At 48.2% G+C, this 123,567-nt stretch overlaps 10 protein-coding genes and 1 long non-coding RNA gene across 15 annotated transcripts; 5 read left to right on the top strand and 6 right to left on the bottom strand.

Moving 5' to 3' along the window:
* Positions 1–1,714: 1,714 nt before the first annotated feature.
* Positions 1,715–6,053, top strand: LOC122374792 (the record flags this gene model as incomplete). Its single annotated transcript, XM_043353772.1, has 5 exons — positions 1,715–1,992; positions 3,301–3,363; positions 4,813–4,948; positions 5,210–5,336; positions 5,951–6,053. Coding segments are annotated over 5 exons (707 nt in total), but the record flags the coding sequence as incomplete, so codon positions are not given.
* A 3,951-nt stretch (positions 6,054–10,004) lies between these two features.
* LOC122374793 lies at positions 10,005–11,630 on the top strand. The gene is made up of 4 exons (XM_043353773.1): positions 10,005–10,253; positions 10,600–10,781; positions 11,072–11,197; positions 11,373–11,630. Exons 1-4 carry the CDS (start codon positions 10,052–10,054, stop codon positions 11,571–11,573), a joined length of 711 nt encoding a protein of 236 aa, XP_043209708.1. The 5' UTR covers positions 10,005–10,051; the 3' UTR covers positions 11,574–11,630.
* A 9,148-nt stretch (positions 11,631–20,778) lies between these two features.
* Positions 20,779–22,783, bottom strand: LOC122374785. The gene is made up of 2 exons (XR_006255286.1): positions 21,407–22,783; positions 20,779–21,018 (listed from the first exon to the last, which is right to left on the bottom strand). It is a non-coding gene; the product is annotated as an uncharacterized LOC122374785 (long non-coding RNA).
* A 4,685-nt stretch (positions 22,784–27,468) lies between these two features.
* On the bottom strand, positions 27,469–29,165 carry LOC122374787. Its single transcript, XM_043353763.1, has 4 exons — positions 28,917–29,165; positions 28,387–28,568; positions 27,969–28,095; positions 27,469–27,793 (listed from the first exon to the last, which is right to left on the bottom strand). Exons 1-4 carry the CDS (start codon positions 29,116–29,118, stop codon positions 27,675–27,677), a joined length of 630 nt encoding a protein of 209 aa, XP_043209698.1. The 5' UTR covers positions 29,119–29,165; the 3' UTR covers positions 27,469–27,674.
* Positions 29,166–30,199: 1,034 nt separating this feature from the next.
* Positions 30,200–43,816, bottom strand: LOC122374791 (receptor-type tyrosine-protein phosphatase F-like). Its single transcript, XM_043353771.1, has 11 exons — positions 43,811–43,816; positions 41,835–41,992; positions 41,442–41,622; positions 40,893–41,069; positions 37,209–37,469; positions 35,837–35,899; positions 34,250–34,385; positions 33,862–33,988; positions 33,151–33,249; positions 32,641–32,743; positions 30,200–30,334 (listed from the first exon to the last, which is right to left on the bottom strand). Exons 1-11 carry the CDS (start codon positions 43,814–43,816, stop codon positions 30,200–30,202), a joined length of 1,446 nt encoding a protein of 481 aa, XP_043209706.1.
* LOC122374790 lies at positions 42,572–70,855 on the bottom strand. Its single transcript, XM_043353770.1, has 4 exons — positions 70,787–70,855; positions 52,315–52,414; positions 45,273–45,502; positions 42,572–44,567 (listed from the first exon to the last, which is right to left on the bottom strand). The coding sequence occupies exons 1-4, from the start codon at positions 70,853–70,855 to the stop codon at positions 44,127–44,129; spliced, it is 840 nt and encodes a 279-aa protein (XP_043209705.1). The 3' UTR covers positions 42,572–44,126.
* Positions 70,856–74,164: 3,309 nt separating this feature from the next.
* LOC122374784 lies at positions 74,165–78,934 on the bottom strand. Its single transcript, XM_043353761.1, has 2 exons — positions 77,909–78,934; positions 74,165–77,518 (listed from the first exon to the last, which is right to left on the bottom strand). Exons 1-2 carry the CDS (start codon positions 78,110–78,112, stop codon positions 75,161–75,163), a joined length of 2,562 nt encoding a protein of 853 aa, XP_043209696.1. The 5' UTR covers positions 78,113–78,934; the 3' UTR covers positions 74,165–75,160.
* A 6,956-nt stretch (positions 78,935–85,890) lies between these two features.
* On the top strand, positions 85,891–95,001 carry LOC122374789 (leucine-rich repeat extensin-like protein 2). Its single transcript, XM_043353769.1, has 5 exons — positions 85,891–86,289; positions 86,853–86,939; positions 92,716–92,838; positions 93,397–93,999; positions 94,955–95,001. The coding sequence occupies exons 1-5, from the start codon at positions 86,217–86,219 to the stop codon at positions 94,999–95,001; spliced, it is 933 nt and encodes a 310-aa protein (XP_043209704.1). The 5' UTR covers positions 85,891–86,216.
* Positions 95,002–96,698: 1,697 nt separating this feature from the next.
* Positions 96,699–106,658, top strand: LOC122374794. Its single transcript, XM_043353774.1, has 9 exons — positions 96,699–96,783; positions 97,182–97,257; positions 100,267–100,331; positions 100,758–100,955; positions 101,699–101,880; positions 102,977–103,071; positions 103,438–103,516; positions 103,826–104,020; positions 104,959–106,658. Exons 1-9 carry the CDS (start codon positions 96,760–96,762, stop codon positions 105,131–105,133), a joined length of 1,089 nt encoding a protein of 362 aa, XP_043209709.1. The 5' UTR covers positions 96,699–96,759; the 3' UTR covers positions 105,134–106,658.
* A 2,065-nt stretch (positions 106,659–108,723) lies between these two features.
* Positions 108,724–110,018, bottom strand: LOC122374786 (microfibril-associated glycoprotein 4-like). The gene has a single exon (XM_043353762.1). It carries the CDS (start codon positions 110,016–110,018, stop codon positions 108,828–108,830), a length of 1,191 nt encoding a protein of 396 aa, XP_043209697.1. The 3' UTR covers positions 108,724–108,827.
* Positions 110,019–114,647: 4,629 nt separating this feature from the next.
* On the top strand, positions 114,648–121,510 carry LOC122374788 (U4/U6.U5 small nuclear ribonucleoprotein 27 kDa protein-like). Of its 5 annotated transcripts, XM_043353764.1 has the most exons (5): positions 114,679–114,814; positions 117,629–117,830; positions 119,033–119,656; positions 120,111–120,191; positions 120,515–121,510. In XM_043353764.1, exons 3-5 carry the CDS (start codon positions 119,194–119,196, stop codon positions 120,628–120,630), a joined length of 660 nt encoding a protein of 219 aa, XP_043209699.1. In that variant the 5' UTR covers positions 114,679–114,814; positions 117,629–117,830; positions 119,033–119,193; the 3' UTR covers positions 120,631–121,510. The 5 variants fall into 5 exon arrangements, with proteins under 5 accessions (XP_043209700.1, XP_043209702.1, XP_043209699.1 ...); XM_043353765.1 differs by lacking the exon at positions 117,629–117,830 and having other exon boundaries at positions 114,648–114,814; XM_043353767.1 differs by lacking the exon at positions 117,629–117,830 and having other exon boundaries at positions 114,655–114,814; positions 119,038–119,656.
* The last annotated feature ends 2,057 nt before the right edge of the window (positions 121,511–123,567 follow it).

Below are 123,567 nucleotides of genomic sequence, written 5' to 3'. Positions count from 1 at the left end.
ATGCGTCTTGACGAGCTGAACACAATGAGACCATCCACGCGTCTGTATCTTGTTCCTGTACGGAGTTATTGGCCAAAAACCTTTGGTGACCTTTGATGACGTCACATGACCTCACAGCTGCCCAACAGCAAAACAGACCTCAAGGTAGTGAAGGTTGATCGTATATGAAGTCATGTATGGTATATGGGGCCATTCCGACCCGTTTTAGTGGTAAAAACAGGGAGTTGATTTTTCCCCCATTGACTTATAATGGGAGGTCGCGAAACTGACCTGACCTTAGGTCACCGATATCAAATTCCGAGATATACAAGTGCACATACTGGTACCCTAACTAAAGCCTGAAGAGAAGAAATTGATCGGTCAAAACTCTAGCTCTGGCGTGATTGCAAACTTTTCTGAGGTAGGGTCACCAAACCGCCTCTGGTGACCTGACCTGAGGTCAGATCAACTCAAAATTTTCAGACATGTTGCGTAGAAGCCTTTTAGGAAAAGTCAGAAAATTTGAGCTTCCTAGCTCAACGCGTTTGGGAGAAATAACCAAAAAACCTCAGGGGGGCTCCTGAAGCCCCCCCCCCCCCGCCAGGAATAGGGTTAAAGGGGCAAATTTTTGTGTGCACTGGTTCTTCCTATATTTCTGCTTCTTCAAGAAAAAAAAATGAATAAAGGTATGTGGGAAGGCCTGTCGTATGAAAACACACCGGGTTCTGTGCCTACGTAACAGCAACAAAAACAGTTTATTGGCGAACGGAACAACGGGGCTGTCCGGAACAGCGGAATTGTTTATTTTACTAATTATCAGTAAGTTTTCCTCCACAGAACATAGTCTGTTTAGTCATAGAAGACAATACTTGAACACCAGCTATTTCTTTATTGAATGGGAGCTTTCGAAAGCTATGCAGCTTTCTTCGTCAGCCTTCTTCTTCGTCAGCTTTCTTCGTCAGCCGTCAGCCTTTTTCATGGATCTGTTTTAGTGTTTTTTACCAAGGCTGACGAAGAAAGCTGCATAGCTTTCGAAAGCTCCCATTCAATAAAGAATGGCTGGTGTTCAATTATTGTCTTCCATAACTATGCAACCGTTCCAGCTAAATAACAATTTTTAGAAGGACATACTCTGACTAATGAACTTGGCAGTTGGTCTATGTTGCTTTTCTTGACATGCTATTCATTCATACCTACACTTGCATTGCCGTCTCGTCTGCACCAAAGTCCTCATGCACGCTTTGTTGCTTTCCTGCTCTCCCTTTGTTGTTGTTGCTGTTGTTGTTTTTATTCAGACTCTCCAACGGGTTCGGTATGTCCCATTTACAGGAGAGTTCCTGCTCCTCCAACATCAACGTGTTGTAGTTGTTGTAGTTGTAGTTGTTGTAGTTGTTGTTGTTGTTGTTGTTGTTGCTGTTTTGCTCACAGCTCTCGGCCTGCCGCAGATTGTCGGCTGTGTTGTGTTGTTGTTGTTGTTGTTGTTGTTGTTGTTGTTTTGCTCACACATCTCTCGGCCCGCCGTAGATTGCCGGATGTTGTTATTGCTGCTGTTGTTGTTGTAGTTGTTGTTGTTGTTGTTGTAGTAATAGTAGTAGTAGTAGCAGCAGTAGTAGTAGTAGTAGTAGTAGTATAGTAGTAGTAGTAGTAGTAGTAGTAGTAGTAGTAGTAGTAGTAGTAGTAGTGTAGTTGTTGTTGTTGTTGTGTGTTGTTGTTGTTGTTGTTGTTTTGCTCACAGCTCTCGGCCTGCCGCAGATTGCCGGCTGCGCGACTGAAGGACGGGGACGGGATACCGGCCGCTGTTGTACAGTGGCTCTGCCGGATCCGTGCCGGTCCCTCTGTGAGGGCCGCGCCCTGGGGGACGACTGTCGCCGGGCCGCCCTGTACCTCCTGCGCTGCGCCACCTGGCAGGGCGTCAGGCGACCCCCGGCCGTCACGGGGACACACGTCACCAATGTGACGGATGATTCGGTGACACTGGTGTGGCAGCGGCAGAACAGCACCGACCAGTACCAGGTGAGGTGGGGGCGAGATCTGACAATTACAGATCACGGGATACAGACATCAAACCAAACACCGACCAAGAGCTTAGGACATCATATACCAAACATCGATACAGTATAGGAATTAGGAGATATAGGGGAGAGTGGGGCAATGGCGACACCATAAGCATTTTGCTCAATAGCTCAGCTATTTGAAGCTATTTTATGGTGATTTTGACTGTGGTTATAGCCAAAGGAATAGGCTTTCAGATAACACCCAGTTTTAGTATCTCAGATCACTGATGACAGATTCCGAGCCTACGCGAAAATGTGGTGAAAAATGGAGGTGCAAAAAAGCGAGGGGTAATGCCGGCCACTAAGTGCAATAGCACAAAAAGTCGAAATATCGTCACTGGTATTCATCCTTAAACCGTTCTTTCGATGGAAATCTAAGTGAGAATTAAGAAACGACAACTGTATTCAGCAGTTAACAGTGCACTGCACTGCAACACAACACTGCACTCGCTGCAACACAACAGCGCGGCGCCAACAGAGCAGCAAACTAACACAACCGTAAACAGCAAGCAAACTAACACAGCCGTAAACACAGCAACCCGAAACGTTGAGCTTTAACGACAGAAGTCGCAAACAAAACCGCGTGGAGTCATTCCGGACACGTGTCCGGTATTACCCCGAGGTCAGCTTTATTTTAAGAAAGCAGGCAGCAGTCAAAGGCATTGCGTCGCAAACGCTTCACATCCAGCAGTCACCTAAGAAATGCTTAATTGAAGGTCATTGCAAAGCAGCACTTCTGAAAATGCGTTAACACATTTCACAGTCAGCAAATAGATGCAACAAAAATTAAAAATCAGATACGAAAAACACATTTAACGCTATAAAAATGAAAATAATGGAACTACCGTGACAAACTTGCACCACGTGCTAGAATGGCGCTCAACTGAAATGTAAACAACATCAGCTGATTAGTGATGGACAAAGTACTCACTAGAGATGGGTGGCCGGCATTACCCACCGTCCGCCATTGCCCCGCTCTCCCCTACATACCTAGTTTCCAAATTAAGAGCATTTAATGCATTTAATTTGTTTTCAGAAAGCTGGTAGGATATAAAAACATCAGATTTGAAATACGAAATACCAAGTCGATAAGCTTCGGTTTCATACTGGTAGGTATAATGAAACGTTGGTATTCCTTTGGCATTTCTAACGTGAGCAGAGCCCATGTGTTGTTGTGATAGTTACTGCACAAGGAGACTCATGTCTGACGCAAAAATGGGGTTCAATGAACATCGGCTGTGTAACGTGGGCTGCTCCGTGCCGACAGGTCTTCTACGGAAAACTGAACTCGACTGAAGCTGTCTTCCACTGGCAAAACCGACTTGACCAGGTAAAATTGGTAGTCATATGGGTACGACCACTGGCGGACCCAACCGAGGCTGAGAGGCGGCCAACAACCAGAATTGATAGCCAAGTGTACGTTTCTTTTTGTGCACGCCTTGCAAAAGGTATGTGTAATGATACTAGTAATTTGATCTTGAACGGTGTAGGTATTCTGAGTCTGACCTCCTTGTTGCCGATATTAATTAAAATTAAATTTATGCTGAAGTAATTACGGAGCGAGCGAAGCGAGCGTAGTCTTTCCTTAGATTAACGGAAATTTCTGAGTATGAGCGGCCGGCCGTGGTCACGCTTTTGCGAGGCTTATATCTCAGCAACCACTTGACCGATTTACACGCGGTAATTTTTGTAGGGTAGCTTCATTCCTTCTACCAAGTATTGGACTATTCCCGATGCATGTGGGTGACCCCTTATGCACGTGCCACGTGCAAAACGAAGAGGTGTCAGTTTTGTAATTGTTGCAATATCTCGGTAACTACTTGGCCGATTGCGCTGAAAGTTGGCATGTAGGTAGGCACTCACTAGGCACTGCATATACATGTGCCAGAGTTGGGGTGCTGGCACGTGCGCACGTGCAGGGGTCGTTTCCAGATCTCGAGAACGGCTGGACCGATTGCGCTCAAATTTGGTACACGGTTAGGGACCGGTTAGTAGGGTGCCGTGCACAAGTCAGTTGGGACCCATCTTGCACGTGCGCACGTGCAGGGTGCCGCTTCCAGATCTCGAGAACGGCTGGGCCGATTGTGCCCAAATTTGGCACATCGCTAGAGACCAGTTAGTAGGGTGCCGTGCACAAGTCAGTTGGAGGTACCCCCTCGCAATTTCGCACGTGCAAGGCCCACCCTCTCGCTCGCTCCGTTAGTCGCCCCAAAAGGCGTTATACTGGTGGGTGAGGTGTAATAAGCAATAAGGGAAAAGGGTAAACACAATAATGTGATAGTCATCATTCCGTGCTTCTATCCTCAGGATACTGAAATCCTTCTCCTCTACGCCGCAACCCCCTTCCGGGCTGGACAGGCAACTTTATCTCATGCGGGCTGCTCCCTTGGAGCGGCACCGCTGCTCCCGAGGGAGCGCACCCCGTAGCCGGGTGCAGTGAGTGCCTTGGGGCTGGGTGGCCTGTCCTCTGGACGGGCTCAGCCCCGGCGACCCACTAGGGTGCCTGCCCAGACCAATGTCTCCCCCTATATCCTATCATCCTCCCGGCTCTGAAATGGTCTTAATGAACCGAAAGGGCCTAACCCAACAAGACAAACAAAACAAAATGTGATAGGCTGATAGCATGTCAGAGTAAGTGAGAACTGTAAGCCTAACACTTTTCTCTCTTGTCTTCCTTTTTAGTATTTTACGCTCAAACTTCTACCGTGTTGAACATACTAACGGTATAACGGTTGGCTCATGTACTGCCTCTCAGGTGAATCCAATGACGTCATTTCAGGTGATGGACGTCACTGGCACAACGCAGGCCCAAGTGGCGGTGGCTAGAGACGCCCTGTACGGGTTCTCTGTGTCCTATGTGGACGCAAATGGAACGCGGGCGCACTGGGGGTCGACCCTGCTGGTCAACGGGTCAGGTCAGCCGGGAATAAGGCGCAGATTATCAGCCCAACCATAGTGTGAGACCCCAGGCCGTTTGGATCAGAGTTGGTGTCTACGGTGTTTATTCATTCTTTGTATTTGGGTTACAAGGGCAGTTGCCGCTGCTGCTCAGCGCTAATTCCATTTGTAATGCCTATTGAACTGCTAATGAATGGTGATAACTGCTCAACCCCATGCCACCCATTTTCCCGCCTAAGCTCCGTGTGATTTTCGTGTGTTGGCGTTGTGACCAGCAGCTGGGTCTGGGCTCCCCAAGCTGTCGCCTCCCCACGGAGTGACAATCAGAGGAGTATCAGAACATGGCCTGGACGTCACCTGGGAACCGCCAGCTGATACGACCGGAGGCGTGAGTGTACGCTACAGGTCAGTCCAGAGGTCACACGGCCGCATTTCGGAGCGGTAAGGGTATGACGATAAAAGAAAGTTACGAAGGCAGCCTGAATATGTTTTCTCGTGTTTTCTGTTCATTTTAAGTCGTGGTCTTGTTGTTTTTTTTATAAATTTAGTTCGAATGTTTGAATGGACGGATTGACAGAGCCGAGGCCCACGCTGAGCAGAGCTTGTTACGTAGACCGCGACTCCTACCGCCCGATCGCGCAATTCCGGGTAACGGGAGAATTTAGATGCCAAAATTTAACGTGCCCTTCAAAGCCGGACATCGCCTGTCCCACTCAACCTCAACTGGCTGCGGATGCTCCCACTAACCGCAGACCATCCCCGTCAGGAGTCTCAAATATCGAGCGCCGGAGCGACTCGAACCCGGGCTCTCACTACCGGGAGTCCGGTGCTCTACCAACTGAGCTACGGGACAGAATTGTTCATGCCCTATTCATTATAGTTATAATGCTAGGGTATAGTACAAATGCGGGATAAGATGCGTCGTGCTCGATTTTTTTTCATGTAAGTACGTTTGTAGATATGTCATATTCTTTGGTCTGAATGCTTGATCAAGTGATGCTCACGTTGTTTCTCTGAAGGCTCTATTATCAGGCTGAGGGTGAGCCAGCACCAAGAGTTGTGCACTTGACGGATACGAGCCACAACCTCACGGGACTGGACGGTGGCACGGTGTACAGGTAAGTAGACAGGGAGAGTGTGTGAGAGAGAGAGAGGAGGAGAGAGAGAGGAGAGAGAGAGAGAGAGAGAGAGAGAGAGAGAGAGAGAGAGAGAGAGAGAGATAGAGAAATGTTAGGGTTACTTGGATGTGGATTTTGAGTCACTGAGATGAGTGTGAGATGTCAGATGAGTCTATGTGGGTGTGAGACGTTTAGTGTGAGCCGTGTAATCAGAGTTAGTCATTATTGCCACAACCATAACAATGATGATGACGATGATGATGATGATGATGATGATGATGATGATGATGATGATGATGATGATGATGATGATGATGATGATGATGATGATGATGATGATGATGATGATGATGATGATGATGATGATGATGATGATGATGACCTCCTCAGTGTGTGGTAACAGCCGTGTCGGACGACGGAGCAGAGGGCGCTCCATCAGAAACGGTGGAGGAACGGACCAGGAACCCTCCGGAGATAGCACCGACTCTCCAGGTCAGGTGGCAGGGTCACACCAAACATCAGCTGTTCATGCTTTACACCGGTGTCACATAGAGCACCAACTGTTCATTATAGTACCGGTGCATCAGTGATCAGACTCAGGCACCAGTTGAAACGTTAACCCGCGCCCCAAAGGGGGGGGGCATTTAGCCCCCTAAGATCTCGAGAACCACGCAAAGAAGCGACAAGCAACAAACAATGTTGGATAGCCCCAACGGGGAACTACCTTGTGACCCAATTTCATTGACCTCAAACCGATGATGTCACAGGTCAGGTCAAATGTCGAATTTTCACTGTTTACAGGTATTTCAAGAAATGTGTTGTAAAATCGAGTAAAATGCATATTATTGAAAATACTCCATGGGAAATTGTTCGTCAAACACATATTTGCTTTTAAGGTCACCGATACCAGTTCAGGTCACAGAGGTCAGGTCACTGAGGGTCATAATATGAAAATATCATGTAATTCATGTTTTATGGTCCATTTTACGTGACAAATGCGATTATGTGGGTCAGGCAGCTTTTTGGGGCAAGTTAAGGTTATGTTGTGGTGAAGGTCACTGGTCAGGTCAAGGTCAGGTCAAATTAGGTCAAATTTCAAACTTGATATTTTGCATAACATGGGTATCTATTCGATGCAACTCGTCACGGGGAGTCTGATGGTGGTCTTTGTTTTGCGCTACGTGGTCTAGAATTGCCTAAAATTGAGTTGGAAAATTTGACGTCATTTATTTTGAACAGTTTTTTCGCTATAACTTGGCCAAAGAAATAGGTATCGATCTAAAATTTGGTATATAGATAAAAGACGGCAGGTGCTTTATACCAATTTCGTTTTTTTGTGTTAAACTCGAAAACGTTTGGGATTGTAGGTATTGCTTTTATCAACGACATCAATTTTTCACTGGGGGGGGGGTCGAAATCACAAAAAAATGAAAATCCGAGAGGACAGTTTTGTAACACCGTCTTTGCTCTACACGACTAGATAAAGAACTTTAAAATTGTTCGTTAACTGTAGCTTGTGTGAGCGTTTCAAGATTTTATGTTTTTTGCTCATTTTGCTCGAACATAACCGCAGTTTGACCTCATTTCTGACCTAAGGTGACCTAAAACTTGATTTTTTTTGTGAAGGTGTTAAATTTATGCCCGGGAAGGTTTTAAAAATTTGGCAGCGTTGCGGCGCCGCCGCTTTTGCTATTCAGGAAAAACTACGGGGGGGACCAAATCCCCCCCCCCCCCCCAGCGGGGCGAGGTTTAATTACGAGCGAGCGAGCGCAGCGAGCGAAGCGAGTATTTTCAATATAAGGGAAAAATCTCAGTATGAGCGGCCCGGCCCGGCCCGGCCCGGCCTGTAACGCTTTTGAGAGGCTTATATCTCCGCAACCGCTGGACCGATTGGCATGCGGTCTTTTTTGCTGGGTAGCCCCATCCCTTCTATCCCGTAATTGACTACTTTTGATACGCCTCAGTGACCGTCGTGGCACGTGCCACGTGAAAAGTCAAGGGTGTTCAAGCTGTCCTGCAAAAGTAGTGATTTTGAGAGGCTCATATCTCAGCAGCCGCTTGGGCGATTGACTTGCGGTGATTTTTGTAGGGTAGCAGCATCCCTTCTTCCAAAAATAGGACACTCTCGATGCATGTGGGTCACCCCCAGCGCACGTGCAAAATACATCAATAAGAGGTGTCAAATTTGTTCCCATTTTAATAACTCGGTAATTACTGGGGCGATTTCGCTGAAACTTGGCATACAAGTAGGCACCCACCAGGCAATGCATTCCCATGGTTGCGGTTAGGGTGCTACTGCACGTGCGCACGTGCAGGGGGCGCTTCCAGATCTCGAGAACGGCTGGGCCGATTGCGCTCAAATTTGGTACACGGTTGGGGACCAGTTAGTAGGGTGCCGTGCAAAAGTCAGTTTGGACCCCGTTTGCACGTGCGCACGTGCAGAATGCCGCTTCCAGATCTCAGGAACGGCTGGGCCGATTGCGTTCAAATTTGGTACACCGCTAGCGACCGGTTAGAAGGGTGCTTTGCGCAAGCCCGCTGGAAGCACCCTCTCGCCCTTCCGCACGTGCAGGGCTCACTATCTCGCTCGCTCGTTCTTCGCCCAAAAGGCGTTTTACTGGTAGTTAATTTATAGCGTTAACAGCTGCAACATTTTTATTTTTAATAATTCTCAACGGTTCATATCAACATTCTTTTAATCAGGATTGTTTTAAAAACACATTGTATTGCTGTGCATTAAATTCATCAAGCTGCACCGGTCCCCAACTGACTGCGATCCGTCGGCTCAGCTCCCCAGGGTCGATCCCAGGGAGCCCACCGAGGGGGGCAACATGACCATCACCTGTGTGGCCACGGGTCGCCGACACCGACGGTCACCCTGGTCCTCAATAATCGCGTGCGGAACCAGGTGAGCCACTTCTGAGTCAGGCGGGGGCTGCTGCAAGCTACGGATAGTTTTTTTTTTACGATACTTCGTCAATGTAAATGCCCTGGTGCCTGATGACTGAACTTTCCTGTTGCGTTTTAACTAAACAATGCATCGAGTTTTGCTAAATGTTAAGGTCTTTATCTTTATAGTAAGGTCTTTTAAGGTCTTTTATGTTATTATCTTTCCTCAATAATCAATAACCTAATCAATTCAGTAACTAGGGTGATTCATAGCCGTGTGACCGAAAATAAATGAAAACTACAGGAAATGCATTCGTGTTACATGCCATTGCCAAGTACCATATCAAACAGCCAAAACTGAAGTTTTGATCCATGTATAGCATCAGCCACAAATACTTTTCCTTCGACGCTCACACTCTTTTAGACAAAATGTTCAAAATGGCCACCTCGGCGACGGATGCACTCCAGCGCCAGAGCCTAAAGTTGGCGCTGGCGCGGACGCCACAACATTTCTAAGGAAATAGAACCAAAGCAGCTTCCAATGGCATCCTTCAGCCCCAGAATATCCTGGGGACTCTCATCATAGACCTCGGACTTTGCATAGCCCCAGAGGAAGAATTCCACGACGTTGAACTCCGGCGAGTGTGGCGCCCACCTGACCTCAGCGCTCTTTGAAATCAACTTTCCGGGGTTCGCTTACCATTTTTTTTTTTTTTTTTTTTTTTTTTTTTTGGTGCCGTGTTTATCACTGAACAGTGCCCTCTGCTTTGAATTGATTAACGATTCTACGAATTGTTATCTTCTTTGGAGTTTCCCTTGGGTGAAAGCCTTCAGACGTGCAGAAACATCTTTGTGTTTGCTTGACGGACTGCGTTAACCTATACAAATTACACATTTTTACTTTTTGCTGTGTTGTGTACATCTTGAGCGATACACACAAACCAGACCAAGATAGAACAAAACTTCATAAAATTTTCTACTAGCACGTGAAATTTCACGCGGAAATATGCAATCCTCTTCTCAAGAGAGATCAACTAAATAGGTCACATGGCTATGAATCACCCTGTATTTTACCCGCAATAATGACATAATTTGAAGAGAAATGTGTATACGATGTGTTGTTCAAGTGCGTTATTTCTATGTCTGTGCGTGGAAGGTACAATGACGTCTCGTCTTTTCTCCTCAACCCGACAGAGTCGTACCCATGAGTTGGTGACGACAATCACCAATGTCACCAGGAACATTGAGCTGGCTCAGTGCAGTCTCCAGGTGGAGCAGAGCCACCTGTTCTCATCGCGCCACATCCTGAAACGACGTCAGTTGGGCGGTGACGTCACAGCGCGTGACTCAGGTGTCAGGCATTGACACCATACCGCAATACGGCAGGGATTTAGGCGTGAAATGGACAAATAATGTGGCATATAATAAAAATATAGTTTAAAAAAAATATTTCGTACGCAGACAAGTTAACGCTCTCATAAGATTTATATCAGATTGAGTCAATGAGTCAATAGCTGATTGAGTCGATGCACATGGCATATCGCTCTCGATTCATTATATTGTATCGCAAATCACCGTACTTGGCTTATTCGGCTGACACTAGCTCCAATTCTTTGAAATACCTACCTGAACTGACTCACAACTGTCCCCTGTTATACCAGATGCTCCCCGGGTCTGGCTCTGGGCCTGGGAAGGCGGCGAGGAGGAATCAATGCCGGGCAGAAATGTGACATTGTCCTGTGACGTTGACGCCCACCCGAAACCCAACATGACCTGGCGAGGAGACCACTCGGAGATACTCCGTGCAGGAGGCAACCTGAACTTCACCTCGATAAAACAACGGGTAAGGAGAGGCGGGTCATTTGGAGTAGATCTGTTTTTAATGGGGGCAAATACACCGCTGTCCTTTAAAAAATAAGGTTTGAAAAACAAAAGAACTATGAAACGGCATTTTGGTTCAAACCTTTGGAGAAACCGAGAAACCGAAAAACCTTTGGAAGCCTCTGAAATCTAACAACACCATAATTTTCCAACATGATTTAAATAGCGTTTCGCTGATGCCTCTTTCATTCAATGACAGCTTGTCGATCATTCTGACTCGCCCCCCCCCCTCTCTTCGTCACCCCTCCCCAGCCGGGGTACTACCGGATGGAGATGACGATCACAAATGTGACCGAGGAGCAGTTCATGACGTACACCTGCCACGCTGAGAACGAGCTCGGAGCCGATTCCAAGCAGATCGTGCTGAAAAAACGGCCGGTGAGAACAGCGAGGGATGTCACCACTCGCCAACTCTTTTCTGCACTCAATGTGCATGTATGTCGAGTTTATTGTTCAAACATCAGTTTGAAACAGACGTCGAAAACATTTAAAACAACAGGCGAAAAACATGGGCAGACACATCACTGACATAGGTACATTTTCCTTTTCTCAGAATATGTGGCAATTCTACAAGCTCGGAGTTTCCCAGTGCTGCCGCAGTATGAACATCAGCGAGCCCTGCCAAGTCGCGTGCGCCGAACAAGAGGTGGACCTGGAGCCGGTCAGCTCTAATCCAGCGTGTTTGAAAGAGTTCAGCAAACTGATGGTCTGCGCCGCGGGTAATATGACATCCCGCAGCTCACCAGCAGTTTGAATGCCATTGTACTCGGTCGTTCAATAAGTAAGGTAAAATCATATTTATTTCAGCCCGTCTTATATGTAATTAATGACTAGAAACTTACAACATATGTTTACTGAAATTTATTCTACAAAATGGCTATGAGCATTTGCTATCAGGTCTCACCAGCCAACCACCCCAGCCTTGGCGGAACTCACACCTACTTCCAATGACCTTTCAGGCGCACGTGCTTATCTCTACCAAGCATTGAAAACGCGCTCGGAAAAAAACTCCTTTTTGATGTTTTTGCCATGTCCTTTTACTTATTTTTTAATTGCTTCATCCGTAAAAGTTATTCCCAGAAACAGAATGTCTTCCAGCGATCCGAACAGATTGAAAAGGGACGGAGCCAATGAGATCAGGGCTGTACTCAAGCATTCCTGAACTGACAGAGCAAAGCCGCTCCACACTGATGGCTAGTCGGGTGTCCTTCTGTTGTTGAGTAAGCTCTTTCGGCATCCATCTCAAGCGGACCTTGTAAATTTCCAACGTAGATATCTTATTATGTCTGGGGCATTCCACGATAGATCGACCAAAGCCGTACACCCTCATTTTATTTCTTGCTATTGTTATTTATTTATTGTTATTATATTATGCTATGCTATTGTTTATTATATTATATTTCTTGCTAATTGGTCTAATGGGTTGTTATGGGGGGGAAGCCAGCTGTGCCAAGGATTTTTTTTCTTCGAACACCGGTTTCTGAGATATAGCCTCAGGCAATTCCTGGAGGTCACGCTGCAACCCTATGTTTGGCGGCTTGTAACTTAGAAACTATTGGTTTTCAATGGTAAAAACTTTATACGGTTCAACTTGCAATCAACCAGCGAACGTTTTGGCTAACTCGGATTTTCGATTTTTGAAAATTTTGATCACGTGACATCTTGATCTTTTTTTTCGAAGAGTGACCTTGATATTTTCCCAACTGAAAGTCGCAATTTTGTCTGATGACGATTAAAACCTTATCAATTGTCATTCATATGCGACAATAAAAAAAGTGGCTTTCGGCCTGCATTGACCTGAGATCAGGTCATTTTTATGACTTGTCCATTATTACGAGCGGGAGCGACAGCGAGATCTCGAGACTAAAGCAGGATAGCGACAAGTGGTAAACGATACAGGATTCACACGGATAAGGTCTACAATTTTTACTGAGGTCATTTTCAGGTCAGGTCAAAGATGACGTCACAGGGGTAAAAAGGAAGTCAAAATAGTTTTGGCTGTACCTTTTGATCTAATAAAGAAAGAGACGTAGAATAGGCACCAATTCGTTTGCTTTCGCCTAGCGCCAGTTTGTTTTGAATTTCGATACCGATGACCTGAGGTCAGGTCAATTTCTTGACCACCCCATTATAAGTCAATTGGGGAAAATCAGCTCCCTTATTTTTACACTAAAACGCGTCGGAATTGCCTAATATACCATGAGTGACTCCATATGCGACTAACTTTGACTACCTTGAGACCTTTTTGCTCTTGGTCAACTGTGACGTTGCTCTTGGGTCATGTGACGTCATTAACCCTATTAGTGGCAGGCTCCTGGCTACCCCATATTAGTGGCAGGGGGGGGCTGTTTACGACCCCCCTTGATATCTCGAGATCTAACGGGCTGATTTTCAAAATTCAAACGGCATTCGATTTGGCTCAACGAGATCTACATTTCTAAAAAAAAATGTCAATAGGGGGGTAGAGGGGGGTAAAAAAGGGCAAATTGCAGATACATTTTAGACTGTTTATCACGGCCAGGTTTCTGAACCAATCTTAACCCTATTCCTGGCGGGGGGGGCCTCAGGAGCCCCCCTGAGGTTTTTGGTTATATCTCCCAAACGCGTTGAGCTAGGAAGCTCAAATTTTCTGACTTTTCCTAAAGGCTTCTACGCAACATGTCTGAAAATTTTGAGTTGATCTGACCTCAGGTCAGGTCACCAGAGGCGGTTTGGTGACGCTACCTCAGAAAAGTTTGCAATCACGCCAGAGCTAGAGTTTTTGACCGATCAATTTCTTCTCTTCAGGGTTTAGTTAGGGTACCAGTATGTGCAATTTGTATATCTCGGAATTTTGATATCGGTGACCTAAGGTCAGGTCAATTTCGCGACCTCCCCATTATAAGTCAATGGGGGAAAAATCAACTCCCTGTTTTTACCACTAAAACGGGTCGGAATGGCCCCATATACCATACATGACTTCATATACGATCAACCTTCACTACCTTGAGGTCTGTTTTGCTGTTGGGCAGCTGTGAGGTCATGTGACGTCATCAAAGGTCACCAAAGGTTTTTGGCCAATAACTCCGTACAGGAACAAGATACAGACGCGTGGATGGTCTCATTGTGTTCAGCTCGTCAAGACGCATCGAATGATATACATGATGACCTCGAGGTCACGTGACCTGAGGTCAACCTTTGACCTTGACCTTTCGAGGTCAACATATATATCATTCGATGCGGATTGACGAGAGGATCACGATGATGCCCTTAGTTTGTTCCTATCTTGACTAATTCGAAAGTTATTCGAGAAAAACTCTCTCCATATCTAGTGCCGCCATTTTGACTTTTTCGACCCCTGTGACGTCATCTTTGACCTGACCTGAAAATGACCTTAGTAAAAATTGTAGATCTTGGCCGTGCGTATCCGATGCCGTTTACCGCTTGTCGCTATCTTGCTTCGTTCTCGAGATCTCAGGGGGGGGCCGAATCGGCCCCCCCCCGCCAGTTTCTTGTCCCGGCGGAGCCAGAGGAATAGGGTTAACGCAACTTTTGCCGATCGATAGAGAATGAACCAGGAATTCACATGGTTCCTAAAAATATGCATTTTCAAAAATCATAGGCGGATACAGATCATTGAGATTGGGGGTACACAAAAAGTATAGTAAATAACCCAGCCAGCCTTCCCAAATGGGGCCCATATGGGCTGAAATTGGGGCATCTGGGCTTAAGTGGGCATGGGCTACATGTGGGCTATTATCTGGGCTAAATCTGGGTCCCATATGGGCTGAGCCCCAGCAAACATGCCCACATGGGTCCCATATGGGGTGAACATGGGCCAGATGGGCCCACGTGGGACATGGGCTACAGATGGGCTACCCACATGGGCCCCATATGGGATAAAAATGGGCCAGGTGGGCCAAACGCATGTGGGCTGGAGATGGGCATCCCATGTGGGTCCCATATGGATCACCCATGTAGGCCCATTTAAGTTACTCCAAGAGCATAAAAGCAAAAAAGGTGACTGTTGTTCATGTGAATTTTGGACTCCAAGTACATCAAGTTCATACATGATGCCATATGGGGTCAATGTAGGCTGGCCCATATGGGTCCCATGTGGGGGCCGCGTGGGTCTCATATGGGGCCTACGTGGGCTTGCCCATATGGGTCCCATGTGTCACCCACTGCCATTCCCATGTGGGGCCCCTGGAAGAGGTGGGGGGCCATGTGGGCCCCATATGGGAACCATGTGGGCATGTTTGCTGGGATATGAACATTTCCTTTACTAAAAAATTTTGGTATCTGACCCGACACCTATCTGGGCTGGATGCGGGCAGCATGTGGGCAAACTGGACATCAACAAGCTGGGCACACCCAGCCGGGGCCCACATGGGGCCCGGCCGCCCACATGGACAAAATTTACTACAAAACTTTGTTAACTGACCCGACACCTAGGTATCTGGGCTGGATGCGGGCAGCATGTGGGCAAACTGGACACCAACACGCTGGGCACACCCAGCCGGGCCCACATGCGGCCAGCCGCCCACATGGGCAAAATTTACTACAAAACTTTGTTAACTGACCCGACACCTATCTGGGCTGGATGCGGGCAGCATGTGGGCAGACTGGGCACCAACAAGCTGGGCACACCATCCGGGGCCCACATGGGCAAAAGTTACTACAAAACTAATTGTTAACTGACCCGACACCTACACCTATCTGCCCAGCAAACATGCCCACATGGGTCCCATATGGGGTGAACATGGGCCAGATGGGCCACGTGGGACATGGGCTACAGATGGGCTACCCATATGGGCCCCATATGGGAAAAAAATGGGCCAGGTGGGCCAAAAGCATGTGGGCTGGAGATGGGCATCCCATGTGGGTCCCATATGGATCACCCATGTGGGCCCCATTTAAGTTACTCCAAGTGCATAATAGCAAAAAAGGTGGCTGTTGTTCATGTGTATTTTGGACTCCAAGTATATCAAATTCATGCATGATGCCATATGGGGTCAATTTAGGCTGGCCCATATGGGTCCCATGTGGGCGCCGCGTGGGTCCCATATGGGCCTACGTGGGCTGGCCCATATGGGTCCCACGTGGCACCACTGCCATTCCCATGTGGGGCCCATATGGAAGAGGTGGGGGGGGGGGGGGGCATGTGGGGCCCCATATGGGAACCATGTGGGCATGCTTGCTGGGATATAAACATTTCCTTTATTACAAAATTTTGTTAACTGACCCGGCACCTATCTGGGCTGGATGCGGGCAGCATGTGGGCAAACTGGGCACCAACAAGCTGGGCACACCCATCCGGGGCCCACATGGGGCCCAAATGGGCAAACTTTACTACACTTTGTTAACTGACCCGACACCTAGGTATCTGGCTGGATGCGGGCAGCATGTGGGCAGACTGGGCACCAACAAGCTGGGCACACCCATCCGGGGCCCACATGGGGCCCAAATGGGCAAACCTTACTACAAAACTTTGTTAACTGACCCGACACCTATCTGGGCTGGATGCGGGCAGCATGTGGGCAGACTGGGCACCAACAAACTGGGCACACCCATCCGGGGCCCACGTGGGGCCCAAATGGGCAAACCCCAGCCAGCATGCCCATGTGGGCCCCACATGGGCAGTTGATGGACATGGTGGGCTAGGTGGGCCATGGGCTAGAGATGGGCAAATATGTGGGCTGCATGTGGGCCCCACATGGGCTGCCCACACATTTTTGGCAGGCATAATGCTTGATGATGAGATTGCTTGCACATGTGCGAGGGCATATCCAGGAATTTTGGTGAACACAGGCATTCACGCGGTGTTCCTGTATGGTGGGCTTAACATGGGCATGCGTGGGCAGCCCATGTAGTGGGATGTAGGTGGGCTGGATGTGGGCAGCCCATTATTTTTTTTCACTGTCCAATGTGTATGATATTACAAGAAAAAAGAACTCGCTGTTTAGTCTCATGCCTCCAAAATACACTTCGACGTCGTGAGGAAGTCGCATAGTTGATGTTTGTGAGACCAGCTACGGCTGATATTGGACAGTCAATGTTGTGATTGTGTCGTATGATTGTGTCGCCTGAGCCGCCCCTGCGCGGGCGACCCGCCGGCGGAGCTCGGCCCACCGGACGGGGCCTGGGGCCGCCTCTGCACCGACCGGGGCGGTGACCGGCCGACCGGCTGGCGGGGCTGCGGCGTCTGGGCGGGGCCAGTTGGCGTTGAGACTCTGAGTGGTGTGCGTGTCCAATAAAGCCTTAATTCGGGCGGAACCGACACATGGCGCGGTCGGTATTAGCTCCAACCCGCCCATAGTGAGTACAAAGTGCGATGAACGAAAGTGAAAGGAAGAAGGAATGCGTAGCCGTGGCGGCCGCGCCGCAACCACGACCGCGTTCGAGTCTATTCGGAGAGGCGCGCCCGCAGCGACGCAGCTGTATCGCTAGTTGGTCGAGTCGCAGCTGTGACATCAGGACGTAGTCGCCATCTCTCCTTCCAGAGGATAGAAGGCGTCACTGCGGTCGGTGGAGATGTCCAGTCGGTCAGGCCGAATCGGCTGCAGGCTCGTCATACCACAGCGATTACGAAGGACTGTTCTAGAAGCCTCCACGCCAGCCACCTGGGGAAGGAGAAGACGAAGGCCGCGCAAGACAGATCGTCTACTGGCCCGGGATCTACCGGGATGTGGAAAATGTCACCCGCTGCTGTACCAGCTGCCAGAGAGATCTTGATCTACCCGCTCAGCAGCAAGTGGACAGATATTCCGGGTGGCTGTTTGTCGCCGACCTCGGTGTAAGCCCCCGCTTACACCGGTCCGAAGGACGATAGCAGGCGTCATGACGAGCGCACTCGCTACGCGATAAGCGTAAATGGACGGCACGGGAAAAGGGCTTTCGGCGGTACCCGGCTTTTTGATGTCGTGTTCAGTAAGTAATGGTTTATCTCTTTATTTAATGCCCAACTCCCTTGGACACCTGATAGCGGATGTCAGAATAACAGCAGCACTCCCATTTATTGTTATTTCAGGTGTCGTCAATTACTGTCCGATTAGCGAATTCCAAGCAGCCGACTTATAAAGCACTAATGTCCTTTGTGTCCATCATAATCGGACCTTGTATGTTTATTCTGCATCAGATTATTTCCTGCAAAAAAAAAAATAATATTTAAAGTTCATTTCTCAACTATTCAAGTCAAATCAGATGATGTTACTTTTAATGCAGGTAATACAGAATCATGGTAGAACACAGCACGGGCAATACACAATTCGCTTATGTGACTGCACCTTTTACATTGCTGGTGCCTATTACGGAGCCGTGCGGCGGAACGGGCTACCAGGACACCAACAACGGCCAGCTCAAGCTGGAGGTGGCGCACGAAAGTGGTTTGGGTGCCAGGAACCGCGACGGAGGCCGCCAGGAGAGGAGACCAGCTGGAGTTTAAGCGGAGGAGCAGATGAGAGAAGAAGTTAGAGATGAACAGAAGAGAGGAGAGAGTTTAAACAGCATTTTTGTGTTTATCGATAATATAAATATTGATCACTGACAGTTGTTTTGTTGCGGTGGCGAACGTTCAGCAATGATCAGGGGGGAGTGATTGAAATAGCAGACATCGATTGATTATAATCATATTGAAATTAATTGTAGGTTTGGTGGGAACTAAGATGGGCTTTGGTGAATATTTATGATTAATACAAACGATGCTAGGGAGGTGTGAGCCAGCATGGGGCCCACCTAGGGCCACATCTGCTGGCCCACGTGGACCCATATGGTACCCACTTGAGCCCAGGTGGGCCACATATGGTACCCATCTTGAGCCCATGGGGCAGCCAGGTGGGACCATATGGTACCACCTTGAGCCCACGTGGGCCAGCCCAGGTGGGCCCCACCATTTACCCAGGGACAACTTTATGTGGGCCCACATGGGCTGCCCACATGGGTCCCACTAAAGTGGCCCACCTGGGGCCCGTGTGGGGCCAAGGTAATAAGTTGGTGGGGTATGGGTCCCAGCTGGGTCCATTTCGAAACCCACATGGGCTCCAGGTGGGATTTTCGCTTATACCCATTTGGGTCCCGGCTGGGAAAGCCATATGGACCCGGCTGGGCCCACATGGGTCCCATGTCGAAAACCCACATGGCCCATGTGGGATTTTCGCTTATACCATGTGGGTCCGGCTGGGAAAGCCAGGGGATCATATGTGGCCCCGGCTGGGCCCCATTTGGGTCCCATTTCGAACCACATGGGCCCCATGTGGGATTTTTCGTTATACCATGGGGTCCCGGTGGAAAGCCCATGTGGGCCCATATGTGCCCCGGCTGGGCCCCATATGGGTCCCATTTCGAACCACATGAGCCCATGTGGGATTTTTCGCTTATACCATGTGGGTCCGGCTGGGAAAGCCCATGTGGGACCCATATGTGCCCCGGCTGGGCCCCATATGGGTCCCATTTCGAACCCACATGGGCCCATGTGGGATTTTTCAATTATACCCATGTGGGTCCCGGTGGGAACGGCCCATGTGGGACCCATATGTGCCCCGGCTGGGCCCCATATGGGTCCCATTTCGAACCCACATGGGCCCCATGTGGGATTCTTCAATTATACCCTGTGGGTCCCGGCTGGGAAAGCCCATGTGGGACCCATATGTGCCCCGGCTGGGCCCCTATGGGGCCATCTGGGCTGCCCATAGGGACCCAGTTGGACGCTGCATACACATGGGCCCAAGTGGGAAGCCCAGATGGGCCCCATTGCTGCCCATGGGGGCCCAGATGTGTTTGTCATGGGCGTCCAACTGGGTCCATATGGGCAGCCCAGATGGCCCCATATGGGGCCCAGCCGGGGCACATATGGGTCCCACATGGGCTTTCCCAGCCGGGACCCACATGGGTATAATTGAAGAATCCCACATGGGGCCCATGTGGGTTCGAAATGGGACCCATATGGGGCCCAGCCGGGGCACATATGGGTCCCACATGGGCCTTCCCAGCCGGGACCCACATGGGTATAATTGAAAAATCCCACATGGGGCCCATGTGGGTTCGAAATGGGACCCATATGGGGCCCAGCCGGGGCACATATGGGTCCCACATGGGCTTTCCCAGCCGGGACCCACATGGGTATAAGCGAAAAATCCCACATGGGGCTCATGTGGGTTCGAAATGGGACCCATATGGGGCCCAGCCGGGGCACATATGGGTCCCACATGGGCTTTCCCAGCCGGGACCCACATGGATATAAGCGAAAAATCCCACATGGGGCCCATGTGGGTTCGAAATGGGACCCAAATGGGGCCCAGCCGGGGCACATATGAGTCCCACATGGGCTTTCCCAGCCGGGACCCACATGGGTATAAGCGAAAAATCCCACATGGGGCCATGTGGGTTCGACATGGGACCCATATGGGGCCCAGCCGGGTCCCATATGGGCTTTCCCAGCCGGGACCCAAATGGGTATAAGCGAAAAATCCCACCTGGAGCCCATGTGGGTTCGAAATGGGACCCAGCTGGGACCCATACCCAGCCAACATTATTACCTTGGCCCCACACGGGGCCCAGGTGGGCCACTTAGTGGGACCCATGTGGGCAGCCCATGTGGGGCCCACATAAAGTTGTCCCTGGGTAAATGGTGGGGCCCACCTGGGCTGGCCCACGTGGGCTCAAGGTGGGTACCATATGGGGCCCACCTGGGCTGGCCCACATGGGCTCAAGATGGGTACCATATGTGGCCCACCTGGGCTCAAGGTGGGTACCATATGGGGTCCACGTGGGCCAGCAGATGTGGGCCCTAGGTGGGCCCCATGCTGGCTCACACCTCCCTAGCATCGTTTGTATTAATCAATAAATATTCACCAAAGCCCATCTTAGTTCCCACCAGAACCTACAATTAATTTCAATATGATTATAATATAATCGATGTCTGCTATTTCAATCACTCCCCCCTGATCATTGCTGAACGTTCGCCACCGCAACAAAACAAACTGTCAGTGATCAATATTTATATTATCGATAAACACAAAAATGCTGTTTAAACTCTCTCCTCTCTTCTGTTCATCTCTAGACTTCTTCTCTCATCTGCTCCTCCGCTTAAACTCCAGCTGGTCTCCTCTCCTGGCGGCCTCCGTCGCGGTTCCTGGCACCCGTAAACCACTTTCGTGGCGCCACCTCCAGCTTGAGCTGGCCGTTGTTGGTGTCCTGGGTAAGCCCGTTCCGCCGCACGGCTCCTGTAAAATAGGCACCAGCAATGTAAAAGGTGCAGTCACATAAGCGAATTGTGTATTGCCCGTGCTGTGTTCTACCATGATTCTGTATTACCTGCATTAAAAGTAACATCATCTGATTTGACTTGAATAGTTGAGAAATGAACTTTAAATATTATTTTTTTTTTTGCAGGAAATAATCTGATGCAGAATAAACATACAAGGTCCGATTATGATGGACACAAAGGACATTAGTGCTTTATAAGTCGGCTGCTTGGAATTCGCTAATCGGACAGTAATTGACGACACCTGAAATAACATATGAATGGGAGTGCTGCTGTTATTCTGACATCCGCTATCAGGTGTCCAAGGGAGTTGGGCAATTAAATAAAGAGATAAAACCATTACTTACTGAACACGACATCAAAAAGCCGGGTACCGCCGAAAGCCCTTTTCCCGTGCCGTCCATTTACGCTTAGTCGCGTAGCGAGTGCGCTCGTCATGACGCCTGCTATCGTCCTTCGGACCGGTGTAAGCGGGGGCGCTTACACCGAGGTCGGCGACAAACAGCCACCCGGAATATCTGTCCACTTGCTGCTGAGCGGGTAGATCAAGATCTCTCTGGCAGCTGGTACAGCAGCGGGTGACATTTTCCACATCCCGGTAGATCCCGGGCCAGTAGACGATCTGTCTTGCGCGGGCCTTCGTCTTCTCCTTCCCCAGGTGGCTGGCGTGGAGGGCTTCTAGAACAGTCCTTCGTAATCGCTGTGGTATGACGAGCCTGCAGCCGATTCGGCCTGACCGACTGGACATCTCCACCGACCGCAGTGACGCCTTCTATACCTCTGGAAGGAGAGATGGGACGACTACGTCCTGATGTCACAGCTGCGACTCGACCAACTAGCGATACAGCTGGCGTCGCTGCGGGCGCGCCTCTCCGAAGAGACTCGAACGCGGTCGTGGTTGCGGCGCGGCCGCCACGGCTACGCATTCCTGCTTCCTTTCACTTTCGTTCATCGCACTTTGTACTCACTATGGGCGGGTTGGAGCTAATACCGACCGCGCCATGTGTCGGTTCCGCCCGAATTAAGGCTTTATTGGACACGCACACCACTCAGAGTCTCAACGCCAACTGGCCCGCCCAGACGCCGCAGCCCCGCCAGCCGGTCGGCCGGTCACCGCCCCGGGCGGTGCAGAGGCGGCCCCAGGCCCCGTCCGGTGGGCCGAGCTCCGCCGGCGGGTCGCCCGCGCAGGGGCGGGCTCAGGCGACACAATCATACGACACAATCACAACATTGACTGTCCAATATCAGCCGTAGCTGGTCTCACAAACATCAACTATGCGACTTCCTCACGACGTCGAAGTGTATTTTGGAGGCATGAGACTAAACAGCGAGTTCTTTTTTCTTGTAATATCATACACATTGGACAGTGAAAAAATAAATAATGGGCTGCCCACATCCAGCCCACCTACATCCCACTACATGGGCTGCCCACGCAGTGCCCATGTTAAGCCCACCATACAGGAACACCGCGTGAATGCCTGTGTTCACCAAAATTCCTGGATATGCCCTCGCACATGTGCAAGCAATCTCATCATCAAGCATTATGCCTGCCAAAAAATATGTGGGCAGCCCATGTGGGGCCCACATGCAGCCCACATATTTGCCCATCTCTAGCCCATGGCCCACCTAGCCCACCATGTCCATCAACTGCCCATGTGGGGCCCACATGGGCATGCTGGCTGGGGTTTGCCCATTTGGGCCCCACGTGGGCCCCGGATGGGTGTGCCCAGTTTGTTGGTGCCCAGTCTGCCCACATGCTGCCCGCATCCAGCCCAGATAGGTGTCGGGTCAGTTAACAAAGTTTTGTAGTAAGGTTTGCCCATTTGGGCCCCATGTGGGCCCCGGATGGGTGTGCCCAGCTTGTTGGTGCCCAGTCTGCCCACATGCTGCCCGCATCCAGCCCAGATACCTAGGTGTCGGGTCAGTTAACAAAGTGTAGTAAAGTTTGCCCATTTGGGCCCCATGTGGGCCCCGGATGGGTGTGCCCAGCTTGTTGGTGCCCAGTTTGCCCACATGCTGCCCGCATCCAGCCCAGATAGGTGCCGGGTCAGTTAACAAAATTTTGTAATAAAGGAAATGTTTATATCCCAGCAAGCATGCCCACATGGTTCCCATATGGGGCCCACATGCCCCCCCCCCCACCTCTTCCATATGGGCCCCACATGGGAATGGCAGTGGGTGCCACGTGGGACCCATATGGGCCAGCCCACGTAGGCCCATATGGGACCCACGCGGCGCCCACATGGGACCCATATGGGCCAGCCTAAATTGACCCCATATGGCATCATGCATGAATTTGATATACTTGGAGTCCAAAATACACATGAACAACAGCCACCTTTTTTGCTATTATGCACTTGGAGTAACTTAAATGGGGCCCACATGGGTGATCCATATGGGACCCACATGGGATGCCCATCTCCAGCCCACATGCTTTTGGCCCACCTGGCCCATTTTTTTCCCATATGGGGCCCATATGGGTAGCCCATCTGTAGCCCATGTCCCACGTGGGCCCATCTGGCCCATGTTCACCCCATATGGGACCCATGTGGGCATGTTTGCTGGGCAGATAGGTGTAGGTGTCGGGTCAGTTAACAATTAGTTTTGTAGTAACTTTTGCCCATGTGGGCCCCGGATGGGTGTGCCCAGCTTGTTGGTGCCCAGTCTGCCCACATGCTGCCCGCATCCAGCCCAGATAGGTGTCGGGTCAGTTAACAAAGTTTTGTAGTAAATTTTGCCCATGTGGGCGGCTGGGCCGCATGTGGGCCCCGGCTGGGTGTGCCCAGCGTGTTGGTGTCCAGTTTGCCCACATGCTGCCCGCATCCAGCCCAGATACCTAGGTGTCGGGTCAGTTAACAAAGTTTTGTAGTAAATTTTGTCCATGTGGGCGGCCGGGCCCCATGTGGGCCCCGGCTGGGTGTGCCCAGCTTGTTGATGTCCAGTTTGCCCACATGCTGCCCGCATCCAGCCCAGATAGGTGTCGGGTCAGATACCAAAATTTTTTAGTAAAGGAAATGTTCATATCCCAGCAAACATGCCCACATGGTTCCCATATGGGGCCCACATGGCCCCCCACCTCTTCCATATGGGCCCCACATGGGAATGGCAGTGGGTGACACATGGGACCCATATGGGCAAGCCCACGTAGGCCCCATATGAGACCCACGCGGCCCCCACATGGGACCCATATGGGCCAGCCTACATTGACCCCATATGGCATCATGTATGAACTTGATGTACTTGGAGTCCAAAATTCACATGAACAACAGTCACCTTTTTTGCTTTTATGCTCTTGGAGTAACTTAAATGGGGCCTACATGGGTGATCCATATGGGACCCACATGGGATGCCCATCTCCAGCCCACATGCGTTTGGCCCACCTGGCCCATTTTTATCCCATATGGGGCCCATGTGGGTAGCCCATCTGTAGCCCATGTCCCACGTGGGCCCATCTGGCCCATGTTCACCCCATATGGGACCCATGTGGGCATGTTTGCTGGGGCTCAGCCCATATGGGACCCAGATTTAGCCCAGATAATAGCCCACATGTAGCCCATGCCCACTTAAGCCCAGATGCCCCAATTTCAGCCCATATGGGCCCCATTTGGGAAGGCTGGCTGGGTTATTTACTATACTTTTTGTGTACCCCCAATCTCAATGATCTGTATCCGCCTATGATTTTTGAAAATGCATATTTTTAGGAACCATGTGAATTCCTGGTTCATTCTCTATCGATCGGCAAAAGTTGCGTTAACCCTATTCCTGGCGGGCTCCGCCGGGACAAGAAACTGGCGGGGGGGGGGCCGATTCGGCCCCCCCCTGAGATCTCGAGAACGAAGCAAGATAGCGACAAGCGGTAAACGGCATCGGATACGCACGGCCAAGATCTACAATTTTTACTAAGGTCATTTTCAGGTCAGGTCAAAGATGACGTCACAGGGGTCGAAAAAGTCAAAATGGCGGCACTAGATATGGAGAGAGTTTTTCTCGAATAACTTTCGAATTAGTCAAGATAGGAACAAACTAAGGGCATCATCGTGATCCTCTCGTCAATCCGCATCGAATGATATATATGTTGACCTCGAAAGGTCAAGGTCAAAGGTTGACCTCAGGTCACGTGACCTCGAGGTCATCATGTATATCATTCGATGCGTCTTGACGAGCTGAACACAATGAGACCATCCACGCGTCTGTATCTTGTTCCTGTACGGAGTTATTGGCCAAAAACCTTTGGTGACCTTTGATGACGTCACATGACCTCACAGCTGCCCAACAGCAAAACAGACCTCAAGGTAGTGAAGGTTGATCGTATATGAAGTCATGTATGGTATATGGGGCCATTCCGACCCGTTTTAGTGGTAAAAACAGGGAGTTGATTTTTCCCCCATTGACTTATAATGGGGAGGTCGCGAAATTGACCTGACCTTAGGTCACCGATATCAAAATTCCGAGATATACAAATTGCACATACTGGTACCCTAACTAAACCCTGAAGAGAAGAAATTGATCGGTCAAAAACTCTAGCTCTGGCGTGATTGCAAACTTTTCTGAGGTAGCGTCACCAAACCGCCTCTGGTGACCTGACCTGAGGTCAGATCAACTCAAAATTTTCAGACATGTTGCGTAGAAGCCTTTTAGGAAAAGTCAGAAAATTTGAGCTTCCTAGCTCAACGCGTTTGGGAGATATAACCAAAAAACCTCAGGGGGGGCTCCTGAGGCCCCCCCCGCCAGGAATAGGGTTAAGATTGGTTCAGAAACCTGGCCGTGATAAACAGTCTAAAATGTATCTGCAATTTGCCCTTTTTTACCCCCCTCTACCCCCCTATTGACATTTTTTTTTAGAAATGTAGATCTCGTTGAGCCAAATCGAATGCCGTTTGAATTTTGAAAATCAGCCCGTTAGATCTCGAGATATCAAGGGGGGTCGTAAACAGCCCCCCCCTGCCACTAATATGGGGTAGCCAGGAGCCTGCCACTAATAGGGTTAATGACGTCACATGACCCAAGAGCAACGTCACAGTTGACCAAGAGCAAAAAAGGTCTCAAGGTAGTCAAAGTTAGTCGCATATGGAGTCACTCATGGTATATTAGGCAATTCCGACGCGTTTTAGTGTAAAAATAAGGGAGCTGATTTTTCCCCAATTGACTTATAATGGGGTGGTCAAGAAATTGACCTGACCTCAGGTCATCGGTATCGAAATTCAAAACAAACTGGCGCTAGGCGAAAGCAAACGAATTGGTGCCTATTCTACGTCTCTTTCTTTATTAGATCAAAAGGTACAGCCAAAACTATTTTGACTTCCTTTTTACCCCTGTGACGTCATCTTTGACCTGACCTGAAAATGACCTCAGTAAAAATTGTAGACCTTATCCGTGTGAATCCTGTATCGTTTACCACTTGTCGCTATCCTGCTTTAGTCTCGAGATCTCGCTGTCGCTCCCGCTCGTAATAATGGACAAGTCATAAAAATGACCTGATCTCAGGTCAATGCAGGCCGAAAGCCACTTTTTTTATTGTCGCATATGAATGACAATTGATAAGGTTTTAATCGTCATCAGACAAAATTGCGACTTTCAGTTGGGAAAATATCAAGGTCACTCTTCGAAAAAAAAGATCAAGATGTCACGTGATCAAAATTTTCAAAAATCGAAAATCCGAGTTAGCCAAAACGTTCGCTGGTTGATTGCAAGTTGAACCGTATAAAGTTTTTACCATTGAAAACCAATAGTTTCTAAGTTACAAGCCGCCAAACATAGGGTTGCAGCGTGACCTCCAGGAATTGCCTGAGGCTATATCTCAGAAACCGGTGTTCGAAGAAAAAAAATCCTTGGCACAGCTGGCTTCCCCGCCCATAACAACCCATTAGACCAATTAGCAAGAAATATAATATAATAAACAATAGCATAGCATAATATAATAACAATAAATAAATAACAATAGCAAGAAATAAAATATGAGGGTGTACGGCTTTGGTCGATCTATCGTGGAATGCCCCAGACATAATAAGATATCTACGTTGGAAATTTACAAGGTCCGCTTGAGATGGATGCCGAAAGAGCTTACTCAACAACAGAAGGACACCCGACTAGCCATCAGTGTGGGAGCGGCTTTGCTCTGTCAGTTCAGGAATGCTTGAGTACAGCCCTGATCTCATTGGCTCCGTCCCTTTTCAATCTGTTCGGATCGCTGGAAGACATTCTGTTTCTGGGAATAACTTTTACGGATGAAGCAATTAAAAAATAAGTAAAAGGACATGGCAAAAAACATCAAAAAGGAGTTTTTTTTCCGAGCGCGTTTTCAATGCTTGGTAGAGATAAGCACGTGCGCCTGAAAGGTCATTGGAAGTAGGTGTGAGTTCCGCCAAGGCTGGGGTGGTTGGCTGGTGAGACCTGATAGCAAATGCTCATAGCCATTTTGTAGAATAAATTTCAGTAAACATATGTTGTAAGTTTCTAGTCATTAATTACATATAAGACGGGCTGAAATAAATATGATTTTACCTTACTTATTGAACGACCGAGTACAATGGCATTCAAACTGCTGGTGAGCTGCGGGATGTCATATTACCCGCGGCGCAGACCATCAGTTTGCTGAACTCTTTCAAACACGCTGGATTAGAGCTGACCGGCTCCAGGTCCACCTCTTGTTCGGCGCACGCGACTTGGCAGGGCTCGCTGATGTTCATACTGCGGCAGCACTGGGAAACTCCGAGCTTGTAGAATTGCCACATATTCTGAGAAAAGGAAAATGTACCTATGTCAGTGATGTGTCTGCCCATGTTTTTCGCCTGTTGTTTTAAATGTTTTCGACGTCTGTTTCAAACTGATGTTTGAACAATAAACTCGACATACATGCACATTGAGTGCAGAAAAGAGTTGGCGAGTGGTGACATCCCTCGCTGTTCTCACCGGCCGTTTTTTTCAGCACGATCTGCTTGGAATCGGCTCCGAGCTCGTTCTCAGCGTGGCAGGTGTACGTCATGAACTGCTCCTCGGTCACATTTGTGATCGTCATCTCCATCCGGTAGTACCCCGGCTGGGGAGGGGTGACGAAGAGAGGGGGGGGGGCGAGGTCAGAATGATCGACAAGCTGTCATTGAATGAAAGAGGCATCAGCGAAACGCTATTTAAATCATGTTGGAAAATTATGGTGTTGTTAGATTTCAGAGGCTTCCAAAGGTTTTTCGGTTTCTCGGTTTCTCCAAAGGTTTGAACCAAAATGCCGTTTCATAGTTCTTTTGTTTTTCAAACCTTATTTTTTAAAGGACAGCGGTGTATTTGCCCCCATTAAAAACAGATCTACTCCAAATGACCCGCCTCTCCTTACCCGTTGTTTTATCGAGGTGAAGTTCAGGTTGCCTCCTGCACGGAGTATCTCCGAGTGGTCTCCTCGCCAGGTCATGTTGGGTTTCGGGTGGGCGTCAACGTCACAGGACAATGTCACATTTCTGCCCGGCATTGATTCCTCCTCGCCGCCTTCCCAGGCCCAGAGCCAGACCCGGGGAGCATCTGGTATAACAGGGGACAGTTGTGAGTCAGTTCAGGTAGGTATTTCAAAGAATTGGAGCTAGTGTCAGCCGAATAAGCCAAGTACGGTGATTTGCGATACAATATAATGAATCGAGAGCGATATGCCATGTGCATCGACTCAATCAGCTATTGACTCATTGACTCAATCTGATATAAATCTTATGAGAGCGTTAACTTGTCTGCGTACGAAATATTTTTTTTAAACTATATTTTTATTATATGCCACATTATATTTGTCCATTTCACGCCTAAATCCCTGCCGTATTGCGGTATGGTGTCAATGCCTGACACCTGAGTCACGCGCTGTGACGTCACCGCCCAACTGACGTCGTTTCAGGATGTGGCGCGATGAGAACAGGTGGCTCTGCTCCACCTGGAGACTGCACTGAGCCAGCTCAATGTTCCTGGTGACATTGGTGATTGTCGTCACCAACTCATGGGTACGACTCTGTCGGGTTGAGGAGAAAAGACGAGACGTCATTGTACCTTCCACGCACAGACATAGAAATAACGCACTTGAACAACACATCGTATACACATTTCTCTTCAAATTATGTCATTATTGCGGGTAAAATACAGGGTGATTCATAGCCATGTGACCTATTTAGTTGATCTCTCTTGAGAAGAGGATTGCATATTTCCGCGTGAAATTTCACGTGCTAGTAGAAAATTTTATGAAGTTTTGTTCTATCTTGGTCTGGTTTGTGTGTATCGCTCAAGATGTACACAACACAGCAAAAAGTAAAAATGTGTAATTTGTATAGGTTAACGCAGTCCGTCAAGCAAACACAAAGATGTTTCTGCACGTCTGAAGGCTTTCACCCAAGGGAAACTCCAAAGAAGATAACAATTCGTAGAATCGTTAATCAATTCAAAGCAGAGGGCACTGTTCAGTGATAAACACGGCACCAAAAAAAAAAAAAAAAAAAAAAAAAAAAAAATGGTAAGCGAACCCCGGAAAGTTGATTTCAAAGAGCGCTGAGGTCAGGTGGGCGCCACACTCGCCGGAGTTCAACGTCGTGGAATTCTTCCTCTGGGGCTATGCAAAGTCCGAGGTCTATGATGAGAGTCCCCAGGATATTCTGGGGCTGAAGGATGCCATTGGAAGCTGCTTTGGTTCTATTTCCTTAGAAATGTTGTGGCGTCCGCGCCAGCGCCAACTTTAGGCTCTGGCGCTGGAGTGCATCCGTCGCCGAGGTGGCCATTTTGAACATTTTGTCTAAAAGAAGTGTGAGCGTCGAAGGAAAAGTATTTGTGGCTGATGCTATACATGGATCAAAACTTCAGTTTTGGCTGTTTGATATGGTACTTGGCAATGGCATGTAACACGAATGCATTTCCTGTAGTTTTCATTTATTTTCGGTCACACGGCTATGAATCACCCTAGTTACTGAATTGATTAGGTTATTGATTATTGAGGAAAGATAATAACATAAAAGACCTTAAAAGACCTTACTATAAAGATAAAGACCTTAACATTTAGCAAAACTCGATGCATTGTTTAGTTAAAACGCAACAGGAAAGTTCAGTCATCAGGCACCAGGGCATTTACATTGACGAAGTATCGTAAAAAAAAAACTATCCGTAGCTTGCAGCAGCCCCCGCCTGACTCAGAAGTGGCTCACCTGGTTCCGCACGCGATTATTGAGGACCAGGGTGACCGTCGGTGTCGGCGACCCGGTGGCCACACAGGTGATGGTCATGTTGCCCCCCTCGGTGGGCTCCCTGGGATCGACCCTGGGGAGCTGAGCCGACGGATCGCAGTCAGTTGGGGACCGGTGCAGCTTGATGAATTTAATGCACAGCAATACAATGTGTGTTTTAAAACAATCCTGATTAAAAGAATGTTGATATGAACCGTTGAGAATTATTAAAAATAAAAATGTTGCAGCTGTTAACGCTATAAATTAACTACCAGTAAAACGCCTTTTGGGCGAAGAACGAGCGAGCGAGATAGTGAGCCCTGCACGTGCGGAAGGGCGAGAGGGTGCTTCCAGCGGGCTTGCGCAAAGCACCCTTCTAACCGGTCGCTAGCGGTGTACCAAATTTGAACGCAATCGGCCCAGCCGTTCCTGAGATCTGGAAGCGGCATTCTGCACGTGCGCACGTGCAAACGGGGTCCAAACTGACTTTTGCACGGCACCCTACTAACTGGTCCCCAACCGTGTACCAAATTTGAGCGCAATCGGCCCAGCCGTTCTCGAGATCTGGAAGCGCCCCCTGCACGTGCGCACGTGCAGTAGCACCCTAACCGCAACACATGGGAATGCATTGCCTGGTGGGTGCCTACTTGTATGCCAAGTTTCAGCGAAATCGCCCCAGTAATTACCGAGTTATTAAAATGGGAACAAATTTGACACCTCTTATTGATGTATTTTGCACGTGCGCTGGGGGTGACCCACATGCATCGAGAGTGTCCTATTTTTGGAAGAAGGGATGCTGCTACCCTACAAAAATCACCGCAAGTCAATCGCCCAAGCGGCTGCTGAGATATGAGCCTCTCAAAATCACTACTTTTGCAGGACAGCTTGAACACCCTTGACTTTTCACGTGGCACGTGCCACGACGGTCACTGAGGCGTATCAAAAGTAGTCAATTACGGGATAGAAGGGATGGGGCTACCCAGCAAAAAAGACCGCATGCCAATCGGTCCAGCGGTTGCGGAGATATAAGCCTCTCAAAAGCGTTACAGGCCGGGCCGGGCCGGGCCGGGCCGCTCATACTGAGATTTTTCCCTTATATTGAAAATACTCGCTTCGCTCGCTGCGCTCGCTCGCTCGTAATTAAACCTCGCCCCGCTGGGGGGGGGGGGGGGATTTGGTCCCCCCCGTAGTTTTTCCTGAATAGCAAGAAAGCGGCGGCGCCGCAACGCTGCCAAATTTTTAAAACCTTCCCGGGCATAAATTTAACACCTTCACAAAAAAAATCAAGTTTTAGGTCACCTTAGGTCAGAAATGAGGTCAAACTGCGGTTATGTTCGAGCAAAATGAGCAAAAAACATAAAATCTTGAAACGCTCACACAAGCTACAGTTAACGAACAATTTTAAAGTTCTTTATCTAGTCGTGTAGAGCAAAGACGGTGTTACAAAACTGTCCTCTCGGATTTTCATTTTTTTGTGATTTCGACCCCCCCCCCAGTGAAAAATTGATGTCGTTGATAAAATAGCAATACCTACAATCCCAAACGTTTTCGAGTTTAACACAAAAAAACGAAATTGGTATAAAGCACCTGCCGTCTTTTATCTATATACCAAATTTTAGATCGATACCTATTTCTTTGGCCAAGTTATAGCGAAAAAACTGTTCAAAATAAATGACGTCAAATTTTCCAACTCAATTTTAGGCAATTCTAGACCACGTAGCGCAAAACAAAGACCACCATCAGACTCCCCGTGACGAGTTGCATCGAATAGATACCCATGTTATGCAAAATATCAAGTTTGAAATTTGACCTAATTTGACCTGACCTTGACCTGACCAGTGACCTTCACCACAACATAACCTTAACTTGCCCCAAAAAGCTGCCTGACCCACATAATCGCATTTGTCACGTAAAATGGACCATAAAACATGAATTACATGATATTTTCATATTATGACCCTCAGTGACCTGACCTCTGTGACCTGAACTGGTATCGGTGACCTTAAAAGCAAAATATGTGTTTGACGAACAATTTCCCATGGAGTATTTTCAATAATATGCATTTTACTCGATTTTACAACACATTTCTTGAAATACCTGTAAACAGTGAAAATTCGACATTTGACCTGACCTGTGACATCATCGGTTTGAGGTCAATGAAATTGGGTCACAAGGTAGTTCCCCGTTGGGGCTATCCAACATTGTTTGTTGCTTGTCGCTTCTTTGCGTGGTTCTCGAGATCTTAGGGGGCTAAATGCCCCCCCCCCTTTGGGGCGCGGGTTAACGTTTCAAACTGGTGCCTGAGTCTGATCACTGATGCACCGGTACTATAATGAACAGTTGGTGCTCTATGTGACACCGGTGTAAAGCATGAACAGCTGATGTTTGGTGTGACCCTGCCACCTGACCTGGAGAGTCGGTGCTATCTCCGGAGGGTTCCTGGTCCGTTCCTCCACCGTTTCTGATGGAGCGCCCTCTGCTCCGTCGTCCGACACGGCTGTTACCCACACACTGAGGAGGTCATCATCATCATCATCATCATCATCATCATCATCATCATCATCATCATCATCATCATCATCATCATCATCATCATCATCATCATCATCATCATCATCATCATCATCATCATCATCATCATCATCATCATCATCATCGTCATCATCATTGTTATGGTTGTGGCAATAATGACTAACTCTGATTACACGGCTCACACTAAACGTCTCACACCCACATAGACTCATCTGACATCTCACACTCATCTCAGTGACTCAAAATCCACATCCAAGTAACCCTAACATTTCTCTATCTCTCTCTCTCTCTCTCTCTCTCTCTCTCTCTCTCTCTCTCTCTCTCTCTCTCTCTCTCTCTCTCTCTCTCTCTCTCTCTCTCTCACACACTCTCTCCTGTCTACTTACCTGTACACCGTGCCACCGTCCAGTCCCGTGAGGTTGTGGCTCGTATCCGTCAAGTGCACAACTCTTGGTGCTGGCTCACCCTCAGCCTGATAATAGAGCCTTCAGAGAAACAACGTGAGCATCACTTGATCAAGCATTCAGACCAAAGAATATGACATATCTACAAACGTACTTACATGAAAAAAATCGAGCACGACGCATCTTATCCCGCATTTGTACTATACCCCTAGCATTATAACTATAATGAATAGGGCATGAACAATTCTGTCCCGTAGCTCAGTTGGTAGAGCACCGGACTCCCGGTAGTGAGAGCCCGGGTTCGAGTCGCTCCGGCGCTCGATATTTGAGACTCCTGACGGGGATGGTCTGCGGTTAGTGGGAGCATCCGCAGCCAGTTGAGGTTGAGTGGGACAGGCGATGTCCGGCTTTGAAGGGCACGTTAAATTTTGGCATCTAAATTCTCCCGTTACCCGGAATTGCGCGATCGGGCGGTAGGAGTCGCGGTCTACGTAACAAGCTCTGCTCAGCGTGGGCCTCGGCTCTGTCAATCCGTCCATTCAAACATTCGAACTAAATTTATAAAAAAAAACAAGACCACGACTTAAAATGAACAGAAAACACGAGAAAACATATTCAGGCTGCCTTCGTAACTTTCTTTTATCGTCATACCCTTACCGCTCCGAAATGCGGCCGTGTGACCTCTGGACTGACCTGTAGCGTACACTCACGCCTCCGGTCGTATCAGCTGGCGGTTCCCAGGTGACGTCCAGGCCATGTTCTGATACTCCTCTGATTGTCACTCCGTGGGGAGGCGACAGCTTGGGGAGCCCAGACCCAGCTGCTGGTCACAACGCCAACACACGAAAATCACACGGAGCTTAGGCGGGAAAATGGGTGGCATGGGGTTGAGCAGTTATCACCATTCATTAGCAGTTCAATAGGCATTACAAATGGAATTAGCGCTGAGCAGCAGCGGCAACTGCCCTTGTAACCCAAATACAAAGAATGAATAAACACCGTAGACACCAACTCTGATCCAAACGGCCTGGGGTCTCACACTATGGTTGGGCTGATAATCTGCGCCTTATTCCCGGCTGACCTGACCCGTTGACCAGCAGGGTCGACCCCCAGTGCGCCCGCGTTCCATTTGCGTCCACATAGGACACAGAGAACCCGTACAGGGCGTCTCTAGCCACCGCCACTTGGGCCTGCGTTGTGCCAGTGACGTCCATCACCTGAAATGACGTCATTGGATTCACCTGAGAGGCAGTACATGAGCCAACCGTTATACCGTTAGTATGTTCAACACGGTAGAAGTTTGAGCGTAAAATACTAAAAAGGAAGACAAGAGAGAAAAGTGTTAGGCTTACAGTTCTCACTTACTCTGACATGCTATCAGCCTATCACATTTTGTTTTGTTTGTCTTGTTGGGTTAGGCCCTTTCGGTTCATTAAGACCATTTCAGAGCCGGGAGGATGATAGGATATAGGGGGAGACATTGGTCTGGGCAGGCACCCTAGTGGGTCGCCGGGGCTGAGCCCGTCCAGAGGACAGGCCACCCAGCCCCAAGGCACTCACTGCACCCGGCTACGGGGTGCGCTCCCTCGGGAGCAGCGGTGCCGCTCCAAGGGAGCAGCCCGCATGAGATAAAGTTGCCTGTCCAGCCCGGAAGGGGGTTGCGGCGTAGAGGAGAAGGATTTCAGTATCCTGAGGATAGAAGCACGGAATGATGACTATCACATTATTGTGTTTACCCTTTTCCCTTATTGCTTATTACACCTCACCCACCAGTATAACGCCTTTTGGGGCGACTAACGGAGCGAGCGAGAGGGTGGGCCTTGCACGTGCGAAATTGCGAGGGGGTACCTCCAACTGACTTGTGCACGGCACCCTACTAACTGGTCTCTAGCGATGTGCCAAATTTGGGCACAATCGGCCCAGCCGTTCTCGAGATCTGGAAGCGGCACCCTGCACGTGCGCACGTGCAAGATGGGTCCCAACTGACTTGTGCACGGCACCCTACTAACCGGTCCCTAACCGTGTACCAAATTTGAGCGCAATCGGTCCAGCCGTTCTCGAGATCTGGAAACGACCCCTGCACGTGCGCACGTGCAGCAGCACCCCAACTCTGGCACATGTATATGCAGTGCCTAGTGAGTGCCTACCTACATGCCAACTTTCAGCGCAATCGGCCAAGTAGTTACCGAGATATTGCAACAATTACAAAACTGACACCTCTTCGTTTTGCACGTGGCACGTGCATAAGGGGTCACCCACATGCATCGGGAATAGTCCAATACTTGGTAGAAGGAATGAAGCTACCCTACAAAAATTACCGCGTGTAAATCGGTCAAGTGGTTGCTGAGATATAAGCCTCGCAAAAGCGTGACCACGGCCGGCCGCTCATACTCAGAAATTTCCGTTAATCTAAGGAAAGACTACGCTCGCTTCGCTCGCTCCGTAATTACTTCAGCATAAATTTAATTTTAATTAATATCGGCAACAAGGAGGTCAGACTCAGAATACCTACACCGTTCAAGATCAAATTACTAGTATCATTACACATACCTTTTGCAAGGCGTGCACAAAAAGAAACGTACACTTGGCTATCAATTCTGGTTGTTGGCCGCCTCTCAGCCTCGGTTGGGTCCGCCAGTGGTCGTACCCATATGACTACCAATTTTACCTGGTCAAGTCGGTTTTGCCAGTGGAAGACAGCTTCAGTCGAGTTCAGTTTTCCGTAGAAGACCTGTCGGCACGGAGCAGCCCACGTTACACAGCCGATGTTCATTGAACCCCATTTTTGCGTCAGACATGAGTCTCCTTGTGCAGTAACTATCACAACAACACATGGGCTCTGCTCACGTTAGAAATGCCAAAGGAATACCAACGTTTCATTATACCTACCAGTATGAAACCGAAGCTTATCGACTTGGTATTTCGTATTTCAAATCTGATGTTTTTATATCCTACCAGCTTTCTGAAAACAAATTAAATGCATTAAATGCTCTTAATTTGGAAACTAGGTATGTAGGGGAGAGCGGGGCAATGGCGGACGGTGGGTAATGCCGGCCACCCATCTCTAGTGAGTACTTTGTCCATCACTAATCAGCTGATGTTGTTTACATTTCAGTTGAGCGCCATTCTAGCACGTGGTGCAAGTTTGTCACGGTAGTTCCATTATTTTCATTTTTATAGCGTTAAATGTGTTTTTCGTATCTGATTTTTAATTTTTGTTGCATCTATTTGCTGACTGTGAAATGTGTTAACGCATTTTCAGAAGTGCTGCTTTGCAATGACCTTCAATTAAGCATTTCTTAGGTGACTGCTGGATGTGAAGCGTTTGCGACGCAATGCCTTTGACTGCTGCCTGCTTTCTTAAAATAAAGCTGACCTCGGGGTAATACCGGACACGTGTCCGGAATGACTCCACGCGGTTTTGTTTGCGACTTCTGTCGTTAAAGCTCAACGTTTCGGGTTGCTGTGTTTACGGCTGTGTTAGTTTGCTTGCTGTTTACGGTTGTGTTAGTTTGCTGCTCTGTTGGCGCCGCGCTGTTGTGTTGCAGCGAGTGCAGTGTTGTGTTGCAGTGCAGTGCACTGTTAACTGCTGAATACAGTTGTCGTTTCTTAATTCTCACTTAGATTTCCATCGAAAGAACGGTTTAAGGATGAATACCAGTGACGATATTTCGACTTTTTGTGCTATTGCACTTAGTGGCCGGCATTACCCCTCGCTTTTTTGCACCTCCATTTTTCACCACATTTTCGCGTAGGCTCGGAATCTGTCATCAGTGATCTGAGATACTAAAACTGGGTGTTATCTGAAAGCCTATTCCTTTGGCTATAACCACAGTCAAAATCACCATAAAATAGCTTCAAATAGCTGAGCTATTGAGCAAAATGCTTATGGTGTCGCCATTGCCCCACTCTCCCCTATATCTCCTAATTCCTATACTGTATCGATGTTTGGTATATGATGTCCTAAGCTCTTGGTCGGTGTTTGGTTTGATGTCTGTATCCCGGTGATCTGTAATTGTCAGATCTCGCCCCCACCTCACCTGGTACTGGTCGGTGCTGTTCTGCCGCTGCCACACCAGTGTCACCGAATCATCCGTCACATTGGTGACGTGTGTCCCCGTGACGGCCGGGGGTCGCCTGACGCCCTGCCAGGTGGCGCAGCGCAGGAGGTACAGGGCGGCCCGGCGACAGTCGTCCCCCAGGGCGCGGCCCTCACAGAGGGACCGGCACGGATCCGGCAGAGCCACTGTACAACAGCGGCCGGTATCCCGTCCCCGTCCTTCAGTCGCGCAGCCGGCAATCTGCGGCAGGCCGAGAGCTGTGAGCAAAACAACAACAACAACAACAACAACAACAACAACAACAACAACTACTACTACTACTACTACTACTACTACTACTACTACTACTACTACTACTACTACTACTACTACTACTACTACTACTACTACTGCTGCTACTACTACTACTATTACTACAACAACAACAACAACAACTACAACAACAACAGCAGCAATAACAACACATCCGGCAATCTACGGCGGGCCGAGAGATGTGTGAGCAAAACAACAACAACAACAACAACAACAACAACAACAACAACACAGCCGACAATCTGCGGCAGGCCGAGAGCTGTGAGCAAAACAGCAACAACAACAACAACAACAACAACTACAACAACTACAACTACAACAACTACAACACGTTGATGTTGGAGGAGCAGGAACTCTCCTGTAAATGGGACATACCGAACCCGTTGGAGAGAGGTCTGAATAAAAACAACAACAGCAACAACAACAAAGGGAGAGCAGGAAAGCAACAAAGCGTGCATGAGGACTTTGGTGCAGACGAGACGGCAATGCAAGTGTAGGTATGAATGAATAGCATGTCAAGAAAAGCAACATAGACCAACTGCCAAGTTCATTAGTCAGAGTATGTCCTTCTAAAAATTGTTATTTAGCTGGAACGGTTGCATAGTTATGGAAGACAATAATTGAACACCAGCCATTTCTTTATTGAATGGGAGCTTTCGAAAGCTATGCAGCTTTCTTCGTCAGCCTTGGTAAAAAACACTAAAACAGATCCATGAAAAAGGCTGACGGCTGACGAAGAAAGCTGACGAAGAAGAAGGCTGACGAAGAAAGCTGCATAGCTTTCGAAAGCTCCCATTCAATAAAGAAATAGCTGGTGTTCAAGTATTGTCTTCTATGACTAAACAGACTATGTTCTGTGGAGGAAAACTTACTGATAATTAGTAAAATAAACAATTCCGCTGTTCCGGACAGCCCCGTTGTTCCGTTCGCCAATAAACTGTTTTTGTTGCTGTTACGTAGGCACAGAACCCGGTGTGTTTTCATACGACAGGCCTTCCCACATACCTTTATTCATTTTTTTTTTCTTGAAGAAGCAGAAATATAGGAAGAACCAGTGCACACAAAAATTTGCCCCTTTAACCCTATTCCTGGCGGGGGGGGGGGGGCTTCAGGAGCCCCCCCTGAGGTTTTTTGGTTATTTCTCCCAAACGCGTTGAGCTAGGAAGCTCAAATTTTCTGACTTTTCCTAAAAGGCTTCTACGCAACATGTCTGAAAATTTTGAGTTGATCTGACCTCAGGTCAGGTCACCAGAGGCGGTTTGGTGACCCTACCTCAGAAAAGTTTGCAATCACGCCAGAGCTAGAGTTTTTGACCGATCAATTTCTTCTCTTCAGGCTTTAGTTAGGGTACCAGTATGTGCACTTTGTATATCTCGGAATTTTGATATCGGTGACCTAAGGTCAGGTCAGTTTCGCGACCTCCCCATTATAAGTCAATGGGGGAAAAATCAACTCCCTGTTTTTACCACTAAAACGGGTCGGAATGGCCCCATATACCATACATGACTTCATATACGATCAACCTTCACTACCTTGAGGTCTGTTTTGCTGTTGGGCAGCTGTGAGGTCATGTGACGTCATCAAAGGTCACCAAAGGTTTTTGGCCAATAACTCCGTACAGGAACAAGATACAGACGCGTGGATGGTCTCATTGTGTTCAGCTCGTCAAGACGCATCGAATGATATACATGATGACCTCGAGGTCACGTGACCTAAGGTCAACCTTTGACCTTGACCTTTCGAGGTCAACATATATATCATTCGATGCGGATTGACGAGAGGATCACGATGATGCCCTTAGTTTGTTCCTATCTTGACTAATTCGAAAGTTATTCGAGAAAAACTCTCTCCATATCTAGCGCCGCCATTTTGACTTTTTCGACCCCTGTGACGTCATCTTTGACCTGACCTGAAAATGACCTTAGTAAAAATTGTAGATCTTGACCGTGCGTATCCGATGCCGTTTACCGCTTGTCGCTATCTTGCTTCGTTCTCGAGATCTCAGGGGGGGGGCCGAATCGGCCCCCCCCGCCAGTTTCTTGTCCCGGCGGAGCCCGCCAGGAATAGGGTTAAACGGCCCTGCTCTTACAAATGCTCGTTCTTACATCACTTAACCCGCGCCCCACTGGGGTCTGTGTATAACACGCCCTACTGGGGGGGGGGGGGGGCTATTCATAGCCCCCCCTCCTAACTCCGAAACTACTGGGCCGATCGTCAAAATTCAAACGGCGTCTGATAGCCCCGGAAAAACTGTCGAACGAAACCTAATTTCATTGACCTCGAGGTCACCGATGACGTCACAGGTCAGGTCAAAGTAAAAATTATTAGCACTTTGGCTTGTTCACATTTTGGGCTCTGGCCGCCGTCTTACAAGTCAGATCAGGCTCATTTTTGGTTTCCGCACTCGTGAACAGATGCTCTAGATACCTTGAGGGTACCAAACTTGTACTTTGATTTTCAGGTCAGGGTCAGGTCATCACAAGTCACGAAAATATTATATCATGCGTCGGTCACGTGACACATGTTTTATGGTCTATTTAGGCCATAGATTTCGAATTTGATGTCGTCTGTGCCATTCAAGGTCATTTTGAGTCGAAATTAGCTTAGGTCAGGTCACTTTCAGGTCAAAAAAGGTCAAATTTTGAAGTTGAAATTTTTCAACAAACAAGGTGTCTATTGGATGCAGTTTGAGCTCAGGAACACGATGGTGCCATTTATATTGGTGTACGATGCCAAATACGTACTGAAAAATTGATTTGAAAAATTAATAATTGTGAATTTTTTGCAATAATGCGTATAACTTGGCCATTTTTGAAGATATTTAGCTAAAACTTGCTAGAGTTAGTCATAATCATGCGTTCTGTCACATATATTCCGGTTTTTTCGAAAAGTCAAAAACTTTTTGAAAAAAATATAAAAATATAAATTTTGAATATTATTATATAAAATTTTCAAAATTTTCAAAATTTTGAAAATCCGAGATAGCAGTTTGATAGCGCGGTTAATTTTGAGTCCTTTCATGCAAAGAAATTGGATCTAGCTTAAAAACTGAGCTCTTGGGAGCGATTGCCGTGGTTCAATGTTTTGCGTCGAAATCGGACGAACATGATGTCACTCTGACGTCATTTCCGGCCGACCTATGGTAGCTACGAAGTTCAAATTTTGACACAAGGTGTCAAATTGATGCAGCCGAAGGTACTGAAAGTTTGGCGTCGATTCGTCAAGCGGTTTGGAAGTTATTGCAGAAAAACGGGAGGGGGGGCTATAAATAGCCCCCCCCCCCAGTGGGGCGCGGGTTAACATGCATATGTTCCATGTTTTCTCACATTTGCGACAACAGCACCGACCAACCTGCGTCCAGTAGTTCTCACACCCATTTCCAAACTCTTTTTCCTCGGCCATTCCCGAGTAAGAGCAGAACTTCTGGCAGCGAGGAGGGACGCCGCTCTCACGGCAGCACACAGCGGGGTCCACGGAGGTCGGAGCGCCCGACCCGTCTTCCAGTAGATCGGGTTCAGCCGGCGGCGTCTGTGGGTAGATACTCAGAGATAAACTGAGTATTTTTATCAATCAGGCTCGAATGCTTGAATGAACGGATTGACAGAGCCGGAGCCCACGCTAAGCAGGGCTTGTTGAGCAGGCCCCGACCCCTTACAGAGTCATATCGGACAGTCCCGGGTAACGGGAGCATTTTGGTGCCGGGACGGAAAGACCATGCTTCCCCATCACCAGCTATGCTTCCTCTTCTAACGAAAACCGTGCGTTGCAGAAAATAAATAAATCACAGTACCTACCCTGCAAGTTCAGCAGACGAAACACTGCTGCCAAAGATGCCGAACATTCCCACGTACTTCAGACATCGCCCGGGTACTTTGATCATGCCCGTGATCATCGACCTACCTCAAAGATGACCCGGTTACTGCGCTCGCCCTCGCCGAGGTCGTTGACCGCCGTGACGAAGAACTCATACGTCCGACCGCCGGTCAGACGGTCCAACAGGAATGGAGAGTGCTGGCCAGCGATTGCAGTGTAGGTGTCATTCAATTCCGAGTCGCCGAGCTCGCGAACTCTCACGGTGTACCTGCGAGTGGTAAAAGAAAGAGCAATAACAGCGTAATGTGTTTAGTGTGCATAGACGCTCTGAGTGCTTATGACTCATCACGACGCAAATATACTTGTACATACATGCATGTATTTAAATGTATTATTTTGTACAATTTCAACCAGATACGATCATTTGAGCGCGCACACCCTGTAGGTACACCCTCTGGCTTATCTGACTCGCTCACTCACCCGAGTACGGTGTCTGGCAGTCGTTTCGGTTCGTTCCACCGAAGCACAGCCCAGTCGGGTTGGACCAGCGCTGTCCGCGGTCCCAGTGGCGCAGAAGGCAGCACGGCGGGGTTCTCGAAAAGCAGAACGAGTAACTGGACATGAACACCAGCACGCACCTGCACAACGACACGATGGTGGTGTGATCACCCTGCATGTTGGCCAAATGTCAGCTCCAGGCATGCATATGGGCGCACAACTGTAGTGACCTGCACTCGATTGCGCCCTTTGTAATTTTGTACACTGTAAATAGAGTGTATGTACTATGCATGTAAATATGTGCGATCTATTGATATTGCTCTTAGTAGTTCTCAGCAAGGATACCTGTATGTGTATGGAAAACCCTCAGCAGTTTCGGACAATTTCATGTGTAAATTTCACAACACAAGTGTAGCGCACTCACTCGTGCGCTTTATTGGCATTTATTAACACGCGCAGTGGAAGGGTTGCGAGTACTACGCCCAGTGGAAGGGGGGGGGGCGGATGTCGCCCCCCCCTAAGATCTCAGCTCCCACTGGAGCTAGAAAGACGAAATTTGGAGGGTAGGTGGGGGCCTTGGGGGGGAACTCTATTGTGTGTGAATTTCGTGACCCTAGGTCAATATCTTCAAGGTCAAATGAGGTCAAATGTGGTCAAATCTGCCATATTAGCGACTTTTTTGCGTTTACACGCCGATAACTCAAAAAGTTACCGGCCGATTTTTTTAAAACTTTAACTATACGAAAGAGCAAACATTTGTGAGTATGTATGGTGAATTTCTAGACAATCCAACAATAAATATGGCAGTTAGAAGCCTGCTAAGGGTAAGATGTCGCCGGCTGAAGCGGCATCGGCCGACGCGGGAAACGCGGCAATCACAATTTTGTGTTTACACACTCATAACTCAAGTTGTTACCGGCCGATTTTCCAAATTCTTTGACCATATGATTGCCTGTACAATTCTCAGTCTTCTCACCGAATTTGACGCGAATCTAAAATAATCAGCGGTAAGGAGCGCGATGTAAAGACGGAACCGTCCCGCCCCGGCACAGTCTACAATTCAGGCGGCGCGTAACGGCTAGCGCCGGCCGCCGCGCCGCCGCGGCGGCACGATGTTTGACTTTACACCGCTATTACTAGAAAAGTTGTGAACCGATTTTCTTACTTCTTGCACGAGAAGATCCGCTATTCAATTCTGGACAGGTAGCCGGAATTTCACATTGATATTGTACTTGCGGCGCGAGTTATTGGCGAAAAACAGGAGGGGTGGGCGAAATCCGCCCCCCCCCCTTCCACTGCGCGTGTTAACACTAAAACATTGATCTTGGTTTCACTTTTAATCCTCGGACTTATGGGGGGAGGGGAAGACGAAAGGTCTTCATTTTTTTGTGTTGCAAATGTCTAGCGCAAAAAGTGGCCGGTCGCGCGACAGACAAAACTTTCAGTACCATCAATTTGATCAATTTTACACCTACCCTAAAAATTTCATGACCCTGACCCAAATGACCTGTGACCTATTTCTGACCACGTTTGGCCAAAATCCCGATTCGGCGTATGCCGCCTCATATTATCCGCGCGTTTCCCGTCAGTGTGGTTGTAACATGTGAAATGCTGTGGGTCCAATGCATTATGGTGGGTCCTAAGATCACGTGAAGGTCCGGTCAAGGTCATTAACCGTTGATGATCTTGGTTCACTTTTTCGAGTTTTACATGTGTCTAGGAGAGGTTTGGGAGCTGATTTCGAATTTAGCATCCATTTGAACATTCATGAAGTAGTTTTGGTGCCTTCGTAACATGTTACGACGCCGTCAGTGGTAGTTGACACCTACTATGGATAGCCAGCAGGACGCCTACTGGTTGACCTAACCTGACTTGACCCGACCTGCCCTAAATGCATGAAGACATTAATGCGATCAAATTCGCGAACAGCACCAAAAAAAAAAAAAACATATGACAACCTCCATTTACGTAGTTCTGACTGATCCCGATTTTCCCGACCTTTGGGTTATTGGCCTGACCTGGAAGATCAACCAATGACCTAGGACATTGCCATTGGGTATCCTTCCTCTCGTCACAGGCAACATGCTCGTTTTTTTTTTCGTAAAGCTCTAGCTCGATCGTTTTTGCCGAATTGCCGAACGGTAAGGGGGGGGGGGAGGGGCGGGGGTCGCGGTTGGCAAAACACCAATAAGGGTGAGGATTAAATGGACACACAAGTCCGTGAGCGTTACGTCAGACTAAATACACCATGAACAGGCCTGCGGGTCTGTCTACTCACCCCAGGTGCGCGGTGGTGACCGGTGCCGCCGGCGCGCACAGCTGTACGCAGCGATCAGGAAGACCACGCGCCCGGCAGCAGTCGCGGTGGTCCTGGCCGTCCGTCATGCACGCGAAACTCTGCCGAATCCAGTTCGAGCACACCACCGTCGCAATTGTATTAGCTTGATAGGTGGAATTAGCAGCGCTGGGCGGGTTACAGAGCATCTGCACACAGCCCGACTGTGCCGGGATACCGGCGCGCTGGCAGCAGTCACGGACGGCGGTCAGAGGAGGCGGTGTCCCGGATCCGGCCGAGGTATCCGGGATCCAGGTGACGGCGCGGACCCGGTCCAAGCTGGCGCTGATTCCCAGAGAGCTGTGGGCCGTCACCGACACCTCGTACATGTGCAGGGGATGGAGTGCTGTGACGTTTAGAGATCGCTGCTCTGCGCTGGCCTGAGGGCGCACAGGGGTCACCTGTCAATGGAGGTCTTTGCACCATTCAACACGACACTATTTATCAACATTCAACTCTCTTAATTGCCACAAAGCGGCTCTCTTATCACTTAAACCCAGTACCGCCCATGGCGCGTCAAGTGTCACTCTTTAGAGGCGTCTCTCTCCCTCCCTCTAACCCACTCAACCATTTACTCACTCACTCACTCACTCACTCACTCACTCACTCACTCACTCACTCACTCACTCACTCACTCACTTACTCACTCATCCACCCACCTACCCACTCACTCACTCACTCACTCACTCACTCACTCACTCACTCACTCACCCACTCGCTCACTCACTCACTCACTCACTCACTCACTCACTCACTCACCCACTGGCTCACTCACACACTCACTCACTCACTCACTCACTCACTCACTCACTCACTCACTCACTCACTCACTCACTTCACTCACTTGCTCCCGCTCTCACTTCCCCTCTTCCTCTCAATCTCACAAGATATACCGATTGTTTGTCAGTACCTAATCTGGTTTAAAAGATATTTCCGAAAATAAATTCATTAGTGAAAGCATCATAATGGTGTAGGTATGCCTATTCACAATTATGTTGCCACCTTCCTCTAATAGTGTACAGACTGGTGATGTGAAGTCGTTGGACGTCACAGACATAGCCAACTCGTTGCACTCAACTACTCACATTAAACATATGTACAGTTTCGTCCACGGCATTCGCGGGGTTCATCACCGTCTCGTTGCTAGGCAACAGTGCCATCTTGTCTGGGTCGAAGGAGCGCAAAGGCGTCACAGTCACCACGAACCAATCAGTGGGCAGCGCTGCCACGTGACCTTGACCGGGCTGCCACGTGACCTGCAGCGCGGTCGGCGACAGTGCTGCCACCTGCAGACTCGGGGCAGCCGGCAACACCTCTGGGACAACGGGCGGTCGGGCAACGGGTCAGAACACAGCCACAGGTCAGGGCACGAACACAGGGCACAGGGCCCACTGGCGGATCCTACGGGAATTTGAAGGAGCTACCCCTCCTCACACAGAAATCAACGATGATGTGCAGTTTTTTCTCGAAAAAAAAAACTAGAAAAACTCAACAATTTTCATGGCAAACAAATTGACCTTAACTGACCAGGAGTGAAAAGTAATAAAAATGTGATTTTGGAATTTGGAGAAGTTTTTTTAGGCTATGCCCCCCCCCCTCCAGCGTCTGAAAATGCCTTTCTGGATCTGTCTATAACAAGGGCCAGACGCCAGGTCATGGTAGGTAGGGGAAGCCGGGGGAAGCCCGGCATAGTAAGCTCTTTTTCATTTTTATTACATACCATACGTGCTGTATAAAATGTTGATATCCTGTTAGCTAGCTAAGTTCATTGGTCGTGTCTTCCCAAAAATTCGGTTTCGTGGAATAAGTATAATGTTGAGAAAATCTAGTTTTAAAAAAGTGTTGATTTTTCTGGGGTAAGCCCGGCATAGGGGTAACGCCGGCCACCTCCCCAGCGCTTTACAACGAGTTGATGAAACCATTATGTGTCTTCCAAATATTAACGGAAAGTGAAACATTAAGGTACTGATTAGCTCTGGACATATTAGAGTTTATGTCACTACTGGTATTTTACATAGCTAGCGTCTACCACATACACAGTACAGGTCGATGAAAATCGTGATGCAAAATTGACAAAAAATGTGTATTTCAAAATTCCTTAACATTTCTTTTTCTTTTTACCTTAATGCATCATATTGCATATCATTCGACTCGGCTGATGAAGAAAAACACAACGACACCATTTTTGAAGCTCTAGCTTCATTGTCTGTCGCGTTATCTGCAAAAACGTAGTTTGACCCTAGTTGACCTTAAGTGACATGACTGGCTTTGTCTATGATAACATGTTTATTTTCGAAATTTATCTTTGATCTAGGTGTAAACCAAACCTGCTCAGTACCTATTATCTCATGGAAAACAGTGGTTAAGTGGCATTGCTCTCGGTTGGGGTAAGCTTGGCCACTCGCCCGGGGTTACCCCAATGTGCTAAATTTTTATTTTAGAACAGCGATGTTCGAAAAAAATGTCATACTTAAGCCAGCCTGCCTCGTCACCCCTCACTACAAACACTTAAACGGTCCTTACATAACATTCGTACCAGTATAGCGCCTTTTGGGGCGACTAACGGAGCGAGCGAGGGGGTGAGTCTTGCACGTGCGAAATTTCGACGGGGTACCTCCAACTGACTTGTGCACGGCACTCTACTGACCGGTTTCTAGCGATGTGCCAAATTTGAGCACAATCGGCCCAGCCGTTCTCGAGACCTGGGAGCGGCACTCTGCACGTGCGCACGTGCAAAATGGGTCCCAACTGACTTGTGCACGGCACCCTACTAACTGGTCCCTAACCGTGTACCAAATTTGAGCGCCATCGGTCCAGCCGTTCTCGAGATCTGGAAACGACCCCTGCACGTGCGCACGTGCAGCAGCACCCCAACTCTGGCACATGGATATGCAGTGCCTAGTGGGTGCCTACCTACATGCCAACTTTCAGCGCAATCGGCCAAGTAGTTACCGATATATTGCAACAATTACAAAACTGACACCTCTTCGTTTTGCACGTGGCACGTGCATAAGGGGTCACCCACATGCATCGGGAATAGTACAATACTTGGTAGAAGGAATGAAGCTACCGTACAAAAATTACCGCGTGTAAATCGGTCAAGTGGTTGCTGAGATATAAGCCTCGCAAAAGCGTCCGCACGGCCGGCCGGCCGGCCGGCCGGCCGCTCATACTCAGAAATTTCCGTTAATCTAAGGAAAGACTACGCTCGCTTCGCTCGCTCCGTAATAAATATTAGTAGGTACTGTATGGTATAACATTAATCAGTGCAACATATCTCACTTTTTAGCTAAAAACCCTTAAAATATCATTTTTGCTCTATAACTTTAACAATATGCAATTTGTGTTAGCCTTAACTTTTTTGCTGGCGTTACCTTATGCTGCCACGCTGAAAGGACAAACAGTTGAGCATTTTAATGTGAATAATTTAGCCGGAAACGGGGTGGCCGGGCTTCCCCCGCGCCAGGGCTTCCCCCGGCTTCCCCTACAGGTCAGCGAACACAATTAAGCCGTAGTCCAGGGCTCAAGTAAGACCACAAGACCGGCACAACAGGTCAGGGTGCAGGTCACAAGGTCAGTTTCTGGCTTGTAGTGCATTCCGGGGCACAGGTTATGCATATTTCCGATCAGGGTCAGGACTCATTGCAGGATGGTACCTGCAGAGACATGATACGAGCCGCGTATTTGGAAATTCCGACCTCGACGAGCATCTGTGGTAGAAAACCACCACTTTGGTAGGGGAAACTACTGCTGTCTGCTACCATTTGCACTGCATGTGTCGCTATAGCTGCGACATCTATGCGACACCGCGATATCTGTGTGCGCTGATTCTAGTAAGTGATTAGCTAGGGCACCAGGGTGGATCCAGACTTTCAGTTTGAGGGTGGGGGACTCATGGCCGGCCCGATCCCCGGTAGTCAAAGCTGCTGAGCGGGGGGGGGGGGGGAGGAAGGTCCAATATGATGCCACAAAAGACATGCCTATTGCCTATAGTGCCTATGGAACTAAGTCCATAAAGCTTTACCACAAAAGCATAGACACCTAACAATGATCATTACACCTCCGTCAATGCTATTAGTATATCATATCACATATTGTGTTGCAGTGCTATAATTATATACCAACAGCGCGGTATACTCGTGCGATTGAGCAAGCGACAAGGATAAAGTATGTCGTTTTGCCGCAGCGCGCTGTGTCCGGGTCAGTTCTGCGTATAGGATGCGTGCACCGGGAAAAATCAGCAGTCATCAAACAGTGGCCTAGCGTGTCATGCAAGTCAAACATTTAGCAGCTAAAACGAACGTCAACGAATCATAGGCGTAGGAACGTTTTCGAAAGTGGGGGGGCCAGGGTCCCAGAGGTCCAAAACCTAACCTACCCCCAAAATCCGATTTCTCCTCGGATTTCGGCCACTTTGTTTTCGCAAACATGCTCAGAGGTAAAAAAAAATCGAGACAAAAAAAGAAAAAAATTGGTTGAAATTTCAGGGAGTCTCCCGTCCATAAACTCAAACTGATGGACGCGTTTCCCTGTCCTCCGCAGCCGTTGGCACCCATGCAAATTCCAGAGGCATCCAGCAACTTTTTCATTACGAGCAAGCGTGAAACGTGCAAAGCGAGTCTTTTCAATATACCTATAAAAATCAGCATGAACGGCCCAGCTAGGCTCAGCCAGGCCTATAACGTTTTTAAGAGGTTTTATATCAGCGACCACTGCAACTGGGCTGACTGACTATCACTTATCAGAGGCCGGTGTGGGACTTTTAGACGGTCTGGGCCTTCAGAGGCCAGTTTAACCCTCCACGGCCCGGTCCTATAGGTTTTCTACATACGCGCTGGCCGAGGGGGCGGGGGCGGGTACGACCCCCCTCGCCGTTTCGCCCCAGGTGGAGCTAGCGCGTCGCGGTAAAACGAGCGTGTGCGCCGTTACGAGACGCAGAGATCGATACCCGATTTTATGGTCCTAGGTCAACCGGTGACCTCTGACACCGTTCCGTGCTTCTATCCTCAGGATACTGAAATCCTTCTCCTCCACACCGCAACCCCCTCCGGGCTGGACAGGCAACTTTATCTCATGCGGGCTGCTCCCTTGGAGCGGCACCGCTGCTCCCGAGGGAGCGCACCCCGTAGCCGGGTGCAGTGAGTGCCTTGGGGCTGGGTGGCCTGTCCTCTGGACGGGCTCAGCCCCGGCGACTCACTAGGGTGCCTGCCAGACCAATGTCTCCCCCTATATCCTATCATCCTTCCGGCTCTGAAATGGTCTCATTGGACCGAAAGGGCCTAACCCAACAAAACAAACAAAAACCGGTGACCTCTGAGGTCAGGTCAAGTGCCTCAAGGCACGGTTCCGTTTTTGGTGAATAACTTCGCAAAAAAATGGCCGCAGAGCCGCGATTTTGCCAGCATCGTGTTCGCCTCTCTCAGGCGCGTCGAATGATATACTTTTTGTTTGGGTGAGGTAAACTTAGGGTGTTGACCTCGGGTCACGGTCAGGTCGGCGTCCCCAGGTCACGAAATTGGTCGAAGGAGGTCATGTCGCATATCATTCGATTCAGCAGGTCTTCTTGAGTCCATAGGTGGCTTTCCCGACTCGCTAGCTCAATTTGATCGGTACCTAGTTATTGACGAAAAACTAATAAGACCCTTATAACTTCATAAATGACGTCGCGCAAGGTCAATATTGCAAAAGTGACGCATCGAACCTTGCAAGGAGTGCATGAAATCACGATTCGGTGTGCTTGAGATAGTTGGAGATCGATCGTTCCCGGCGCCAGAAAAAAGTTTTCAGTTTATCCCCATTGACTTAGGTATACCTAATGGTGAGGTCACGAAAATGACATGACCTCATATGAACTTTAGGAAAAATCCGAGATATACATCATACAAGTTGAGAGACTCCTATTGGATACTAGGTCCTCCAAGGTTCATTTCCCTGTGAAATCTCCTCTGGCAGTGAGGGCGTTGCGAAGTTGCGACAGCTGAAGACCGTGCAGAGGTTCACTTATGACCACATGGGTCAGTGACCTGATCTGACCCGAAAATGCGGTTGGTGTCAAAAGATCCCGTTTGATTCAAAGGTCAGGTATGCCAAGCTTCAGCTCTCTATCGCCGGCGTGTTCGGAGCTATCGCGAAAAAAAAAAACCTGTGGAGGGGCGGCACCCGCCCCCCCCCCGGCCGGCGAGGGTTAAGGCCCTCAGAGACCAGTACAGGGCCTGCAAAGGGCAGGATGAGATGCCGACTTGGGCCATCAGAGGCTAATGTGGGTCCTTACAGGCCAGTATGGGCCCTCAGAGGTCAGTGTGGGACCCTAAAATGCCGGCATGGGCCGGTGTTGGACCCCAGAGGCCAGCAGAAGACCCTCAAAAACCAAGATGGGCCTCAGAGGCCAGCATCGGGTCTTCAGAATCCAGTGCAAGGCCCTCAGAGACTAATGCGTGTCCTTACAGGCCAGCATGGGCCCTTAGAGGTCAGTGTGGGGCCGTAACAGACCGGCATGGGCGGGACTTGGAACCTAGAGACCAGCGGAGGGCCCTCATAGGCCAAGGTGAGCCCTCAGAGGCCGATGCGGACCCTTGGAGACCGGCATCGGATCTCCGGAATCCAGTGCGGGGCCCTTAGAGGTCAATGTGGGACCCTAAAATACCGGCATGGGCCGGTGTTGGAACCCAGAAACCAGCAGAAGGCCCTCAAAAACCAAGATGGGCCTCAGGGGCCGGCATCAGGTCTTCAGAATCCCGTGCAAGGCCTCATAGGCTAATGTGGGTCCTTACAGGTCAGCATGGGCCCTTAGAGGTCAGTGTGGGGCCCTAAAAGACCGGCATGGGCCGGCGTTGGACCCCTCAGGCCAAGGTGGACCCTCAGAGGCCGATGCGGACCCTTAGAGGCCGGCATCGGGTCTTCAGACTTCAGTGCGGGGCCCTCAAAGGCACCTAAAGGCTAGTCTTGGGACCCCAGAGACAGAAATGAGGCCACCAGAGGCCGGTGTGAGGCCCTCAGACGCCGGCTGGGCCCTTGAGGCCGGTTTAGGGGCCCTCAAATGAGGTCAATGTGGGTTCTCAGCGGTCAATGTGGGCGCTTGACCGCCACTGAAGGGCCCTCCGAGATCAGTGTAGGACCCTCAAAGACTGGTTTGGGAGCTGTTAATAGCTAGCGTGGGATTCTTGAGTCTCGTGGCAATCGAATAAGGGCCAGAGCCCCATACGCCCATGGGGGCCCATTGGTTGTTTGGGGGGCCAAATGATATGATGGCCCCCTGATTAGCCTTTGGAGGGGGGAAGGGCATGGCCCTGATCCCCTCTGCGACCGCCACTGCACTGAAAGTGGAAGGGGGAGGGACAGAAACAGACATTGCTGGCCCCCAGCCTGTTTGAACCGAGGCTGAGGCACGGTCACCCTGGCCCCCAGCTAGTACGCCTTTGACGAACTATGCCGACCCCAAGCAGATAAGGTCAAGCGTTGGTCGTTTGTATACGCATTCTCCTGCACCGTGCTAGTATTGTCTTAGTATTGCCTATACCTTTTTAGTGCTCGCTGTCCCGCGCCTCGTATTCAACAAAATGCTGTCACCAGGACTCACAGTCTTGTCTCTGATATGGTTTCCTTCATTGAGTGAAGGAAATTGCGGTCAATAACGCTGTAAAAACAAAAAGGAATCCTCATTAAAGGGCAAGCTGAATAGTTGTCAAGTTACCGGGTGGTAGGTTAGGTACAGACAGACACTTAAGTCAGCAAAAAGTGGGGGGGGGGGGGCAGTTAACATTGCTGGCCCCCCACCTCCGAAAGTGGGGGGGGCCATGGCCCTCCCGGCCCCCCCTGTTCCTACGCCTATGCAACGAATCGTGCTGTCTGCTGCGTGCAATGGTGCGTTTTGAGCCTAAAATACTTCACCGAGGGAGTATACAGAAGTTACGACAATATGACTATCATGCGCGACATACTCATCCGACCAACACGTCTTCATCCGAACACGGACATCACGGATGTTACAAACCCGCCTATCAAAACACTTTGCCAAACAGCCTCAATATGTTAACTTGTTTATATCCAATGTTTATTCATGGGCTGCTGCCCGCTTACAGACATTTTACGGGCGATACTAGCTCTGATGACGTTGGCAGTTGAACTTACCAGCCGGGGTGGCGGAGAGTGCAGCGACCACCACCAGGGACCTGAGCAGGAGAGGACCCATTACCACCAGAGCCCTGACCAGGAGTGGAGTTCCGGATACCTGGCGGTGGTACACAGACGACCGTCATGATGTGCTTATGACAGATGACGGATCTATTTATACGAGCCATTAGACATCATATTGGCTACGTTTCCATGGCACAAGTTAAGCCAATTTTGAAAAATGGATTTGCTCCATCATAGCATTTAGGCATAATGTAAAAATGTAAATATAGGATTAGGTGCTAGCTAAAACCATATATACGCTCGTTTTTTGCATAAGGTAAATAGTTTCCGAGAAAAACGCACGCGAAATTTCGCTAAATCGATTTAGACGTGTCATGGAAACGTAGTGATTGGCGAATCTCGGGGTCTTCAGAGAAAAATGCCGCTACCTTATAGCGTAGGTTGTCATATAAAACAACGGTTAATGAAAAATAATGAAAATAATCCACAATATATCAGGAAACGTTTCCTTTGCACAGATACGCAAGTTAAAGCACAATGCCAGAAATGCAGATCAAAATTGTTTAAGGATCTATGATCTCACCGGATCTCTAGGCAAATGTTATGTTCGGATCTATCATTCCGATGAATTTCGCGACAAATCAAAGAGTTTTATACGATACAACGTTTCTTTGAGCATGATTGTAATAAACAGAAATGGGAAATTTGACCGTATGCTCATAATATCGGAGAAATTCATTGAAAAAATGTGCAGAATATATTTCAAGCTTGGTATCTTTATTGAAAACAAATCAAAGAGCTAGATCTATGTCCTAATCGGATCCGAAATCAGGATCCCTGGGATCAGATACCATATCAATTTTCCTTGATCCGTGCGCATATTCTGTAACATCCGGTACATACCTACCACCTTGGTGGATCGATTACTGAACCGTCATTGCTGGATCGATTAATGAACCGTCATTGCTGGATCGATTACTGAACCGTCACTGCTGGATCGATTACTGAACCGTCATTGCTGGATCGATTACTGAATCGTCATTGCTAGATCGATTACTGAACCGTCATTGCTGGATCGATTATTGAACCGTCATTGCTGGATCGATTACTGAACCGTCATTGCTGGATCGATTACTGAACCGTCATTGCTGGATCGATTATTGAACCGTCATTGCTGGATCGATTACTGAACCGTCATTGCTGGATCGATTACTGAACCGTCATTGCTGCATCGATTACTGATCCATCACCACAACGGACCGCGATATGTTACCGTTACAGCGCACGTTAGCGGCAGTTCGCGGCAGATGGTGTTAACACTTGTTTGCAATATGCATAATGCATAATCAACCATGCGTCATGTGACTAAATGCGACTGAAACCGCTCATAACCGTCTGCGGCCGGTATGAAGCTGTTCTATCTAGACAGGTCAGATGACTCGCGGTACGTTGATGACCTCTCGGGCTGCCTCGCCAAGGGAAACCAGCGCAGGTCAAAGCATTTGGGACCAAATGAAAGATTGAAGCTGATTGAAACTGCTTATTTTAAGCAGCCTGAATGGGTGCACCCATTTAGACTGCTTAACCCGCGCCCCACTGGGGTCTGTGTATAACACGCCCCACTGGGGGGGGGGGGCTATTCATAGCCCCCCCTTCCTAACTCCGAAACTACTAGGCCGATCGTCAAAATTAAAACGGCATCTGAGAGCCCCGGAAGAACTGTCGTACGAAACCTAATTTCATTGACCTCGAGGTCACCGATGACGTCACAGGTCAGGTCAAAGCAAAAATTATCGATATTTAGCTTATTCACTTTTTGGGCTCTGGCTGCCGTCTTACAAGTCATATCAGGCTGATTTGTGGTTTACACACTTGAACAGATGTTTTAGATACCCTGAGGGTACGAAACTTGTACTTTGATTTTCAGGTCCGGGTCAGGTCATCATAGGTCACGGAAATCTTTTGTCATAAGTCGGTCACGTGACACATGTTTTATGGTCCATTTAGGCCATAGACTTCGAATTCGGTGTCGCCTGTGTCATTTGAGGCCATTTTCACCTGAATATACCTGAGGTCAGGTAAAAAAAGGCCAAATTTCGAAGTTGAAAGTTGTCAACAAAAAAACATGTCTATCAGATGCAGTTTGAGCTCAGAAACATGATGGTGCTATTGTTATTGGTGTACGATGTCATTTGTACAGAAAAATTGATTTGAAAAATTTGAATTGGGAAATTTTTGCTATAATGCGTATACCTTGGCCATTTTTAAGATATCTAGCTATAACTTGCTAGAGTTAGTCATAAGCATGTGTTCTATCATAAATATTCTGGTTTTTCGAAAAAGTGAAAAAGTTTTTGAAAAAAAGATAAAACTACAAATTTTGAATTTTAATATATATAATATTCGTAATTTTTAAAATTTTGAAAATTCGAGATAGCAGTTTGATAGTGAGTGAAGTCCATTTTAAGTCCTCTTATGCAAAAAAAAGGATCTAGCTCAAAACTGAGCTCTTGGGAGCGATTCCCGTGGTTCAATGTTTTGAGTCGAAATTGGCCGAACATGACGTCACTCTGACGTCATTTACGGCCGACCTATGATTGATACGAAGTTTAAATTTTGACACAAGGTGTCAAATTGATGCAGCCGACGGTACTGACAGTTTGGCGGCGATACATCATTCGGTTTAGAAATTATTGCAGAAAAACGGGAGGGGGCTATGAATAGCACCCAAGTGGGGCGCGGGCTAAAATAAGCCGGTTCAGGGAGCTACTTTTTGACAGGAGTGCTAATTGTTTTACAGTGAATAGCACCCAATGAGCCTGCTTAAAATATGTCGGTACAGGGAGCTGCTTTTTGACACGGATGCTAAGCATTTTTTTACAGTGTAGTTATCTAATACACATTTTGCCAAATGTCACTGATTCTAGGTCAAGTCTCCGAGGTATCAGATCACTCTCACTAAGTATCGCAATATGAACCCAGCTTTATTAATCTACTGTGGCTCTGACAAGGTGGCAAAGTAGAAGAAAAAAAAATTGAGGTCGGGTCGTTCGAAGTGACCCAGTGACCGGAGCTTAGGAGTTGGGAGGTACAGTGAGCAAAATTGGTGAGGGAATATCCATGCCAAATTTTGCGGTGCGTGGAGCCACGATTTCCCACTTTTTACGAAAAACCTCAAATGGGTGGGTGGGGGGGAAATCACCCCCCGCAGGTGCGCCGGCTAGGAAAACTTCACCTCCTCAGTCCTAGAACACTCACACACACAAACACACAAACACACAAACACACATGGTTCAAGACTACGAACATGATCATGCCATGTGCGCGACCGATTGCAAAATCAGGCCAACTTGTTCTCTCCTCCCATCGACACGTACCTGAGCTCCCCTTGAATTTTTCAGCAGGTGATAAAGCGCCTACACTGCACCGGTGTGCTAGCGTAACAAAGTATAGCCTCCCTGCGCGAGTCTGCAGCATGTGCAGTCACTCACACTCGGCTGAGTTGGGCTACGACCTTGACGCAGGGGCAGATGCAGTGACCTCATCGTCAATGAACGGCTGCTGTCCAGGGGGGGGGGGGGCGGTAATCCCCCCGGATAACACCAGCCGGTGGCTAATCCGGTATTGGTATTCGTCCGGGAGATGGGCTGTGGGACTGTCTATAACTCCAGTCTGTTGTGCACGGGTCCTTGTTCTGCTCACCGTCCTGTAGACGCTGTGCACTGTGCAAGTCTTCCTGTCCTTCCATTCGTTCCTTGCCCTCTCTGTAGAACGGATTAATGTTCTGCAAAATGGTGCCCAGAGGTCAGTCTAGTTTCCTTAATATTAAATAACGCCGCCAGCATTTCTTTTTTAACGTTCTTGCAATTTCGAAGCCGAGAGATTAGTGTAGCAAGTACGCACTTCTCAGTGCAGTGTTTGTTTGAATCAGCTGATCTGCAAGATACAAGATTGTGTAGTCGGGGCGTTACGCATGCATACGTCTAAATGATGTCTGCTCTTTGCTCTCTGCTCTGCTCCTTGCCAGTTTGCACTGCCTCTTTGCCGAGGTCATCCACCCGCAGCGTTACGATCACATACTATTCAGAGACACGTCAGTACTCGTATTGTCTGGAACCTTTCTTTCATCCGCGCCGTACGAGCACGGTGGTTTCCTGATTCCAGCACTGCCTAGGAGGAACGACCTTGACCTGAATGAAACCCACCAGAGTGCCGGTTTTGGAGACAGGTCCTACTGACGCTGACTCTGAGTCGAGTGTATAATTGGTGTCGAGGTAATCAACTCTCGACAGTCCCACTCCTGACCCCTCCCTCTATGTCCTACCCCTCCCCCTTCAGCAGTTCGCGCATGCGCCGTACAGAGGACAGCGGATGTAATGGACCAGACAGTGCAGTGACATCATTTTTTGGTACCAACGAAAGAGTGGCGCAGTGAGCTTGTTGATCAGTTTGGTTGGGACATATGTATGAAGGAAGGGAGGAAGAGGTAGGAAGGGCAGAGGAGAAAAGAGGGAGAGAAAAAGAAAGAAAGAAAGAAAGAAAGAAAGAAAGAAAGAAAAGAAAAGAAAGAAAGAAAGAAAGAAAGAAAGAAAGAAAGAAAGAAGAATGAAAGAAAGAATGAATGAAAGAAAGAATGAAAGAATGAAAGAAAGAAAGAAAGAAAGAAAGAAAGAAAGAAAGAAAGAAAGAAAGACAGACAGACAGACAGACAGACAGACAGACAGACAGACAGACAGACAGACAGACAGACGGACTGACGGACGGACGGACGGACGGACGGACAGACGGACAGACGGACAGACGGACAGACGGACAGACGGACAGACGGACAGACGGACAGACGGACAGACGGACAGACGGACAGACGGACAGACGGACAGACGGAGAAATGACGAGTCTCGGTGTTAAAGGAACGAGACCCTTATCATTCGCGCTGGCTATACCGTACCTACATATTTCACACCATCCAAAATCTGTTACGATCTGCCTATTTGGTGAATTTAACAGCTGGAAACATTTTTCTTCAGAGCCTATCTTTGTCGTTCCTACCATGCTACCTACACAACCTAGCTGACTGAGCGCCTATACAATAATTTATGTATCAAGGTCGGCACTCGAAGCGTCTGCCCTGCCACCACGACGAAAAACAGGTGTAGTTTCCCTTCGTGACAGAGCTCGACACGTAATTTGAACACGGAATACAGGCGGAACTGCCGTGAGTCACTGACGCTCTACATGGGTAGCTGTTAGGAGGACGTAACTCAGTTTTCACCAGGCGAAGCTATCGGGAAGGTGCTGACCCGTGTCCTCATAACCATACGACGGGCTCTACATAATTCAAACGTGAATCTTAAAATTAACTGTCCGACAAGCGACCGGTAGGCTTCTTTTGATAACGAAGTTAACCCGCGCACCGACGGGGGGGGGGCGGATATCCGCCCCCCTGAGGTTTTTCGCAAATAGCGGGAAAACCGCGGCGCGTAGCGCCGCGAAATTTGGTATGACTAATACCTCATCAATTTTACACATGGTGTGCAAGTTTGAACCTCCTACCTTTCAAGGTCAGGTCACCAGGTCACTTTGAATGACCCAGCCTCAAGTCACTTCTTTGCAACTTTGTCACCGTGCCAGAGCTACAGTAGATGTCGGAGGCCTTTGAAAGTCGCAGGATGTTATTAGGTCATTGGTAGCTACAATTTGTATATCTCGGAATTTTGCTATCGGTGACCTAAGGTCAGGTCAATTTCGCGACCTCCCCATTATAAGTCAATGGGGGAAAAATTAACTCCCTGTTTTTACCACTAAAACGGGTCGGAATGGCCCCATATACCATACATGACTTCATATACGATCAAACTTCACTACCTTGAGGTCTGTTTTGCTGTTGGGCAGCTGTGAGGTCATGTGACGTCATCAAAGAAATCCACTCACTCAATTTCCTTCACAAAATACGCTGCACTGGGGAGCCGGAGACTATATCCTCTCAAATCCTAACCAACTCTTCCCTGCGCTCACGCTCGACAAGGCGGGACACTGATCTGGCTCTCCCACGCGTGAGGACCGAAGCAGGGAGGCGCCGTCTGCTCTACAGCATCGCCCAGTTATATAATCGCCTGCCCCATGATTTTAGGAGCCTCTCTATGGGAAGTTTTAAACGCTCTATTTCCGAGTGGTTTTTACGTATTTAGGGATGAGTGAATGGTTCGATATGTTTACTGAGTGCTGTGATTTGGGTGCATTTTAACTCGTTTTCCCCCTTTTAACTCAGACGCGACACTCAGAATAGCCATTTTAATATGGAGAGTGTTTTAATTGTCAATACAATACAATACAATACAAAGGTCACCAAAGGTTTTTGGCCAATAACTCCGTACAGGAACAAGATACAGATGCGTGAATGGTCTCATTGTGTTCAGCTCGTCAAGACGCATCGAAAGATATACATGATGACCTCGAGGTCACGTGACCTGAGGTCAACCTTTGACCTTGACCTTTCGAGGTCAACATATATATCATTCGATGCGGATTGACGAGAGGATTACGATGATGCCCTTAGTTTGTTCCTATCTTGACTAATTCGAAAGTTATTCGAGAAAAACTCTCCATATCTAGCGCCGCCATTTTGGCTTTTTCGACCCCTGTGACGTCATCTTTGACCTGACCTGAAAATGACCTTTAAAAAAATTGTAGATCTTGACCGTGCGTATCCGATGCCGTTTACCGCTTGTCGCTATCTTGCTTCGTTCTCGAGATCTCAGCGGGGGGGGGGGGGCGGTCATCCGCCCCCCGTCGGTGCGAAGTTGGCGCAGACGGTGCGCGGGTTAATTGCTGTCAAGGATTCTTTCTAATCAATTATTTCTTCGTATCTCCTATCCACACAAACAATGCAATTACAGCTCAGTTATCAATGTGATTCCTTCCTTTGCAGCCACTAAATGTTTACGTTATTTGCAATCACATTGTAGTCATTCAACTCGCTTGCTCTTTTACTACTTATGCTTAGGTACCATTTTCCGTTTCCATTTGGGTGGCAAGCTCACCAGCGGAGATTTTTCTATTTTCAAGTATTCATTTCATGACTACATAAGTGCTTACATCCATTTCCGGATTTCAGGGTGAAAATTTCAATCCCAGAGGATGTCACTCCCCTGATGACCAATTAGCTGACTCCGGCAGCCTGGAAAGGCGCAGTTTCCGGTGGATGATTCGCTGACGTAACGGCGGGCCTATGACATAAAGAGTTACGTGGCGTTAAATACGGCCGCAGTGAGGAGTTGTCATAAGGTAAAACTGGCATGTGTCACATGATGTGTTGACAGTTGACACACACACGGGCGCGAATGAGCTGTCTAAAGGAGAGGTCAAATGCGTGATGGATAATGATGAGTTAATCTGTCAATCAGCAATGAATACACCACATTTGACAGGGGTACTATGGACGCGTCGACGTGAACTTTCTGGCGCTACGAACACGCCACTTCCCCATAATGTGCATTATGCACGTAGTACGAACGTATGTACGTACGAGTATGCATGCGCGGACTGCGGAGTAATACAGCACTGAGTAATAGCTCATTTTGGCAACTGTGCACGTAAGTAACTCACCATTCAAAATGCGTTGTTTACTGACAACGCCACTGTCGCGCGTCACATAGTTTCCATTATGTGAATGGTCCATCATCGCATTTAGCTGACAGCTGACAGGCGACAGTTGTCTACATAAGTGCTGACGCCATTCGCAGTTCCAATCAATAGCTTAGTTTAAAACCCACGTTAGCCGGAACCAAAGCCTCATGACGATCATGATCGTTTGATTGATAGAGATAATCTCAGATCTCGGATCAAACAGACCGCTGCCGGCGGGTCAGCCGTCCGACATTCCTCGGTGGAGGGCTGTCGGTCTCTGAGACGCGTGCAGTGAATCGCAATGCGGAACTGTCACACACAAAGTACAACGATTTGCCATGAGGGACGCTGCCGACGCTGCTAAAATACTGCAAGGCGAAACAGAGCCCTAACAGATGTTTCATCATGATGTGCTGATGCGTCCGATATCTCTGAATACCAAAATGCAAATGTGTATGAAAAGCGCTGAGCCCTGCCACCTATCTGCTCCATGTTGTTCCATTGAGACCATGTGACCGATTGGGGTGACACGGATGATGACAGACGAAAATCTGGAGCTGCCTAAGTTACATTCTACTCAGATACAGCACTGGTTTCATTGCCGTGTCGCCAGTTGCTGGTACTAGTCAGATCTGAAGGAAAGATAGGCCCGGGCGTTCAGCATAGCTGTCAAAACCTTGGACGCATGCGGGCCCTTGAGAGGAGTTCGTAGCAAAAATATCATGCCAGCGTAAAAACGTGTATCGGTGTATCTGTGCCACGTGCTATGTTTTGACTGAGTGCTAGCTAGTCATGTGAAATTGTTCCGTGAACATTAGGTTGACTTGTTCTATAGATTGATGCATACACAAGAACCAAAAGTGGCTCCGTACACCAATTTCATTGACTGTACTTACATCAATCGCATATATGCATAGGCAGTATCATAGACGACACTTATCCTTTGTTGTCTAGAACTTAAATTTGACTCAATATAGCAGACTATAAACCGATTTGTTTAGCCCAATACAGTTATAGGGTACAAACCAATTAAATTACCATCGGACGCAGCAAAACATAATCAAGTACTGTCGTTTATCACAAGCTCAGATGTGCCGTTTCGCCGAAAGTCACCGTTTCTCCGAGTCATGTGGCCCCATTGTTTCACCATTCTTTTTCGGCACGAATGCTCGCTTTCATGCAAACACCCAAGGTCTTTTGTGTGCGCTATCCAGCGCAAACTGAAGCATGAGGAAGATCTCTACAACAATTTGGAGCGCAGGCCATCGTTCATGCATGTTTCGAAAGATTGGTTTTCTTGTTTACAGCTCTACTCAGTCGTACTCGCACGCATGACACGCCTTATTGCGAGAACATCGTCCATTGCAAATCTATCCGAGGACAAACATTCAGCGCTGAACAAACTAGACCTGTGTATGCCATTGACAATAGACATAGATCCTGTACATCATTGACCATACGAGTAGAGCTCTGTATCCTGCAGTTGGTAAGAAAGACTACGAAGACACGGAAACTCACAGGCAGCAGGATAACTCACCGTTGTGTAGACTGGAGGTTTTTACGTCGCACCGGTGCGAGTCGCTCAACGCCAAATGCATAAATAGTTTATCATCAAATACTAGCAGATTAGGCAAATGTAAACACTGTCAGCCTTGGGCGACACCAGAATCTGTTCAAGCTCAGCTGTTGGCTGGTACTCACCCAGACTGACCCTTCGAAACCCTGTCAGTGTGCTGACAAACAGTCTGACTCTTGACTTCTCTTTCCGTTGCAGAAATCTGGAGCTCTTGTCGGTTTAGGCTGGGGCCATTTCTACTCTATGGGCGACACTGAAATTTTCGACCAGGACCTCAGTTGTTCATAAAATGCTTCTGTTACTGCCACTTATTTTAGTCATAAATCATCGCTTTGAGCGAGCTGTGGAAAAATGAGCTTAAATTGAATCGTATCTGAACAATACTCGCATTAATGCAAACAATAAAAACAAGTAGATGCAGTAGATGCAAACAAGTAGATGCAGATTTACAAGTTTGCAAACGGTAGCAAAAACCTTGGAAAACCACAAATCCGAGGTCCTGGTGGAAGATATTCCTCAGACGCATTCACCTCCAATACAACTCCGCTCACAGAGGGCCGCTCACAATTCACCGCGCACTCTTCCGCCACCCTCCACCGGCGGCATCGGTCGCTCAACTGAGCGTCGTCGTAGCACGTGACAGCTAGCGACTGCGACGGCAGCGTACGGCAGCGGAGCCGGTGGGGTGGGGGGGGGGAGAGGGGAGGGGGGCTGGTGCACCGGCTGACCTCCAGGTGCTCTTCGCTTATTGCGAGAGACGGAGAGGGACAGAGAAAGAGAGGTGGGTAGAGACAGAGAGAGAGAGAGAGAGAGAGAGAGAGAGAGAGAGAGAGAGAGAGAGAGAGGGAGAGAGAGAGAGAGAGAGAGAGAGAGAGAGAGAGAGAGAGAGAGAGAGAGAGAGAGAGAGAGAGAGAGAGAGAGAGAGAGAGAGAGAGAGAGAGAGAGAGAGAGAGAGAGAGAGAGAGAGAGAGAGAGAGAGAGAGAGAGAGAGAGAGAGAGAGAGAGAGAGAGAGAGAGAGAGAGAGAGAGAGAGAGAGAGAGAGAGAGAGAGAGAGAGAGAGAGAGAGAGAATTACCCCAACGGAACGTGGGATATTTCATATACCCTCTCACATTGCCCCAAAAGACGGTAAATAACTTTTGAAAATACCCATCTCCAATTTTAGTGTTTTCTGGACCAACATTTTGCGAGGAATCCGATGGTGTGGTTCCTGATATCTGAAAAAAAATTCCATTTTAGAGATAGCACCTATTTTTTGAAAAAATAAATATTCGTCAGGCATAATAGTCAAATAAATTGAAAATATAATGAGTTAATTTTTGTAACAACACCAGAATGTGTCGAACATGAATTAGAGATATATTTTAGCTGAGATGATACTATATCTGCGCATACATGTACATGAACTAGTACATTAAACCTCGTCGGCCGAGAAGGGGTGGGGCGGGACTCACTCGGGAGCCGCCTCATAGGTTTTTTTTCGCGATAGCTTAAAACACGCCTAGGGTAGACAGCTGAAACTTGGCATCCCTAATCTTTTATTCAAGCTGGATTTTTTTTACACCAACAGCGTTTTCAGGTCAGGTCAGGTCATTGACCTATGACGTCATAAATGAACCTCTGCGAGGTCCTCAGATGTTGCAACTTTGCAACGCCCTCAGTGCCAAAGGAACTTTCACAGGAAGATGAAACGTACAAGACGTAGTATCCTTCAGAGGTTTCACAACTTGTACCATCTCGGATTTAACATAAGTGTCACATGAGGTCAGGTCGTTCACGTGACCTGCACCATTATAAGTCAATGGGGGAAATATGATAACTGTTATTTTGGCGCCGGAAATGATCTAAAACTATCCCAAGCACATGAAATCGTGGTTTCATGATCGGACTTTACAATGGGTGCATGAAAACTCGATTTCATGTGCTTGGGACAGTTTTAGATCATTTCCGGCGCCAAAATTACAGTTTTCATATTTCCCACATTGACTTACAATGGCGAGGTCACGTGACAGAACTGACCTCATGTGACCTTTAGCAAAAATCCGAGATATACAAGTTGTGAGACCTCTGGAGGATACTACGTCCTGTATGTTTCATCTTCCTGTGAAAGTTCCTCTGGCACTGAGGGCGTTGCAAAGTTGCAACATCTGAGGACCGTGCAGAGGTTCATTTATGACGTCATAGGCCAGTGACCTGACCTGACCTGAAAGGGCGGTTGGTGTCAAAAGATCCAGCTTGATTAAAAGATTAAGTATACCGGGTTTCAGCTGTCTATCCTCAGCGTGTTTTGAGCTATCGCGAAAAACCCTATGAGGCGGCACCCACCCCACCCCTTCTCGGCCGGCGAGGGTTAATGTACTAGTTTATGTACATGTGTGAGCAGATATAGTATCATCGCAGCTAAACTATACCAGTAAAACGCCTTTTGGGCGAAGAACGAGCGAGCGAGATAGTGAGCCCTGCACGTGCGGAAGGGCGAGAGGGTGCTTCCAACGGGCTTGTGCAAAGCACCCTTCTAACCGGTCGCTAGCGGTGTGCCAAGTTTGAACGCAATCGGCCCAGCCGTTCCTGAGATCTTAAAGCGGCATTCTGCACGTGCGCACGTGCAAACGGGGTCCAAAATGACTTTTGCACGGCACCCTACTAACTGGTCCCCCACCGTGTACCAAATTTGAGCGCAATCGGCCCAGCCGTTCTCGAGATCTGGAAACGCCCCCTGCACGTGCGCACGTGCAGTAGCACCCTAACCGCAACACATGGGAATGCATTGCCTGGTGGGTGCCTACCTGTATGCCAAGTTTCAGCGAAATCGCCCCAGTAATTACCGAGTTACTGAAATGGGAACAAATTTGGCACCTCTTATTGTTGTATTTTGCACGTGCACTGGGAGTGACCCACATACATCGAGAGTATCCTATTTTGGGTAGAAGGGATGCTGCTACCCTACAAAAATTACCGCAAGTCAATCGCCCAAGCGGCTGCTGAGATATGAACCTCTCAAAATCACTACTTTTGCAAAACAGCTTGAACACCCTTGACTTTTCACGTGGCACGTGCCACGACGGTCACTGAGATGTATCAAAAGTAGTCAATTACGGGGTAGAAGGGATGGGGCTACCCAACAAAAAAGACCGCAGGCCAATCGGTCCAGCGGTTGCTGAGATATAAGCCTCTCAAAAGCGTTACAGGCCGGGCCGGGCCGGGCCGGGCCGCTCATACTGAGATTTTTCCCTTACATATATTGAAAAGACTCACTTCGCTCGCTGCGCTCGCTCGCTCGTAATCACTAATTCATGTTCGACACGTTCTTGTGCTGTTTCAAATATTCACTCATTATATTTTCAATTTATTTGAATTTTATGCATGACGAATATTTACTTTTCAAAAAATAGGCCCTATCTTCAAAATGGAAATTTTTCAGATTTCGGGGATCACACCATCAGATTCCTCGCAAAATTTTGGTGCAGAAAACACTAAAATTGGAGATGGGTATTTTCAAAAGTTATTTACCGTCTGTTGGGGCAATGTGCTCTTCAGCCTCTTAACCCGGCAGTTGCTGGGGTATTTCGCCACCCACCGTTTGCTGGGGGGGGGGGGGCGCTAAACGCCCCTAGCCGATAACTCGAGAACCAATAGGCGCAGCGAAAGGCACGAGGCGGCAAACGAAAGAACGCGACGAGACGCTTCAGATGAGTACTTAAAAGTTGAATTTTGAGGTCACAGGTCGGGTCAAGGTCAGGTCAAACACCTGAAATCGGGCTTTCAGTAGCATGGACTTCAGGACTTCGCAATGGGCGCCTCTCGTCATAAACTCTGTCAAAACGGTGCACAATCCATCGTATAAGGCCTACAAGAGTGTCAGCTCCATGTAGGGGTCAGTTAAGCATAGGTCAGGGTCAAGGTCAGGTCACCCGGTAGGCACATATCCTCGAAAATCAAAACTGATATTCGCAGCCTGTGACACATGTTTTATGGGTAATTTGGGGCGTAGAACACAATGGTGACATTCATTTTATCATATGTATACGTGTTTGGCTAAGAAAGTTCAATTTAAGAAATGCATGTATCATGGTCGTGAAGTAGTCACGAGAAATTGCCAAGATTCAGTTCAAGATTTTGGAAAATGCGGAACAATAATCAATAATCCAAGATAGCCATTTGATAGTTCATGATATTGGCAGTCTAATGGCGTTTACGGCATGTCTGTATGTCTATTTTGTGATTTTATATGATTTTTTGAACATATGCCATTTTTGGTCAAAAACTCAGAAATCATGACGTCACTAAAACCTCGATATCTCAAATATTTTCCGACCGATTTTTTTAAAACTGTGTCACAATAAACTTCAATCAATTCCCTACAGGTACCCAAAATTTGGCGCGCCTGCGGCGCGCCGTTTTTATGCTATGGCCCGGCGAAAAAAGTGAGGGTTTAACGCCCCCCCCCCCCCAGCAACTCGCGGGTTAATACGCATCATATAGCATTGTCATGTTGTGCGGGTTTTGAAAGTAGCTGTTCACGCTGGTGTCTATAGCATTTGCGCAGCCTGCCTCGCAAGACATCGATAATGCCGCCGGTACATTTCCGTCGGTGGTCGTGTGTGTGGAGTGTCATTGTCTGTTGACTCCCCCCCCCCCCGGTTGTGACGCCATTGACTCCACTCCCCGTTTGCGCGCCGACCGCTGTTAATTAACCCGCGCCCCGTAGGGCGGGCCGAAACGGCCCCCCCTGTCCTTTTCGGTCGATATCTCCTAAACGGCTGGAGATATCGCCACCAAACTTTCAGGACCCCTCCGGGCATCAATTTTACACATTGTGACCAAATATTTTTCCAAAGGCTATGATAGGTTGGCCACAAATGACGTCAGAGTGACGTCATGTTCTGTCATTTTCGACCGAAAAAAGACCTTCGCGAGAAGACCTGTCAGGACTACAGCTTTGAAGATACAGAAAAATGATCAAGACATAAAAGGTGTAGTATTGACAGGGCTACAAAACTGCTATCTCGAATTTTTGAAATTTTTGAGTTTTGACCCCCAAAAATCAAAAAAGCATTTTTTTGGATATATTCGCCAAAAAATCCAAAAAGTTTTTTGAGTTTCGAAAAAACCGGAATATATGTGATAGTGCCTACCGTCTTCTATCTACATACCAAATTTCAGATCGATACCTCGTTTTTTGGCCAAGTTATAGCGAAAAAACTGTTCAAAAATGATGACGTCAAATTTTCAAACTCAATTTTTTGGCAATTCTAGAACTCGTAGAGCAAAACGAAGACCACCATTAGACTCCCCGTGACGAGCTGCATCGAATCAATACCCATTTTATGCAAAAATATCAACTTTGAAATTTGACCTAATTTGACCTGACCTTGACCTGACCTTCACAAAAACGTGCCCTAGGCTGGCCCCAAAGGCTGCCTAACCCACATAATCGCATTTGTCATGTAAAATGGACCATAAAACATGTATCACACGACACATTCATATTGTGACCCCCGGTGACCTGACCTCGCTGTGACCTGACCTGGTATCAGTGACCTCAGATAGCAAAGTATGTGTTTGACGAACAATGTACCATCGATGGTTTTCAATAAATTACCAATTTACTCGCTTTCACAGCACATTTCTTGAATTGCCTGTGAACGGTGAAAATCTGACCTTTCACCTGACCTGTGACGTCATCGGTTTGACCTAGGTCGATGAAATTTGGTCACAAGGTAGTTCCCGGGTGGGGCTATCGAACGCCGTTTGAATTTTGAAAATCGGCCGGTAACTTTCCGAGATCTTAGGGGGGGGGGCCGAAACGGCCCCCCCCCTACGGGTGGTAGGGTCCGCCGGTAGCCCTACGGGGCGCGGGTTAAGTATAGGCACTAAGCAGTCTGTACTCGGTCCATGGGCTGCTCTGCCAAGATTACAGTGATGACCCGCAGGCGAGCTCATTCTCTACTGACACGTCCGCCCCGAGTCGGTGTGTAATGTGTATGGCAGCCGCCGAAGAAAAGAAAGGCTGGGTGGGTGACAGCTCTATTTATTTCCGAATTATGTGGCAATTTGGCGAAAACTGTCAAAATAACGAAATGTTACCTTCAATGACCTCTAATGGGCCATGGACCTGACCTGACCATGGACCTAACCTAAACCAGGACCACAGTAGTTTAGCATGCTTTCATTTCATGTCATTTCCTTTATACCTTTATCACCGACGGGCGTTACCCAATGACAGATGAAGTCAGCAAATACAACATTGATACACACTAAACAAGCAGAGCAAAAACAAAGCAGGATAGAAACATTTGTTTCCAAGAACAACCGAACAGTTACACCTACCTATCTCTGCCTCTCACTCACATACCGTTTCATTCTTGTCCTGAACCCCGCCAAGCTACTCTCCCAGAAGTCCACATCCCTGTTCGCCTCCAGGCTCCAAGAATGCCCGTTGCACACATTCGGTATGCGGTTGAATGAACATGAGCGAAAAGTGTTTACAAACGAGACAGCGAACAGAGACTGCGTACGCAGTGTCCGGGGCGGCACGTGTATGGGAAACTTTTCCAGAAGAAAAAGTTTTTTAACGATCTTTCGAATGCAGCCTGCTGCTTATCGCTACATAACCTACAGGAACGGTTTTCTTAAAAGGGTTTTCATCCAACCCTTCCCACAGCAGGGCATGGAAATCCAGAAGCCCAGCGGGGTATATACAGTTAACCCTCGCCTGTTGGGGGGGGGGGGGGGTAATTTGACCCACCCTGTGGTTTTTCCTGAATAGTAAGAAAACGCTTAGTACCTTCCCGGGCATTAATTTGACCCCATCACACCAAATTTCAAGTCTTATATTACCTTAGATCAGAAGTTATTGAGGTAAAACCGAGGTCATGTTTGAGCAAAAATGAGCAAAAAAACATGAAATCTTGAAACGCTCACAAAAGCTACAGTTACCAAGCAATTTCAAAGTTCTGTACATGGTCATGTTGAAAAAAAAAACGGCGCTACCAAACTGCTATCTCGGATTTTCAAAATTTTGGAATTTTGACCTCCAATATGAAAAAGTTGATTTTTATAGAAAAGCGCAAAAAAATCTCAATTTTTTTTTCGAATTTCGAAAAATCCGGAATATATGTGATAGTCCCTTCGCTCTAATGTTATAGCGAAAAACTGCTCAAAATTGATGATGTTAAATTTTTGAACTCAATTTTTAGCAATCCTAGACCACGTAGCGCAAAGCAAAGAACACCATTGAACTCCCCGTGATGAGCTGCATCGACTCGATACCCAATACCCATTTTATGCAAGAATATCAACTTTGAAATTTGACCTTATTTGACCTGACATTGACCTGACCTTCACCAGAATATAATCTAAACTGGCCCCAAAGGCTGCCTGACCCACATAATCGCATTTGTCATGTAAAATGGACCATAAAACATGCATCACATGATATTTTCATATTATGACCCTCAGTGACCTGAGCTCTGTGACCTGACCTGGTATTAGTGGTATTAGTGACCTGGTATATGTGTTTGACGAACAATTGCCATCGAGTATTTTCAATGATACACTGAAAACAATTTAACCCAAGGCCCGCGAGTAAACCGGTGTTTTGCGGGTACCCCTATCCGCAACCATTTTTAACCACCCTCCCAGGAGTACAGTAAGGTCCCATTGCAGTGTAGTCATCCTTGCTCTCAGCGGACTTGTTCGGTGACAGCGGTTATATCCGCTCAGAGCAAGTACGACTACACCGCAATGGGACCTAGCACTTCTCCTGGGAGGGTGGTTAAAAATGGTTGCGGATAGGGGTACCCGTAAAACACCGGTTTACTCGCCAGCCTTGGGTTAAATTGTTTTCAGTGTAGGCATCATTTTACTTGATTTTACAACACATTTCTTGAAATGCCTGTAAACTGTGAAAATTCGACATTTGACCTGATCTGTGACGTCATCGGCTTAAGGTGAATAAAATTGGGTCACAAGGTAGATCCCCGTTGGGGCTATCCAACACTGTTTGCTGCTTGTCGCTATGTTGCGTGGTTCTCGAGATCTTAGGGGGGGGGGGGGGAGCATATTGCCCTCCCCCAACAGGGCGCGTTGCTCGGCAGACCCCAACGGGGCACGGGTTAAATCATGACTGGATTGGAATGTTGCCAGACACGAGAGTTTTTAGAATAACAGTGTTCAGTCGGGTGTCTCGGCTAAGCGCCTGATCCTTCCACCTGCGCTTATGACCTTAGCGGGCCACCCAATGGCTCAATTGACAAGTCATGCACTGGGACATACCTAATGACCCACCAAGTGACCTTTCCATGCAGTTTGCCCGCCTAGCCGAGCGAGACGGAAGGTCAACAGTCGCTTCCAGCCGCGCTAAAATATAAACACCTAATGACTCTCTCACAATGGCAAAACTGCGACGCCCATAGTTTGCACTGCTCAGTCGACATGACTTGCCTATACAGGACTCCGTCTTGACAAAATGGCATATTTGACCATAGCATAGCACATAATGCACCATTGAACATATATCGAACTTGTCGCCGCTGCTTTTTCTCAAACACCTATGGTCATTTGCTGACGGAAGGGCAAATTGCTGTTCGATAGCCAGCGGTCATTGTGTTGAGGCGGCCCGAGCTGCTCCACAGGACACAGGCCCGGTGCAGTGTCTACAGGACGGTGAGCTCTGCGCCACTCGTGTCCAGGTCGGTCGGTCAGTCGGTTTGTCAGGGATTGAGGTAGTAGGAAGACTTTGAACTTTTCATTTTGTTTTGGTTTTGTTTTTGTAAAAAAAGGATTCACTATCAAGTCAGCTATAGTGGTGTAGTTAAAATCGTCAAACCCGACAAATTGGCCACGTTTCCAATTACTCTGGAAACTTCACCTCATGTTTATTGTTTTAAATAATTACAAATATTTGTTTTATTTGTTGAAGATGTTGCTTGCATCTTCTACCTTAGTTACTAGCTGATTTTCTCATAACGTTCCTTCAATGCTACGCATGTTATTTTGCCTAAAAATAAAATCATATAGGTACAATAGGCACAAATGGAACATAGCAAATCATTTCCTTTTTGGTCATTTGTGCCAGATCACTGATCAGTTTTCGTTACAATTCCTGGTCGTAGGATTGTGGTTTCCGATAATCTCTTAGCCATCAAATTTCGTTCTAAGATGGAAACAAGGTTTCGTTATTTATGCATTCGCTGCGCATTTTCAGACAAACATTTCAACAACAAGCCTCCATGTAAGTATGTTGTTTCTCAGAGCACCTACCCCTGTAGTGCCTGATGGATAACACGCTCCACCCTCAGGTTCCTGCCGGTCCCATCTGATCTGCGCCATGACGACCAAGGTGGACGTGGCGGTTCCCTGCCGACCTGAGGACGACCGCAGTCTGCGCGGTCCCCCTCACCCCAATACTCCGCGGCTGACCGGCGGGACGGAGGGGCCCCGCGGGGAGCCGACGGCAGCTCCGCCACCGGCCGCCCGCGCGCTGCTGCTCCTGCTGCGAGCCACCGCGCTGGCCACGGGCGCAGGTCGGGCCGCGCTGCTCCACACCATCCTAGCGTTCGTGGTCAGCTCCGTTGGAGGAGGCTGTATCACTGGCATTGGCATTGATATGGGGAGGAGGGCGTTACAGGGTGATCATCATATAATCGTGGCTCTGTCCATCAGCGGATTTTTCGGTTTGATGTACGCCCTGATGTGGATGGCAGTGATTTGTTCTTTTCTGTTTAGTCGCTGCCAGTTCGGGATACACCTCACAGCTATACGTACCGCAGCTCATATACTGTCTAAGATGTCCGGCAGCTCTGCATCGTCTGACCGACTGAGGAGGAACACGCTCTGGCTTTTTGCCACTGTTGTTTTATTATTTATAATAACACTCATTGCTCTTATGTATTATCAGTCAGCGACGTTTTGTACATCACTATCCATGCAATGCATTTTTAACCCATTATTTTTTATGACATTCTGTTGGCTGATAATGTCATTTTGCCTCATTTCGTTCAAATACGTACTCGCCTCTCTGTATGTGGAGAGCGGCCTGCAGGAAATCAACACGCTGCTGACTGCCATGGTAGAATGCCGCTACCAGCCGGACCCGGCCTCCGTCTGCGACATCATATCGCTCCACGGGGAGCTGTCCCGCACCTTCTCCCGCCTCACCAAGGTCATGTCGGCCGAGCTGGTGCTGGTGATGGCGTCCGGCACCATCGCCTGCGTCACCATGCTCCTGACGGTGATCAGCAGCCTCAAGATGGGCACGCTTGGTGACATGGCGCTGATGGTCACCCTGTACCTGATGCTGGCCTCGGTGACGATGGTGCTGCCCAGTGAGGCCATCCAGCGGTGTCTGGAGGCGGCCGGAGAGGCGCGCGAGCTGCTGCTGGCCGCCGAGCTGCGCCAGCCGCCGCTCTCCCGCCAGCTGGGCCTGCTCCGGGACTCGGTCGGCCGCGACCTGGACACGCTCGGCGAACTGGGCCTGTTCCGGCTGCGCAGGTCCACCGTGCTCTCCATCGGCTCCACCATCCTCACCAACGCCATCATCATGCTGCAGTTCTACTTCGCCTGAGATAGCCACCATCCTCACCAACACCATCATCATGCTGCAGTTCTACTTCGCCTAACCAACAACGTCATCTGATGCTGCAGTTCTACTTCGCCTGAAGGTGCCACCATCTTAACCAGCGTCGTCATCATGTCGCAGTTCTACTTCGCCTAACCAACGCAGTCATCTGATGCTGCAGTTCTACTTCGCCTGAAGGCGCCACCATCTTAACCAGCGTCGTCATCATGCTGCAGTTCTACTCCGCCTGAGAGCGACACCATTCTAACCAATGCCGTCATCATGCTGCAATTCTACCTCGCCTAACCAACAACGTCATCTGATGCTGCAGTTCTACTTCGCCTAACCAACAACGTCATCTGATGCTGCAGTTCTACTTCACCTGAAGGCGACACCATTCTAACCAACGTCGTCATCATTCTGCAGCTCTTCTCCGCCTGAGAGCGACACCATTCTAACCAGTGCTGTCATGCTGCAGTTCTACTCCACCTAACCAACAACGTCATCTGATGCTGCAGTTCTACTTCGCCTAACCAACAACGTCATCTGATGCTGCAGTTCCACTCCGCCTGAGAGCGACACCATTCTAACCAGTGCTCAGTCATGCTGCAGTTCTACTCCGCCTGAGAGCGACACCATTCTAACCAGCGCTGTCATGCTGCAGTTCTACTCCGCCTGAGAGCGACACCATTCTAACCAGCGCTGTCATGCTGCAGTTCTACTCCGCCTGAGAGCGATACCATTCTAACCAGCGCTGTCATGCTGCAGTTCTACTCCGCCTGAGAGCGACACACGATGCGAGGAAGGCGGATAACCCTTTTACTTGGCCCGAGTGCGCACCGCTGACATGACAGTCCTTGCCAATAATGATTTTTATGGGCGATATGCCACGGTTCAGGGCTAAATGCAGATTCCGTTTAATCAGGAGCCCATCACTAATAGGGATAAGCCCCTTAGTTTACGGTAGTCTGCAATAGTTAGGTTTACAGTACCACAGTACATGCAATATGCACACGCCACACATAGACGTAGTTTATCACCGTTCTAAAACTAAAAAAGACGCATTCATTTAGCAAGAAGTTCTAATGGGCAAACACATATGGGTCTAGCACAGTGCCACTGTATTCCCGATTACATGTGATACCTACCTAGAAATGGCCCTCAAATAAGGCCATCTTAGTAAGTAGAGCATTCTCGCTGAGGTGTGTACCTCTACCTTACCACTACTTCTTGAGGCTCCGAAAAGCACTACTCTTATGAACAATGTCTTGTGTGTACTTAATAACGACATTCCTAATTGTATGCACAATGCACAAGGGATTTGTCAGTGATGCACCAATGTCACTTGTCTGTTGCTATTACAACCGAGACAGCATTCGGTAGACGGCTAATCTGCCATCTTTTAGAGACCAGGGCCTCGTTTCATAAAGCGAGTCCGTAACTTACGCTTGTATATTGGAAGCGCATGTGAAGCGATTAATTCATTTCCCCTTTTCCATTCTGTTCTTGCTTGCAAAATAAATAAATACAACGATTCAAACTATCGTCATCGATTCACATGCACTTGCAGTACAAGACCAAAAACCGGCGTAAGTTTCGGACTCGCTTCATGAAACGAGACCCAGTTCGACGTTTTGAGATAGGATGGGTCGGCGAGTGCACATGGGTGTCCTTTTAATCTACTAATCAATCACTTTTATCTTCGTGTCACCCGTGCCTTCAGTAGGTACTGAGAACAGGCAGAAAAAGACGTGATTCGACTTTGAATTATGGAATAAATTGTCTGCGTACATTTGTTTGTTTAAGAATACAGTAACTAGGATTACAGATTGGCTACAGTTCGACGTGAGGGGTGGAACTGGAAGGTGTGTGTGTAATTGGTCGTACATTTCAGTCAAAATAATTTTTGCTCAATATTTATCATAGAAACAAACGGATGTTTAACACTAAAAGGTAACGCTTGATCATGATTTTATTCACTTACCCACTGGAACTTAATCTGTAGCATTTGCGAGCATTCTATGAAATGCTTTAGTTCAGCACGGCGTAAGCTTTTTTTTAAACTTATCTCTGAACCTACCATGATCTACAGTTAATCTGAGATGACAATTTTGAGCTGGTGCCAATGTTTCACGTCTATTCTGTTGATATTTTCTTGTCAAGAGTAGCACACTGTTTCTTATTGCAACTCAACAAAGGCAAAGCATGAGTCGTGACGTAGCGTAGCTTTGCAGGACATCCTCATCCATCGCAGTCGTATTACTTTTGCATGGAAGAGAAGCCAGCGACTGGCATTATTTAATGACTCACATTTTTATTGAGTAACTGACCAGCATCATTTCAAATTACATTGAATTACTGAAAGGAAGGTAAGACGGCATAGGCATTAGGTAGTATTGAAAAAAAACTTGTATACATATTTCTAACATGGGTCTGGTATGGCGGCATATATTATTTTTGTCTAGTACGTATGCCACCAGCATAATGAAACGCATGCATGCCTTAGAGATACAACAAACGACGATGGCTGTCAAAACTCAAAACTCATCCGTTTCCCAGAGAATGTACGAAATACAACCGCACCATCAGTCATTCCTGCGTGACAAGTGTGAGTTACGAACATCATGAGGTTCATACATTCAGCCCCATGACGATATCACTTCATTTTAACGCACGCCAAGTCGCCAGCTCGTGTCAATTAGTAAAACAGTGAAAAGATTCAATGAGTAGCTAAGATGATAGAGCTACTGAATCATCGATGATATGAACAAACAGTTCACAAGCATGTTATCTAATGACATGATATCTACACATTACACAAGTAAGTAGGATGTTTCGTAGGAAAATAGTTGTTCGCGGTGGTTTGTTGTAAGTCGAAAGCCTTTAATTAACACATTGCTTTGGAAACTATATGAAGCTGAAAATAAGAATCTAAGGACTGTCATTGTATCCATTAAAGCGTTCTTTAGTCCGCAAACTGAAATATCCAATACATATCTGCACATTAGAGGCACTGTACACGCCGTTTCGACTCCTTTTCTCATCACACGCAAAGTACCGGTACACATTCGGACAGTTTAGAAAACTCGGCCATATAGCACGTTATCAATGAGCTCTCCGCTGCACCTCCGTTTCGCTGAGGCACCGGTCGGTTGTGCCGCAATTTCAACGTCGTCATACAGGGGCTCCTCTTCAGCCAGGTCCTGTCGAGGGCTCCCCAGGGAGGCCGCTCGTTCGTCTGCGAAGCGCCGGTCTTCGATTGTCGCATGGTTTACCTTTGAGCTCTCCGAATTGATGCCAGTCTGCGGACAGGTTGTGTCGTTTTCTGAGCTACCATTGGGCTTCAGGTGGGCTGCTTCCGTGACAGGGTTGTGGCTGATCATATCGCTCGTCTTCCCATTGGCAGTGGGCCAGTTTGTCGCTGTACCCATCTCTCCATTGATAGGACAGTTTCCTCTTGTTTCTACACTGAGATGATGAAAGCTCTCTGCAGCACTCGACTTTCCACCGGCAGGACTCGGCTCCTGAGCAGAATCTCTCACAATCGGCAATGTCCGTCGACCCGTCTCAGTCAGCCGGCCGGTCGGTGACGTCTCTGCAAAGACATCCTGCTCCTCCTCTGCTCCAGACACTGCCCTGTCCGGAGAACTCGTCACGTTGATGCAGAGCTCGGTCTGAGGATCCTCCACCGGCTCTGGTATGGAGCGCAGCGACTGGAACACATCTCCGTAGTCTGAGGTGGTGAGGAGCCGGTCTGTGCTGTCCAACTCCCAGCTGGGTCCTGTTCCCAAACCCGGAGGGCGCACACTGTCCGTACTGGCTACTGTGTGCCTCGGGTGGGCCGGGGTTACGTTACTGTACTGGGGATACTCCGGTTCGAGCTCCCCGATCACTCTCCAGGAGACATGACGAGGCTGAGGTGGGGGCAGGGCCACCGGGAGGGTCGGTTCGACGCCCTCCTCTGGCTCCAGCTCCCCGACCACTCTCCAGGAGAGGTGACGTTCTCTGGGAACCTCCTTCAGAGGAGAGTCCCCTGCTGCGTCACCGGCCTCGAGTCCCCCCGGGTGACTGATCACCGCACCCTTCTCCTGTGAAGGGGCCGAGCCGGGAGGGCGACATCGTTTGACCATCAGCAGGGGACCACATCCAGCCACCAACACCAGCAGCACGGCGATAAAAACAAACGGCCAGAGCATCCAGCGACGTCCGCCGGCCGGCAGTGGCGCCGGACAGTGCAGGAGCGGGGTGTCCTCCGCCCCATCACCGACCACACAACCTCGACACACGAGCTCCGCCAGCATCGCCGAGGTAGAGTTCGTCTCCCCCTCCCAGCAGTGCGCCGCCAGCGCAGTCTGCCGCACGGCCTCCATCTGAGTGTCAGTGACGTTCTGCAGCGACCAGAGACCCTCGTCTGCCTCGCCGGTGACGTTTACTTGAGGAGGTGCGCCGAGAGCGAGCCGAGCCGCGCGCTCGGCTGCCACAGGGCACACACACTGCTCTGAGAGTTGGATGTGGCTGAGGATGGTACCCGCGCTGTTGTGTAGGCGGAGCGAGCCATCAGCGGCCTCCGTCACATTTAGGTGTTGTATGGTGATTGGCTGGACACTGTCGTTGGTGACGCGGAGACCCAATAAGGCAGCGTCTTCCAACACACTTACATTACAGGAGGACAAAGTGATAGTGTCCTCAGCCAGCACCCGCAGCGCGTGACCAGCCAGTCGATCGACGGTACAGTTCTCCACGGTGAAGTTGTTCACTCTCAGCTCGAATCCTCCCGGCGCTACGTCCTCCAGCTGGCTGTTTTCAATTCGAACTTCCTCGACCTGTCCGGTGAAGGCCCTCTGCGGGATTGCGCCCAGGCGACTGGACCTCACCTCCAGACTCTGCCACGGGTAGCTGGAGCGAAAACAGCCCGGCGAGATCCGATTCAGGGTCACAGAGTCCAGCGTCAGCTGGCCTATCTCTCCTGAGAATGTGTCGGCCAGACATGCGTACGAACTAGAGACGTTTCTCAGCTGCAACTCCTCTATCGCTCCAGCGAACGAGCTCCGGTCCATGCTGAGGTTTGAAATGTTACTTAGAAGAACCTGATTAGCGCTGGAGCCGCCCGGAAAGGCCTCTCCGGCTACTGAACACGTCTGTGCGCCGTTGACTGTCACACTGATCGAGCCTAGTCGGCGACCGGAGAAGGCCTCAGAGAACAGGGTAACATCTCTAACGCCATCTACCGTCACGGAGGTGCTGCCACCTGCAGACGAGTTAGCAGAAGCAGCGAGGCTGTCGGAGCGCAGCAGGAGCCGTTCCGAGTGGGAGAACTCGGCGGTTTTCAGGTCATCCAGGTGTGCTAGGGCGCCGTCGTTGACGTCGATGATGTTGGCATCCGTGACGTATATCTCCTGGATCGATGGCGCCAGGTCGACGCGTTTGATGGTGATCTGGAAAACAAAAAGAAAACGTTGTAGGTAAATTAGGGTGGGAGGGCATCCTACACGAAACGCACGCAGCCTGTTTGCATCGGTTAATGACAATTAACTTTTTATACACACGCTATTCAAGAACTCCTATTTGAAACCAATTTGAATCAAGAGCCAAAGGCAAGATATGATGTGGAAAAGCGGCAAAACGAGATGTGATTGAACAGTTTTATCTTTTATCTTATTCTTCTTTAGGTATTACCAGGTTTATCATTACGGTTTGTAAAACTATCTTATTATGACTGTTAAATCTTAGCTGTACGCATTGCACAGGGCAAATGGCGTTCTGGTTTCCATCATTGAAAAAGTTAATCGCGATTTCGCACTTGTGATTCACATTTCGGAGCTCACCGAGTTGCCGTTCAGATGGCAGCGGACAGAGGTGGGTACTGCCGAGTCCACCGGGCTGAACAGGCACACACTGGAACTGGGCTGGTACCACTGCTCCGTGGAGCCACCCGGCACCATCACCAGGACCAGGAGCATCAGCTCCATCACCAGTGGGGGAGGGGCCAGGACGGCACTGAACCGCACCCAGCGCCGGTAAGACCACATCCTGAGACGGAGGTGGTCCTCTACTGGTGAACCGGGGCGCGGCACTCCTCACACGGTGCTAGAGTGCTCAGGGCGACACTCCTCAGTGGGGTAGAGTGCTGCGGGCGCCGGGCACTCCCCACAGGCTCGACTGCTCCGTGCCTGGCACTCCCAGACACAGACTCGAGTGTGCAGGGTCCACCACACTGCACTGCACAGCACTGCCCTTCACTGCACTTGACTGCACTGCAACTGTTCGCCTCGATGCACTCTGTTCGGCACCGAGCCCCGGTCTACCACCGAGCGAGACACTATTCGCAGTCGAGCGCCGTTTCCACCTCCGGGCACTCGGCCTACCCGTGGCACTCCGACTCACTGCTGTGCTGGCACTGTCTACTAATTCACCTGTCCACTAGCCACGTGAGTTGCCACTCACCAGTCACCCACACCACCACCCCTGTAACCTTGCGGTGCACCACACCTTCGAGCGCCAGTTTCACTGTATACCTTCACCCCACACCTCACACATTCACTTCAACACCGTCTGCAATCTTCTTCCTTCCCTCACAGCCCTCACAAGATTCTCGACCGACTGCTTAGTCCACCACCACTCTCGTCCACTGCTGCCTCGTCGGCCGCCGCCTGGCCACTGCGACCCGCACTGACTCGGACTCGGACTCGGCTGTGACTCAGTCTGCCGGGGGAGGGGGGCGGGGGGGGGCGTAAAGACCGTGACCTCGGCGCGCCCTCTCTGGACGCACCCTCTCTGAAGCGGTGAAGACGTGAGGTGGGGCTGTATGCTGGAGTGTTGTCTGACTGTGCTAGTGTCCGGCTGAATTGATGGCCGAGTGTTTACTGCACAGTGTGAAAGGCACGTGTGTAGTTCTGCAAGTAACGGCAAGGCAGGCGCACTATTAAGTCAGAAACGCGAAGCGACCAGTTACCAGGTAAATACACACATGATTTTCAGCCTTACTTACAACGACGCGCTGCCTGAAGACGGCACAGTTTAAAAGCTAGTCGCGTCCCCTCTCCATTTCGTACTTCCGTTCTGTTGGAAAGTACAGAGCAGCCGCGTCCATTCCTAATCTGTCCTCTTCCGAGTGTCCGCTGTCGTCACTCCGGACATGGTGCATCCGGTGTGTGGACTGACCAGCAAATATCTGTCCCATCCACTGCCGTCCTCTCTCTCTCTCTCTCTCTCTCTCTCTCTCTCTCTCTCTCTCTCTCTCTCTCTCTCTCTCTCTCTCTCTCTCTCTCTCTCTCTCTCTCCCTCTCTCTCTTCTCTCTCTCTCTTTTCTCTGTCTGTCTGTCTCTCTCTATCTCCCTCTCTCTCTCTCCCTCTCTCTCTCTCTCTCTCTCTCTCTCTCTCTCTCTCTCTCTCTCTCTTCCGACCAATGTGCTTGCATTTTATAGCTGGATGGCTGGGGCTTTATGGATGTCTCTACTCTACGCTCCACCCAATTACCTAAAGTTTCGAGCCCCACCCATTTTCAGTTCTGACCAAATCAGAACACCCAACCCACACATCACACAAGTCACAGCGCCGCCTTGTTTTACCCAACTCTTCACCAAGATTCACCTCCCCCCTCCCACCGCGACCGCCTGCGGATGAAGAATTACCTAAAAACGCGGCGCATCCCGGCGAGACGGCCCGACCCCGACCAAGGTCAATGTCAACAGATGCTAATGCACCCTCCCCCGCCTCTCGGTTTTACAATCACAGTTGGCTGGTGGTGCGGCGCTCCCCCAGCGTTCGTAAACGCCGCGGCGCTATAATCGGATGGGCAATACGCATCACATATTCAGCGCGGCCCGGCGTTGTGCGATGATGCAATGTGTGGGTAATCTTCTTAGCGCCGATGCTGCATGCATTGTAACACGCAGTCTAACGCGCAGGATAGGTGCATCCGTTTATAAAGGTGCAACTTTAAACGTTGATCATTCATTCCGCTTAAAAAGAAAATGATCTCTCCAGGGGCAGTTAATGCCAAATTTTGTGATTTTTTTTGTTGTTGTAAAACTTACAATATCTGACAAACGATAATGTCTATAGCGGCATCATAATAACCTTGTCTCTCATTTCTAACGCTCGTCTTTACCGTCCATCGAGAGTAAGAGAAGTGAGCTAGAACGTCCTTGGAGAGAAGTGAGCCAAGGAAAGAAATGCATACCTACTGTCACATCAATTTCGCATCGTGAGTTTGTGAGGCTGTCGTTCCTACGGATTATCTTCTTGAAGCTCGGGGTACCCTTTACACGAGGAAATCAGTAACCAACATAACCTTTTCTGTGACCTTGACGGAGGCTTGACCCCACGTCAAATTTTGAAGCTGACTTTTTCAGGTCAACTTCTTCTTTCAACTTTTTCAACCTTTTCAGTTCATTCGACGCGTCTCAACGAGAGAAACGCGACGCCGGTAAAATCAACGTAAGGTGTAAGTACAAGCAATTGGTGTGTGCGTGTAACATATTCCATGATAGGTGGGAGTTAGAAGTGACAAAAATCCCAAATCAAGGTACCAAAAGTTCACAAAACCCATAGCTGACGCAGGATATTGTGAATGGGTCATTTTGGTCATGATATGACCCGTACTAAGTCTCCGAAACCAAAGACCACTGGGAAACTTGAAATTTTCAGTGGACGTAGCAAAAGATAAAAAACAGCCATACAAAAAATCAGACCTCTAGCTCTAATGATGCTAAATCACAGCGCAAAAGATCTGCCTGGGGGTGCCCCCCCCCCCGAGCAGGTGAGGTTTGAAATTTGAACTCAGGCTCGGACTGTGACCTGACTATGTAGAAAAGGTCATCGGTTATAATTATCTGTCGATCAGATTCGTTCGAAAATATATCCAGTCTAATGGTTCAGGCCCAGTTAACCCGCGCCCGGCTGGGGGTCCTGGATTTCCACGCCCTGCTGGGGGGGGGGGGTGTTTGAACACCCCCCCTTGTAACTCGGCTCCTGGGCCACGTAGCGATACGCGGAAGGCGGCGTTCGAAAGAGCGTCAAAAATAATGACGAAATCACTTCGGTCAATTTTTTGGTCAGGTCAAAGGTCAGGTCACCAGAGGTCATTGAAGGCAAAATTTCGCCGATTTCCAGGTCGAATATCGAAAATTTCCAAGAAGCCAACGCATAACTCGGGAACCAATAGAGCTACAGCGCCGCGGAAAAGCGCATTCGATAGCCCTATTAACGCCCTTTCTGAGTAATTCTCTCAGATTTGACCTAACGTCAACGGTTTTGCCTGCAGGGGGAAAAAACTGCAAAAATAGCCGATTTTTTCGGAAACAGTTTTTCGGCAATAACTTTTGACCCAAGCCTTGTACGAGCTTACTTTTACCGGCATCGTGTTCCTCTCGTCAAGACGCATCGAATGAACTATAACTTGACCTTGAAAGGTCAACTTGAAAATTTGACCTCAGGTCAAGGTCATGACCTGACCGGAAAGGGTCATGTTGCATATCAGTCGATCCGTATCGTCGAGCTGAACACATCTAAGGCGTTTTCATCGCTCTAGCATGCCTCTATCAAAAGTTATTTGTGAAAAACTGTTAGATACAATTCGTGACCTAAGATGACCTCAGGGCATAAGCAAGGGTCACGGATACCATTTTCATGTTCAGTGTGTCTAAACCACTTGTAATTCAGTGTTTGGGAGTGTTTATAATGTCTTTCTTCCAAAAGAGGCGCATTTCAATTTTCTCCCATTGACTTATAATGGGGAGGTCGCAAAATTGACCTGACCTTAGGTCACCGATATCAAAATTCCGAGATATATATTTTATAGATACTGCTACTCTTATCAATCGCTGAAAGTTTCAAAGCGATCGGTCACTCGGTGTAGCTATGACAGACATTGAAACTTTTTATGAGGTGAGGTCACTTCAAGTGACCTGGTGACCTGACCTTGAATGACCTTGGTCTGAAATTTTCACAACATGTGTAGAATTGATGTATGATAAGGTATACCAAAAACGGCGGCGCTCCGCGCCGCCGTTTTTGAGATATTCGCGAAAAACCACAAGGGGGGGTGTTCAAACACCCCCCCCCAGCAGGGCGCGGGTTAAAGTCGAAGTCGATTGGTTCAGTCGAGAATATGATAATTCTATACCAAGTGGATTCGATGCAAGATCGCATGTAAACAGTTTTATGGCGATATCGGTAGGAGCTATCAGCATTTCTCGGAGGGGTAAACAATAAACATCCCTGTTCTCAGGGCGGACAGTTGCTAGCAAAACTTTGGATCACAAAAGCTCGTATGACAAATGTACGCCAGGAAATGCGCATAGGACAAAAATGTGCACCGCAAATATTCGTAGAGCATGAAACAATTGAGACAAAATGATAGGTTACAGGCTATGCTAGGCTATGCTAGTTTGGGTTTGATTTGGTTAGCTTTTTAGGTTGGGTAAGGCTACTTGAAGCTAGGTTTTGTTCCGTTTTTTTTTTTGTGGTACGAACTTTTGTCTTCACGGGCTATATCGTGCTTACGTGCCTTGGCGCACGACCATTCGCTTACGCAGTTTTGGCCTGCTTGCTTGAGCGATAAGTCCTCAAAACGTTCAGTCCTCAGCGGGCGTTGGACGAGAAGCTGGCGACACCTGTGGAGTGTGGAGCGTTATATCGCGCTGCTAGCGCCGCCGCCGAGGCGGTCTCGGCTCAGTGACAGTTGGCAGGTCTTTATATCTATGCAGGGGCGTCGTTTTGTATAGGCCTGGTAGGGCCCGAGCCCTACCAATGTTTATTTGGGCCCTACCAGTGTTCGCTGAGCTCTACCAATCTTTTGTCACTTGGTAAAAAAATCAAAATAAACAGATAAGCAAATAAGCATATATGTACATTCGTCACAGATGTGTGTGGCCTGTGGGCCGTAGGAGCTGCTGTCGGGAACCCTTCGCAAGCCGGCAGGGGATTCTTAGGGAACGGCAAGGTGTCCTTACTCCTCAGGCCGGCAAAGGGTCTTCAGAGGCCGGCAGCACCTTCAGAAGTTCAGTGGGGTCCTTAGAGAACGGCACGGTACTCTCAGACTCCGGTGGGATCCTCAGAATTGCCGGTGTGGGCCACGCAAAAGTCACTGGTGGGTGTCCGTCAGATGCATATGTGTGGGGCTTTCAGAGGCGCCGGAGTGGGACCTGCACAGTCGCCGGTGAGGGCCGCTTAAGCGCCGTTTCGGGGCCCTCAGTCCTCAGATACACTGGTTTATGGCCATCACAGATATGCGTGGGACCCTTAGAGCTGCTGAGCTAAGTGCTGGTGCGGGCCCTTCATAGGACGACAAGGGGACCTCAGAGGTCGGTGGTGCCTTCAGGAGCGCCGAGGGGTCCCTTTAGACCGGAATAGTATTCTCAGACGCCACTGGGACCCTCAGAGTCACCAGTGTGGACTCAGTGGAGCCGTCAGAGTCGCTGGTGTAGGGCCTTACGAGCCTCTGATGAAGACCCTCAGAACTGGGGGAGAAGGGGCCTCAGAAACGCCGGCGTGGGCTCTCAGAAACGCCGGTGTGGGCTATCAGAGGCACTCCTCACAGTTATTGGGGCCCTAAGAGAATTGGTGTTGGACCATCACAGGCGGGCATGCAGCTCGTAGAGCCGGCTCCTAATAGGCCGGTAAGGGCCCTCAGAGGCCACCAATAGGCCCTCAGAGCCGAGGCCACCAATGCGCCCTCAGAGCCAAGGCCACCAATGGGCCCTCAGAGGCCAGCAAGAGATTCTCAGAGACCGTGAGGGGCAGGCTGGTAAGGGGCCCTTGGCGGCCTCTTGGGGCCTTAACTGGTGACAAGGGCTCTAAGAAGCCGGCGTGGGGCACTTACGAAGATCTTAATACGCCACTTAGGGGCCCATGAGATGCTCTGACGAGCCCTGTGGGGTCCCTTTGAGACGAAATATGGCCAGCGTGGACCCTCAGCGGCCGATTGGCGCCGCAGGGACCCGAAGGGCCCCCTGGACCCGATGGGAGGGGCACGCGCCCCCTGTGCCCCCCCCCCCCCCACTTGGCTACGCCACTGGAATCTATCATGCTATGTTTAAGATCTCTGCAAGATGTATCCCCCGTTTGCTGACACTGCACAGAAAAGGCAAGCTCGAAAGGAGGCTTAGCGGGGTGTTTGGCCCCTTATCGAATATCTAGAAGATATCATTGACTTGTCACCGTAAAGGAATTGTGGGCGTCACACGTTGACACTAAGGGACACCGTGCCGAGTTGCGCAAGTGGAAGCACAGTGCACACCGAGTAACGGCCACCAAATGAGTGGTACGAGTTGAAGTTAGTCGGCAAAGTGATAGTGGTTACATTTTGGTATGCCGACGGGGCTCTGCTTGTCAACTTTCTAAAACAGGGGCGCACAATTGATGATGTGCGTCCATTCGATAGACATCGAGGAGAGGCTATAGGGAAGCTGACATAAAGTGTGCAACTGATCCACGGCCACGCACCTGCGTACTTGCGCGGGGTGACGATAAGTTAAGTGATGAAATGTGGCTTCGAGTTGTTGTCGCATCCACTTTTTTCCGAACCCTGCACCCTCTGGTTGCCACCTCTTCCCCAACATAAGGAAATTAGCAGTGGCAGCTTCGCTGACTGCAGGGAGACTAAAGCAGCCGTCTTGGACGTGGGATGGGTCCAAAACCCAATTGATTATGGAGACTTTGAGGGCTCTCCCGAAGGCCGAAGCGCTGCGCGAAATGTGTTTGTCTTAGCGGTGGTTATTTGAATAAATGAACTTTTTTGTCTAATAAGTCGATGACGTATCTCTCTGCTTCTTCATGGTCGGGCATGTAACTTTCTGAATGCCGGCTTGTACCGTCATCCTTTTATTTTGGCAAGCAGGTCTTTCTAACTATCGTGGTGTTTCGAGACCTCGTTAGTTGTCGAACCCTGCGATTGGCGTGGGCCTTCAAAGCCGTCCCTGGCCCCGTAGCCGTCTTTTTCATTCGGCTTGGGCCATCAAAGCCGTCCCTGGCCCGTTTCAGCACAGCCGTGCTTTTAAGTCGGCGTGGGCCTCTTTCAGAATGGCGTGCATTCCTCCGACACTATTATAACTGCCTATTTAACTGCACGTTTTGTGCATGGAGCTCGTTGAGGACCTAGACTTCCATTTTTTTTTTTAGATTTTGGTTTGTCTTGTCAATGACCAGGGCGAAAAAATAAGTGGCCGAAATCCGATGAGAAAGGCAGATTTGGGGGTACCCTACCTTTTAAGCCCCGCCACATGTGGTCGGCCGCCGCCTTTGGGCCCTACCAATCATTTTCGGAAAACGACACCCCTGTATCTATGGTTGGCAGGGACGGTCTCGTCTTTCTGACACTCACTCCGAGCGCGTGCGTCAGACTCGCTGCAATCGTTACCCCCTCCACTCCCCCATTTCCCCCCCCCCCACGGCGCGGCATTGGCGCTCACGGCATTGGCGCTCACACGTCCTGTAAATGTGATCGACAATGTATTGAGGCCTCTGTGAAGAGGCGTACTAAGGATACGATTGAAAATATAAAATGTAGGTTATGTATTATCCTCACCATATTTTTTGTTTTTGCTTATAAAGAATATGGGCAAAATATATTCAAATAAATTTGACACAATTCCCTCACTTTTACATTTGAAAAAAACTCTGGTCTACGAGTTCATCGTCTTTTACATCGATGACTCGTTCCTTTCGGGTTCATTGGTCTATCTGTCCGTTGACACATTTCGCCGGCCAAATGACCTCGCCTGACGCCTGTGATCTTTCTGTGTATGTCACAGTCCGAGTCCCCTGTACTGGGAAAGTTAGCGCCAGGTCTCAGTCGGTCGGTCGGTGCCCGTATGTTTGGGCCACGCGGACCACCGAGCCACGGCTGGGTGCAGTGACAGACACAGAACGGACCCAGGTCGCGGGTACCGGCTCGGAAAACAGTCTGAACCTTTTATACTGATTGCAGTGATCTTGGAGACCTCGTAGACAAGACAAGAAAGTGTTGGGCAGTGATTTCTAAAAACATTTATCAGGCCTTGGTCGGTGTAAAGTTAGATCTAACTGGTCCAAAACTGCCTTACGGAACCAAACAAGAACCTAATTGTCTCTCGGATCGGACCTTGAGCTTTCATAGAGTGCTCGAGGCTCGGAAAGGTGTTATTAGCGGCCATGAAAGAAATCAGCAGGCTGGGACGCTATGGAGCTCTGATCTGCTTGCTGGTGGCATGCTCAGCTATTGCAGGTAAGGGATGTTGGAGACCAGGGAACGGGGGGGGGGGGTATACAACACGCGCAGCAAAAATGGATGCAACATGGGCTAGACAGGGATTAATTTAAATAGAGATATGGAGTAACGCCACGAAATAGACCGGATATCGGCAGTGTTTCAGCAGCTGTTTGGGGAATCGATTAGAGAGAAACATTACATCGCAATAGCATATGAACAGATGTCAAGAGTCCAAGACCGGAATGTGCGTAAAAAAAAAATTGGTGGCCTAAGTGCATCCTGAGAGTTCAAAAACAAATGCTTAAACTCCATTTTCGGTGCTGGATGGTTGCATTAACTTGTATCTAAGTGACATTGCCCATGTGCCAGTTTTTGTTACCTGGTAAGTTGGCCTGTGGACACTATATAGGATTAAAATGCGGCCCACTGGGATAGATAAGTTGCCATGTTTTCCGAAAACACCATGAGAACTGCGTCGGAGATCAGTTACAAACTTAAAATTGGCTTTGCTAGCTGCCGTTGATTGAAACTCGACAGATACACTTTGATTGACCTGTTTCATCTTATTTCATTGGCAGGAAAGCGGCATTATAACGTCTACAGAGAGGAATACTATTTTTTGAAAGCCCAAGTCCCGTACACGCCTCTACAAGTTAGGCTATGGGGTAAGTTATTGATTCAGGTATTGACGAAGTGTCATTTCTAATCTTCCTCAGGTAAATGATAGTAATTCGTATTCGTTTCGGGCTACACTGAGGTAAATAATTGTTTAAAATCCAAATTTCGGCTTTATTGAGTAGCCTTGTTCACTGGTTAGTGGTTTGAAATATGATCATATTTCAAAACAGTGAACAAGGCTACTGAACAAGGAAGAAGGCTAAGTTTGTAACTGTGGTTTGAAATATGATCATGTTTCAAAACAGTGAGCAAGGCTACACAATAAAGCCGAAATATTTCGTTTTTAACAATTCTTTTACCTCAGTGTAGCCCGAAACGAATACGAACTAGGTACAAGTCATTGAATATTCAATACCTTGCACCTTGAGTTTGAATGATACTACATATAATATTTGAGTGATAAACTTGAGTTCACAGCCATGCGATAGATCCATTTTAACAGTTAATGAATCATACTCTATGTATAAAGATATTTGCAAATGCAAACAAATGCAAACATAATTGTTACATAATCAAAAATTGTGTTGACATGGTTTTTAACCGTCAACCAATTTTCCGCTCATGCTCATTTCCAACGAAGGCCATTGACTGCATTTAGCCTTGCATTTTTTTCTTTCTGACCATGTGGTATAAATAAGTCACTAACCAGTTAATTTGATACATAGCTGTCATTTCCTCCATTGAACATCAAGTATGCGATTCACATACATGTATTGACGGTTTTGGCAAATAACAGACAAACAAAGGGAAATATCCATGAACGTGGGCACGTGAGAACTGCCTAACTTCGAAGTCGGGTAGGGAGACCGGAACAAAACGGATACCCGGGACAGAGTGGACACCCTGCGTTTTAGCCCTTCACAACTGGCGTCAACTCCATGGTTTACGGTTGCCAATTATAGTTTTTTTTTTTCGCGGTCGTTTGAATGAGCTACACCGGAGTTTCCGGCCCGTCGCCATTGTTCCTTGACACACGGAAAGACATTTTTTCCCAGGTTAGTAAATGCCTTGCTACTCTATGCGTTCTTTGCGTGCGTTTTTTTTTTGCTGGCTTGCCGGTTTTGCGTAATATCGTTCTACATAGAAAAAATGATATAACGTTTTTTTGATATGTTTTTATATTAAATTTTAGATAACATAAGATTTATATTAACTTTTATATATGACTAGTGTAAAAGTCTTATCATTTATAACTTGTTTTATCGGACGATATTACGCAAAACACGCAAAAACGCAAAAAAGGCACGCAGAAAACGCATAGTGTAGCCAGGCCTTAATTCTTCTTACGCCTTTAAATTTTATTTTATTCCATAGCCGAGTTGAAATTTATTTAGGCGTCGCCATTCATGCATTGCGTGGTAACAGTACATCTCTGTCAATTTTGATGCGTTTGACCCCACTAATAACTGAGCTGGATGAGTTTTGTCTCGGACGATATATGCGGGCAAAGTGGCCGGGGCAGAGTGGACAGCCTCCAGGTCCAAGTGTTTATTTTCATTTGGAAGCTGGAAAACATCCTTTCCTTCCTCGTTTAAACCTCCTTACTATAAAAAACCCTAGTCGTGCATAAGGCAACTATCCTGGGTCTCATATCTGGGCCAAGAAGCTGGCAGTCTCCGCTCTGCCCCGTGCCCCGTGGTTGGGCAATGGGCAAAGTAAAAACAATGCATAGGTTTAAAGTTTTGACAATATCTCCTACATATATGTGAACGCCCATAGAAATAAAACGAAATTGAAACGGAAGGCAATGTAATAGGGATCTTGTTGTCATAGTAAGAATCATTCCAAGTTTAGAAATAAACCGTCGGCATAGAAAAACAGCGTTAGGGTGTCCACTTTGCCCCGGTTCCCCTTCATAAGTATAATAACAGTCTTCTTATAAATGAACTTAAATTTTTCCACGCTAATAATGCTCAGTCATCAGTAGCATTCAATGCAATCGAAACTCCATGATTGCTTTTTTCTCGAGGCGATTCTTTAATAACATTTCCACTTAACGTCTGTTATCTTTAGTTATCGGACTACAGCTCTCTTCAATTAGTCACCTGTAGGCTGCAACTACGGATGCTTCTTCGTTTAACAAACGACACGATCACCCTTCCCCTCCCTTTATAACACTGTTTTGTTGTCCCGTATTTCAGCGAACCGCACCAGCACGAGGACAGTGCAGCTGACGTCCTCCTTGTACCGATGGACGTTTGGCCGGGCCGTTACCCCGGTACTCAAGTACGCGGGCTCCGGCCGGTACCTGGCCACCCTGGGAGATGACGAGCCCCTCCTGCTGCCCGACGCCTCCCAGGCCAGGCGCTACCTGAGGAACATCATGGAGAGACTGGTGAAGCCGTCGTTCCTTGTGCCGCTCCTCAGCTCAGTGTTTGTTGTGTGGGATACGAGGTTTGTGAAACACAGGCGGGGAAAGCAATTCATCTCGGGGTCTCCGAAGAGGGCCTTTCCAACCATACTGCGTACGAAGTCTCCTGGAGGAGCGCCCTCAGAACCGGTGAATTATACCAAATCGGCCACTGAACCAGCGGATGAACTACCGTTTCTGGAAACTATAAAACCTTTCAAGACACCATCAACTGATGCTCCAACAAAACCTCCTATCGAACCACCGACACTGCCACCAGCAATGCATCCCACCAAGCCAGCTAGAATTCCTACCGAACCTCCAACAATGACTCCAACTAAACGTCCGATTGTGCCTCCGACTGAGCCTCCGACTAAACCTACCGAAACACCTACAATGCCTCCAACCGAACCTCCAACAATACCTCCAACCGAACCTCCAACTAAACCTCCTACCGAACCACCTACGAGACCTCCAACTAAACCTCCAATAATACCTCCAACCGAACCTCCAACTAAACCTCCTACCGAACCACCTACAAGACCTCCAACCGAACCTCCAACAGCACCTCCAACCGAGCCTCCTACTAAACCTCCTGTCGAGCCTCCAACGCGACCTCCTACAGAACCTCCAACAATGTCTCCAACCGAACCTCCAACAATACCTCCCACCGAACCTCCAACAGCACCTCCAACGGAGCCTCCTACTAAACCTCCTACTGAGCCTCCTACACGACCTCCTACAGAACCTCCTACTAAACCTCCTACAGAGCCTCCTACAGAACCTCCAACCGGGCCTCCAACAGAACCTCCAACAATACCTCCAACAGTACCTCCCACCGAACCTCCAACAAAACCTCCCACCGAACCTCCAACTAAGCCTCCGACAGAACCTCCAGTGATACTTCCTCCAACCGCTTCCCCCACACTTCCTCCCACCGAACCACCCACCCTGCCACCCACCGCTCCCCCTACTAAACCCCCTCCAACCTCTCCCACGGCGTCCCCAACCCCGAAACCCTCCACCACCACCCCGTCCCCTATCCTAACCGCGCTGAACAACCCCACGCTGAACGTCGATGACCTCATCGCGGCCATCAGTAAGGACCCAGGAGCGGTGACGACCACTTCGTCAGGAACGTCGCAGAGCACGACCCGCACCACGACCAGCACGTCCAGCAATTCGACGGAGCAGACCCGGTCGTAGGCCACTTCTGCAAGGACCTGTCCTAGGACCTGTCGCCTGGACGTGCTGCTTTGTGGATACGTTCCATTGGGAAAACGTTACGCGGAGGCGGGGCAAGACGAAAAATGATAGCGTGGGCTGTAGATGGGGAGTGGTGTAGAGGCTTCTAAATGCTAGACTTCTTGTCGACCAGTGCCACATTCGGCGCAGCCTTAGCTTATAAAGGTTGTGGTTGCACGGTTGTCGAACAGAAAAAAACGTACTTTGTACTTCAGGATTATGATGTGGCGGAATTATGCGAAGGTTTCTTACAAGAAAAATTGTGCTAGAAAGCTTAAATACAGTCTTTTACATCCAAATTCGCTAGCATTCGACGAAAAGGGAAGAGTGCAAACGCAAACTGATTTTGTATTTGTTTCAGACACGCCTCGACACTTATGATGATAACCACAAAAAATATAAAAAAATAACCACACACACGCACACACATCATGAATAATATAAAACAATGTTAGCATGATGTGTTGTGCTTGCTACTCATACCAAAACTATGTAATGAAAGGCAATGCAAAGTGGTCGTTAAAATGACAAATAAAACTTTTTTTTCAAAACAGGGTGCCTGTGTGTTCACCATACAGGGACTGAGGGACATATCATAGGTATGTATTGTTAACAAAGAGCTAATCATGACAAAAAGTATTGTGAAATATTATCGCAGAGAACCAAAGCTAGATATGAGCAACGAAATACAACGGTACGGTAAGCGTTGCCTTTTATCTCGCGGATTCGAACATTTTGGTACCAACCCCCACAGACTGATGTGAACAATAAACAATACATGAGACTTCGCAGAGTTTTTTATGTGAAGAATGCCTATTGCCCACGGTGAAGTGTAAAAAAAGTACCGAAAAAGGCTTTATGTGCTGAATTTCGACCAAAGAAATAATACAATTATCGGTGAACACAACACAAAGTCAGTATTCATAGCACGATATTATGTAGAATATCCGTACTTGAACATGCACTAGGTGCATTCATCGAAATTACATCGAATCTCAATTATCAATTGTTACCATCGCTGGATCTAAGAGCTTGCACGAGCTAAGAGCTTGCTACATGCACGATCGAAGGATTCAGGAAATATGACCCCATGACCCCTATATGGCCGCAAGGAGCATGACCTAGTGGTCCCGTGGGTCGACAACGGGATGCCTATCTAGCACGTGACCATGCACCTGCTAGCGACGTGACTAGATGTCAAAGAGGAACGAGACTAAATGCCGAAACGTTGCACAACTGAACGCCCAAAACCACGTGACCACCATCCGTTTGCCACGTGACTAGCACGCCTACACGGGCGCCAACGCATGGCTTTCTCTCCAACCCGACCTCGACGACGACCCTGACATTTGCGTGTGTCAAAGGGGTCTGTCGGTCGACATGGGAGCTGAACCAAGAAGTAGCCTGGCCGACCATACCATCGGACTGCAGGGTAACGGTGTCACTCAGTCTGCTTCCGGCCTCCGGCGCCGTGGTGGAAGCGAGTGCCGGCCGAGCTGCTCAGAGGTCGGCGGGAGCTCAGCGGATCCTGTGAGACCTCAGGAGGCGGGTCTGATCCAACCAGCTGCGCCATGGGGAGCGGGATGAAGCTGCCGTCCTCAGTCGGTCTCCTGGCTCTGGGGTTGGTGACTGCTCTTCTGCCTCTGGCTGCTGGTATGTTAAGGGGCTAAGTCTCCAGTTTTCCAAGTGTTTATTGGGGACTTACACACTGAGTTTGTGGCGAGTGTAAGTGCATTTGCAGTGACAACGGCTGGTCCCGAGAGCAGTTCGTAATTGAAAGTTTTTGTGAGGATGAAAGCTTGTGTACGTCTTCCTTGTGTGTCTGCGTGTCTCGTAAGCAGCAGGCCCGCAAAATACACCATTCGGGTCTCGAAATCAAGCGAAATTCAATCGTCATCCTGCATGTGACGTCAATATCCTTGAAAGCCACCTTGAAATGTCTGCAAACTTATAAGGATTGGGTACTTTATCCAGGGCCCTTCTTCATTCTTCACCCTCTTACCAACCTTGCATGCCCTCTGACACGAGACCTTGTACATAAGCAGACCATAACGTCGAAACGGCTTCTGCTGTGCTTACCTTGAAGTTGTTGAAGCACCACTGAAAAACGTAACTTCGTTTGGTGGAGAACGTGAGGCTGACCTCTGTTCACCGCTGTTTTGTTACAGGAAGCGTCTTCTCTGTTATTGACATCGAGGATGATTTCTACTTCAGCAACCCCAAGGTTCATCACAAGTCCTACTACATCGAGCCACAGGTTCCTCGAGGGTCTCTTCCGGTTAAAATTCGAAGTGAGTGATGTTCTATGCAGTCGGGGAGCGCGACATCTATGTACAATGTATGTGAGTACAGTCAGTCTTGTAAGCACCGCGCATCGGTACTGTGGATTCAACAAGCCCGATTGGGGTAGGACTGCCAAATTTCAGAGCCACGGAACAAATTCACCTGGTGGATGGATATTGGATAAGGATATCAACTGCTTCAGTGACCTAAATTTAGTAGCCCTCCCTCGATCGGGCTTGATGGATCCACCGCACCGATGGTCGATACTTTTAAGACTGACTGTACAATACACTGTGCTATTAGCATTGAACCTTCCGCTGCTGGTTTTAAGGCCGATGTGAAGGTCTACCTGCTCTTGGATGACGTCACGTGATCCTACTTCTTTTACTTGAGATGTGTGATTGTATGTTTGTGTAACTTACCTTTACCTTTTAACAGTTGACGAAACGCAGTGAAAGGCCCGCACCATGTCGAGTACTGCGTTGAATAAAATCTGAATCTGAATCTATTATTGCTCGTCACTGCTCCCTACAGCTGTTGAGCTCGTTCGCCTCTCCTGCTTCCAGACGGTGATGAGGTGCTGCCCCTGTGGCTGCCTTCCACCGAGTACCGGTGGCTGGCGGGTCAGGCCATCACCCCGGTCCTCCGGTACACCGGCCACGACCAGTACCTGGCCACCGTGCTGGGGGACGGCCACGTCCTGCGGGGTCGGGAAGAGGCCACCCAGTACCTCCGTCAGCTGAGGGACAGCCTGCTGCCGCCGTCCTACCTGGCGCCTCACCTGGATGTAGTGTTCATCGTGTGGGCCAGCGACGGCAGGGGGTCGACTACCACACCGACTCCCGTGGGAAAGGCGTCTGAAGGACCACTGAAGGGACTTCCGCCGACTCAGGAGCCGACGATAAGACCCGTGGAGATTCCGACCCTTCCGCCCTATCCGAGTCCGATTCCTGGTGGGGTTCCTTCCGCGTCTCCTTCCTTTAGGACCAGGACTGATTCTCCACCTGCAAGTCTTCCCAGAATTTCACCAACCCCTCCGCCAACTTCACCTCCTGTGGCACCACCTACATTCCCTACACAAGCTCCTACACTTCCCACAAAACCCCCTACAGAACCTCCTACATTTCCTACAGAACCCCCTACATTTCCTACAGATCCACCTACACAAATCCCTACACCTCCTACCAAACCTCCCACACCTCCCACAGAATCCCCTATACTCCTCCCCATCACTCCTCCCACCAGGAGACCACGATTTGCGTTCCCAACATCCGCTCCTTCCTTCTTCAACCGCCCGTTCAACATCGGCTCCCTCAACATCGACGACCTGATCAACAGTGTCATCCAGAGCGGGAGGGGAACAGTCACCAGGACCAGTGGCAGCACTCGCAATGTTACCAGAACAAGAACGCAGACCAGATCCGCCAGCGAGTTCAACAGAAGATTTCCATAAAGGTGCGTTAAATGTGCACTTTGGTGATGAGTACAACACTAAAAACAAGACACGTATGTTTGTCATATAATGACCGACATATGCAATGCATTTAAACACTATGTGAAAAAGTGTTTCAAAAATAAATGAAAACAAACTAAAAATATTAAGCTGCATAAGTCTTTGCCACTGTGGTGCTGAAAAGCTACAGAATGGGTGGGGAAATGTTGTGCGTTTGTTTAAACTTATTTGAATACTCTGTGAATACTTATAAAACAGTAATTGTATGTCAAACAATATACAATGTAAAGGCAAAGATAACGCCCCGATCTGAAGGAGGTTCAGCACATCACTTGTCTCTTGAGACACTTCCCTATGAAGCGTTTCACTCAAATAGTTAAACCGTTCGTGCATTTCACGAAAAAATGCACGTCAAAACGCACTTATAACTTTATCAGCCTATTATATGGAAGCGGAACTGCCGTGAATGCAACTATGCCGGTTAAATGATCACAACAGAAATCTCACCAAGGCCGTATAGAGAAATCTCACCACGATCTGTATCTAAGTAAGTCCTATCTATAGCTCCAGGTGCCCACAACTTCCCACAATCGTGATCCAGATCGGTTCCGGCCCCTCCCTCCTCCCGCCCACCCGCTGTGCACCGAAGGTCATCACGTCACACACAGCGCCCATGACGTCACCGTTACGGATCCTGGGTGACGTCACTAGCCGTTGACCCGTGCCGGAGCGGTCTCCGGCTCGAGGGGGGGGGGGGGCAGAGGGGAGCTGAAGGTCTGACGGGTCCGGCCGCGTGCGCTGATGTCTGTCCTCCACTTTGCCGTCGAAATGGTCCACCGCTCCCTGACTCAGAGTTGTCAGTGTGTTCAGTAGAGCGTGGACGAGCAACACGCGAAACTGCTGAACTCGCTGGAGCAAGCAGACACATCAAGAGTAGTGCCTTTTGAGGAATAGATGTCAGTTATATCCTAAATGCACATTCGACAACTTTTTTCTGAACACTTTATCATAGGCGATGGATGTCGCATGTCTTGCTGATTGGGGCTTGCGGCTTGCCACTTAAATTGCTTATCGAAAAAAAATAGCATTGCACATAATTTTGTCACCATGTCATATACCTAAATTGCTTCAAATCAACCAACAGTCAGTGAGGCTAGAACAAAACAATCTTCATCTGATAATCCTCAACTTATCTAGCCTAAGAAGTCACTTGCCATACACACGACTGGGACTAGAAATTTACAATTACGGGCAAAACTGATCATTATTGTCGTTTTTTTTTGTAGCTACTGTCTGACACCGCCATGCGGACACTGGGTATCACATTAGCCCTTTTCATGACGGGCCATTTTACAAATTGGTACCAATTCGATATCAACATAGTGGGACAAAATGTCTTAGGTTTATTAGAATCCTTGCAAAAAAAAAGTACTTTCCCTCCAAAATATTGTATAAGCTGTAATCCAGGAGGCCATCGAATCACATACTTTGTAAATAGCGATTTTTTATTCTAGTACATGATTATTTGATACATTTAGTCAGAAAAATTGCGGCTCGGTATATTTCCAGTAATAAAATGTCAAAGGCTCCGCCCCGTGCCGACTGCGGGCCGCCGAACCCAGCCTGGACATCTCGACTGCGCTGGCACTTTCCCCGCGGGTACACTGGGCCGCCTAACCCGAGATGGGCCGAAAGAACGTGAGACGGGCCGACCTAACCTGAACCGGAGACGGGGCAGACGAACCGGAGACCGGGCAGGCGAACCGGAGTGGGTGGAAGAGGGAAAACAACAAAGTTGAACAAACGGAACCATTTCATGCACGAAAGCAACGGATGACTACAAGACATGTACGGTTCCAGTTGATGGTGTTTATAGAATTTATGCACTGTGCACCCGTAAAAAGAGAGACGTAGAAAATCGAAATAGCACTGCATATTTTAAGTGATGTCGATTTAGCGTAAAACTTACTTCCATCTTAGTCCTTTCTTCAGTTCTTGAGGTCATTGCTTCACTAAATACAAACAATTCGTTAATAGCTGTGAAATCAGAGAATGATCTCGCCCACAATCTACATATTTCCAAATCCCAAGACATGTGATCTATTTGGGGGGTTGACGGGGGCGGGGGGGGGGGCTGGCGGAGGGTGATCGGTCGCTGCCTTTGATGATTGACTCCACGGGACTCACAGTAGGGGTGCCCACTAGGCGGAACTCTGGTGCTCATACCACCTCGCTATTTTACGCGAAAATCGCGCGGCCGGGAGCTGCGGATATCCGCGCGGGGCGGCCGCGAAGGTAACTGTTGACTCACGCTGCACGCGGCAGCCCCGCCCCCCTCCCCCCCCCTGAGAGGGTATGGGACGCTCCAGTGCCCCGGGCAGAGGCTGGGAGGGTATTTAAGCTGTGGTGGCCACCGGGAGGTACTGGAGTGTGGTGTTAGCTCCCACAGCCTACAGAAGAACTGACAGCCGCCCAAATGGCTATCTGCGCTCTCGGAACGGTAAGCGGATCAGTGTGCGCAGAGGCTTCTGATAGTTCTATTGTTTTCGATGACGTAATTTATTTAGTATCTAAGTACATAGAAATAAATTATAGATGCGTTTTTTATCTTACAGAAAGAAGACCGAACCAAAAATAGACGTTTTTCACATACACATGAATATTTTACGGACAATTGCAATTTTTAATCATTATTCGTCGGTACAGCTAGATAGCTTTTTCTATTTTTTAACCAAAAAAAGTAATGTACATTGCAATAAACCAACGGTTATTCAAAATAATTCTACATATTCAAGAAAAAGTAAAACGCATCTTCGCAACTGCTGGTGGTAGACCATTGGCCTCTTGCAGCTACCCTTTGGTAAAGTCAAATTGACGCACCGGTACCGCCTATTACAGCTGCTGCTGTCTGCCTTGGCGCTGTCGTCCTGCAGCGCAAATGGCATCTCCTACGGCAGGGGCTACGGCTACGTTGGTAAGTACAAAGACGTTCACCGTCAGTGTACGAGGGGGTATCGAAAAGTTCTGATCATCACCATGAATTAGATGTGATAGAAATTTGATTTTTTTACATGATGTTCATTACTTCTTAATAAGTCACCACACACGACCGCAAACTTATTGCATCGTTTCTTGAGCTGCCTCAGGCGGTCATTGTAGGACCTTCGCACTGTCCCGTAAATCACTGCTCCATCTCATCAATGACGTCATTTCTGTCCTTAAATCACCGGCCATACTATGGATTCTTCATCTCCCGTAACTATCAAGAGTCAGTTAATACCCGGTCAGGTGAATTTCTTAGATGCAGTAGGATTTAATGTCCACATCATGTTGTTTCTTCAATCGCAGCTCAGGACGAATGGGCGGGGGCGCTGTCGGTGCGGATAAAACATCTTTCTTGGCTTTTTTTGCGGCGATTCTACTTGAGGCCATCTAGCAACTTCTTCAAAAGTGTGCAGTAGTGCTTGCTTATCAATTCCGACCATCATCAAGACAGTCGGTAATGACTATCCTACGCCAGATCCAGAACACTGATAGCATTGACCTTCCATATCGGCTTCTGCATCTTCGCCTTTTAAGAAGGACAGATGTGCCGTGCTTAAACTTCTTGATCATCTTTTTGTCTCTGGATCATACACATAGACCCAGCATTCGTCACAAGTCATCAAATGATCGAAGATGTCTTCAATTTCCTAAAAAAGGCCTAGTTTTCCTTTGGAAAGGGCAAGACGCATTTTTCTCTTGAACAAAGTAGACACACGAACTTCTAAGCGGGCTGACTCCTTTATCGTCTGTAGTTCTTCGCTGATAATATTTTCAGGCACTGCCAGCATTGAGACCTTTCTGTTGCACAATCATATGAAAGGTCACAAGACGATCTGTAAGGATGAGGTCCTCCACTTCCTTCACAGTCACCACCTTGTCAGTCACTGGTAGTCACTCACTTCTTGACTCCCCTGCAAGGGCCATGCAACCAAGTTGAAAATTATTTCTTCATTTTCGGTAAGAGCATGAGATGGGCTTTCCTCGCCATAAACTAATTTCACGTTCTTGATGTATTTTCTCAGTGAGATACCGTCTCAAATGCATTAGTTGGAGGACGGTTCGGTCCTCAATGGGCCCAATACTCATCTTTTTTACTTCTAAGTCTCTCCTACATAAGATAGAACCACTTCTCAGGGTTCTCTTTGCGGGAACATTGTTCTTAAGAACCAAATATAATACCAACCAAAAATCATCAAAATCGGTCTATATCTTCTATGTGATGATCAGAACTTTTCGATACCCCCTCGTATGAAAGCAGCGCGTACTGCGTCGTGCGGACTTTTACTCCAGCCCGGGTATTAGTAGTTTTACGTTTTATTATAGTAATTCTAACAGCACTGACCTAAAAACCCCTTCAAATATAAAGCTCGATTTGGAGCATGCCAAATGATCTAAGTTACTATAAAAATAAATTTCATGACACTCTAAATCAACTTTTTCTTGGTCTGTCAGCTTTCACTTTCGGACGTGTCTATTTCTGGCCGGAATTCAATGGTATCATATGGATAAAGTAGAAATGTAAACAGCACCCAATCCTGAGAGCTGGCGGACTCAGCGTTCAGCGTTCACCCCGTGTCCGTGATGTGCGGTGTCAGCGGCGCGCCAAAACGTCCGGTTCAGCGCCTGTCGCGCCAAAACTGTCAGCGCGCCCGTGACGCAAGTCTGTGACATTTACCGCCAAAGTTCAGCAGGGCAGCCTTTCTGCGCTCGGCGACCAAGGTCGAGGCGCAGTTGGGTACATCGAGCTGCGGCCCTGGACGATAGAAAACTGACGAAAATTTTGTCAGAATGCTATTTACATATGCCAAATCAAACTTCTTTTTTTTTACAAAGTCAGCTCTGCCCGAGCGGTGAACAGAGACCGTGTTAAATACAAAAAATGGGCAAAACTAAACGTATCGATTCAGTACGGCAATGCTCTAAGTCTAAGCATTAGGTAATGCGTTTGAAACAATCATTATTTACTTTTGCAACACAGCTTTTTAACCCTCGCCCGTATTGGTGTTTTTCCAGCCGCGAACGTATAAGGGGGGGGGGGGGGCTCCGTTGGACCCCAGCTTGCCGTTTCGCCCCTGATCGAGCTAGAGCTTCGCGGAAAAAAACGAGCGTGTTGCCCGTGACGAGAGGAAGCCGATGATACCCAATTTTAAGGTCCTAGGTCATTGGTTGACCTTGCAGGTCAGGTCAATGACCCAAAAGTCGGGAAAATCGGGACCTGTTAGAACGTCGTAAAGTGTGGCTGCTATAGGGTTTTTCGGGGTGCTGATCACGAATATCATGTTAGTTTTGATCACAGATGATGTCTTCATGCATTTAGGCCAGGTCGGGTCAGGTCAGGTCAGGTCAACCAGTAAGGGTATTCGTAGTAGGTGGCAACCGCCTCTGACAGCTTCGTAACATGTTACGAAGGTACCAAAACTACTTCGTAAATGTTCATATGGTTGCTAAATTCGAATTCAGCTCCAAAAACTGGCCTAGAAACATGTAAAACTCGAAAAAATTGAACCGAGGTCATGATGTCATCGAAGGTCAATGAACTGACCTGACCTTCAGGTGGCCTTGACACCCACCCTAATGCATGGAGGCAACATCATATCACATGTTTGAACGCTTGAAACCACGAAAAGACTGCAAACGCGCGGCTAATGCGAGCCGACATACGCCGAATCGCGATTCTGGCCAAACATGGTCTCGAAAAGTAGGTCACAGGTCAAAGGTCATTTGGGTCAGGGTCATGAAATTTTCAGAGTAGGTGTAAAATTGATGAACGCGAGGGTACTGAAAGTTTCGTCGCGATCGGCAGCTTTTTACGCGAGTTATTCGCGAAAAACCATGGGGGAGGGGGTCCGTTCGACCCCCCTCCCCCTATACGGGCGAGGGTTAAAATGAGCATGAAGGTTACATTTTGCCAGAACTGACCACATTTTTCCGTTCACAGGTGCTCCTCACAGGAGAGTTCTGGTAAAGGCGGTTCCAGTGAAACGGATTGCATATGGCCACAAGGTACGGAATCATCTGCAACGTTGTTCTGCATAAAAAGAGAGAACAATAAATCGTACCACACCCAGCCATATCAAGTATTGACGGGCTCATTATTTGCTATTGCTTGCTGTTATTATTCCATGGATTTATCCTTTTTGATGCTTTATTCATAAATGCTATGGCTGAATCGAATTCACTCAATCGGCTGTTTACCAGATTACGTGAGTCGATAAATGTGTTTCACTTTTTGAGCATTCCAAACTTAATTATTTAGTGGTTCTGCCTTCACTTTTCCGATCACCTTACCATTTATACTGTTTTTTATCATACATTTTAACAGATTGTCGTTCATTCTGTTTTTTTTTTTTGGCACCTCCACTGAACGTAAATTTACAGATACCTTTATTCCTCAATTTCTAACCACCCCACTCTCCGTCTGTCCTGCAGCGCGGAGGTGTGTACCGCAGCGCGCATGACAGTTACGACGAGCGGGACGCCCTCCGCACCGCCGACTCGGACGTCCACCACCGCCTCGTCCACGCCAAGCCCGTCCACAAAGTCGTCCACAAGGCCGTCCACGAGCCCGTCCACACGGCCGTCCACGAGCCCGTCCACAAGACCGTGTTCGTGCCGCCCTACCCACCAGTGAGTCATAGATACAGTCGAACTACGATATACGTTATATTCAACGGTTGAACTATATAAATACGAGCTATTCAACGATTGCTGAATTTGGCATTGTGGTAGACTGAGAAATGAATAAGGCCGAGCTAGTATCAACTTGTCCGTCAATAAGCTACAAAATAGCTAAAGGGCCCGTTTAAAAAAGTTGCGTTATGCCCTCCTTACCGGGCCGTAAGTCAATTTATGCCAGAAAACAGGTCAAAAACAAATTGGTAGTCATTTTCGTCATGCTTTGTGAAGCCGTTTTATAGCTGCATGACGTGGCAGTTGCACGCTGATTGCTCTATATTTCTTCAATGTCCTTCATGCCCGCACGGAATCATTGATGGCTATGACCTTAGCATTGGACGCCCTGACGTGTGACTTACGAGAAGTGAAGCTCTGTTGACGGCGCAGGAAGTCGTTATGCTCGCCATTATGCCAACAATTTGCAACGAACGAGTGATCATGACATTGGGCTTACCGGCTATCAGTTCAAGGAAATTCACAATTATTTAGGCGCCGCCGAGGCATGCATAATGTTTGACGATGCATTTAGTATAAATGATAATACAGTAAATTGCATTTATGTATCTCCTTTCTTTTAAGTAAACACTTGCTTCTTATTTATGTTAAGGGAAAACAGGTGTCTTTTTGTGGACAACAATGGCATTTAGTGACAGACTTGTGACATACAGCACATACCTAACACCTTCTCCCCTCAGGCGCCCGTTGAGAAGACCGTGCACGTGCCGCTGCACGCCGCCCACGACGAGCACGTGGCGCACGTGGCGCACGTGGACCACGCGCCGTACCACTACGACCCGCACGTGGTGCCGGAGTGCGCGCTGGTCAACCACCTGGCCTACAACGTCACCGCCTGCCTCGACGACGCCGCCTACCCCACGTGAGTCGGGCGAGCAGGGATGACTCCGGCATTATGCTGTGCAATATTTTATTGCAACAAGAGACTTCAAAAAATATAAACACTAGGCTAAAGAAACGAAGGTCAAAGGATGACCAAACGAAAAAGGTCGACGGCAAAAGATGGATCAAATTAGGAATACAACATAATGTGGAAAGTGGAACTTGGAAGGTAAAGTATAAAGTGGAAGGAGCAATATGTAAGACACTGCCAATCAGACGGGTGCTTCTATTGCTCATGTTTTATCTGAATATTGTAAAGCTTATTTGCCTGGGAATCTAATTTGCCTGGGCTTTTCATTATAATGTAAATTAGAGCAAACGGCTTCGTTACACCAGTATAACGCCTTTTGGGGCGACTAACGGAGCGAGCGAGAGGGTGGGCCTTGCACGTGCGAAATTGCGAGGGGGTACCTCCAGCTGACTTGTGCACGGCACCCTACTAACTGGTCTCTAGCGATGTGCCAAATTTGGGCACAATCGGCCCAGCCGTTCTCGAGATCTGGAAGCGGCACCCTGCACGTGCGCACGTGCAAAATGGGTCCCAACTGACTTGTGCACGGCACCCTACTAACCGGTCCCCAACCGTGTACCAAATTTGAGCGCAATCGGTCCAGCCGTTCCCGAGATCTGGAAACGACCCCTGCACGTGCGCACGTGCAGCAGCACCCCAACTCCGGCACATGTATATGCAGTGCCTAGTGGGTGCCTACCTACATGCCAACTTTCAGCGCAATCGGCCAAGTAGTTACCGAGATATTGCAACAATTACAAAAGTGACACCTCTTCGTTTTGCACGTGGCACGTGCATAAGGGGTCACCCACATGCATCGGGAATAGTCCAATACTTGGTAGAAGGAATGAAGCTACCCTACAAAAATTACCGCGTGTAAATCGGTCAAGTGGTTGCTGAGATATAAGCCTCGCAAAAGCGTGACCACGGCCGGCCGGCCGGCCGGCCGGCCGCTCATACTCAGAAATTTCCGTTATTTTTTCCGTTAATTTCCGTATCTAAGGAAAGACTACGCTCGCTTCGCTCGCTCCGTAATAATGCGCAACTCACCGCTGATTCCCCGCAGTGATTACATCATCCACGAGCTGAAGAAGAACCCCGAGCTGACCGACCGGCTGATGAGTGACGTCACCTACCAGTCAGCTGATAACCTCGTCGACGGTGAGGACCTCAAATTTTACATATAATTTCCATTATTGATCGAACACATACCTACCTGCCCTGTCATTGTGCTCTACCAATTTTATTCTCCTCTAACAAGTGATTTTTCCTCCATGGTTTAAAAAAAAAACTTATTGGAACATTTCTTTCTTTTTTACAATTGTTATGTTCCCTTTGCCCTAATAGGCCTTCTAAGCGTTTTTATTTCATTTGTGCCTATGCTTTAGCATAAAATTGTCTCCAATCGTTTAGAGCTTTGAGGTCAGCTATTTCCTACATCCTTTTATGCTTTTACTTAGCCTCACGGGCATATGATCTGGCAAACCGGTGGAAGAAAAATCAACGCTCCCTTTACCCCTTTCTCAGGTCTGACTAAGGCGGAGGAGGAGAGCTACAGCCGCCAGCACTACTTCGGTCTGACCGACAGAGACCACCTGACGCACGCGTAAGTACTACACTTACAAGGACGAGGGGTTAGCCAACAGAAGTTATAAAAGAAAAGATTACGTCGGATCGGGAGCAAGAGAACCATTGTAAACAGGGATAGATAGCCCTGCCTCTGACCAACAGGAGATACCGATAGGAGATGATACGCCGGAGATAGGAGGGAGACAGGAGATGCCGATCAAGATGATCCTGCGGGCTTATCTCGCGTCACAATTAAATTGATATGACATATTCGATATGCATGCTTCAAAAAGCATATCGCGCTTGCCCAGGCTATGAGCTATGACCTTCTTCTGTGTTCTTTCAGTGACGGCCACGCTTACGGCGCCAGCTACCAGGAGCAGGGCGGCTACATCTGTCCGTCCGACATCTTCTACGGCCGGGTGAAGCGCGCCGTCAACACTTTCGGAGAATGGAAGGTGATCGTTAATCTGCCCGATAACTTCCGACACGACCCCAAGTACAAGAAGTATGTGCAGACCTCGCGACTCGAGAGCTGCGTGTAAGTAATGGTGGCGAGCTGTGGTCGAAAAGACCAGGGTTCAGACTTGAAAGCAGATTTGGGATAATAATTGGATTGGTAGCCGTATGGAACAAAACTGGGAGCGAAAAGCGAAGCATATGGGATTTGGGGCCTCATAAAAGCTAGTTGCAAATTGACAAAAATGAATTTTGTTTGGCATTGAGAAGAAATTGGCAGGATGAGAATTAGGTAATTAAAGGGACCCTCCCACCTTCAAAAAAGTTAATGAATTGGCACGAAAGTGATGTCGCTCGGTTCAGAAAGAGCGAAAACAAATATCTACCAAATTTCATCGAAAAATATTCACCGGTTTTCAAGATATTAGACTTTTACTTTTGTTTACTTTTTGGGATCTCCGCTGTTCCTAGCGACTTTATTTGAAAGTGCGGCATTTGTTGCGCGCAAAGCAGCATATACCACCGCGTGCTACCAAACGTTTTAGTAAAAGATTTAAAAATCGTTAGATCTCCGCTGACGTCACAAATTCTAAGGGGGCATACCAATGCACTAGCCCCTTAGAATCCGAAAACTGCAAGTTTGAAATTCCATGTCTCCGAATTAAAGCATTTGTCGATGTTGTGAGTGCCCAAACCGGTATTTGCAGGCCATGGCCACCAATTTGGCTATCTCAACTCAAAACTAATGTTAAGGTGGGAGTGTCCCTTTAAGTGGCGTCGGGAGAGGAATTTTTTACGATCCGGACCCCGGAGGTAAAGACAGGGACTTTGAGTATAACGACAAATCTGACATTTTCGCTGACAATGCAGTCGAAATGTGTTAAACATGCCCCGGTGATTCTCTCTTTGCGGCTAAATGGTAATGCAAGCAACAACAAAGGCACCAACACAATGCCCAGTGCCCACGTTTAACCCACCAGCTCCACAGTACGTAACCCCCACCCCTCCCCGTTCCTGCAGGTACCCTGGCGCCGCGTGCAGCTTCGTCGACCACCTCTTCCCGTCCGCCTGTCTGCAGAAGTACTCGTTCGTGCGCCTCGTGGCCTACAGCTACGACCGTGGCCTGCATGTGGACTCGTTCAAGCTGCCCTCGGCCTGCTCGTGTCACGTGTCGCCCCGGCCGGTGCCTTATTGAAGTGATGGAGGCCGGCGAACCAGCGGTGACCTGACCCCTAGCTGGTGTTGGCTCTTCAGTTGTAATTTGTCCCGTGTCTGAGGCTCAGGCCGGAATCTGACCCCAACTGGGGACTGATTCGATTGCTTTTGCCAGTCTTTGATGAGGATCTGAATTTGTGGGCATTATCCCACGATATTTGATACGTGATCTATTTTGAATGAAAAGCAGTGAGATTTGCGGACCGTTCCTTTTTATAGCTATAGCTGTAATTAGATGCTTTCTGCGCTAGTAGGTAGCACTCGACACATGTGAAAAATATTCAATCGACTGGGCTACCGTTAGACAGATTGCCTAGATAACAAAAAACGCAAGTGGTATTATTAACATGTATGCTTTTTCTTGTTCAACTTGCGATTTCCATGCATTAACGTATTTATCACGAGTATACTCAAATAAGCTTGTCGCTCGATCAAATTCGTATTTAGAAACCGAGAAGAGGTTTGACACATGTCCTCACTTATGTTGTGTAATGTATTTAATGAGACAATCCTCGATGTACTCGGGGCTATTACAGTCTCAGTTATGTAGTACAAAGCATGCAACATATGTACACAGCATTTCCTGCCCTATCATAAACCACGCCTAGGTTGCTGTAAAAAAATAGCACATCTTATACACACACGAGACGAATCATCCACATTTAACAACAATCGCTCGATAGTCATTGCTCTAATAGTTCGGACATCGGACCACGTCACTCTTGCCCAGTCACGGTGCGACTGTCACATAGGTGGCTTACTAAGTGACTCCGGAAAGCTGGCGTCGAGCGTAACGTCAGATCATGTGGCAGCGCATTATACTGGCGAGGTGCACGACAGCAGAAACGCCTTCGTCCCATCTCTGTATGTGACATTGGTACGTACAATGTGTTGTTTTGTCTAGTATTGCGGTCACGGGTCTCTGAGCTTTTAATGAGATTTTCAGCCAGTGCTTCAGGTTCGCCTGCGCGACGTACTCTATGAACCATGCAATTGCACATAGTGTGGTACTGGACGAGCTCATTAGCTTTCAACCAGCCCAAACGTTGAAGCAGATCGGACACATGGTCAAATTTCTTGCGACGGAAAATGACTTTAGCGGCATAATTGATCACTTTCTGAATCCGAAGAAGATTTTTGTTTGTGGTATTACCATAAACGGATAAACAGTAGCGGATATGAGATAAAACTAAGGCATCCACTAGAATAGAAATGGTAGATGGCGGTAAATGGCCCCTCAGTTGCGACAATCCGGTAAGAATTCCGAAACAACGGTGCACAACAACAGAAACATGAGTGTCCCAGCTAAGGGCACAGTCAAAATGAACTCCAAGATTCCTCGCTTCGGAAACAGGAGTCAAATTACAATTATCAAATTTTACAACATAGCTGGAAATGTTTCGCAAATTCTGTGGGCTACCTAACAACATTAATTGAGTTTTCTCAGAATTAAGTTTGAGCCCGTTAGCTCGGAACCATGACCCCAGAGATTCCAACACTTGTTCCAGCCTGCTAACAACAAGATTGAATTCCGCCTTTTTACCACTGACTAAAATTTGTGTGTCATCTGCATACTGCACGATCATCGCATCATCAGCAAATAGACTGAGATCGTTTGCAAAAATGCAGTAAAGCAATGGACCTAGCGCTGAGCCCTGAAATACACCGATATTATTAGGGAGCGGCTTGGAGCATCGGAGGTTTCCCAAGCTGTCAGAAAATGTGACACTTTGCATATGGCCCATAAGGTAGCTTGAAAACCATGAGACATCAATCCCATGTAGCTGTAATTTTGTTAGGAGTTTGGAGTGGTCAATTACGTCAAAGCATTTACTTAGATCAAGCATGCACAGGAATGAAAGCTCTCCTCGATCATTAGCGGAGAGGATATAATCAGAGACGGTCAGCAGAGCTGTTTCGGTTGAATGGCGTGGACGAAAACCATGTTGAGTAGAGGAAAGAAGATGATTACTAGAAACATAAGTGTAAACTTGCTGGTGAACGGCTCGTTCTACGATTTTGGCGATCACGGGAACTACCGAAATCGGTCTATAACTGGATGGTTTAGAGGATTCTCCTGACTTATAAATTGGAGAAACAAGTGAGTGCTTCCAAGAAGAAGGTACTTCAGATAGAGAAATACTAGAATTGACAATGTGCAGGAGCACATTGCCAATTGCAGCAAAAGATATACGGATCATGTGGATATTGATGCCATCCTGGCCACTGGTAGATGATCCGCTCATCTGAAATATCACATCACGCAGCTCTGGGAGAGTCAGTGGGGTGAGCTTAAATGCACAGGCACCCACCCGCGGTAGGCGACATGGGAGGTCATGGGTCGGCCCTGAGTTCCTTGCCTCGCTCGCCGCTCGTGGGCCAACGCTAACAAAATATTCATTCAGCTGATCAGCCGTTGCTGTAGGTAAATTTCTATCAGCCTGTTTTGTGCCCACAACAGACCTTATTGCTCGCCATGTGGAATTTGGACCTCCATCATTGATCCGCCGCTGAATGTCTAGCCGGATGTCGCGTCTGATGGCCGATCGTACAGCGCGATTCAGATTTTTGTACTCAGATGAGGTATGACCGCCGGTGGCGAGTGCTGCACGGCGGCAACGCATGAGCTCTCTCGTTTCCACACTTAATGGCGGGGCTGCAACATTTCGGATACGGAATGTTCTCAATGGAGCATGTACATCGAGAATAGATAAAAATAACTGGAGAAAGTACTCCCATTTCAGACTGACTGTTGGTGCAGCAAATACCTGATCCCAATCAGCTAGAGTGAGGTCAAGCTTAAGTGCATCTAAGTCGATGCGACGAAGACAGCGAGATCTAGTGATACGACGAGGCTGGCGGACACGAGGGATAGGCATACAGGCGAAAACAATCTTATGAGGGCTAAAATGACAAAAACTAGTGTAACAATGCTGAATCATCTGGCTGCAGTTTGTCATCAAAACATCAAGCAATGATCCTGTAGAATACGTCGCATCAGTCACACATTGCACTAGGCAGTAGTCTGTGATAAAATCGTGAAGACTTCTTTTACAGTGGTCAGAGCGTGGTTTTAGCAAATCACAGTTCAAATCACCACAAAGCACAATTTTAGTGAGTGGATAAGCACTTAGTATGCTTTGATACTGGTTGTCAAGATCCATAAAATCGGCCTCGACATCCCCCACAAGCTTCTGTGTGAAATAAAGATACTCATCATTCCAGTGCTGTTGCGGTTTTATGGCGTTGGATATTCAACATATTGCAGTTATCTCCCGCTCAACATTTTGAGCAAAGTATTTCTACGTTATTTCAAGTTACATCCCCCGTATAGGTACTTGAGTGGATGATATGGCTGGTTGACGTTTTTCAACGGTCCTTCGACATGCTAACACATATTTGATCAACATTCAAGACAAAGCATGCATAGTTATTACCTCCTCCTCGGGCCTCTCGAATTAAGCGATTGCTCTGCGATCGCTATTTTCCGATAATCGTCATCTCATACGGGTTGCCTGAACTCTCTCCGCGACAAACGACAGGCAGCCGACTAAACAGGAAAGGCGAAGGCTCACCGATAGCTTAAAAATGTTAAAATGCTTTGCCGTTCCATGCAGCGCCTGCGAGTCGCCAAATATGGCGGACTTGTGACGAGATAAAGAAGAGCACACTTCTCAGTTCCGTTGGTACGGCTCACTCACAACCCCGGTGGCGGGCGACTCGGTCGGTCTGATCTTCATCTCCACGGCCTTCAGCGAGGCGGCCTGCAGCCACTGCGGCCACACCACGCCGTACAGGCTGCTGGAGTTGACCGGCGCCAGGTACGGCCCGTTGAGGTTGCTGTGGGGGCAGGCGCCGTACCACCACCCTGCTTCCCACAGTGCGGCGCAGTGGTCCTCGCTGCCGTCCTGGTCCCGGTCCCTCGTGGAGAACTTGTGACCCGAGCTGCCGGAGAGGCTGTCCCCGGCGTCACCCGAGTAGCCCGACACGGTTAGACGGTAGCCGTCAGCCACTCCCGACACGCGGAAGGTTCTGTACGTCGCCGTCTTCGTCTCGCCGTCTGCGCTCTCCAGTTCGACTCTCAGCTCGTAGTGGCGACCCTGGATGGCCGTCAGGCGGTAGAGGTTCTCGTTACCCCACCAGAACTCTCCCAGCACGGCGCCGAAGCCGCGGCCATACGCCTCCCAGCCGAGATTGAAGTCAGTCCGGGGGCGAATATCGGCGCGGCGCTGAATGACCGTCCACCGTCCTCCGGCGCTACTGAGGTCGCAGAAGGCAGGCACCGCGCGGTTCGGACTCGGCCACAGCAGGTAGACGCCGCTCCTCGCCGAGTCGGGGAGGTCACTGCAGTCGCGAGGGGTCAGCAGCGCCGTCAGCAGCTGCGACTGCATGTCCACCAGCTGGGAGAACATGTTGTCCGATCCGACTTCCATCTGACTCTGCAGCTGCGACTGGGTGTCCTGCAGACGCGCCGATAGGTCAGTGTTCTGCTGGGTCAGAGCCATCTGGACGTCACGAATATGTGACATCATCTGAGGAGTGACGTCATTCACCTGCGCTTCGAGACGCTGGATGCGAGTCATCAGTCGGGTCTCGAGTCGATCCAGCTGACCCTCGAGGTCCGTCTGGACGGCTTCCAGCTGCGAGGTCAGCTCTGTCTTCATCGTGTTCAGTGAAGCGCCGAGGATGTCCACCACGCCTTCAACTGCTGCTCTGATGTTCCTGTCGATGACGGCCGCGAGGTCATCATCTTCACCTCCTTCGCTACCGCTGTCTGATGTAGAATAACCGACTAGGGCGAAGCTACGGCACGCCAAAGCGCACACCACAGTCACAGTTACGGCCCAATACGCTGAAGGACCCATGCTGAAGCTAAAAACTTCACGGAAACTTCTCACACCAGGGCCACGTCACTGGCGGACTCGGGTCACTGCCTTCTCTGTCTGACTGCCTTCTGAAGGGGATGTCGAGACACGGTTCCTAAGCAGGAGCGATAACTGCGGAGACTCACTGACTGACTCTCTCCGGTCGAGCAGCCCGGGCTAACTGAGACCGACTCCGTCTCTGTTTGTTGATAAGTGGTGAGGAGAGCAGAGGCTTGGATGTTGATGTTAGGTGGTGGGAACGACAGACGCCAGCATCGATGATTAATGGTCTCAGGGCCTCGGCTCTAATGTGTATCATCCTACCGCGTCGCGTACTTAGAGATGGGTTACTATTACTAAGTCGAGAAAGGGAGGGAGAAAACAGGAGTGATAGGCAAAATTTACTTACGCCTTACGAGCTAGTGCGAATCATTCGAGGAATAATTTTAAAATTTGGGTTTATATTCCATAATTGGGTAGGTAGGCCTATCAGGTATGACTATGGGCGGCCGACAGACCAGCCCATAGTCATATGGGCATATAGTCATATAGTCATATGGACCCCTGCACGTGCGCACGTGCAGGGGTCGATTCCAGATCTCGAGAACGGCTGGGCCGATTGTGTTCAAATTTGGCACATCGCTAGAGATCGGCTAGTAAGGTGCCGTGCACAAGTCAGTTGGAGGTACCCCCTCGAAATTTCGTACGTGCAAGGCCCACCCTCTCGCTCGCTCCGTTAGTCGCCCCAGACAATCGAAAGACTGTTTGGAGCCAACAAAGGAAGGAATGAGTGAGTTAACCCGCGCGGGGCTGGAGGGGAGTAAATTTTACCCCCCCTCGCGAATTTTTGCGATATCTCAAAAACGGCGGCGCGCAGCGCCGCCAAACTTTCAGTACCTTTTCTTACATCAATTTGACACGTTCCCTGAAAATTTGAGCGAAATCCCTCGGAAAATTTTTGAGAAATTGACGTTTTAGTGACGTCATGTTCGCCATTTTCGCCTCAAAAACGGCAAAAGTTCAAACGCCGCTAACATCTTCATTTTTAAAGGAATCAAGACGTAACAAAAAAGGTTATACGTAATTTTACTTTGTCTATCAAATGGCTATCTCGGTTTTTTGAAAATTTTGGATTTTGGCCTAAATTTTTTCAAAAAACTGATTTTTTTGGGAAAATTATTATAAAATCCAAAATTTTGAGTCTATCGAAAAAACCGGAATATATGTCAGAGAAGTGGTCTATGTGCACCTACATACCAAATTTTAGAAGAATCGGTTCAAAAATGTGGGAGTTATTCAAAATTTTATGACGTCACGACACACAATTTTTTTGAAAAATGACTTTTTTGGAAGTTCTAGACCTCGTACGGAAACAAAAATAGCACCATTCGATTCGCCGTGAAAAACTGCATCAGATAGACACCTTTTTAGGCCTTAACAACCAACTTCAAAATTTGACCTCACTTGACCTGACCTTGACCTGACCTCGACCTGAAATTCATCCAGAGGTGGTCCATATCACTTATTGAGTGTGCCCATTGAATTCTATGAGTAAAATGACCCATAAAACATGTGTCGCACATGCCCTTTTCTATATTTTGTTTTTTGGTGACCTGACCTGACCTGACCTGACCTTGACCTTGACCTCTGAATGATATTGTATGCAACGAATATTGTCTTGGTAGCCTAAGAACACGTTTTGGGCGATCAGTCTCAGTCCATGACTCCATTCTTCGGCAACTACGGTGCAAGGCCGATACTGTAGAAACTTGCAATTTGTACCCTTGACCTGACCTTGACCTTGACCTCAAACTTTAAATTAAGTACATGTTTTTAGTAGTTCGTGATGAGAGCTTTCGATTGGCGTTTGAATTTTCCAAATCGGACCATTAGTTCGGGAGATAACAGGGGGGTAAAATTTTCCCCCCCAGCCCCGCGCGTTCGGCTGGAGACCCCAGCCCCGCGCGGGTTAAGTTGATAGTACCGTAAAGTGGGGCTATTTGAGACAGTGGGGCTATTTGAGACAGTATTTAAAATCGCTATAAAATGAAGAGCGTTTGATTTTTATGTGATATTTTTGCTCAGGAAGGTGTGGAACCGAGCAGTAAATCGCCTGAGCAAAAATTAAGCATAAATTTCAAACGGTTTTTATTTTATAACAATTTTAAATACTGTCTCAAATAGCCCCACTGTCTCAATTACCCCCACCTTCCCAGCCAGCAATTTTGCTCCGGGCCCAAGCAGGCTCAAGTGCGGATTGCCCGAGATTTTTAGTCGGGCTAAAGTCGGCTAGGGCTTGGGCTAAAGTCGGCGTATGACACAGAAACGCCGACTAAAGCCCATGCTCTGCCGGAGGTATGCCCGCTCTGCGAGCTCCGGGCAGCCGTAGTTTAGCCCTAGTTGAGTGACGATTGGCGTTAGCCCGATTTAAGCCCGAGCAGTGAATCCATTTATATAATGGAAATTACTCTGGGCCCGAGCGGGCTGAACTCCGGCAAGCCCACTCTGTGTGCCCTGTCTATCCCGACTCAATCCATAGAAGTGAATGGGGTTTATACATTGCAAACTGCTGTGGCTTTGCTCGGGTTCGGCTCGAGTGACGGCTCCTGTTTTCTCAAGTCTCGACTTGACTTCATCTTGCTTTTGCTTCACACTGGATCAAGTAGCAAGGAGCAGCCAATGCACTTTCAGCAGGTTTTGTGGTTTTAATGCATATTTAAAATTGCTACGGTCACTCATATGCTCTGTTAACCGGTCATCGAGCATTGCGAAAGGAAAGTAGTGGTTGACTTTGATTGAATGTTTATTTCAAACGACTACAGACACGTCAAATGAAACACAAATACATGAAACAGTGGACTGCAAACTGCAGCAATAATATGGCATGAGTCATGAAAAAGCGCCATCAAAACTATAAATCAATCACAAGACCCGCTAGCCTTCCTCCCCGTTCGGCGTTCATAATACTTGGTTGAGCACTTAACCGAAAGCATAAAGTAAGGACAGCAAGTAATCGCTCATAAGACATAAAGCAATTAGCAAACAATCGTTTATAAAGAACTTCACTCTGGTGAATGGGAGCTTTGGAGGCGTCTGGCTCCTCCACACACACACATCTGCAGTAGGTGGTCGGTCAGCTTTCGGCGCAGTTTCCGTATATGTAGGTATACCTACTTAATTATAAGCAGGCAGTTTCCGCCACTTGGCGAGGGCGACAGCGGCGTCCACCCGGTCCTGGTTTGTATAACTATTCCATTTTTTGGAACAATTTGCTCTAATGGTACGTACCTGAAAAAGAGATCAATTGGTTTAATTTACATTGCATGTTTGCTTGAAAAATAACTTATTGTTGCATTAATACTGTAACAGCAATTCTCATTGATCCGTATACAATGTTCATTCGAATTTTTCAACGCGGACAGAGAATGAGCGTGCTCGGTGATAAGTAGATAAATATTTGTGTTTTGTATTTCATTTTCCTGGTTCAGAAGTGCTGGTATTTCACAAAGATATACATAAAGGCACGGAATGCGGCTTTTCTGAGCGAGGGTATAAGTCGCCAGGCTGAACAGCTATTCAGCTTCATGTTTGATGGCGTGAAACTCAGTCAAAATAATGACGTTTACATACGATCAAGCGCACCATTCAATACAATTACCTACCGTAAAACTCCATGCCAGTCCACTTGATAAGAGCAATGAGCACTATCCCTTCTTCGCGCTGTCACACGCGCCCAAACATCAACCACCAAATGCCCCAACACCGGTGTGTCGTTTCGTCGCACAGCGCGCAGACTGTCACAAACGCTGCACATGATTGGCGCAGAACTGCGCATGCGCGAACAGCCAAACAAGTATGGCTTAACTCCGGCTTTACTCCAGTTAGCCGAAGGACACCGCCAGCTTGATCAGCCCGCGCTCCGCCCAAGTTCAGCCTGTTTTGGATGCGTGGGCAGATGTCGGGCTGAGCTACTGCTATCCGCACGTGGGCATAGCTGCGGCATGCCCAAGCTCAGCCCTAGTAAAAAATACATTGGTTTTGATCAAAGTGGGCAAACCCAAGCTAAGCCCAAGCTGCCCGACGTTTGCCACAGTTCAGCCCAAGTGAATTGCTGGCTGGGTTACGGTATTAATTTGGTTCAAAATGATGATGTAGATAACCTAGTTATTTAAAGCTAAATATCTTATGACGAGAGCGGTTGGCATTTTTGGTATGCAGTGTTATTCATTGAGAACCGGTCGGAGCGTTTGAGTCTTTAATTTAGTGGTCGCCGCTTACTAATCATGCGGCATACACGCCGCACATAACCGCCAATGCCGCAACGCAGCTCAGATTTCGAAGTAAGCATTTAGTCCCACCCCCCCCCCCCAAAAGGCCTTATACTGTTTTTTATTTTTATCTTCCCTTTACCTACCTACCTGCTTTCAAGTGTCAGCGACCGGGTTAAAATTTAATTTAAGAAGCAGATAAGCACTTAATGAATTTGGTTGGTGTGGAAGGCTGTTTTTGTTCTTTCTACGGAGAAATAAAATATTCGAAATAAATCCAATACAAATATTCCTATGAAATGGCAGTAGTTTAACTTTTAGTGTCATGGGATGGAATAGCTGCTGAATGGCGTCGATAGTCTCGGGGAATATCTGCAACCTTGGCATTGAGACAAACGTTTCAGAATTTCATAACCATTTGCGTTTTTTGGAAAATATCAATAGCTGTATGTCCAACTGTTGAGCGACAAGAGAAATCGGTTGGAATCTGGTCTTGTGTATCAAAGAGTAATAAGCAAATACTGCTCGGTAAGTTTATTTTGCTCTGATCGGTTACCGAGTCCCGCGAGGTCACTTGTCGCTTAGCGCCGAAAACGTCTCATCTGCTTCACGGGCATGTATATGTCAATTAGAGGAGCTTTGCGGCCATATACCTACAGCATAGCACATATTTTCTATGCTGCTTTGCAATTAAGTTGAAATGGCTGTCGGTAGCAGCTAGATTGGGTGTTATGTTCTAGAGCAGTTTATTTAGATTGCCGAGTTACCTAGCTAGGCCATTACAGTAAGAATCAAGAATCAAGAATCAAGGTTGTTTGGGCTCTGGAAGAAGACGTCGAGGTCTATGTTGTAGCCCATTTCTTTTTTGAATCACGCGTTTTTCTATATCAGTTTGATTTCTCTTCGGTCAGTCTTGTCTGTCTGCCCGATGTTTGTCGTATCTTGACTTAAAATGGTTAGATGTTTTTGCCATCTTGGTGTGAGAGCTTAACAAATTCCATTTATTTATAACTCTTTGTGAGAAAAATCTTCCTCTCTTCAACGTCCGGTGGTGGGGCTTGTACAGTTTGAGGTAATCTCGCTCTGTTCGGTTTCTAACGTTAAATAATTGGGTGAGGTCACACTCGTGGAGCTGATGGAGGATTTTGTGGGTCTCAAGTAAGTCTCCCCGTTCTCTTCTCTCTTCTAGGGTGGTAAGCTTAAGCTGTCTCAGCCGCTCTGGATAATTTAACCCTTGCAGTCCCACAACTCTTCTTGTAGCTGCTCTTTGAACTGTTTCAATCTTCTTGATATTATATTTCTTATATGGAGACCACACTTGGGGACAGAATTCAATGTGAGGGCGAACAAATGTTTTGTATGTGAGATTAAACATTGCCGGCCTCAGCTTTTCAAAGGTTCTCCTTACCATGCCCCAACTGGCATATGCTCGTTGGGTGCATTTGTTGATATGTTTGTTGAACTCGAGCGAGGAGTCAACAATAACACCCAGGTCTCTTTGTTCGTTGGTGTTCTCCAGCTTAGTACCACCGAGCATGTAGACTGGTCTGTCGGACATCATTTGTTTGGTGCCGATTCGAAGGGTCTGGCACTTAGAAGCATTGCAGCATAGTTTCCATTGACGAGACCAGTGCTCAATCTCTTGGAGATCCCCTTGTAAGCGCTCCACATCTTCATGTGACTTGATGTGTCGGTAGATTTTACTATCATCAGCAAAAATTTGCACCTGGCTAACTATTTGATCCGGCATGTCATTAATAAACAGAAGGAACAGTGTGGGACCGATCACTGAGCCCTGTGGGACGCCACTTGCTACCTTTGCCCAGCTTGAGTGGGCTCCGTTGACTACAACTCTCTGTTTCCTATCGTAGAGGAAGTCTTCAAGCCAGTTAAGCAGCTGACCGCCAATCCCTGATCGGTATAATTTATGACAAAGTCTTGCATGTGGTACGGTGTCAAAAGCTTTTGCAAAGTCTAGATAGACAATGTCTGTAGGTACCTTTTCATCAAGGCTGCGGCTGCAGTCTTCCAAAGTGGAGAGGAGGTTTGTTAAACACGACCTTCCGGAAACAAATCCGTGTTGGCGTGGGTTCAAAATGTTGTTCTGCAAAATATGACTCATTATTTGTTCATTGACGATTCTTTCCATCACTTTACTGCATATGCAGGTTAAACTAATTGGGCGGTAGTTTTGGGCTTCAGTTCTTGATCCCTTCTTATGGACTGCTGTGACGTATGCCATTTTCCATAGACGAGGGACATGTCCAGTGTCCATCGAGTTTTTGAAAATGATCCTCAAAGGTACTGCTACATTTTCTGCGAGTTCAGCTAGGAGACGTGGGTGAAGATCATCTGGCCCTGGTGACTTGTAGGACTTAAGCTCTTTCAGTAGCTTGATGATATGTTGAAGAGGCATTTCAACTGAATGTAATTCGGGTACATCTGGATGCCGACAGTGGGTGAAAGGACACATTTGCTCGTCTGACAGTGAGGAGAAGAATTCGTTGGCGTAAATCAAGTCAGAGTCATCTTCTAACGTGAACACATTCTTGAAGTGTTGGTTGAGGGCAGCGGCAGTTTCTTCGTGTGTTGATGATGGGGTTCCGTCTGCCTTGGTAACTTGCCCTACTGGCTCTCGAACTTTGTTTTTGGAGTTACAGTACGCATAAAACAGCTTGGGATTAGTTTTGATCTGATGAAAAAGTTTTTCTTCGTGCTTTGTTTTGATGTTACGTAGACCATAATGAGCCTTTTTTCTTGCCTTGATGTATTTCTTTCTATACCTTTCCAACTCTGGTAGCTTTAACCTCTCTGCCCTCATGTAGGCATTCCAAGCACGGTGTTTCTTTGCAATCTTCCTTTTTGCTTCATTGTTAAACCACATTTTATTATTATCTCTGCCCCTACACATCGTTTTCACAGGAACACATTCTTTCCGGATTTGCATTAGGTGTTCAACCAGTAAATCATACTGCTCATCGCTACTTTTGTTTGACAGCATGGCAGTCCAGTTAACTTGGGAAACCATGTTCCTTGCCTTTTCATAGTCTCCCTTCATGTAGTTCCACACCGTTTTTAGAGGCTGATTATTTTTCAAACATCTGACATCAGGAATAAGTAGGTCTGCTTGTATGACGCCGTGATCGCTTTTGCCGAAGGGAGGTAATACCTCCGCGCCTTCAATGTCATCTGCTCGACTTGTTATCAGTAGGTCCAAAAGACTGGGTTGATTTGATCCCCTTGCTCTGGTAAAGTGCCTGATGTGCTGGTGTAGTCCATTTGTTTGCAATACGTTCAGCACTTCAACTGGTGTGTTGAAACCCTCATTGTTTTTATTCTTAGACGACGAGTCGTTCCACGAAATCTCAGGAAGGTTGAAATCACCACATATTAACAGGTTGTTTGTTAACGTTGAGGCTTTGGTAATCAATTCTATCAAGATTTCATCATTTCTTCGGCAGCTGTTTGGTTTTCTGTACACAATACCCAAAAGCATTCTGGTGGTTCTTGACACCTTTATCCAGACCCAACAGTAAGCTCAACAGTAAGTAAGCTCAAGCTCAGAGCGCTGTTCGGCAGCTGGCTATTTTGTGTGCAGGGTATGATGCATTCTGTGAGCCGACGTCATGGGCGATGACGTGTGCTCGCGTGCGAGCCAAGCGCCAACGACAAACTAACGGGAACCCTCAGACACCCTCGGGGCATAAACCGGGGAGTAGCATATTGAACGAGTCTTATAAGCGAAATTCATATATGTTCATTTCTCAAATGATAATCAGGGTGTCTCTTACCTTTTTACGATCATTTAGGCTTACCTAACACTTCAGTTGCCAACTATCTGCAATTATTATTTATTCAAATGAAGGTATTTTCAGTAGGTAAATATCAATGATATAGAGCGAAATCTTTTGAATAAAAATTCCAACCAATAGAAATAAAAGTAGGTAACTTATTTTATTCCAACCACTTCCTCCAAATTAACAACAAAAAAACTCATTTTTACACACATCATTCTGAGCATATTAGCATGCCGCTTTTGACAATTGCGGTGTCGAGTGGCGTGCTGCTAGTGCTCTTTTTCGATCGCAGAGACCCAGCACGCGCGCGAGCACTGTCACGTACGGGGGCACAGGTATATGAAAAATTGCAAGAGTACTAGCCGGCCGCCGAACAGGGCTCCGGCAAGATAAAACTTAATTTTATGCTGTATAATTTGTCTTTTTGAGTGTTCAGTCCAGAATAACTTTTTCAACTTGGGTACCAATCAGCAATCATGTTAAAGCAGCTGGCAGAAATGAAAAAAGTGATTTTGAGAACACTGAATAGATTCTGAATGTCATTTCTTTAGACAAATGGATGTTTCCTGATTGTTTCATTCAGTGTATTTTGGAACTCAATTTGTTACTTCTCACAGCTACTCGCAGCTAATTATCAAAAGTCGGAAACAAAAATATTTAATTCATTTCACCTGTCAGATTATCTTTGCTTTTATATAGGTAACAAAATGGATGTGATGTGTTCTGACTTCCGACTTAAAAAAGAAGATTAGGCTCAGCAGTGGCAGCACTGAGCTGAAGCTAGTCATTAGGCTTTCATTTATGTTTCTCATTCTGAAGTTAAGCTTTATTTTAACCCATGTTGTATCTATTTGCTTTGCTTTTTAGCCTTTCCTTTGCTTTTTCGAACACAAAGAGGAAAAAAGCATTGCTTTTATTACCATTTACATGAAGCTTTTCTTCTTTTCAGAGTAGTATTCTTACCTCACTGCATTGATCAGAGGCCTCTCCAAACCCATCCACTGAGGGACTCGTACCTCTGGGCTCTGAGTACCACTGAGGGCCTTAGGGACTCGTACCTCTGCGACCAGCCGGCAGCCGGGCTCACCGGACCCCTCCTGCCGAGTCACCATGCCACCGCGGAGCCGGAGCCGCTCCCCGGTCCGACGCTCAGACCGCGACCCGGACCGCTACGCAGACCGTCACGGGGACCGGGACCGCCACGGAGACCGGCACGGGGACCGTCACGGAGACCGTACCCGAGACAGAGAGTTGGAGCGGGTTCGAGACAGAGATGTGGACCGGACCCGGGACCGAGACATTGAGAGACGTGGAGACAGAGACAGGGAGATAGAGCGGCTGAGAGAGCGAGACAGAGAGAGGGAGAGGCTCCGCGAGAGAGACAGGGAGAGGGAGAGAGAGCGGGAGCGCGAGCTCCGGAGACGGGAGAAGGAGCGAGAGAGGCCCGAGCGACGCTCCCGCTCTCGGGAGAGGGAGAGAGAGCGCCGGGGGGAGACCTCGATGGAGCGCGACTCTTCCCCGGCCGGCCGATCGATGCCCAAACCCAAACTGCTCAAACGGCCGGAGTTCACCGGTGAGTTTTGGGCTGCAGAACTGTATCATACGAGTCATGTTGCAATGCAACATTTTGGGTCACATTGAAGAGTCTGGAAAGTTTCACTTTTGAGCTGTTTTTAGAGGGCGTGAGTTCAAAAATGGGCTGTGCTATACATTTGGATTTTCTCTCAAATATGTTTTGCTATCTATGCATTTTTTTCCTTTAAGAGTTCCTTGCTCTGATTTAATTCTAAAGTTTTTTTTTCTACGTTTCCGAAAACCAACTTGCTCCCTTGTTACATTGGAGTTTGGAGACATTTTGACCTTGTCGTGTTGCTTCGTTTCTCCCATGTTGCGTCATTGCTTGCTCATAGGTTGTGGCATTTGGACAAACGTTTTTTTAGTCATTGGTTCCAGGGGCCAGGGCACATTGTCTCTTACTTTTCTCTGACCTGTTTTAACTCATCCTTTTTCTTCTTTTTTTTTTGCAGAGGAGGACTTTAAGGGCAAAACTCCGGAAGAAATCGAAATGATGAAGATCATGGGCTTCGGAGGATTTGACACTACCAAAGGTAAGTTACTGTGAAGTGTGATGGTTCCGTATTGAAAGCTGCATGGGTAAGATGAATCATGTTATCTATAAAAGCGACCATTTAACTGTGTGGTAGAAGCGAAGGTAAACCATAAAATTGATGTCTTGTCCTTTATGGAAGCGCTACTAATGCTAGTTCAGAGGCAGTTGAGGCTTATTTTAATGTGGTAGAGTCTCAATCTTACGTGCCATCAAATATCTTTTGATGACCAGAGATAACCTCCAACTCCTCTCACAGCTCCCATCTCGACCTCCCCCCCCCACACTGACCGCCTGACACCCCTCCGCATGTTTCGCCGGCAGGTAAGAAGGTGGACGGGAACAACCAGGGCGCCGTTCACGTGGTGCTGAAGCGACGATACCGTCAGTACATGAACAGGAAGGGCGGCTTCAACCGGCCGCTAGACTTTGTACTATAAAGACGGTCTGCGAGGGGTGAAGCCGCTAGACTTTGTGCTTTGAGAGCGACTCACGGAGTGAAGTCGCTAGATTTTGTGCTCTAAAGACGTTGCGAGGAGTGAAGCCGCTAAACTACTGTGCTCTGAGGTCGGCTCACGGGATAAAGCCGCTGGACATTGTGCTCTGCGGGCGGCCCCGTGGACACTATGGGTGAACGTTGTACTCGAGATGCCGCGTTGCTACCCTGACAACCAAGTCATAGCCGGTAGCCTTTGGGGCATGAGTGCGGATCAAGACGCAACGCGTGGACTTTCAGTGCTCCGAGTGCTACCAGTGAAAACCTTTGGACGGTGTATGTACTTGGGTGGACTGTGGAGCGTCACCAAGGACACTGGTGGTGAACCGAGTCCTCTGGGTGTCGAACAGGGGACGCTACTGGTTGATCCAGTGGAAACCGAGGTAGGTGAGCGCTGAGTCGGCGCTTAGGAGAGAGGTTCATGGACACTGGTGTGTGAATGGAGTCGACGGTGGAGCCTGTTGGTCTATCCTCATCCGTACATACCCTGAGAATATTGTGCTATGTGGTGTAAAACTAAAAATCAAACGTTCGAGCTCATTTTGAGGACTGCTACCTATGCTTTTCATTTTCATGTCACATTGAGCAAAGACAATTCATTTGTGTTTGGCCACCTTTATCATTTAACCCGAAATGTCTGATAGCATGCGGATTGCACGTCGGTGTGTCTGTAAACAACTGTTGCTTGATCTTATGGTGTCCTGCATTTTTCTTTGGTTGGGATGAGAGGAGTGCAGGTACTTGCGTACGCTTCCCTCACTTTTGTATGTTTTGCATCCAAGATTGTGTCACATAAGTTCAGTAATAAAAACAATAGTACAAAACATTTGGTTTATATTCCTCGGCAATTGCAGAATCGAGAATGCGGAATGCGAAGCCCATGTAATGTATCTTCAACTTCTGTGTATGTGGTACTCTCCCATTCCGTCTTTGAGTCGCTTACATGACGTCTCGCTTCGTATTAATTGCATTCAAACCAAGTCACATCCTAGACTATGGAAGTGTTCGATCACTTTTGGCTGGAAGTCGATCTGGGCGAGATCGCCACCGAACAGCAATTGTCCGAACCTGAGGTTTACATGTCTCCCGCTAGAGGCGCTGTAATCACTGAATCACTGGCACCCACAGTGCACGACATTGAAATATTTCAAGCGAGTCCCACGCGGACCATTACTGAAACATTCAGAAACCACACGCGTCGCCTGGGTGACGGGCCTCCAGCGAACTGAAATAGTCTGGTTGACGCTCCGTCAGGTCAGAGGTCACGACCCGTGCCGGGTGGACAGGCGGTCAACGGTTGGCGGTCCGTCAAAGTGCCGGTCACCGACACGACAGCAAGTCGCACGGTTTTGGCTGTAGTTCAACCGCAGTAGGTCGTAGTGGGAATGGTTTTTCACGTGACTGGTGAACTGGGGGTTACGGAGGATTGAAATTGCTGCAGTTGCACCGATGATGGATTGGCTTCGTTGCTTTTAGGCCCTAATTGTTACAAATTAGAAAGATACCTACATGTACGCGCTCAGGCACGCAAAGGTATACCGGTGACCTGACCAGGGTTGAACGTTTTGTTTTATTACAATCTCGGTAATAATAGGCCTGTGTTCCTAATTATTCGCACTAGCTGCAAAAAGGACGGCTGATCGTCGCGGACATCAAATGATTGACTGGATGCGAACGAAAGATTTTCCCCGCGTTCGATGTCTCGGCTCGGACGGCGAAGATTCTACGCCGTCCGGCCAACCACGTTCCATAACCGCAGCCGAGCCCCCGCTGACCTTGAACGCGATTGGCCGGACGACGTAGAATCTTTGTCGTCCGAGAGACATCGATCGCGGAGTTTATTACATCATTATTTCATCTGATAAACCTCGAAAGCTAAATGCTTTATATCGAACGGGTCTCATAAGAAAACGCCTATTTTTTTTTTTGACGATGTCCAGTCATTCGTGATCCGACCGTTGCTGACTTGACCTTAGATGACCATTGACCAAAGCTTAAAAAAATAGATGAGTTCAAGCATTAGGCGATGGCCGATGAGATTCAGAATGGTCGTTTACAAATAATCACGGAGAGAAGTAAAAATTTGATAGGAGGAGCTATAGGGAGGGGTCGCTTGTGGGAGAAGCTAATTACTCAGTGGGCAGTCGCCAGCCATATCGAGAAACCACCTTCGCTTCTCTCCAATTACTTTCCCTCTCCATTTCTCATCATCCACCTTATCAGCTCACCTCCGCCTGTTCCTCCCGTCACCTGATCTGCCGTCCCCACATCCCCGTTCCGACCTCACCGGTCTCCCGGTGACTGTGGTGTCAAGTGGCAGCGGAGTCTCGAGTCTCGACTCTCAGCCCTGCCGCGAAGCTCAGTCGGCCGCCGGCGCTGGCGGCGGAAGGTAGTGGTACGGGGTAGCGTACGGCGGGGCTCCGCTGACTGCGGGCGCACGTGCAGAGTGAGCACGTTAGAAAGAGGTTTGGAGGATAGCGAGTGTGTTGTGAGAGGAGTGGTGGGTGTTCGGACTGTGAGGAGGACTGTGCAGTGGTGGAACTGTGAGAACTCGCACGGACAGCCTGTGAATATCTCTCGAGTGTTGCGGCGTTCCTCGTTGGACCTCAGCTGGACCCCAGCCTAAACCCACGAATAACTACTGCATAGAGTGTCTCTGCATGGACTTTCGGCTAGAAAGTTGGCGTGAGACGTTTATTCGTGCAATTATTCGGTAAAGACAAGTTCACCGAGTGTAACTTTGATAGTTTTTGAACGTTTTCATTCCTAAAAATGTAAATACACTTCGCTTAAAATAGGAATAACCTCGCCTTGATTACTAACTCGGCGCAATTCCTCCACATTTACGGCAGCCTCTACCCCAACCTCACCTCCCCTCACC

Source organism: Amphibalanus amphitrite, unplaced genomic scaffold, assembly GCF_019059575.1.
Source record: "Amphibalanus amphitrite isolate SeventyFive unplaced genomic scaffold, NRLGWU_Aamphi_draft 001713F_arrow, whole genome shotgun sequence".
In the NCBI taxonomy this organism is placed as follows: Eukaryota; Metazoa; Arthropoda; class Thecostraca; order Balanomorpha; family Balanidae; genus Amphibalanus; species Amphibalanus amphitrite.
Note: the sequence above shows the minus strand (reverse complement) of the source record. Positions and strands in the feature narration are given on the sequence as shown.

Coding starts and splice junctions, on each gene's coding strand:
- LOC122374790 (XM_043353770.1), bottom strand. CDS start 70,855: ATGGCGCAGATCAGATGGGACCGGCAGGAACCTGAGGGTGGAGCGTGT. Junction 45,503..52,314: donor ACTCTCCGCCACCCCGGCTG/GTAAGTTCAACT, acceptor CCGTTGTCCCAG/AGGTGTTGCCGGCTGCCCCG. Junction 44,568..45,272: donor AAACTGTACATATGTTTAAT/GTGAGTAGTTGA, acceptor GTGCGCCCTCAG/GCCAGCGCAGAGCAGCGATC.
- LOC122374788 (XM_043353765.1), top strand. CDS start 119,194: ATGCCACCGCGGAGCCGGAGCCGCTCCCCGGTCCGACGCTCAGACCGC. Junction 119,657..120,110: donor CAAACGGCCGGAGTTCACCG/GTGAGTTTTGGG, acceptor TTTTTTTTGCAG/AGGAGGACTTTAAGGGCAAA. Junction 120,192..120,514: donor AGGATTTGACACTACCAAAG/GTAAGTTACTGT, acceptor TTTCGCCGGCAG/GTAAGAAGGTGGACGGGAAC.
- LOC122374793 (XM_043353773.1), top strand. CDS start 10,052: ATGTGTTGTTCAAGTGCGTTATTTCTATGTCTGTGCGTGGAAGGTACA. Junction 10,782..11,071: donor TCACCTCGATAAAACAACGG/GTAAGGAGAGGC, acceptor ACCCCTCCCCAG/CCGGGGTACTACCGGATGGA. Junction 11,198..11,372: donor TCGTGCTGAAAAAACGGCCG/GTGAGAACAGCG, acceptor TCCTTTTCTCAG/AATATGTGGCAATTCTACAA.
- LOC122374794 (XM_043353774.1), top strand. CDS start 96,760: ATGGCTATCTGCGCTCTCGGAACG. Junction 96,784..97,181: donor CTATCTGCGCTCTCGGAACG/GTAAGCGGATCA, acceptor CGCCTATTACAG/CTGCTGCTGTCTGCCTTGGC. Junction 100,332..100,757: donor GGATTGCATATGGCCACAAG/GTACGGAATCAT, acceptor TCTGTCCTGCAG/CGCGGAGGTGTGTACCGCAG.
- LOC122374787 (XM_043353763.1), bottom strand. CDS start 29,118: ATGTGTTGTTCAAGTGCGTTATTTCTATGTCTGTGCGTGGAAGGTACA. Junction 28,096..28,386: donor TCACCTCGATAAAACAACGG/GTAAGGAGAGGC, acceptor ACCCCTCCCCAG/CCGGGGTACTACCGGATGGA. Junction 27,794..27,968: donor CGTGCTGAAAAAAACGGCCG/GTGAGAACAGCG, acceptor TCCTTTTCTCAG/AATATGTGGCAATTCTACAA.
- LOC122374789 (XM_043353769.1), top strand. CDS start 86,217: ATGAAAGAAATCAGCAGGCTGGGACGCTATGGAGCTCTGATCTGCTTG. Junction 86,940..92,715: donor TCTACAAGTTAGGCTATGGG/GTAAGTTATTGA, acceptor GTTTTGTTACAG/GAAGCGTCTTCTCTGTTATT. Junction 94,000..94,954: donor TACAGATCCACCTACACAAA/TCCCTACACCTC, acceptor CACACACAGCGC/CCATGACGTCACCGTTACGG.
- LOC122374786 (XM_043353762.1), bottom strand. CDS start 110,018: ATGGGTCCTTCAGCGTATTGGGCCGTAACTGTGACTGTGGTGTGCGCT.
- LOC122374784 (XM_043353761.1), bottom strand. CDS start 78,112: ATGTGGTCTTACCGGCGCTGGGTGCGGTTCAGTGCCGTCCTGGCCCCT. Junction 77,519..77,908: donor GCCATCTGAACGGCAACTCG/GTGAGCTCCGAA, acceptor TTTGTTTTCCAG/ATCACCATCAAACGCGTCGA.
- LOC122374791 (XM_043353771.1), bottom strand. Junction 37,470..40,892: donor GTGAGAACTACTGGACGCAG/GTTGGTCGGTGC, acceptor GGCCTGCCGCAG/ATTGCCGGCTGCGCGACTGA. Junction 34,386..35,836: donor GGCAAAACCGACTTGACCAG/GTAAAATTGGTA, acceptor ACGTCATTTCAG/GTGATGGACGTCACTGGCAC.